The sequence below is a fragment of the Taudactylus pleione genome, unplaced genomic scaffold (genome assembly GCF_031769625.1).
Source record: "Taudactylus pleione unplaced genomic scaffold, aTauple2 ptg001095l, whole genome shotgun sequence".
Classification (NCBI taxonomy): domain Eukaryota; kingdom Metazoa; phylum Chordata; class Amphibia; order Anura; family Myobatrachidae; genus Taudactylus; species Taudactylus pleione.
In genome coordinates this window covers 2,192,798-2,300,000 of record NW_028285496.1, presented here as the reverse complement: position 1 = coordinate 2,300,000, position 107,203 = coordinate 2,192,798, and the positions used below count along the sequence as shown (strand labels likewise).

At 47.7% G+C, this 107,203-nt stretch overlaps 1 protein-coding gene across 1 annotated transcript; it reads right to left on the bottom strand.

Moving 5' to 3' along the window:
* Nucleotides 1-26,592: 26,592 nt before the first annotated feature.
* Nucleotides 26,593-65,858, bottom strand: GAP43 (growth associated protein 43). Its single transcript, XM_088461777.1, has 2 exons — nucleotides 65,566-65,858; nucleotides 26,593-27,174 (listed from the first exon to the last, which is right to left on the bottom strand). Exons 1-2 carry the CDS (start codon nucleotides 65,707-65,709, stop codon nucleotides 26,593-26,595), a joined length of 726 nt encoding a protein of 241 aa, XP_088317903.1. The 5' UTR covers nucleotides 65,710-65,858.
* Between the last annotated feature and the right edge of the window lie 41,345 nt (nucleotides 65,859-107,203).

Here is a 107,203-nt window from a genome sequence, read left to right as displayed (position 1 = left end):
TCATAAAACTGCTTTCACTAATTATACAATACACTCATCATAAACTGCTTTCACTAATTATACAATACACTCATCATAAAACTGCTTTAACTGATTATACAATACACTCATCATAAAACTGCTTTCACTGATTATACAATACACTCATCATAAAACTGCTTTCACTAATTATACAATACACTCATCATAAAACTGCTTTAACTGATTATACAATACACTCATCATAAAACTGCTTTCACTGATTATACAATACTCATCATAAAACTGCTTTAACTGATTATACAATACTCATCATAAAACTGCTTTAACTGATTATACAATACTCATCATAAAACTGCTTTAACTGATTATACAATACACTCATCATAAAACTGCTTTAACTGATTATATAACACTGATCATGAAACTGCTTTAACTAATTATATAACACTGATCATGAAACTGTTTTCACTAATTATACAATACACTCATCATAAAACTGCTTTCACTGATTATACAATACACTCATCATAAAACTGCTTTCACTGATTATACAATACACTCCTCATAAAACTGCTATCACTAATTATACAATACACTCATCATAAAACTGCTTTCACTGATTCTACAATACACTCATCATAAAACTGCTATCACTGATTATACAATACTCATCATAAAACTGCTTTAACTGATTATACAATACTCATCATAAAACTGCTTTAACTGATTATACAATACACTCATCATAAAACTGCTTTAACTGATTATATAACACTGATCATGAAACTGCTTTAACTAATTATATAACACTGATCATTAAACTGTTTTCACTAATTATATAACACTGATCATGAAACTGTTTTCACTAATTATACAATACACTCATCATAAAACTGCTTTCACTAATTATACAATACACTCATCATAAAACTGCTTTCACTAATTATACAATACACACATCATAAAACTGCTTTCACTAATTATACAATACACTCATCATAAAACTGCTTTCACTGATTATACAATACACTCCTCATAAAACTGCTATCACTAATTATACAATACACTCATCATAAAACTGCTTTCACTGATTCTACAATACACTCATCATAAAACTGCTTTCACTGATTATACAATACACTCATCATAAAACTGCTTTCACTGATTATACAATACACTCATCATAAAACTGCTTTCACTGATTATACAATACTCATCATAAAACTGCTTTAACTGATTATACAATACACTCATCATAAAACTGCTTTCACTAATTATACAATACACTCTTCATAAACTGCTTTCACTAATTATACAATACACTCATCATAAAACTGCTTTAACTGATTATACAATACACTCATCATAAAACTGCTTTCACTGATTATACAATACACTCATCATAAAACTGCTTTCACTAATTATACAATACACTCATCATAAAACTGCTTTAACTGATTATACAATACACTCATCATAAAACTGCTTTCACTGATTATACAATACTCATCATAAAACTGCTTTAACTGATTATACAATACTCATCATAAAACTGCTTTAACTGATTATACAATACTCATCATAAAACTGCTTTAACTGATTATACAATACACTCATCATAAAACTGCTTTAACTGATTATATAACACTGATCATGAAACTGCTTTAACTAATTATATAACACTGATCATGAAACTGTTTTCACTAATTATACAATACACTCATCATAAAACTGCTTTCACTGATTATACAATACACTCATCATAAAACTGCTTTCACTGATTATACAATACACTCCTCATAAAACTGCTATCACTAATTATACAATACACTCATCATAAAACTGCTTTAACTGATTCTACAATACACTCATCATAAAACTGCTATCACTGATTATACAATACTCATCATCAAACTGCTTTCACTAATTATACAATACTCATCATAAAACTGCTTTAACTGATTATACAATACTCATCATAAAACTGCTTTAACTGATTATACAATACACTCATCATAAAACTGCTTTAACTGATTATACAATACTCATCATAAAACTGCTTTAACTGATTATACAATACACTCATCATAAAACTGCTTTAACTGATTATACAATACTCATCATAAAACTGCTTTAACTGATTATACAATACTCATCATAAAACTGCTTTCACTAATTATACAATACACTCATCATAAAACTGCTTTCACTGATTATACAATACACTCCTCATAAAACTGCTATCACTAATTATACAATACACTCATCATAAAACTGCTTTCACTGATTCTACAATACACTCATCATAAAACTGCTTTCACTGATTATACAATACACTCATCATAAAACTGCTTTCACTGATTATACAATACACTCATCATAAAACTGCTTTCACTGATTATACAATACTCATCATAAAACTGCTTTAACTGATTATACAATACACTCATCATAAAACTGCTTTCACTAATTATACAATACACTCATCATAAACTGCTTTCACTAATTATACAATACACTCATCATAAAACTGCTTTAACTGATTATACAATACACTCATCATAAAACTGCTTTCACTGATTATACAATACTCATCATAAAACTGCTTTAACTGATTATACAATACTCATCATAAAACTGCTTTAACTGATTATACAATACTCATCATAAAACTGCTTTAACTGATTATACAATACTCATCATAAAACTGCTTTAACTGATTATACAATACTCATCATAAAACTGCTTTAACTGATTATACAATACTCATCATAAAACTGCTTTAACTGATTATACAATACACTCATCATAAAACTGCTTTAACTGATTATATAACACTGATCATGAAACTGCTTTAACTAATTATATAACACTGATCATGAAACTGTTTTCACTAATTATACAATACACTCATCATAAAACTGCTTTCACTGATTATACAATACACTCATCATAAAACTGCTTTCACTGATTATACAATACACTCCTCATAAAACTGCTATCACTAATTATACAATACACTCATCATAAAACTGCTTTCACTGATTCTACAATACACTCATCATAAAACTGCTTTCACTGATTATACAATACACTCATCATAAAACTGCTTTCACTGATTATACAATACACTCATCATAAAACTGCTTTCACTAATTATACAATACACTCATCATAAAACTGCTTTCACTGATTATACAATACACTCATCATAAAACTGCTTTAACTGATTATACAATACACTCATCATAAAACTGCTTTCACTGATTATACAATACACTCATCATAAAACTGCTTTCACTAATTATACATTACACTCATCATAAAACTGCTTTAACTGATTATACAATACACTCCTCATAAAACTGCTATCACTAATTATACAATACACTCATCATGAAACAGCTTTCACTAATTATACAATACACACATCATAAAACTGCTTTCACTGATTCTACAATACACTCATCATAAAACTGCTTTCACTGATTCTACAATACACTCATCATAAAACTGCTTTCACTAATTATACAATACACTCATCATAAAACTGCTTTCACTAATTATACAATACACTCATCATAAAACTGCTTTAACTGATTATACAATACACTCATCATAAAACTGCTTTCACTGATTATACAATACACTCATCATAAAACTGCTTTAACTGATTATACAATACACTCATCATAAAACTGCTTTCACTAATTATACAATACACTCATCATAAAACTGCTTTCACTAATTATACAATACACTCATCATAAAACTGCTTTCACTGATTATACAATACACTCATCATAAAACTGCTTTCACTAATTATACAATACACTCATCATAAAACTGCTTTCACTGATTATACAATACACTCATCATAAAACTGCTTTCACTGATTATACAATACACTCATCATAAAACTGCTTTCACTAATTATACAATACACTCATCATAAAACTGCTTTCACTAATTATACAATACACTCATCATAAAACTGCTTTCACTGATTATACAATACACTCATCATAAAACTGCTTTAACTGATTATATAACACTGATCATAAAACTGCTTTAACTGATTATATAACACGGATCATAAAACTGCTATCACTGATTATACAATACTTATCATAAAACTGCTTTCACTGATTATACAATACACTCATCATAAAACTGCTTTCACTGATTATACAATACACTCATCATAAAACTGCTTTCACTGATTATACAATACACTCATCATAAAACTGCTATCACTAATTATACAATACACTCATCATAAAACTGCAATCACTAATTATACAATACACCCATCATAAAACTGCTTTCACTAATTATACAATACACTCATCATAAAACTGCTTTCACTGATTATACAATACACTCATCATAAAACTGCTATCACTAATTATACAATACACCCATCATAAAACTGCTTTAACTGATTATACAGTACACTCATCATAAAACTGCTTTCACTGATTATACAATACACTCATCATAAAACTGCTTTCACTAATTATACAATACACTCATCATAAAACTGCTATCACTGATTATACAATACACCCATCATAAAACTGCTTTAACTGATTATACAATACACTTATCATAAAACTGCTTTCACTAATTATACAATACACTCATCATAAAACTGCTTTCACTGATTATACAATACACTCATCATAAAACTGCTTTCACTAATTATACAATACACTCATCATAAAACTGCTTTCACTGATTATACAATACACTCATCATAAAACTGCTTTCACTGATTATACAATACACTCATCATAAAACTGCTTTCACTAATTATACAATACACTCATCATAAAACTGCTTTCACTAATTATACAATACACTCATCATAAAACTGCTTTCACTGATTATACAATACACTCATCATAAAACTGCTTTAACTGATTATATAACACTGATCATAAAACTGCTTTAACTGATTATATAACACGGATCATAAAACTGCTATCACTGATTATACAATACACTTATCATAAAACTGCTTTCACTAATTATACAATACACTCATCATAAAACTGCTTTCACTGATTATACAATACACTCATCATAAAACTGCTTTCACTAATTATACAATACACTCATCATAAAACTGCTTTCACTGATTATACAATACACTCATCATAAAACTGCTATCACTAATTATACAATACACTCATCATAAAACTGCTTTCACTGATTCTACAATACACTCATCATAAAACTGCTTTCACTAATTATACAATACACTCATCATAAAGCTGCTTTCACTAATTATACAATACACTCCTCATAAAACTGCTATCACTAATTATACAATACACTCATCATGAAACAGCTTTCATTGATTATACAATACACTCATCATAAAACTGCTTTCACTGATATTCACTGATATACAATACTTGTCATAAAACTGCTTTCACTGATTATGTAACCCTAATTATAAAAATGCTTTCACTCATTATATCACTCTGGTCATAGAACTGCTTTCAGTGATTATGTAACCCTGATTATAAAAATGTTTTCACTGATTATGTATAATCTCTCTATCTTCAGATGATGGATGTAACCATAAATTCTTTAAACCATATTTGCTCAAAATAAAGACACAGACAAAGTTAATGCCGTTCTAAATAATAGGTCAGCTTTATTTATTTACAATGAGTATGGTGGCAGAGGAAAGATCGGCAAACCACCTGCGCTCACTTGACTTAGGCAAACGATGTGCGCAACTTACCAGGGCCAACTATCCCAATTAATGGTAAGGGCCAACTCTCCCTTTCTAAGCAAGTGAGACGGTATTGAATACCCATACCAATATCAAAGACTTGCAAGGTCAACTCTCCCTTTCTAGCAAGTGAGGCGGTATTGAATACCCATGCCAATATCAAAGACTTGTAAGGGTCAACTCTCAACCTTTTCTAGCAAGTGAGGCGGTATCCAACACCCATGCCAATATAAAGTACTTGCAAGGGCCAACTCTCAACCTTTCTAGAAAGTGAGCGGTATCCAACACCCAATGCCAATGCACCATTTCGGCCCACCCGGATGAGAGGCGCTGCTGACCCCAGTAGGGTGAAATCAGCCTAACCCATGCATTGAAGGGGTGTGCACCGCTCCTTACTGCAGCAATATGGACGCTTTACAGATTGCCGGTCTTTCCCCGCCATGAAATAAAGCCGACACAAGACACAATAGGGAAGGGAGGGCGGGAGATCAGAATCAAAGAGGCAGAATATCCTACAAACATCCATAAGCCCAGTAACCACTCCCCCCTAACAACAAACAACCTATCCCTGTGACTTTAACAACTGTCAATCCTAAATAACCCCTCCTCTCACTTTATTAACCCCGCCCATCCCTGTCTAGAGGTTTATATGCCCGCTGTTCTATGCAAACCTCGGTTATCTATTATAAAAAATGTTTTTTACTTATTATATTACACTGGTCCTAAAACAGCTATAACTGATTATGAAACACTAATGCTTAAACTTCTTTCACTAATTATAATGCACCAATGATAAAACTGATATCACTCAAAATGATACAAACTATAATAAAGCTCAGACGCATAATTAGGGGCTGAAGGGGTGAAACGATACATGGGAGGGCGACGTTACGCCCTGCAATCCTCTAATGTGAGGAGGAACGGGAATCACGCGGAGTGACATCAACATTCAGGTGAGGAGGGGGGAGGCAGGGGGGGGGGTCATTTTCAATCTTTGGAATCTGGGTTTTCCTTCTTCTGTTTCAGGTCCCCTATGGGGCACCATGGTGCATTCAGTGTAATCTGCATCTGATGGAAGCTGGCAGATCAGCCATTGTGGGATACAGGTTACACTGCATCTATCAGTGCTGACATTCACGGGTCCTGAGTGACAGCTAAATCATAGACAGAGATACTGTACACGGACACTCAGCACAAAGCCCCGCTGCCCCTCAGCATGCCCACTTACTGCCACACAGAATTAACCCGGACTGACATAAGATATAACTATACTAGCTGATGTACTCAGTTTCACCCGGGTAGACTTTAGATATTTACTGTCTCCATTTCCATCTCACGACTCCAGTAACACATTAATCCTTCACCTCTATAGTAATGCATCACTGCTATAGTAAGACAATACCCTCCCTCACCTGTGTACTAACACATTCCACTCCCTCACCTCTGTAGTAACACATTTCCCTCCCTCGTCTGTGTTGTAACACATTCAACATTCCACTCCCTTCACCTGTGTTGAAATACAATCCCTCCCTCACAACTGTAGTAACACATTACCCTCACTCACACCTCACCTCTGGAGTAACACATTACCCCTGCTGTAACACATTACCCTCCCTCACCTGTGTAGTAACACATTCCCCGCCATACCACTATAGTAATACATTCCGTACCCTCACCTCTGTAGTAACACATTCCCCTCTCACTGCTGTTGTAACGCATTCCCTTCCCTCACTATACAAATAGGGGAGCCGCACCAACTGCCAGTGATGTTTGGCAGCACTTGGGGTGACAGTTGGTGTTTGAATATAATCTGTGCTACAGTCACAGTCAGGACATTGCACAGGGGGAGGATACACTTTAGCCTTTTCACCCCCCAAAGGATGTGAATTTAGAAAAATCCATTTAGAGTGGGAACCTACATCATGGAAGGGATATACTCCCCGATTTTCATGTTTCCAGGGATATTGACCGAGCGTTGACGAGTCAGTCACTCAGTGAGTCAGTCAGGACAATGAATTTTAGATATACATATTATGCTTGTTTTAAAAAAATATACTGTACAAGACGTTTCTATTCACACAGTGAAAGTCACAAATCTGCTGTAACTGTGCTGTAATGCTGGGTACACACTGACAGATACATTGGCCGATCAATTGGCCAGTGTGTACCCGCGATATGTCGGTGAATGTCGGCGTTCACCGACATATCGCATTTGCTGTGCTGCACAGCCAATGGACAGACATATCGGCAGATCGGCAGTACACACACAGCGGCAGCCGTGAGGAGGGGGGCGGGACACGGCCCGACCCGCCCACTGCCCGCTGGGTCCTGCCCCCCGGCCCTTAGGACCCAAGGGCACAATCAGATGATGGCCGTTCAGTGTGTGTGAACAACCATCATCTGCAGATAAATCTGTCAGGTGTGCGCTCATCTTCAGGGCCCCATTTACAAACGAAGGGAAATACCAGCAGGAATTTTCGTTTAGTATCACTGTGATACAAACGAAAATTCCACTGGTATTTAGTAATACTTACCCCTCCGGCGAGGTCCCGCGAAGTCCAGCGTAATCTTCGTCGCCGAGGTCCTCTGCTGGGCTGCTGGCAGGGGCTCCATGGGTCATGCGCATGCGTGACGGTCCGTCTGCGCATGTGCGTGACAGGGAGGCCCGGCAGTGCCTGGAAGGCTTCGCTGAAGCCGGAAAGGCACCGCCGGGTCTCCATTGCCGGCAATGTGGCCCGCATCGCTCTCGCCATCTTTTAGAGCGATGCTGTACAAACAGCGGTTAATCTTAGATTACCGCTGTTTACTCAATGAATGATTTTTATTGCCGCTTATCACCTCAATTGATTAGTAAAAACTCGCTGAGTTAGCTGAACACTTACCTGTCCGCTGGGCAGATATGCAAATGCGTATTTTGTCTAAGCGGCTTGCGCATGTACAGGAGTCCTGAAAAGCCCATTTGTTGAAAAAAATGTGAATTAATAAGATGAAATAGAAATAAAAAATTAAAGCTGGTTAAAGATAGAAAAAATGCTTTATTCAGAGAATAAAGCATATTTTTCCATAACATCCTTCTGTTATCGCCATCCATATAATGTATGGGGAAGCTATTACAGGTATATAATGATACAGAGGACAATAAGGTTTTCCATCCTTTATGTTAGTTCCATTTTAAGTCACTTATTGTGAAGGTGTTTTTATTGTAAATATGTTATGTACTTCAGCCTCGGCTAATTCAGTTGGGAAATAAGAATATGGTAGTAAGGCAATGATTGCTGGGAGATATAGGCTAAGTAAGGAGGTATGGACCTTAGGGCCTGATTCAGAGCCGCTCGTAAGCGGCCGCTCGTTCGCTCCGAGCGATGTTCGCACAACTGCGCATGCGTATGGGTTGTAATACGCATGCGCGAACCAGTCATTGCGGTCGGAAATTGTGTGCTCGCAAAATAGCGAGGGCCTACTAATTTGAGTGACAGACGGAGGCGTTTGTGGGTGGTAACAGGGGAAGGTGCTTGAAAACGGGGAGTGGTGATCCGAACGCAGGCGTGCCAAACGGTCAAAACGGGTGTTTTAAGGGTGTGCATAATTAACAAAGCAGCGTCATCGACCACGTCACTTGGTTGTTTCTTAGCCTGAACTGTTTGCATGATTGCGGTAGGAAAATCCTACCACAAGCACTGCGAGCAGTTCATACGCCTTTCGATGTACTCGATTAATCAATAAATAGCGGAGATGACGTAAGATGCTAGCGGCCAGGGGGCGTTTTTTTTAAAATAGAGAGCGCATGTTTCGTTCGCTCGTTCAGACATAGAGGCGTCAACAGACCGCAAAGAGCGAGCGCTCAATTTAAATATCCGGCCCCATTTTCTGAACGAGCGAGCGCAAATAGCGTCCGGCTCTGAATCAGGACCTTAGCTCGGTAACTTGCCGTGGCAATGCAATGATTCCTATACAGTAACGGTGCCTTGGAATCGGTCAGTAATTGCTGGAGTGTTGTGCCAATAATTATCGAGTGCTAAACTAAATAATGACCTGACACGTATTGCGGTAAGAGAGCGATCCGCTCGTGGATTTGAGGATTGATTGATGAGTCCTCGTCAATAATCGGGACGTGTTAATCACAGGAAGAGAATAATGGGCACAGAAGAAAAATGAGCTCAGCAATGTATCCCAGCGATCGTATAACTTTTCTGGTCGTCTATCGGTCGATAAATGACCGGCTGCTCAACCCGGCAGGACTGGATTACAGGATAGACTGGGACAACATGGCAGCACATCACAATATCCATTAGAAAATGATCTGTCATTCCCTGGCACATTTATCATAGATGGCAAAGGTACCGTCCATTTCACAAAATATATATTTTTCTATCTAGGATGATCAATGATATGAGATTTGATTGGGCTGTTTTAGTGTTCACTCTAGCACCCTGCACCTGTCACAACCCGTGCAGTTCTTCTTTCCTGCCTGGGGTGGCGCTGTCTGCTTTGGTGCTTCAAGCACACTCAGACGATACAACAAGCTTCTGATATACAAACCAGTGTGTGCTAGAAGCACCAGAGCAGAGAATGACACCCCAGGCGGGATAGAAGAAGTACACGGGATGTGACAGGTGCAGGGTGCTAGAGTGAAGACTATGATTAATGGTGATGATGTGCTCCCAGGGCTACGGTTCCCGTATTTGGGAGGTGAAAGAAGAAAACGCATAGGGCCTGATCTAGAGATGGACGCAGATAGAAAAGCCCACCCGGGGGGGTATATCCCTGCGTACTGTGGAGCTCATTGAGACCTGCTCGCAAGATGCGATCGCTCACTGGCCAAAAGGGGCCGGATATTTAAATTAAGCACTTGCACTGCGTCGCGCAAGGACACCCACTGTGTGTTAGCGAGCTACGGCAAAGTGCACTCGCAAGTGTCTGAAGACGCCCCCTTACCTCTCGCAACACACGTCATCTCCGGGAAATGCATGATTTATCGGGACCATCGTGAGCCATCGGAGCAGCTCGCAGCCCTTGGGGTTGTCTTAGCCTGCCGCAAGCACTGCGATCAGTGCGGGCTGAAATACATGCAGGTGATGTGTACAATGACGCTACTTTACTAATTATGCACGCCCTTTAAACGGCATTTTGGGGGACTGACACGCCTGCGTTCGTAACACCACTCTCCAGTTCACAAGCACCTTCCCCTGTTACCACCCACAAACGGCGCAATCTGTCACTCAAAGCAGCGACCTGATAGTGGCTTACGAGCAACCAAAATCATATCGCAACGAATGGCTTGCGCACGTGCACTGCGAATTATACGCATGCACAATTGGGTGAAAATCGCTCACAGCGAGCAATTGCGCCTTAGCGAGCGGGTCTGAATCAGGTCCTGTGTGTGCAAGGACTAAGACACCAACTTACAACGGTTGTAGATGCTGTAATACCGCCTGGTGCGCCATTAGACACCACCATCTGCACCAGCATTAAGGGAGGTGCAGATTTTCCAGTACGTTTGCAATACCGTGCGTCCTGATTTTCGGCACTGTATAACTGAGGGTAGCGCCAGGATGACGCTATCGGGCCAACAAGCCCCCTGCACAGACCGCCTTTGTGGCCACCACACCCCCACTGTGCCGTCCTAGCTGCCCCCTTCCGGAAGGCACGCTATCCGGTCCCAAACCTGATGACTATTATACAATCCAGAGCCACACCTGATGACCATTATACAATACAGAGCCACATCTGCTGACCGTTATACAATACAGAGCCACATCTGATGACCATATACAATACAGAGTCCATTATACAATACAGAGGCACACCTGACGATGACCATTATACAATACAGAGTCATATCTGATCACCATTATACAACACAGAGGCACACCTGATGATGACCATTATACAATACAGAGCCACACCTGATGACTATAATACAATACAGAGCCACATCTGATGACCATTATACAATACAGAGCCACATCTGATGACCATTATACAATACAGAGCCACATCTGATGACCTTTATACAATACAGAGCCACATCTGATGAAAATAATATTACCATAGCCTATTGGGGTGGTCATCACAATAAATGTCACGCGGAATGTGAAAGTGACTGTAGGCCACACAGAGAGTGATTAACAGGGTTACAAGTAAGAGCGGTAACACACGGTATCAGCAGTAAGCAGAATAGCCGTATTGCAGGGGGCAGCAGCAGTATATAGGGGTCTCACCAAAGGAGCTAAGGACTGTGCATACACACAGTATTGTGACACTCTACTCAGTAAAGAGGGCACCAGCTGCACATGGGCAGTAGCCCAGCAGTGATGTCATCAGGTCAGATGTCACACGGCACCTTCCTCAGACCTTGGACACTATATCCAGCATGTATAATAGAGAGAGGAGACAGTGCCAGAGCCCACTGCTCTCTAACATATTAGCCACATCTGATAACTATTATACAACACAGACCCACATCTAGTGACTAGTATACAAAACATAGCCACATTTAATGATTAGTATGCAATACAAAGCCACATATAATGACTAGTATACAAAACAGAGCCACAACTAATGACTAGTATACAATACAGAGCCACATTTAATGACTAGTATACAATACAGAGCCACATTTAATGACTAGTATACAATACAGAGCAACATCTAATGACTAGTATACAAAACATAGCCACATTTAATGATTAGTATGCAATACAGAGCCACATATAATGACTAGTATACAAAACAGAGCCACATCTAATGACTAGTATACAATACAGAGCCACATCTAATGACTAGTATACAATACAGAGCCACATCTAATGACTAGTATAAAATACAGAGCAACATCTAATGACTAGTATACAATACACAGCCACATCTGACTAGTATACAATATAAAGCCACGTCTATCGACTCGTATAGAACACAAAGCCACATCTAGGATGAGATGCATGGCACTTCGCAATTAACATGCGATGCATCCTGCCACTCTTCCCATGCATGTTGGCATTAATTATGGTTTACGGGTCTATGCAGAAGGACGCACCCCTGCGGGGGAGCTGTGAGGAATCCGATTGGATCCCTCCCATGGGGGAAGCCGCAAATAGAAGCCCATAGGTTTCAATTGGGCAAAGCCTTCTAAGAATATAATACAGAGCCAAATCTAATTACTAGTATACAATACCGAGCCACATCTAAAGACTAGTATACAATACAGAGCCACATCTAATGACTAGTATACAATACAGAGCCACATCTAATGACTAATAAACAGTACAGAGCTACATTTAATGACAAGTATACAAAACAGAGCCACATCTAATGACTAGTATACGATACAGAGCCACATCTAATGCCTAGCATACAATACAGAGCCACTTCTGATTAGTCTAATGACTATTATACAAGGTAGAGCCACATCTTATGACCATTATACAATACAGAGCCACATCTTATGACCATTATACAATACAGAGCCACATCTGATGACTATTATACAATACAGAGCCACATCTGATGACTATTATGCAATACAGTGCAACTTCTGATGACTATTATGCAATACAGTGCAACTTCTGATGACTATTATACAATATAGAGCCACATGTGATGACTATTATGCAATACAGAGCCACATCTGATGACTATTATGCAATACAGTGTAACTTCTGATGACTATTATACAATAAAGAGCCACATTGGATGATTGGATGACTATTATACAATACAGAGCCACATCTGATGACTATTATACAATACAGTGCCACACCTGATGGCTATTATACAATACACATGATAAATAGGGTCCTGAATGATCAAGTAGTGACTATAAGGTAAAAAAGGGGATTTCAGGTTAATGACTTCCCCGTCAAACACACAGCGGCCGTGGGGTGTATCTGGTTAATGTGGGCAACCACATGAAGAAATGTGACATGGTCGTAGGAAGACCTTGTAGCCCAGGTACAGCTGATGAGTCCTGGACCAATCTCCTTGAATGCATTTGAGGGTTTTTCACCCCCTTTAGTGCCAAATATAGGTCTTATTTTATTGTCTTAGAGAGAGAGAACCTAATTGCTCTCCTGGGAGACATTCAGGTCGGCCGCATCTGCTGAGTCACAGATCTAAAAACGTATAAACCGCTCTTTTATTTTATGCCTGATTTGCACATTCTTTAACTTTCTTTTCTTTTTTTTTTTCTCTTTTATGCTTCAACATCTCTCTAAAATGCTGCAGTTCTAATGAAACAAAAAGAGCATTTAAAGTACATTGACTGCACAATTGGAAGTGTGCGACTTTCTCCCCTAAAAATAACTGTAATTACTCATTCTGTCACTAATTAATGACTTCTTTCTGCTTTATCAACTCGGCCCGGCTATATTCAGTTACATATTTCTCCATTGACTAAAATAGTCAAACTACTCAGAAGAATCACTGTAAATGCTGTTTTTAGAACTAACTACTTCAAGCTATTAAAATAAAAAAAATAAAAATTATATATATATATATATATATATATATACACAGTGTGCATTGACATTCTATGGAAAAAGTAACAGAATTGCAAAGTCTTGTGAGCAGAAATGTTTCCTCTAACGGGAAATAAATGTACACTATCATGCTCCAAACGTTTATCATCAGTAACCGCACATTGGGCCTGATTCAGTGGCGCTCACTATTTGCGAGCGCTCGCTCTGAATCAGGGCGGATTTAAAAAAAAAAAAATCCGCTTCCTGGCCGCTCGCATAGCTGTGGGTGACCACCCACAGCTTTTGCGAGCGGCCTGGCGATGGTCGCATTTATCGCGACCATCGGGCTTGCGACGAGACCCTTGTGGTAGGGTCTCGGTTCCCGCAAGCCCGAGTGAACTTCCTGCTCTAATAGAGCAGGAAGCTCACTACTGACATCACGAATGATGTCAGTAGGGCCGCCCACAAATGGCAGGCGTTCCTTCGGGAACGTCTCCATTTGTTCAGCCACCCCTCCTCCCCGCCTACAAAACGGGGCGAGATGTCGACAGCCGCCCCGTTTTGTAGCGAGCCCTGGAGCGAGTGAAGTTCTCACTCGCTCCGGGGCTCGCGCACGCACATTGCGCACGCCGCGCATGCGCACTGGCCGACCATCAACCCGCTTGCAAGCGCTATGCGCTTGCGCGCGGGTCTGAATCAGGCACATTATTACAGTGTTTGCTTTAATTAACAGCAGATTATGGGCCTGATTTAGAGATGGAGGCAGACACGGCCACGGCTGCCACAGTTGCGACTGCGTCTAATCCCGTGTCCGATATTTAAACAACTGAGACGCTCACTTGCGGCGTCAGACAGTGCATTTCCATCAGTGGGCCTGATTCAGATTTGGGAATAGAGTAAGATAGAGCAAGTAACCCTGAACCTGGACAAACCATGATGCAATGCGAGGGGTGCAAATACATTATTTTTGCATGCTGGGTAAATACCGGCTGCTTTTGCATGTAGCCCACAAATGCTGGACAGCTTTATTATTACACTGCAATTTAGATTTCAGTTTGGACACGTCCCTCAGTTTTGACGGTAGATGGCCACCAGTGCCGGCAGAAATGCATCTTTTCCGTTACAATCTATGACACTGTCACGCCCCCGACACTCCCTCGCGGATGAAAGTCACGCCCCAGTCACTGCCCAGGAACTCCTATCAGAATTTTTTGGATCTCTGTGCAATTCCGATCTGCATGCCCCCCAGCGGTAATTACCGAGGCACGCGCAAAGTGCATCTCGGATGCTTGTGCTGATTTAAAACATTGGATGCTTGCGACCGATGTTTTAAATGCACCTACCTTGGAATCAGGCCTAATGACACATGGCCTGATTCAGAGCCGCTCGTAAGCGGCCGCTCGTTCGTTCCGAGCGATGTTTGCACAACTGCGCATGCGTACGGATCGTAATACGCATGCGCGAACCAGTCAGTGCGGCCGAAAATCGTTTGTTCGCTAAATAGCGAATGCCTGCTATTTTGAGTGACAGGAGGAGGCGTATGTGGGTGGTAACAGGGGAAGGTGCTTGAAAACGGGGAGTGGAGATCCGAACGCAGGCGTGCTTAAAGGTCAATGGGTGTGCATAATTAATACAGCAGCGTCATTGACCACGTCACTGGGTTATTTTATAGTCAGAACTGCTCGCAAGATTGTGGTAGGAAAAACCAACCACAAGCATAGCGAGCAGTTCATATGCTGGTCGATGTACTCAATTAATCTAATAAATAGCGGACATGACGTAGGATGTGAGCGGCCAGAGCGGCCAGGGGGCGTAGTTTTCCAAAAAACGACCGCATGTTTTGTTCGCTCGTTCAGACCTAGAGGCGTGAACAGACCGCAAAGAGCGAACGGTTCATTTCCCTTTTTTCTGAACGAGAGAGCGCAAATAGCGTCCGGCTCTGAATGAGGCCCACAGTCTTAACAATTGGGCCAGTTCCCACTGTGCTGAACTGTGGGTGGACGGTAATTCATTCTGCCCAAGTCCCGCTGACCTCTGTATCCTGTGATGTCTTGTAGTGTCACATGAGTGCCCCTCCTCACCGGATGCAGCTGCATTAATGCACGGTATGTGCGCTGGGATAATGAAGTGCACTCGCACTTCCATAATGAAGCGTACTTGCGTACCGATGTTCACGCATACACATGATGAGTGCATTTCCCCTGCTGTGTCCAATGAGGAGAGTGGTGGGTTGCCCCGTGACTCTTCAAGACACCATAAAAGAGGGAGGTGAATGGGGCAGGAGAAGCCCAGACGAGGCGGGGCCTGACGAGTCACATAATTAAGCCCCGCCCCTTCGTGGTAAAATGTCACGATTGGTGCAAAAGTTAAATAGGGGCAGGGCTAAATAACGTGATTCATGAAGAAGCCTGTCATTAAGCTCCACCCCACGGAGATTCTCCCCATTCTGTCCACTTCACTAAGATGTCAGCTGACTGGAGCCACAGAGGACATCACCGGAGCACCAATCACTGCAGGTAAGTGTAATTAAGGGAGGGGGGTTCGCGCGCGCAGGGGGCGGGGCTTAGCAATGGTCAGTTGGCGCATGCGTCGGCACTTGTCACAGTATTTTTTGTGAAAATACCGTGACAAGTGTGCGGAGGGGATTCGCAGGGACAGACCTTTATCGCAAGCTCTGTCCCTGCAAAGGATTTTTAGTAAATCCCTGTGATATTGATTGAATTCGCAATGCGAATTTAGTTGGTAATATCACACTACAATCTGCGTTCAAAATGCGGAATGTAGTAAATAGAGCCCGAAGGGCGGGATGTACTGCGGTTGCGGTGTACATACATATGCAATTAGTATCGCAAAGGACAGCTCTTGCGATAAGAGCTGCCCTTTGCGAAGCAGCCAATGCCGGGTGACAGGATCTCCGTGGGACCCCGCCCTTTCCGAGCCCCAGGAACTTCCTGCTGGTGACTTGTGCAGGAAGCCCCGGGCTCCTCCTCCTCCTCCCTGCACCGGAAGAAGATTAAGAGGATTAGGAGGAGGCAGAGAACCCAGGAGGAGCACAGGCCGCGCGTCCAGGATACACTCAGGTGAGTGTGAGCCACTGCTGGGCGACTTCGGGGTGACATCGGGTGCGGGATGCGGCAAGAAGCCCATAGGCTTCTATAGGGTAATGCCAGGTTTTTCTGGCGTTACCCTCTGCACCGATAAAAGGGCGGCCGGGGCTTAGTACATATGGAAATGTGCTAAAAACCCTGAAAACTGGGATTTTACAGCATTTTTCCTTTAGTACATCCGGCCGAAGAGAGAATAGAAGGAGGTGGTAAGAGAAGGGGATGAGAGCTAAAGAGACAGGGGTAGATGGGGGAGAGAGGGAGATGGAGAGAGAATAGAAGGAGGTAGTAAGAGAGGAGGATGAGAGATAAAGAGAGAGGGGTAGATGGGGGAGAGAGGGAGAGAGAATAGAAGGAGCGGGAAGAGAAGGTGAGACATTGCTGACAGCATTAGACCCTTAGGACTCTTCACTGATGAACATCGTCAGCCCTGCTCCTATTTTCTTGCAGGAGGACGTTGCCAGGTAATACTTACGCCACCGCGGTAATGCCACGCATGGAAGACTGTGCAGAGACTCCTCTATAAGGGAAGCCTGCAGGCCGAGGGCTTCCTCACATCACCCGTCCCATAAATAATTAGCTCCATTTAAATACCTCCATGTGGTATATTAGGAGCTGGAAATATGTGCGACATGTATTAATATGTTAAATATGGAACAATAAACTGTTCCGCTATTTAAGCTCCGAAACTGATGATGCAGGAAATGCTTCTCTATAAATTCACAGCATCTGTTTGTAGCTCGTAGCGAAAGTAAAATAAAACCAATGTGCCACGTACTTAGGAACAGCACGGTGCCAGGAATTAATGGATTGTGAGCTCATTGGGGCAGGACCATCTTCACCTTCTGTGTTTATGTCAAGGTTTGAAACTATTTCACGCGGCGATTCCCTCGATTTACAGTGATACGTCATATGTAGGAGGTTTATCTGTAAGAAATGATTGCTAGCTTGCAAAGGAGGGTAGCCAACTCTGGTCCTTGAAAGCTATCAACAGTGCATGTTTTCCAGGTCTCCTCACAGAATTGCAAGTTAAATAATTAGCTCCACCTGTGGATCTTTTCTAATGTGTTAGTGAGTAATGACTACACCTGTGCACCTGCTGGGTGGTCTGGAAAAACGTGACCTGTGAGTAGCTCTCGAGGACCGGGGTTGGCTACCCCTGTACCTGGTACAACCTGATGAAAGACATGTTTAATAATACGAATGTAATAATGGTGCATATTGAATCTGCCAGGCAATAAGTACTACATCTGAAGCACACTAAGCGTCACTAGGGGGGGTGCAGACCTCACTGGGTGTCACCCTCCGGTAGTGCAGGCAATGTCTCTGGGGGCAGCCCTGCATCTCCGGGAGTGATAAAACAGGGGGTGTGCCACGTGTCCACGCCCCCTTTTCAGGGGCTTAGTGCGCAGGGTAACCCATAGATTCCAGCACATACGGGGCAGATTCAATTACTTGTTGTGTTTACCGCATAAATTAAGCTCTGGGCTTAACGCCCCGGAGCTTTTCAACTATTAGTCAATTTCCCCACGCTGTAAACCCTCGGGTAGCATGCTTTAACCCATAGATTCCGCTTTAAGCGCTGGAAAATGGCTTTTCTTGCGCGATAAGCCCCAGAGAGTGCTTTTCACACAGACCTTTCCCCACAGCTCCTGAGGCCGAGAGGAAAGAGTTGCATTAAGTGATCCCTCTGGGGCCTAATGCGCGGGAATGCGGCCCATATTTGAATAGCGCAGGGCTGACAATTGAGCCGCGGGTTACTGACCCTCAACACGGAATATGTGGGTTAACCGGTTTCCAATGTGGGAAATTTACTAGTAATTGAACAGCTCATTAAATGCGGAACTTTATCTGCACGGTAACACTGCAGGTAGTTGAATCTGCCCTTAAGTCACGGTATTTATCTGGTACAGTAAGAGAATTGGGTCACTTTCCTCCTGGGGCGGCTAAGTCCTGTCCCATCTCCAAAAATTAGAATATGCCTCACTTACTCAGATTTCGAAAGGAATTAGTCCTCCAAGGGACTCTCTATTACAGTTTACTTTAAGAGGACTAAGGGCCTGATTCAGACCCGCTCGCTAGATGTGATCCAACGTATGCAAATTTTTCAAGTGACGACATGGGAAGCGATCGCTCGCCAAGCAATGAGCTCGCCCACTTTGGCTGTGTGAGCGATCGCTCTGTGTATGCAGACACCCATTAGCGTGTGTTTAGATGCCCATTTGCACACGTCATCTCCAGGAAGTGTATTAAAACATTGGTACATCGAGCACCATCGGAAGCTAACGCAGCGCTTGTGGTTGCCTTACCCTGCCGCAAGCACTGCGAGGACTTCAGTGTAAAAAACAGGCATGTGACGTGTACTATGACGCTGCGTGGTAATTATGCACGCCTTAAAAACAGCGTTGAAACACTCAGGCATGCCTGCGTTAGCACCTCCACAACCCCGTTATTAGTGTCCTGCCCCTGTTACCACCCACAAACGGCCTCTCCTGTCACTCATTACACTGGGCTGTCTTTGCTGGGTGAGCGAGCGGCCTGCGATCATACAGAGTAGTTCACGCACGCACAGAACGAAGCGTGCGCATGCGCATTCACAAACAGTAATCAGCCAATATATCAGTCAATCAGTGGTTAATTAATTTAAAGGGCCTTTATTGTATAATAAGTTGTCTGGGAAAAATCGTCTTGTAATGCTGACAAATATATGCAATATGTAAACCTTTGTATACCGTAACCGTGACACAACTTAAATTAGAGGACCACATATTTTGTAAACTCTTCCTTGATCAACTGATGATAATAATATAAGTAAACCACTGTTATTAGATGTTTATATGCGGGAGCAGTCACTCAGGGGATCACTGGTTTGAAGAATGCAGAAAATTGTTGCAACATAAACTAAAAATCACGCAAAGGGGCCCATTCAGCCAGACCCTAACCAGCTGTACTTTTGTGCAGGATACTCCACCCTGGGTATACCTACGTTATGACAGAGTTTAAAATGTTGACACACAGTATGTCAACTTGTAACATGTCGACACTGCCACAATGTCGACGTATTCAAAATGTCAACACCTAACCCCAGCACTGAGGTTCCTAACCTCAGTCCTCAAGGCACCCTAACAGTCCAGGTTTCATGGATATCCATGCTTGTGCACAGATGGTTAAAACTATCTGATTGAGGCAATAATACCTGTGATTAAACCAGGATATCCTTAAAACCTGGTCTGTTAGGTGCCTTTTTGGGAAACACTGCCCTAACACTAACCCTAACGTCAACATTTTCACTCCATATGTTGACATTTTCAACATTGTATCCTATTATTCAACATTCTGGTGTCGAGATTATAAATGTCGGCATAGTGAATGTCGACTTCTTGACTGCATGTCACCCCCAAACCCTGATGTTTAGTATTAAGCGGAATTATGCTTTAACACGTTCTTTATTTCAACCAGAAGACAGTGGAAACAGGAATTCTAATGATCTGCAAATCACCCGATTATGAAATGGGGGTAGTAAAAAGAATATATATGGTTGTGACTATTAATATTATTTGTCAGTCTATCATTCCCCAACCAACAAAGCACCCAGAGGAAAACATGATCAACTATTAGAAAGATAAATAATGTTTCCCAATTTGATACAACGTGAAACTGGGCCTGATTCAGAGCTGGACGCTATTTGCGCTCGCTCGTTCAGAAAAAGGGGCCGGATATTTAAATAGAGCGCTCGCTCTTTGCGGTCTGTTGACGCCTCGATGTCTGAGCGAGCGAACAAAATATGCGCTCGCTATTTTGTAAAAACGCCCCCTGGCCGCTCGCATCCTACGTCATCTCCGCTATTTATTAGATCGAAAGGCATCTGAACTGCTCACAGTGCTTCTGGTAGGATTTTCCTACCGCAATCATGCGAACAGTTCAGGCTAAGAGACAACCAAGTGACGTGGCCGATGACGCTGCTTTGTTAATTATGCACACCCTTAAAACGCCCGTTTTGACCGTTTGGCACGCCTGCGTTCGGATCTCCACTCCCCGTTTTCAAGCACCTTCCCCTGTTACCACCCACAAACGCCTCATCCTGTCACTCAAATTAGCAGGCACTCGCAATTTTGCGAACACACGATTTCTGACCGCAATGACTGGTTGGCGCATGCGCATTACGACCCATGCGCATGCGCAGATGTGCGAACATCGCTCGGAGCGAATGAGCGGCCGCTTACGAGCGGCTCTGAATCAGGCCCACAGTGTAGTTATCTCTTGTGATTTTTCCTAACTCTCCAGTTTCCCTTGGTAGCACTAACCAGCCCCTGACACGTGTACCTGCTGTACTTATAGTATGTATCTTTTATTATCCTTATGTAAATAAAACTGTTTGATACTTTTTGCATCTGCCTTTAAATGTTCCCCTAGCATTAGACTAAATATAGTTACAGTATCCACAAGCTGACCACATTGTAATACTGACATTAAAGCTGGATGCCAGAATTTGTCACTGGAGAGCCGCCAATAGGGATCTCATCTAGCGGTGATTGTCGGAGAGCCGCCAATAGGAATCTCATCTAGCGGTGACTGTCGGAGAGCCAAGAGACTATTAATTACAAGTTGTAAGATGCTAGATAAGACCAACGCCACAGAGGGTGGCTATGAAACACGTGGCGGAGATGGCAAGAAAGACCTTCTGCTCCCACATAAATGCCAAACGTGTGAGAAGAACCATAGCTCCATCTCCGAGGCATCTCCTATACAGAAGGATGAGCATTTTTGCCAACAGCCCTGGTTTTTCCAGGACAATCTTGATTTTCAGGGGCGTAAGGAGTGCGAGCTGCAAGTTGCCACGATTTTGGGCAAATGCGGGTATGGTGTGAGTGGGTATGGACGATTTAATGGACCTAGAAGTGGCACACGTACACGTTTTTCAATTTGAGGCGAAAAGTCCGGATCCGCGATACTTTTTCGCCGATGACGTCATTTTCGCCTGTTTTGCTTTTACCCCGTATTCAATTTGAAAGACTTTCCACCTAGGCGGAAAGTCAATGCAATGTAATAGGTGGTAAAGTATCGCCTATGAATAGCAGGTGGAAAAAAGTGCAGAATTGGGGTTTTGGGGTGCAACATTGCGGGAACCCCCCCATGCAGCCTTCAGACAGTCCCCCAAAGGTAAACTGTGTCATAAATTTTTAAAAATCACCTAAGAAAGCCCAAAAAAATTACTTTGAAAAAGGGCGCGAAAAAAATAAATGTTCTGGTTCAAAGTTAAAAACTAGCGAACTTGACTCTGGGGGGGGGTCCCCCAAGTATGCCCCAGGTGTTTTTTTGATTGCAGGTTCTTGCGGAAGATGCATTTTTCATGATTATTTCAACTTCACTTTTAAATATGCTGGCCCCCAGTTTCAAGTACCCCAAATTTGCTGGGACAAGTTATTTTCTGGGAAAAATATTTCTAAATACTATTCTGCACCACGTATAGAAAAACGCTATTTAGCAGCTATTGAGCCCGTTTAAACACACCAAATACCTTCAGCAAGCCAAATCGGGGGGTACCATAGCTAACCCCCATGTCAGAGCATCTTTTGGGGGGTGTCAGGCTGATTTCCCCAAATATGACAGTACTTTCCACTTGTTCGAGTTTCGCCGGGTCCCGTTTTTTATACTTTCAAATTGAATACGGGGTAAAGCGGGCACATGCAAAATACTTTTCCGCCTACAAAACAGGTGAAGTAGGCGAAAAGTCCGGGACGCGAAAAAGCATGGCGGCTCGGCTCAAATTGAATACGGCTCCAAGTGTCAATCCAACGTCTCTCAGATCTCTGTTTGCATGTGGGAAACAGAGATACTGAGTGATACGTGTTTCCAATCACCTCAGTTCTCACAATAAAAATTTATGTAGTGTTAAAAGAGAGAGAAAAAAACACTGTCGTCGCTGATCCTGTGCCGCTGACGCCACATCCTGCCGAGAACGCCTAAATATAACAGCGTGATAAATGCCTTTATGAGTATACATTTGGATAATTGTAGCCCAGTTGATGTCACCTGTGGATTCTGGGATTGTTCCTTTTTTTTTTTCATGCAAAGCAAAAATTGTACATTAAACAGGTAGAAGAAGGTTTGAGGAACTATGAGAAAGTTGTTCAGTATTGAGGTAATGTAGCTTTAGTGCATGTCTCCATTTTAACATGTCCCGATGAAGGAAAATACAATGGGGTTGTATGGAAATGCTAATAGGGACTTTGTATGCTACACTGCAGGAAAGTTCTGAGATGTACTAATAAACGGTATTCAGACTATAGGTCTAAAAAGGTCAAAAATAGATAGACACCAGACAATAGGTCGATGGGGACAATAGGTCAACGGGGACAAAAAGTCAACACACTAAGGGCCTGATTCAGACCCACTCGCGAGCGGCTGTCCGCTCGCAAGTGGGTCGATGGTGTGCACTGCGCATGCGCGAGACGCAACGAGCGAAGGACTTTCCTTCGCTCGTTGTGTCTGATCAAAGGGGGCGTGCTGTCGATGTTGATTTCAGTGAGAGTGATGTCAGTGGGAGTGATTTTGGCTCTGATAGAGCCAAAATCACTCCTGGCCTTGCGGTTGAGAAACTCAACCGCAGGCTTCTGCTCGCACTGGCGATGGTCGCGATGGTCAAGACCATAGCAACCATCATCCTGCACGCTCGTATAGGCTGTGGGTGGTGACCCACAGCTATATGAGCGTCCAGGAGGACGCTCCATAATTATGGAGGTGGGCCCTGATTCAGAGCGAGCGCTCTGGTCAGAGCGTCCGGCTCTGAATCAGGGCCTAAATGTCAACATGGAAGAAGGTCAACAGGCACAAATTGATGACAGGGTCAAAAGGTCGACATGAAAATGGTCGACACATAAATGATCGACACTTTTTTTTTTAGGGTTAGGCACTTACTGGAGGGTAAGGCACTAGAAGGAACGGTTAGGGTTAGGCACTTACTGGAGGGTTAGGCACTAGGAGGGAGGGTTAGGCACTAGGAGGGAGGGTTGGGGTTAATTCCCAAGGGGAGGGTTAGGGTTAAGATTAGGATTAGAAAAAAGAATAATCATGTGTCGACCTTTTGACCATGGCGATCTTTTATACATGTCAACCTTCTTCCATGTCGTCTTTTAGTGTGTCGACCTTTTGTTCCTGTCAACCTAATGTCTGTTTAACATCTAGGGCCAAATGTAATAGGCTGAGATCTTAGACAATGTGAGAGTTTAGCAGTAAAACTCTGACGCGAATACATTGATCGAGTTGTATTTTCAAAACAGGAAACACCTGGATGAGAGATTAAATCTTCAGTGTTTTTTGAGTCTGAAAAACATGCGACATGTTCTGTGACTTTATTTAAACATATGAGAGTTCTCTGTCACATTTTCTAAACTCTCACCCTATTACATTTGGCCCCTAGTGTCTATTTAGACATTGTCAACCATATAACTGTCTATAATACCACACCCTTATTAAAAACACTTCTACAAGAACTCCACAAGGACAAAAGTACAACATTTTCAACATCCTACAGCATAGGCGTCTGAGGGCTTCACAGAGCACCTACATCTAAGAAACCAGGGCCGAAACTAGGATTTTTGTCACCCGGGGCAAGACAGTAATTTGGCGCCCCCCTGGTAATTCCCCCATAGTAATGGCCTCTGCAGCAGAGCCTCTATAGTAATGCCCCCTTTAGCAGTGCACCTACTGTAATGCCCCTGAGGTAAGTGCCCATATAGTAATGCCCCCATAGTACTGCCCCTGTAGTAGTGTCCATATAGTAATGCCCCTATAATAATACCCCTGTAGTAGTGCCCATATTGTAATGCCCCTGTAGTAGTGCCCATATGTTAATGCCCCAGTAGTAGTGCCCATATGGTAATGCCCCTGTAGAAGTGCCTAGATGGTAATGCCCCTGTAGTTGTGCCCATATGTTAATGCCCCAGTAGTAGTGCCCATATGGTAATGCCCCTGTAGTAGTGCCCATATAGTAATAATCCTGTAGTAGTGCCCATATTGTAATGCCCCTGTAGTGCCTCTTACAGGAAAAAAAACCCCCCACTACTTACCATAAACCCCGCTCCGCCGTCCGCCGCCGTCCGGCTGCTCCTCAGAACTATGGGAGATATGTCATGGTGTCTCTCCCATAGTGCCCGTAGGGAGAGCTGGAAGCTGGAGTTCAGGAGAGAGCTCCAGCCTCCGGCAACGGCGGCACTGCAGGGAAGGAGCCGGGCACCCGCTGGTAATAAAATCTGCGGGCGTCCGGTTTGGAGCCTCCCTGCGGCGCCGGGCTGGAGGACACTGGCGGCGGATACAGTGACGCACCCGGTGCACGTGCACCTCCAGCCCCCACCTAGTTGCGGCCCTGAATAAACGCTTACAGAATATACATGTATATCGTGCAAGGCACTGTAAAGACTTTAACTTATGCACTCAGTATGTCCCGCACTGACTATTGCAACTGGCAAACCGACATTCATGCTAAAATCTGTTTCAATTGCAGCGGCTAGACTTCTACCGTGGCTCTGGTCTGTCAGTTCCTACACTGACTGCCTGTGTTTACCAATATAAAATAAGTCTAGTAACATACAGGGCCATAAGCAAAACTGCACCAAAATAAACCTCTTTAAAATATCTCCCAATTTGTATAATCTATGTCTCTCATCCACACTCCTACATTACCTACAACCATTCCAGATTATAAACATTTTTTTGAACAATAAAAAATCTGTTTGACAAGACTTTTCTCTAGCCTCCAAACCTTCAAGTGTTCCCTGAAAAATCTCCACTGCAGGCATGCTTACCAAATTCCTGAATCACCCCGTAACCTTCCCTAGAGTACTCTTCCTGATAAACATCCCTCTACACAGTTCACACAAAACTTACATGTGTTCTTTTGCTATACGCAAACGTCATCCTACACCCCAGACTGATACTGCTGCATAATTGGATCATATTGCCCACCAAACACATTTTACCCTTACAATCTGGCTTCATGTGTTATATTCTTGTAGGCCTATATATTGTAAGCTTGCCAGCTGGGCCCTCTTGACTCTCTGTCTGTCTGTTATTACCCAGCCTTGTTTTATTACTGTGTTTATTCCCAATTGAAAAGCTCTACAGAATATGCTGGTGCAATATAAGTAAAAAATAGATAAAAAAAAAAAAGATTGTATTAAATTAAATTGAATTCAATTCTAATCTAAAATTTTAGATTACTAATCAGTATCCATCAGGTTGTCAAAAAGTTGTCGAACACATAACCGAGCAATAGAAAGGCATTGGTGGTATAGCTTAATGACTAGGGAGGTTGACACTGTACCTTACCTCCTTTCTTTCCATCATCTTGGCTGCTGTCCACTGTCTCCTGTTTGGGTTGTTCTTTTGCCGAGGCAGCTTCTGGGCTGGCAGCAGGCACATCGGCTTGTTTGGAGTCATCCTTTGTTTTGCTGGCGTCACCGCTCGAGGACTTGTCGCTAGTGCCCTTTGCGGTGCCCTCTGACTCCGCGGGCGCATGCTTCTCTTCTGAAGGAGACTTGGCTGTTTTTTTGGCTTCTGCTTCTGAACCTGCCTCCTGCTTTTTATCTTCCAAAGAGCTCTCTGCTTTCTTCTTATCGTCTTCAGACAAAGGTCCATCAGTGGTGGGTTCCTCTGTTTTGGAGATGTCATTCTCTGTCTTTTCTATATCATCCTTAGCATCTTCTTTGTGATTCTCTGTCACCTCTCCATTATATTCATCTCCTTTCTTGTCCCCCTTCATTTTTTTCCGGATTATATGTCCACGGAAGCTCGCCTGGATTTTGGTCGCTGCTTTATGAGCTTTGTCCTCTGGTTTGTTTGCATCTGGTTCGATTTTTTGGTCTGCATCCTCATTCTTGTCAACCTTCAAAAGAAGAAACGAGAAACAGGAATAAAAATGTTTTCAAGAGGTTCCGTCTTAGGGTCAACTGTGCCATTTTTTTTTTATATAATTGAAAAAGTTTAACATTTTCGAGTCTTTGGGGTGTTTTTTTGTGTGTGTCGAGAGTATTACTCTACATGATGATTAAATAGAAACTGAAATGAATCATTCATGGGCTCCACAAACTTTACATAATCAGGCTCTCAAGAGTCTATCAAACACCACAAGAGTAATTATGTCTCAACACTGCAATACAAACCATTCATACATATGTCACACAAATAAGTATAATCAGTAACTAATTAGACAACATACATTTTTTCAAATAGCGTTACCCTTTAAAAAACAGAAGACTGGAGTTGTTTGAAATATGAAAAAAAAATTATAATTTGGGTAATATGATTGCAGCCATTTCATCAGAGATATTTTCACAATCAGCTTTCTAAAAGGTTTTCTAAAAACTGTCTTCAGATTTGTTTTGATGAAAAATAAATCATATGGCAATGTCGCAATGAAGATAAACAAAACTATCAATGTTTTAGAGCCACTGCAAAAGTCACAGAATTTGGCATAGAATCGTCCTTTAAATGTCTTTGTATATTAAAATACCCCTTAAAGATAAACTAACCCCCAAAATTAAATTCTTCATATATGAACCTGAAGGGTGTGACCACTCTATTACAGACAGCTTAATACCCTTCTAGATCTAAAGGATGGGGTCCTGATGGGAACTGAAACAGGTCAAACCTTTAAACATTCTGTTATTGGCTTTTTGTTCAGGCTGCATCCACTCTGGAATTTTTACCTTTGCACAAGAAGACTTTCCTCTAGACTCCAAACATTCATGAGTTCCCTGAACACTCACCTATCAGGCTGCTTATCAAATTCCTGAACCACCCACATAACGTCCATAAACTATTCTACCCAATTACCCTCCATCTACACAGTTCACACAAAACTTACATGTTATCTTTCTACACTCTCACTGACCCCAGGCCAACTTTGCTGAATGACTGGATCATAAAGCTCAACATGAACCTCTGCAATCTGGATGGATGCTCCATATACCAGTGTGTGTGTAACAGTGAGTACGGTTGTACCCATGATATCTTCAATAAAACCAGTACACTGGTTAAAGAAATGGGCTGTTCTTAGTCTCAGGGCATCCGCTGGTTTGTACAGAAACTCTGCTATATCATCCAACCTGTACAGTACACACATTTCCAACAGGGCCAATATGCAATATGTAGCACACATCCTCATGTATCAAATCCCTATTTCCCTTTGGAGTGTAAGCCTGAGAGCAGGGCCCTCCTACCTCTCTGTTTATTATTACCGAGTTTCGTTTTATTACTGTTTTGTTCCGAATTGTAAAGTGCAACAGAAGATGCTGTCGCTATATAAATTAATGTTGGTAAGTAAAATACATAAAAGCTAATAAATGATTAATTTGAAGAGCTATGACATCATTAGTCCTGCCCCTCTATATAAATTAACCAATCAACGCAGGGCATTTCTGAACAGCAAGTCTGCCAGGTTGTCACTCAGCTGGAAAGGAGGGAAGAGGCCAGGATCTCCGTTGGCTGATGGAGGTTTCCTGGCCTCTTTTACTCATCTGCTTTGGCCGGCTTGCATGACCCCATTGTCACTCAGCTGGCCGTCGGCTGACAGAGATTTCCTGGCTTGCTCCTCTCACCTGCGGGGCCGGGTGCATGACCCCATGGGTCACCTTCACCGGCCGATGTTCTGCAGATTATTCGATGCTGCGTTGGACAATGCAGCACGGAAACATAGTGCAGCAGGAGAGGCGTGATGCCCCCTTATTACCATATCTGCACAGATGGAATTGCAAAGCTGCTTGCGAGTAGCTTTGCAATTCCGTCCATAGCGGAATAGGCCCCTTAATTAAATCTTCATCCATTTTATAATGCAGGATTTAAATGACTAGAACACAGGATCTCAAACTCGGTCCTCAGGACCCCAAACAGTGCATGTTTTCCAGATCTCCTCACAGAATCGCAAGTGAAATAATGAACTCCACCTGTGGATCTTTTAAAATGTGCCAGTGACTAATGATTACAGCCGTGCTGCACCTGCTGGGTGACCTGGAAAACGTGACCTGTGTGGGGTCCTGAGGGCAGAGTTTGAGAACCTCTGGACTAGAACATGAAAATCACGTTTTAAGAAGTTCCAAAATAAAATATATCCTGATATAGCACCAGATTCAGGTTCTCATTGTTATTACTGGAAGAAAGCAAAATAATCCATATAATAAATCCCAGAGGTTTTGTGCATCCCTGCTGGGTTCCTGTAAACATAATTTAAATAGATGTAAATTTAATTATGTGCCAAACTTTTACCTGTGGTTCTGTTCATTTTTCCCCTGCACCCAGTGACGCACACAAGATGGCCCGATCAAGTCAGGGCCTCTGAGGGGGTTACAGGCAGGCAGACAAGGAGAGACAGCGCCACTGTTCGCAAGGCAATCAGAGCTCGCATTCCGGCAGCCAATCAGCAGTGGCAGCTCCAACTGGCTCGCAAACCGGCACCAGATTCAAATTTCGCCGGCGCTGTCTGTTCATGTCTGCCGGTTCGCCAGCTGTAATTAGCTGACAGCCCGGCCGCAAATCTACACCTGCTGGCTGATGATGGCACACAGGGGGAGGCAAGAGGCTGTTGGGGGGAGATGGGGAGATTAGTTGCTGGGGGTGCATTACTGTGTCGCTTAATGTTATAAGGGGCATTACTGTGTGGCATAATGTGTAAGGTGCACTACTATTGTGTGGAACAATGTGTTATATGGGGAACCACTACTATGTGGCATAATCTGTAAAGGACATTACTGTGTGGTATAATGTGCAAGGTGCATTACTGTGTGGTATAATGTGTAAGGTGCATTACTGTGTGGTATAATGCATAAGGGGCATTACTGTGTGGCATAATGTATAAGGGGCACTATTGTGTGGCATAATGTGTAAGGTGCACTACTATTGTGTGGAACAATGTGTTATATGGGGCACCACTACTATGTGGCATAATCTGTAAAGGACATTACTGTGTGGTATAATGTGCAAGGTGCATTACTGTGTGGTATAATGTGTAAGGTGCATTACTGTGTGGTATAATGCGTAAGGGGCATTACTGTGTGGCATAATGTATAAGGGGCACTACTGTGTGGCAAAACCTGAATGGGCTCAAACATGAATGGGCTCCGTGTGAGGGCAAATGTAAGTGTTTTTTATACTTCCAGGAGGGGGGGGGCTTTTTAAGATCTTGCTACGTGGCCCCCAAAGTTCTAGTTACGCCCTTGCATGCAAACACAGAGGGCTAATATATATGGTCACTTTAAAAAGGACTAACTCTGGATTTAATATGAACTTGCATGAGTCAGAAAGTTTGACACTTGCTCAGACTGTGTACTCCCTGTGTACTGACATTTATGTTCTATAACTAAAATATTATTTTATGCACTACCGTTTTAGGAGTGATAAGTAATATACAAGGAAAGTTCTATACAATCCTTCTTTTCAGAATTAATGGGGGGGAGATGTGTAAAACCTAAAGGCGCATATCCACTACACCATTAAAATGAACAATCACGACATCGTTCGTTAATCGTGCAGTAACTATGCCGGCAACGACCAGCGATGCGCACAAGTGGCGGTGGCACAGTGCATGCGCTAAACACCAGCTTCTCACGACTGTATTGGTTGCAGCCCTGAGAAGCTCTGTGGCTGCCTGTCTTCAGCGTGACTGACAGGTGGCACCTCCAATGGGAAACCACCTCCAGTCAGAGTGAAGCCAGTGCAGTCACGGACTGTGCTGGCTCACTGATTGGCTGATCTTACTGGGGGAGGTAAAATACGTCACTGGTAGCTGTCATTTACCAAGTACAGTACATGACAAGTGTACGATACAATACTTCATCCTGGGTTAGAGCAGCGCAGCTTTAAAACCACAGGGACGGGGCTGTCCGCTTCACACTATACATACATTATGCAGACTGGAATATTTCACTACTTATATAACCAGCAGGAAGAGCCAAATGTTACTGGCAGCACCGCCACAAGGAGAGCCAGACAGGTTTGAAAAATGGAGTGTTCACTAGGGCGATGTTATTCCTCTGCATGACAGCAGACTGATTGCATTGCACCTTTCCCGCCCAGGCCACAGGACACGACAAGAGCAGTGACGTGTAATTGTACCCCTTCCAGCACAAGTAACATCAATGCACCCCCAGAGTCATACAAAGCTGCAAATACTTTGGTTTTTAGTCAATTGAAAGTGCTTCGCTGCATACATGCACATACAGTATTCACCTCTGTATGCACTGCCATAGCCATCTGAACACTCTTAAAGTTCTGTGAGCCTCATTTATCAATGAGTTTAATAATTCACAACGAGTGATAAATCTCGCTGTGTATGATAAATGGTTCTCCAGCCAATCAGCTCCCAACTGTCGTTTTTCAAACAGATGACAGTTGGGAGCTGATTGGCTGGGGCACCGTTATCATAAGCAGCGAGTTTTATCACTCGTTGTGAATGATGAAAGTCTTTGATAAATGAGGCCCTGTGTGCATTTTCCGGTAGAAAGCGCCAGGTAGGGGTGTGAGATAGGGGTCATCTCATTTTACACACATCAGGACGCACCATGCGGTTACCCACGCAAAATACTGCAGAGATTCCTCACAAATGTCTCCTGTTGTTATGTTGTTTGGCTACTTCTATCAGCCATATCTACGGTTTACTGCGTCACTGCTAGGTGTTTCATGGGATTGTAGTCAGCATCTCGGCGTGTGGGATGCCCACGGGCGAAATACTGGTGTCTAAATCCTGACAGCGTCGGGATCCTGGCACCAGAATCCCGACTGCCGGCATGCCGAGGGTAAGTATCGGGCATTAGGGGGAGGGTTAGGCATTAGGGTAGGGCTGGGCATTAGGTGGAGGTTAGGCATTAGGGGGAGGGTTAGGCACTAAGTGGGTTAGGTTTAGGTTGCGGGGAGGGGGAGGTTAGGTTTAAGAACTAGTGGGGAGGTTAAGGTTAGGTATCATGGAGGGAGGATTAGGGGTAAGGGTTAGTCTTACCTTCTATCCTTATGGGTTTCGGGCTATGTTCATATGTGTGTATGGGATGTAGTCAGCATCCGCAGTGTGGCCGAAATACCGGCGCCAAAATCCCAACAGTGTCGGGAATCCGGCACCAGAATCCCGACCGCCAACAGCCCGGCGGTAAGTGTCGGGCGTTAGGGGGAGGGTTAGGGTGCAGGGTGCGGGGATGGCCATTAGGGGGAGGTTAGGTTTAGACACTAGGAGGGAAGGTTATGGTTAGGCACCGGGGAGGGAGTGTAAGGATTAGGCAGAGGGGAGGGGGAGGTTAGGTTTAGGCACTAAGGGGGGGAGGTTATGGTTAGGCACCGGGGAGGGAGTGTAAGGATTAGGCAGAGGGGAGGTTAGGTTTAGGCACTAAGGGGGGGAGGTTAGGTTTAGGCACTAGGAGGGAAGGTTATGGTTAGGCACCGGGGAGGGAGTGTAAGGATTAGGCAGAGGGGAGGGGGAGGTTAGGTTTAGGCACTAAGGGGGGGAGGTTAGGGTTAGGCATCGGGAAAGGAGGGTTAGGAGTAAGGGTTACTCTTACCTTAGTTCCCTTATGGGTGTCGGGGTCTCATACCCAACCAGTTTCATGCCTGTTCTTGCATCCAAATGCAGATAACAGACTTTAATTTCCAACAGAACAAAAGACCTGAGCATTTAGGGAGGTGCAGGGCTGGCGCTAACCTTAGACAGTTGCCTTGTGCACCAAAGGTTAGGTGATGCCTAAAACGCCGTATCAGTCTGCACCGTCTCAAAGAGGGGCGCGCAAAATAAATTACTCCAAAATATAATGTGTGACACAGACCTACAGTTAAAGAATGGGCGAAAGCAATAAACAACAATTGTCTGACGATCTGGCTTTAACAATATAACGCCTTAGATAAATTTGGATATTACGCCTAAGAATACACTTTAAATGACTTCATCATTTTTCCTGAAAACATTCTGCTATGTATAACCAGAGCGCACACACTACAAGCGACTCTACACCCCGCGTCTGCAGCGAGGAGACCACATCCCGGGGATAATTGCAGTTTTGGATGTCGCAATGGTGGAGAATGACATAAAGCTGTATTTGTGTAATCCACACTAAAACAATGCAATCTACTTAAAAGCTGCCATCTTATATGGATAATTAGCAGATCGATGTTTCTGGAACTACCCTCGGGCCATCACGTTTGATGATGTGATTATTTTTGTATTTTGAAGGAAAGAGCATATATGCGCCCATTATCCGAGGCCTGGGAAAGCGTTGTGTGATACCTCCTCGCTCTCATAAATGAGGCACCAGTGACCAGTATGCTATATTAGCAGAGGACAGGGAATGGGGTGATTACTAAGGGGGTGATCCAAGAGTAGACTGGACTTTGAAAGAACATTTTTTTAATTTTCTCATTTCTGGGCTACTTTTTTTTTAATTAATTACCGGTTACTTTATAATTACAGAGAGATGAAATGTTAACTGAAATTCTATATTAATAAATATTTTACGATTACAACAGCTACAACTTAAAATGTTTTCTGGTTGTCTTACTTATAAGCAGAGGCGTAACTAGGTATTTGAAGGCCCCATAGCGCACGTTTGTGAGGGCCCCTATGTACCACCCAATGGTGAAAAATGTATATAACATATGTAACTTTGCTAAGGGAGATGAGCCCCCCTCAGCTCTGGGCCCCCTAGCAGCTGCACCCCTTACATAGTGTTCCCACTAGGCTGTTTTAGCGGGGTGCGGCACCCTGCCCTTCTTCTGGAGGGCAAAAAGTGCCCTGCCCACACAGCCTGCGGGTGCCGTCTTCAAATTTTGCATCTTATTCGCATGGCGGGCGCAGCGAGATGCAGATTACAGTATACTAGAGATGCTGGGATGCGACTTTTACCGCACAGGAATTGCTATTACACACATACCAGGTCGAAGATGAAGAACAACGGAACTTGGCGCGAGGAAAAGCCGCGGCTGCTGCGGTATCGGAGCCCTTTTTACACAGATTCAGACTCAGTTGTGCACAGAGGTACAAATGTCGCGCATCAAAGTGATCAGTGTAACCTAGCAATGTTTCCTCACTTCTAGGTTTTTTTAATTCTGCAAATAAGACACATTTTGAGACGCTCGTCGCGGCCTAGTTGCATGGGCCCTGGTGCGTCCAGAGAGAGGCCATTTGGTATAACTGAAGCAACAGTTAGAAAGGACACGTATACAGGGCTGGAGCTAGGTAGGGGGTTCGGCATCAGCACCCCCCCCTGCAAACTGTAAATTTGCGCCCTCATAGTTAGAAGTCACACTTTTCTAACACAGGAGCTAATGGCTCCATTGGTAAAGTGTCCGACTACAAAGTGTGAGGTTGTGGGTTTGATTCCCAGGTATGACTGTAAATTATGGAGAATGTGAAGTCGCTTCATACAGTTAAAATTCACAAGGGGGAATTCAATGCAATGATGAATAGCAGCGGGAGGGAGCTCCCAAAGCTATTCAATTCACTGCGCTGTTTGGGCGACCTAAACGATTTCTTCTCGCACCCCTCTGGGCTCACTCCCGCCGGCTTAGCGCGGCTATTCATCATCACATTGAACTGAATTCCCCCCACAGGCTTCCATTGTAGTAGCAACTGGTTCCATTGGTAAGGTGACAGACTACAAAGTATGAGGTGCTAGGTTCAAATCCCTGGTATGACTAATTTAAATTAAGCAGAATATGAAATAGCTGGATACAGATGCTTCCTTTGTAATTGGCTCCATTGGTAATGTGACTGACTGTATGAAGTGACAGGTTTGAGTACGAACACCGCAGTATTTTGAAATGTGTTAAATGAAGGGGAGGAGATGTGATCAGATGCAGAGAGGACTCGCAGAACAGGAAACTACATTGCTGGCGGAGCAGTAATAGGGCTAAATAGGGGAAAAAGACAGTTCCTTTTGACCAGGACAAACCATGCTGTACTGCAAGGGTCCAAATACATTTATTGTTTGCATTCAGGGTAAATACCAGTGACGTGCGGTGAGGTAAATGGCTGGGGAGGCAAACTGAGGGAGGCACCTCACATTCGGACACACATATATAGGCATTTGGCCTCAGTGAGTCCTTGGTGACTTCTAATATCCATATAAATTAAAGTAGGGGGTGCATTATCCCATCTATACTTTTGGTCATTGCAACCTGTAAATTGGCCTCAGAACGCATTAAGCGCCGTGATGTTACAAATAGTGTGATTCTCTTCTCACCTATTGCTGGAAATGACATAATGAATATTGTAGCAATCAGACAATGCATGTTGTATATTTTCACCGTTGGCTGTCGCTGTGCAATTACAATGTAACCGAGTTCATTGTCTCGCTGATACAAGGAAGCGACAGTCCAGTTATGCGGCGGTAACAAAGCAGCGACTGTCTCCCCTGTATAGAAACGTTCAATCTGCTGATCCAGAAAGCTTGGCTCCAGGGCTTTCCAAGAAGCTGAGTATGTAATCTGTGTCTGCAGGGAAGCTATGCTCTATCCCAGCCAACAGCCACTTTTGTTTTTTCCATTCATTCAAATGCTGTCGTTTCAAAGGAAAACTGCATTTCCAATCACTGGCAAGGAAATCTGGCTCTAACTCGGGGGGGAACAGGTCATATGAAGAGAAAGATCTTTCATACCTTCATGGTAATTTATGTAATATACAGGCGAATCCATTCTGGTATCGTATGTCTTTCCGGAGTGAATAGGATCAGTATCGTGCGCTACGTGGCTTTCCCAGCTTCAGGCGAGTGTCATTTATTGGGTTTTTACTTTTCACACAGCGCGGCCTAATACGTAAGTCATAGTAACAAGATTAATAAGCATAGCGATAACAACGCAAACAAAAATAATAAGAGTCAAAATTGCAGGAGGACATCTACAGTACACGCAAAGGAAACAAAAACAGAGTCGTCTAGAAATGGAAAAAAACCACTTGAATTTTATGTAAGGAAACTGATCTGTTTAAATTATTTTGCTGTCAGCAAGAAATATGGTCTGTCATACTGTGATTCATTTAGGGCAGTGTTTCCCAACCTCGGCCCTCATGGCACACCAGCAGTCAAGGTTTTAAGGTGCATACACACACAACGATTTTATAAACAATTTTCTGTCAGATTTTTTTAAAGTGTAATGAACGATTTTTTAGAACTACAAACGATTTTTGCATATTCCTTTAATGAAAATCGTTGAGTTGACAAGTCTGACTGAACTACAAACTACAAACCACAAACTACAAACGTGAACGCACATGAACGATTATCGTTCATCGTTTGACTCAGAAAGTGAACGATTTTTTCAAACGATTATCGTTAAACGATATCGTTTAACGATAATCGTTCAAGAAATCGTTGTGTGTGTATGCAGCTTAAGTGATATCCATGCTTGAGCACAGATGGTAAATCAAAATAAGGTACTAATTAAGACACTTGTGCTCAAGTATGGCTATCCTTGAAACCTGGACTGTTAGTGTGCTTTAAGGACCGTGGTTGGGAAACCCTGATCTAAGGCACATGTTCTCAAACTCAGTCCTCAGGACCCCAAACAGTGCATGTTTTCCAGGTCTCCTCAAAGAATCACAAGTGAAATAATTAGCTCCATCTGTGAATCTTTTGAAATGTGTCAGTGAGTAATGAATACACCTGTGCTGGGTGACCTGGTCAAACTCGGTCCTCAGGACCCCACACAGGTCACGTTTTCCAGACCACCCAGCAGGTGCACAGGACCATGTTTGAGAACCTGTGCCCTAAGGGAGAGGTTCCCAAATTCCATCATTACAGTTCATGTTTAAAGGATATCCATGCTTGAGCACATGTGACTTAATACCTCAATTTGATTTAACCATCTGGATTCAATCATGGAATTCCTTAAAACCTGGCCTGTAATGGCAGAGACTGGGAACCTTTGCCCCAAGGGACAACACAGAAAGACTTCAGTTTTTACTCTCCAGGTACCATGTGATATTTTGTCTTATTTTTGGCCCCCAGGACGCTCCATGTCAGTACTGCACTTAAATACCGATGCTGCCGGCCCGACCACCTCATCGTAATGACGTGTCGCGCATGACGTTGGGTGCTAAGGGGGCGGGCCAGCACAGGGCTCTGACATTTCCAATACATTTCTGAGACCGCGCCTCTCAATCGCTATTGTGTACGCACCAAGGGATGCATGCGCTGTGCGACTTTTTTTACCGCAGTTAAAGGCCCATAGTCTGTAAAACAAGTAATAGTTTAGCGCTGTTCCCCTTAGTGTCTCGCAGCACCGAATAAAAATGTGCAATATTCTGTGGTGTTTGCACCTAGTGCTTCATAACTTTCCATCCCCCCCCTCCCCGAGTGTTACATGATCTGCGCTTAGCAATCATGTGTTAATTGCAATCAGAGAAAGTAAGTGCAGCCTGCTATTAATAGACAACTGGGAATATTGTGTCTCGCAAATGATCTACTTATATTTGATTACTGGCAAATAGATGTTACAGACACTGGAATTGTGCGGTATAAGCGTAACGAGAGGATTTCTTTCACCCAATTTTTGTTTTTATTATTTTTGCCTGAAGATTTTTGTGTAGGGACCATTTTATAATGACCGCCTGATATATCCCTACTTTCCAACATTCAACATGGATTGAGCGATATTGCTCCCTATAATTAGTGTCTTGATTTGGCCAATTACATGATAGCAAAGTTGTGAAATAAAACAGGTTCCTAAACCGGACAGTGGCCACCAGCTCACGTCTATCTAGTCTTATACTGCCCATCCACTTAACGATGCGGGGGACGACGGCACGATTACGATGCCGTCATCTCCCGCGGGGTGAACTGCATACACTGAACGTTCAGTGTATGCAGATCAATCATCCCCGAACATGGCAACCTGACGGCGGTCGTCAGGTTGACCGTCATGTTCGGGCGATGATTGATGTTAAAAACAACCAGCGGGCGAGCGCATCGCTGGTCGTTTTTAACCTTTTACTGCCCGCAATTACCAAGCGATGGAGCAATAACTAGGTTTAATTGCCTAGTGCAGTGGTAGCCAACCCTGGTCCTCAAGAGCTACCAACGGTGCGTGTTTTGCAGGTCTCCACAGAATCACAAGTGATATAATTAGCTCCACCTGTGGATCTTTTCAAATGTGTTAGTTAGTAATGAATACACCTGTGCTCCTGCTGGGTGGTCTGGAAAACGTGAACTGTTGGTAGCTCACGAGGACCGAGATTGGCTACCCCTGGCCTAGTGGATGGGCAGCTTTACCCTCCAACATGACCCGTTCCATTAGGTACAAAACACTCTGCTCCTGGACTTCCCACCTAATGTATGATTGCCATCACCTGTGCTGAACTAGGTAATTGATGAGACAGGTGTTTCAACACAGGTGTCTGCAATTATAAATTAAGAGAAAAGTCCAGGAGCAGAGCATTTTGTACCTAATGGAACGGGTCATGTTGGAGGGTCTGTCTAGTGTGGAATCGGGGCATGAAGGGCTCGTCGAGGGAATGCTGTGGTCGGGAAACACGCTCAAGGGGAGTGGCCGTTTATGACAGGGGGTGTGGCCAGCACTCACAGAGCGTGTGGCCAGCCATTAGAGCAGTGGCGTAACAAGGGGGGTGCGAGCCGCACCCAGGTGTCACCCGACGAGGTTTGACACCAAAGTGCCGACTCCCTCTCAGTGACAGGAGCCAGGTGTTGCACTGTAGCATTACGTGCAGTACTCGGCTCCTGACAGTGAGGTAGCCGGCACTGCAAATAGACTGGTCCCCGGGGGCAGTCTGCACCTCTGGAACTCCCCGGAGAGACTAAAATGGGGGGGTTCGGACCACAAGGCCACACCCCCTACTCACAAGGCCATGCCCCCATATTACCGGCGTGCAGCGCACTACTCTACTGGTCGCACCGGATGTCACCCAGTGAAGGGACACCACCGCATTAGAGACCGTGTAACACACACATCATCGTTTCAAGTTTGCTAGCACAGTTGAACTTTGCATTGATCTGGACTGGAGTGTATCCAGTGTTACATGTTTTCCATTCAGTGCTCTTAGCCACTGAGCCAACTCATTTGAATTATACCACGGAGGGTTGATATCCGCAGTGCGTGTCTCAACGAATAAATATTTTTTTTATTCTCCCCGTTCTGCAAAAACATTTAGTGGGTTTTATATATCACGGAAATGTCTGGTAACACAATATCCTTTGTGTTTAATGCATTAAATCTGAGGAGGTTGTGAATTTGGATGGAGCTCTCCTCTCGCTGCGATCTACACTGCTCTGTCCAGGACACTGGCTTGGATCAGACTGATTTATAAAGTTTACGTCTTACATCCGTTGGGGTTAAACTGCAATGTAGTTTGTTCCCTGTAATCACCTTTCGCCAGCAATGTTTACAGTAACGTGCGGATGCTCTGTATATACAGGAATGTGTGAGAATCCTGCAAGCACTCATCTCAGGTTCTGAGTGAGACCTGTTCATAAACCTCCACCAGCGCCGTTTCCGCCCGTCTCACATCTGCTGTGTTCCCCATTACTGCCAGAGGAAGAGAATCCGGCCAGCTCCGTCCCCACTGTAAACATCTATAGGTGAAACATCCCCTACACTAATATTTCATGTCATACTACAAAAAGCAGGAGACTGCTAGATCCCACAGGGGCCTACTTATCAGAGTCCAAAAACCATGGCGGTACTGGTCGGGAGTGATAAGGGTTAACTTACTTACTGCTTTGCCGAGCTAGACCCTGTAGTGGTGCGTTAGCGTGGGATTTGCACTATCAGGGTACACTATGTTGATATTATTTTCACAAATGAGCGATTATCGGTACACTGTGCATGTGCTGAAACCCACCTGCGATCCAGCACGCATCGCTTACCTCTACGCAGGGTGATAGCCAGGAAGGCACCGTTTAAAGGCGGTAACGTCGGATGGGTGGAAAAAATGCAGGCGTGTAGGGGCCGTTTTAAGGGCATGCCGATGCCTGCATCTGCGACCCCATACGCTAATAGCGTGGCCCCACTGCCTCAGTTCAGGTAGAAATGCTGAGTGGTCATAAGGCCCCCATACATCAGAGATTGATTGCAGCAATGGTGCAATTTGCAATCGATTGTGTATAAAAATCTTTCCCTTTTTCAATCGATTGCAGAATTGCCACAATCGACTGAAAAAGGGAAAGATTTTTATACACAATGGATTGCAAATTGCTGCAATCAATCTCTGATGTATGGGGGCCTTTAGTGTCACTGGAGCAGCTGATTTTTGGACGATCTGTGCATGCACTGTGAATGTGTACGGCACTTGCTGAGTCTTTTGAAATGGCTCTGGTCTCTGGCCCTGATTCAGAGCCGGTCGCTCTGACAGCGCGCTCGCTCTGAATCAGCGCCGTCCCTCTTCCTTTTTGGAGCGGCCTCCTGGCCGCTCGCATAGCTGTGTGTGACCACCCACAGCTATAACGAGCGGCCAAAATGATGGTCGCGATGGTGAAGACCATCGCAACCATCGGGCTTGCGACGAGACCCTTGCGGTAGGGTCTCGCTCCGCAAGCCCTGTAGTGCTTTTGGCTCTATCAGAGCCAAAAGCACTCCCACTGACATCACTAGTGATGTCAGTGGGGCCGGCCCCAGACGGTAGGCGTTCCCATGGGAACGCCTCCGTCTGGGCAACCACGCCCCCGGCATGCCCACCAAAGGGGGCGTGCTGTCAATCACCATCGACAGCACGCCCCCTTTGGTGCGAGACCCATAACGACGGCTTGGCCGTCGTTATTCGGGTCTCGCGCATGTGCACGACGGAGCCGCCTCTGTCGTGCGCATGCGCACTAGGGCAACATCGACCCGCTTGCGAGCGCTCAGCGCTTGAGAGCGGGTCTGAATCAGGCCCTCTATTCACTTCTGGGCGGCTGCTACACTTGCACGCTTTCTCACAACCAACAGCCTGAAAATACACAGCTGCGTTCGGCACAGCGCGCAACTCTGAATCAGACTCTCACTTCCGCTAACTAAAAATATTGTTTTAAAGAGTATAAAATTTGATTTTATTTATTACAAAAATTAAATATTTTTAAGCACAAATTGCAGTTTTTTTTTTCAAATTATTTATCCTGAACAGAAGAATTTTTAATGCATTTGTTCTGTTCCACTAAAATGGTGATAATAGAACAATAAGAGGTAGTGAGCATTTATATTTGCAGTATAATGACAATGGTTGCACACCCTCCGTCTAAAATCTGTTCACCCTATAAGTATGTTCTTCTGTTGATCCAGTGCACCCCAAGTCTGTCTCCCTGTGCTCCTATCTTTACCTTCTCTTGAGTCCTTGCGCCTATCTCTATCAGATGTACCAAGGTATGGAAAGCAGTAAAAGGATTCTACGCTCCATGTGACAGGCGGTCTATGGGCCTGATTCAGAGCTGAACGCTCTGACCAGAGCGCTCGCTCTGAATCAGGGCCCTCCTCCATGAAAATGGAGCGGCCTCCTGGACGCTCGTATAGCTGTGGGTGACCACCCACAGCTATAGCGAGCGTCCATGATGATGGTCTCAATGGTCTTGACCATCGCGACCATCTGACTTGCGATGAGACCCTGCGGTAGGGTCTCCCTGCCACAAGCCCTGGAGTGATTTTGGCTCTATCAGAGCCAAAATCACTCCCACTGACATCACTAGTGATGTCAGTGGGGCCGGCTTCAGACGGTAGGCGTTCCCATGGGAACGCCTCCGTCTGGCAGGCACGCCCCCGGCACGCCCACCAAAGGGGGCGTGCTGTCAATCAACATCGACAGCACGCCCCCTTTGGTGCGAGACCCGGAGCGATGGAAAGCCCGTCGCTCCCCGGGTCTCGCGCATGCGCACGACGGAGCTCCCTCCATCGTGCGCATGTGCAGTGGGGAACATCGACCCGCTTGCGAGCGTACTGCCGCTCGCGAGCGGGTCTGAATGACCCCCTATGTGTGACGTGCAATTGCCACAATGAGAAAGGTCATGGTTCATGCATAACATTTTGATTTTGTAAGTGAGGAAACTCTTGTACTTTATTAGGTATTTGTGGATCCTGCCTGCGGCTCTAGTGCCGGCATTGGCAAGTGCAACTTGCGGGTCCATGCACAACTGGGGATACTGTAAGCGACCATCGGGAGCGCGCGACGCTGTTCCTCTTTAGCATACACACTTGCCGATATTGTGAATGATTGAACCATAACGATATCGTTCAAAATATCGGCAAGTGAGTACGCGGCTTAAGAGTTTGCCTGATTTCTAATTAACAGCCCTTTGACTCAAAATAAGATCCCTAATTACTTTTATTATGGCTAATAATACACTTCTATATAGATTCCCCGGGTGAGTTAGGCTAGATTGGGGGTACAGACTGATTTCCCCCCAAAACACTGACCTTTCCGCCAGTTCCCGCTATTCGCTGCATTCGCCCATATGCGTTTTCGCCTGTTTCACAATTGAATGGGGCGAAAAGCGGGTGCGCCTCAAAACACAAAAACATCTCGCTTTTTGCGGCTAACTGAATACAGTCCTAAGAGAGAAAGCTCCATCTCCTGGCCGTAGACACAGGACTGATTTGGATCCTCTCTGACTGTCTGATTTACATGTCACATACAGGTGTATAATATTATTCTGCACAGTTTGGGCAAATTGCTAAAATTTCAGATTCACTCATATTAATTTATCCATCTATAATAATGATGATGCATCCACATGTAAAAGTGCTTTTGACACCACTCAGTAAGTCAGTTTCCCCTCACTACTCTGTACTATGTCATACCTCCCAACTGTCCTGATTTCAAGATCGGGACTGCATTGTCCTGAACGGCCAGCAGTTGTGAAGGTATGCAGCATTTAGTGCTGCTTTGCTGAGCAGCAGAGAATGGGCGTGGAAGCCCAGCACATCTAAGGGTATAATTACTAAAGTGCAGGTTTTTAAAAGTGGAGATATTGCCCATAGCAACCAATCACATTCTACTTTTCTTTATCTAGCACCTTTTAGAAAATAATAGCGAGAATCTGATTGGTTGCTATGGGCAACATCTCCACTCCTAAAAACTCTCACTTTAGTAATTATACCCAGTAGAGCAGTTGGGGCCTGATTCAGACCCACTCGCGAGCGGCTGTCCGCTCGCAAGTGGGTCGATGTTATGCACTGAGCATGCGCACGACGGAGGGAGCTCCGTCGTGCGCATGCGCCAGACGCGACGAGCGAAGGAAAGTCCTTCGCTCGTTGTGTCCGATCAAAGGGGGCGTGCTGTCAATGTTGATTGACAGCACGCCCCCTTTGGTGGGCGTGCCGGGGGCGTGCCTCCCTGACGGGGGCGTTCCCACGGGAACGCCTCCCGTCAGAAGCCGGCCCACTGACATCACTAGTGATGTCAGTGGGAGTGATTTTGGCTCTGATAGAGCCAAAATCACTCCGGAGCTTGCGGTTGAAAACCTCAACCGCAGGCTCCGGCTCGCAATTTCGATGGTCGCGATGGTCTCGACCATCGCGGCCATCAAAAAGCACGCTCGTATAGCCTGTGGGTGGTGACCAACAGCTATACGAGCGTCCAGGAGGACGCTCCATGAAAATGGAGCCCGGCCCTCATTCAGAGCGTGCGCTCTGCTCAGAGCGTACGGCTCTGAATGAGGGCCTTGGTTCCCAAACTTTTTTGAATCACAGCACCCTAGAATATCAGCATTGTTCTCACGGCACCGCTAAGTTTGATTGTTATTGAAAAAAAATCAGAAACAAATGTAGTAAAGTGAAGTAAATTGTGCTCCCCTGTCATCCTCAGGGTCAGTTATGTGATGGGGACAGGTTTGCGCTTCTGTTTGTTCACATATTTACATTACATTGACCATAAATAATTTAATTTGGTGCTGACCAACCTAAGGCACCCCTGCAAGTGTCCCGAGGCACCCCAGGGTGCCACGGCACACAGTTTGGGAACCACTGCCCTAGAGTGAAGGTTATTCGTGGCCATGCTTCCTAACTGAGCATGCGCACGCTAATGTTGGGAGGTCTGCTTTTGGGAACCCTGCTACTTCCACTGTATAACTCTGCCTTCTTTCTGCCGCCATTCCCCACATCACATCACATCACTGGCCCTGTCACATGCAGCCCTGTCCCTTCTGACACATCATTCATCTCCTGATATACTCTGTGCTGCTGGGGGCTCTGCTCCTCCCACTATATAACTCTCAGTCTGTGGCTTCCTGCGTTCCCCTCCTCACATCGCATCACTGGCCTTGTTACATGCAGCTCTATCCTCACTAACACATCATTCATCTCCTGATATACTCTGTGCTGCTGGGGGACCCTGCTCCTCCCACTATATAACTGTCAGTCTGTGGCTTCCTGCTGCCTCCATTCCCCTCCTCACATCGCATCACTGGCCTTGTTACATGCAGCCCTGTCCTCACTAACACCTCATTCATCTCCTGATATACTCTGTGCTGCTGGGGGAGCCTGCTCCTCCCACTATATAACTGTCAGTCTGTGGCTTCCTGCGTTCCCCTCCTCACATCACTGGCCTTGTTACATGCAGCCCTGTCCTCACTAACACATCATTCATCTCCTGATATACTCTGTGCTGCTGGTGGCCCCTGCTCCTTTCACTAGGGCTGGCCATCGGCCATCGATGGATTGCAACCATCGATGGTCTGACCATGGTAAGATTTTTTTTCCCAATATTGATTCAGTACCATCGATGGCAGTACTAGATGTAAACAAAATATCAGTTACACCGACCAGGTAGCTGTGGTCTGCCCATGTGCAGAACTCAACCATCGATGGCTAAACCATCCATGGTTTTCTAATGATGGTTTAAAACCATCTGCCATTGATGGTAATCACTACCTTCCATTAATACTGTAACTCTCAGGGGTTTATGTAATAGCCTGCGAACTGCAGGCATCGGTGAGTTTTGGGTGAGACTGTCCGATGTTTTAAAGTACCAGTCATTTAAAAGGCAAGATCAACTCAGTTTTGCCTTTTAAATGTCTGGTACTTTAACATCGGACAGTCTCGCACAGAACTCATCGATGCCATATACATATGCCCCCTCAGTCTGTGGCTTTTCACTGGCCTCTGGTACCCTCCTCCTATTTAGCCACTAAACACTCACTTACATACTCTGTATTGCTGTGAGCATGCTGCCGATCTGATTGGCTAAAACAGTGAGGACATAAATAATTTAGAAAATGCTCTTTGTTAGACGAGGAGCGCTCGGCGCTACCTCTGTCACAGCCAAAAGCCGGCAGGCACTATGACTCGCCGCGGCTCTTTCCCGGAGGGCTCTACACCGACATGCGCTAGTACGCACGCGAGCCTTCACCACGCATCTTTCTCCACTGGCGTCCATGATGTATGGACACTCCACAGAGCCACAGAAGACCCTTCAGTGTGCCCCAATACCCTGTGCTCCTACCATGTACCATAGGGAGCAACCCGCTACACACCAGCAGAGCATAAGTACTAATACTAGCTGACAAACTACAATGCCCAGCAAATCCATACATGCTCCAGGTTCTCAAACTCGGACTTTAGGACCCCAAACAGTGCATGTTTTCCAGGTCTCCTCACAGAATCGCAAGTGAAATAATTAGCTCCACCTGTGGATCTTTTAAAATGTGTCTGTGAGTAATGACTACACCTGTGCACCTGCTGGGTGACCTGGAAAACGTGACCTGTGTGGGGTCCTGAGGACTGAGTTTGAGAACCACTGCTCCAGGCTGTATTTGGCACCATATCTGCAACCTGCAACTGTGATAATCCCTGTATCTAATGCAGTCCTAGTGTAGTGAGCAGGATGGGGTGATAATTACTGGGAATCGCTAGTTTTTAGGGAGGGGTATGGTCTAACGCCACCTGTTTCTACATCATTAAAAAAACCTTCCACCTGGTTAAGTTACTTGTTGTGTGGACTAACCGACACTCGCACATCCACTGCGCATCCAGCCCTGAAGCGCGGCACCCTACTAATAGTTTCTGAGCCCCTGGTCACTGGTGCTATCACTCTGCAAATACTCTGACCTTGGCCGAAAACTTTTTGTACTACAGTCGCTTAATAATTAATTGACTGCTATTATACTATTTCCAAATATTTGGACCTTTTCCAAGATCATATCCCCCAATTGTCCAAATTTGGGGGCAATGGGAGAGGATGGGCGTATTGGGGAAGGGGTATAATTTGTCCTGATGTTGCATGGATAAATGTTGGGAGCTACCTGCTTCAGTGTTGGGAGTAGCAGCACCTACACTCACAGATGAGGCCTCAGATAGAAGTGGTATAACATTTCACCATGTTATTCTCATATTCTGCTCACAATGGTTTCATCAAGACGCATCAACACTTCACATTTCCAGGGACTGGCACAGAAAATTTGTGTCCCCATTTTTCAGTACTGACCAGGGGCCTGATTCAGAGCCGCTCGCTCTGAATCAGGGCCGGGCTTTCAAGACCATTGCGACCATCGGGCTTGCGATGAGACCCTTGTGGTAGGGTCTTGCCCATCGCAAGCCCCAGAGAGCTTTCGGCTCTAACAGAGCCGGAAGCTCTCCCACTGACATCACTTGTGAGGTCAGTGAGGCGTTCTCATGGGAACGGCTCCGTTTGGGCAGCCACCCCCCCGGCCCGCCCACCAAAGGGGGCGAGCTGTCACTCAACATCGACAGCTCGGCCCCTTTGGTCTGAGACCCGGAGCGAAGGATTGCCCATCGCTAGCCGGGTCTCGCGCATGATCACGACAGAGCCGGCTCCGTCGTGAGCATGCGCTGTGGGCCGCCATCGATCCGTTTGCGAGCGCTCAGCACTTGCGACCATGTCTGAATCAGGCCCCAGGTGCTGAGAAATACTCCTCTTGTCCTGAATGGTACAATAGATCTAATTTTCCTCATCTCCAGTTACTCGCCAGGCTTCAGCAGTTTATATTTATTCAGGAGGAGCCTTTTATTAATAAATAAAAGACACAAAGGGGTCTATTCATAATGTTAATTATCAGGGTCCGAACGGACCCCGATAATTAACATTCTAACTCGCAGCGGCTACCAGAGCAATTCATCATTGCTCCGGCGCGGTGACAGCTGTCCCCACGAGCCGCTTCACTGCTCATTTTTGGAGCAGTGAATCTTTTCACTTCTCCTGTGACGGCAGTGTGCAGGTGCGACCTACAGGTCACGCATGCGCACAAGAGCCCCGACGTCCGGCGGAAGGAGCCGGACAAGGGTGGAGGGATCCATAAGGATCCCTCATCGCAACCCGGACCTCCTCCTTCCCATAGGGAAGAAGCGGATTGCGATGCCGGAGCATTCACCATCTCCCGCAGTCAAGCTCCGAAAATATATTTTCGGAGCTTGATGAATTCTGTCCCCAGAGTAGTGTATGGGGACAGCGGGCCATTCCACAAAAGGAAGGTAAGTAGGAGATATCTGTGATACTAGTGTATGGGGACAGCGAGCCATTCCACAAAAGGAAGGTAAGCAGGAGATATCTGTGATACTAGTGTATGGGGACAGCGGCCATTCCACAAAAGGAAGGTAAGTAGGAGATGTCTGTGATACTAGTGTATGGGGACAGCGGGCCATTCCGGGAGAGGAAGGTAAGCAGGAGATATCTGTGATACTAGTGTATGGGGACAGTGGGCCATTCCACAAAAGGAAGGTAAGTAGGAGATATCTGTGATACTAGTGTATGGGGACAGCGGGCCATTCCGGGAGAGGAAGGTAAGCAGGAGATATCTGTGATACTAGTGTATGAGGACAGCGGGCCATTCCACAAAAGGAAGGTAAGTAGGAGATATCTGTGATACTAGTGTATGGGGACAGCGGGCCATTCCGCAAAAGGAAGGTAAGCAGGAGATATCTGTAATCTAGTGTATGGGGACAGCGGCCATTCTGCAAAAGGAAGGTAAGCAGAAGATATCTGTGTTACTAGTGTAAGGGACAGCGGGCCATTCTGGGAGAGGAAGGTAAGCAGGAGACATCTGTGATACTAGTGTATGGGGACAGCGGGCCTTTCCGGGAGCGGAAGGTAAGCAGCAGATATCTGTGATAGTAGTGTATGGGGACAGCGGGCCATTCCGGGAGAGAAAGGTAAGGAGGAGATATCTGTGATACTAGTGTATGGGGACAGCGGCAATCCCAGACAAAGGAAGGTAAGCAGGAGATATCTGTGATACTAGTGTATGGGGACAGGGGGCCATTCCGCAAAAGGAAGGTAAGCAGGAGATATCTGTGATACTAGTGTATGAGGACAGTGGGCCATTCCGGGAGAGGAAGGTAAGCAGGAGATATCTGTGATACTAGTGTATGGGGACAGCGGGCCATTTCGGGAGAGGAAGGTAAGCAGGAGATATCTGTGATACTAGTGTATGGGGACAGCGGGCCATTCCGGGAGAAGAAGGTAAGCAGGAGATATCTGTGATACTAGTGTATGGGGACAGCGGGCCATTGCGGGAGAGAAAGGTAAGCAGGAGATATCTGTGATACTAGTGTATGGGGACAGCGGGCATTCCGGGAGAGGAAGGTAAGCAGGATATATCTGTAATACTAGTGTATGGGGACAGCGGGCCATTCTGCAAGGGGAAGGTAAGCAGGAGATATCTGTGATACTAGTGTATGGGGACAGCGGGCCATTTCGGGAGAGGAAGGTAAGCAGGAGATATCTGTGATACTAGTGTATGGGGACAGCGGGCCATTCCGGGAGAAGAAGGTAAGCAGGAGATATCTGTGATACTAGTGTATGGGGACAGCGGGCCATTGCGGGAGAGAAAGGTAAGCAGGAGATATCTGTGATACTAGTGTATGGGGACAGCGGGCATTCCGGGAGAGGAAGGTAAGCAGGAGATATCTGTGATACTAGTGTATGGGGACAGCGGGCCATTCTGCAAGGGGAAGGTAAGCAGGAGATATCTGTGATACTAGTGTATGGGGACAGCGGGCCATTCCGGGAGAGGAAGGTAAACAGGAAATATCTGTGATACTAGTGTATGGGGACAGTGGGCCATTCCGGGAGAGGAAGGTAAGCAGGAGATATCTGTGATACTAGTGTATGGGGATATCTGTGATATATCCTGCTTCACCCACTTGATGACTGGCCCGATTAATTTTTGCAATTGCAGGTGAAAATGTGTATTTTCACCTGCTTTTGTGAAAATTAAGTGATGATGAATAGGCCCCATAGTGCATTCTCCATGGACCTGCAGGTTCCTTCCTGCCACCAAATTCTAATTTTCTATGTTTCTGTCCTAAGCAGCTGCCATCAGCAGATAGAGTGCAGCAATGAATGGCTCCATTGTCCCAGGAAACCTGGCCAGGAGCGGCGGGGGAGTGGAGACGGGTATTAGTGCGACTGTGGTAAGTCATTAGCTGGACACTCTTCTGGCCAGCTATCCAGCTCCATGGATAAAGGATGCTGTACGTCAGGTGTTAATTTGGTTGTATGCAGGAAGCTGCAGTGATGTTTGCCTTATTGGAAAGGACATTATACAGCAGGGTCATTATTCTGGCTTTGTAAGGAGCGTTTCCTTGTTCTTCTCTGACATGGAGGTCTGTAGCCAGGGGAACATTATCTGGGGTACATCCACTGGTGTATCTCGTACATTGGGTGCAGGATGAGTGGTGCACAGGCTCGGTCTTGCCCACCGAGTGATGATTCCACTGCTTCTAGGCTGCATCCCTTTCTGTAAGGGGGCGGGGCTTAGCAGGCCAGGATAGGGGGGAGGAGACACACACAAAATAGGGTAACGCAGCGAAACGCACTATTCCCCAGGAAATGCTGCTGTGGGTAGAAGGAACTTGTATTCCTCTACCCTGTTCCCTTCATCATGAGGAGATATTAATCTAGGAATGTCCATCGGTGGGGTACAAAAACCTTTTATGGTGAACCATCGATGGTTTGCACCCCCCCCCCGATGGCCACCGCTGTTAGTGGCACGGCGGGCCGCCGGCCAATCAAAATTGGGGGTGGAGCTTCGTGCCCACCAGGAGGCAGGGCTAAGCTCCATCCTGAGAAAAAACAAACAAACAATCGGCTCCCACTCATCCATCGATGGGCGAGAACTATTCATCCATCGATGTCAAAACTAATTAACATTGGGTGACCACCATCAATGCTTTGAAAAAATCGATGGCATCCCTATTTTAATCAGCTGCACAGAGACTCCAGCCAAGAGATGAGGAGTGGGTGGGGTGTGCCTGGAGGAAGCAGGAATCGGAAAGGCTGCCCAGCAGACTGCAGGCAGCAGGGGACTCAGCTGTGACTGTCAGGTATGTGTGTCAGGTATGTATGTGCACTGTCAGGTATGGCTGTGTACTGTCAGATATGTATGTGCACTGTCAGATATGTATGTGTACTGTCAGGTATGTGTGTGACTGTCAGGTATGTGTGTGACTGTCAGGTATGTGTGTGACTGTCAGGTAGGGCTGTGATTGTCAGTTATGTATGTGCACTGTCAGATATGTATGTGTACTGTCAGGTATGTGTGTGACTGTCAGATATGTATGTGTACTGTCAGGTATGTGTGTGACTGTCAGGTAGGGCTGTGATTGTCAGTTATGTATGCGTACTGTCAGATATGCATGTGAATGTCAGGTATGCATGTGACTGAGAGGTATGTATGTATACTGTCAGGTATGTGTGTGATTGTCAGGTATGTATGTGTACTGTCCGGTATGGCTGTGTACTGTCAGGTATGTATGTGTACTGTCAGGTATGGCTGTGTACTGTCAGGTATGTATGTGTACTGTCAGGTATGTATGTGAATGTCAGGTATGGCTGTGATTGTCAGGTATGCATGTGTGCTGTCAGGTATGTGTGTGTACTGTCAGGTATGTGTGTGTACTGTCAGGTATGTGTATGTACTGTCAGATATGTGTGTGACTGTCAGGTATGGCTGTGTACTGTCAGGTATGTGTGTGACTGTCAGGTATGCATGTGTACCGTCTGGTATGTATGTGACTGTCAGGTATGTGTGTGCACTGTCAAGTATGGCTGTGATTGCCAGGTATGCGTGTGTACTGTCAGGTATGTGTGTGACTGTCAGGTATGTATGTGTACTGTCAGGTATGGCTGTGTACTGTCAGGTATGTATGTGTACTGTCAGGTAGGTATGTGAATGTCAGGTATGGCTGTCTACTGTCAGGTATGTATGTGAATGTCAGGTATGTATGTCAGGTATGCATGTGTACTGTCGGGTATGTATGTCAGGTATGGCTGTGATTGCCAGGTATGCGTGTGTACTGTCAGGCATGTGTTTTACTGTCAGGTATGTATGTGACTGTCAGGTATGTATGTGTACTCTCAGGTATGTGTGTGTACTGTCAGGTATGTATGTGAATGTCAGGTATGGCTGTGATTGTCAGGTATGCATGTGTGCTGTCAGGTATGTGTGTGTACTGTCAGGTATGTGTGTACTGTCAGGTATGTGTATGTACTTTCAGATATGTGTGTGACTGTCAGGTATGGCTGTGTACTGTCAGGTATGTGTGTGACTGTCAGGTATGCATGTGTACCGTCTGGTATGTATGTGACTGTCAGGTATGTGTGTGCACTGTCAAGTATGGCTGTGATTGCCAGGTATGCGTGTGTACTGTCAGGCATGTGTTTTACTGTCAGGTATGTATGTGTACTCTCAGGTATGTGTGTGTACTGTCAGGTACTGTATGTATGTCAGGTATGCATGTGTACTGTCAGGTATGTATGTGTACTCTCAGGTATGTGTGTGTACTGTCAGGTACTGTATGTATGTCAGGTATGCATGTGTACTGTCAGGTATGCATGTGTACTGTCGGGTATGTGTGTACTGTCAGGTATGGCTGTGATTGTCAGGTATGTATGTGACTGTCAGGTATGTATGTCAGGTATGGCTGTGATTGTCAGGTATGCATGTGTACTGTCGGGTATGTGTGTGACTGTCAGGTATGCATGTGTACTGTCAGGTATGCATGTGTACTGTTGGATATGTGTGTACTGTCAGGTATGGCTGTGATTGTCAGGTATGTATGTGACTGTCAGGTATGTATGTCAGGTATGGCTGTGATTGTCAGGTATGTGTATGTACTGTCAGATATGTGTGTGACTGTCAGGTATGTGTGTAACTGTCAGGTATGGCTGTGTACTGTCAGGTATGTATGTGTACCGTCAGATATGTATGTGACTGTCAGGTATGTGTGTGCACTGTCAGGTATGGCTGTGATTGTCATGTATGCGTGTGTACTGTCAGGCATGTGTTTTACTGTCAGGTATGTATGTGACTGTCAGGTATGTATGTGTACTCTCAGGTATGTGTGTGTACTGTCAGGTACTGTATGTATGTCAGGTATTTATGTGTACTGTCAGGTATGTATGTCAGGTATGTGTGTGAATGTCAGGTATGTGTGTGATTGTCAGGTATGCATGTGTATTGTCGGGTATGTGTGTGACTGTCGGGTATGTGTGTGACTGTCAGGTATGTGTGTGTACTGTCAGGTATGGCTGTGATTGTCAGGTATGTGTATGTACTGTCAGATATGTGTGTGACTGTCAGGTATGTGTACTGTCAGGTATGCATGTGACTGTGTGCTATGTATGTGACTGTCAGGTATGTGTGTGTACTGTCAGGTATGTATGTGACTGTCGGGTATGTAAGTCAGGCATGGCTGTGATTGTCAGGTATGCGTGTGTACTGTCAGGCATGTGTTTTACTGTCAGGTATGTGTTTTACTGTGAGGTATGTATGTGACTGCCAGGTATTTATGTGTACTGTCAGGTATGTGTGTGTACTGTCAGGTACTGTATGTATGTCTGGTATTTATGTGTACTGCCAGATATGTATGTGACTGTCAGGTATGTATGTCAGGTATGTATGTGAATGTCAGGTATGGCTGTGATTGTCAGGTATGCGTGTGTTCTGTCAGGCATGTGTTTTACTGTCAGGTATGTATGTGACTGTCAGGTATGTGTAGGTACTGTATGTATGTCAGGTATTTATGTGTACTGTCAGGTATGTATGTGACTGTCAGGTATGTACGTCAGGTATGTCTGTAAATGTCAGGTATGTATGTGACTGTCAGGTATGTATGTCAGGTATGGCTGTGATTGTCAGGTATGCATGTGTACTGTCGGGTATGTGTGTGACTGTCAGGTATGTGTGTGTACTGTCAGGTATGGCTGTAATTGTCAGGTATATATGTGACTGTCAGGTATATATGTGACTGTCAGGTATGTATGTGTACTGTCAGATATGTTTGTGACCGTGTGTGGGCATGTGGGTTATTTTAGTGTGGACATGCAGGGTATTTCTGTGATGGCATGATGGGTACTTTTGTGTGCGGTATTTTTGTGTGTGCATATGGGGTATTCCTGTGATGCTCCCTGTAATATATTGCGGTCACTGTGATGCTCCCTGTATTATATTGTGGTCACTGTGATGCTCCCTGTATATTGCGGTCACTGTGACGCTCCCTGTATTATATTGCGGTCACTGTGATGCTCCCTGTATTATATTGTGGTCACTGTGATGCTCCCTTTATTATATTGCGATCACTGCGCTGCTCCCTGTATTATATTGCGGTCACTGCGCTGCTCCCTGTATATTGCGGTCACTGTGACGCTCCCTGTATTATATTGCGGTCACTGCGCTGCTCCCTGTATTATATTGCGGTCACTGTGATGCTCCCTGTATTATATTGCGGTCACTGTGATGCTCCCTGTAATATATTGCGGTCACTGTGATGCTCCCTGTATTATATTGCGGTCACTGCGCTGCTCCCTGTAATATATTGCGGTCACTGTGATGCTCCCTTTATTATATTGCGGTCACTGCGCTGCTCCCAGTATTATATTGCGGTCACTGTGACGCTCCCTGTATTATATTGCGGTCACTGTAATGCTCCCTGTATTATATTGCGGTCACTGTGATGCTCCCTGTAATATATTGCGGTCACTGTGATGCTCCCTGTATTGTATTGCGGTCACTGCACTGCTCCCTGTATTATATTGCAGTCACTGTGACGCTCCCTGTATTATATTGCGGTCACTGTGACGGTCCCTGTATTACAGTGGGGTCACTGTGACGCTCCCTGTATTATAGTGTGGTCACTGTAGTGCTCCCTGTATTATATTGCGGTCACTGTGATGCTCCCTGTATTATATTGCGGTCACTGTGATGCTCCCTGTATTATATTGTGGTCACTGTGATGCTCCCTGTATTATATTGCGGTCACTGTGATGCTCCCTGTATTATATTGCGGTCACTGCGCTGCTCCCTGTAATATATTGCAGTCACTGCGCTGCTCCCTGTATTATGTATGTAGTATAGCATATTCAGGGACCTATGCATCGGAGGCTATAGGAAGGAGAGGGGCTACGAGAGCAAGCGCCGTCTGAAGATGGAGCTTGTTCTCGGAACCAAACTTCCGAAAACTTTCAGTTTGCTGAATATCAAGAGGTCCATGTGGGACCCCTGATGATGAATAGCCCCGTAACCTAAATATGCGTTTCCGCATGGCTACCGGGCCATTTATCGGTTGATGAATAGGCCCCTCAGTCCCCTAATAATTTGCTCCATAACACAAAGGAACAGACCGAGGGCAATAGAAGCAGCCAATTAAACGGGAAAACTGAGCTTCAGCATTAAATACCAGCGTTGAGGGCGAGAATAACCGGGCTCCACAGCGACAGGAATATTCACAGGAACTTTAAATGTGTCAAATGCAAATATGCTCCAGATTTCCGTCTGACTTCCACATCCCGTGAAATGGTAATGCCAGGAGAGGATGAAAGGACGCTGTCCCGCGCTCATATTTATTCATCATGCAATGATAGAAGCCGGGAGTATTCTGCAGGGTCTTCGTGTTCCTCGAGTCTCACAAATGGGCTGAAAGGAAATGTCCCTGAGAGAATATACTAAAAATCCTCTGCGGGCGAGAAGTACATAGGCGCTGGCGATCACAGAAACCAATCAGGTGCTGTCGTTTTTCTAGTGCATTTTGCAAACTGAACGCCAACATTCCACAGTATTTCCCTTACATCAGCCTTTATATACCCCCCGGTGTCCGCTCTGTGCTATAATGCTGCATCTGTCAGCCATGCGTGGTTATTCGGCATTGTGCGTGTGTCCTGCTTGCATTGTCATCCAGGGTAACGCTGGTTTATCATTTCCCCGGGTGCAGGAAGATCGCACACGATAGGGCGAGGTGGGTGACATTACAGGTCTCTGTAGGAGTTTATTGATGCGTTCAGCAATTAGCAGCGCCATCAGCTGAAGAGGTGGAATAATTGCGGAGAGGTTTTCTGGTCCCAGTCTCGGGTGTAACACGTTTCACTGACAGAACAGGTGTGAGGAGAAGCGCCCTTCGTGTTCCAGATCATCGCCACTACATGGAGGCAGCAGATTTATTCACTAACTCCAACAAGCTGTCTGACTGCGCCCTGGGAGTCTCAGGCGTTATTTCCACCATGAAAACATATGACGTTATTTATTCTACAAGATGCAAAAAAAACGCTTAATTTTTTTTTTTTTTCATTACATTTTGTCATAGATTTGAAATTGAAAAAACTGTAATATTTCCATTGTTTCCTTGGACTGTCGGAATGCCGCTGTTGGTACCCGCATCATATAAACAGGACCCTAATAGGCCATTCGGAGGTCTTCAATTTGTTGCCTTGTGTGCACCCTCCTGTAACTTTTACTAAATGTCTGCCTATTTTTATTTATTCTAGAAAATGCAAAAAAACGTTTAATTTTTTTTTTTTTTTTTTTTATTATTATTATTAAATTTTGTCATAAATTTGAAATTGAAAACTGTAATATTTCCATTTTTTCCTTTGCTCGGTTGACATTAATGCACAGAAGGAGTCGGTCCACTCTCCTCACTTTGATATGTCTTCCGTGTAGCAAGTTGGGGGGTCCCTCACTTAGAAATGGGATGAGCATCCTCATATTTATGACATGAGGGGGACAGCTTAGCATTAAGAGGGTCTTATTCAAAACTGGACAATATCATAAAGGTATTTTAAGTAGATATAGTGGGTATTCAGTCTCTCAATTCCCTTGAAACTAGCGGCATAAGGCACAGAGTGCCTCATGAATATTGGTTCCTCCCACACAATGTCTGCCTGTACTGTAGGCAGGATGTACAGTAGTCAGCATACCGGATGTACTGTAGGCAGGATGTACAGTAGTCAGCATACCGGATGTACAGTAGTCAGCATTCCGGATGTACTGTAGGCAGGATGTACAGTAGTCAGCATACCGGATGTACAGTAGTCAGCATTCCGGATGTACTGTAGGCAGGATGTACTGTAGTCAGCATACAGGATGTACTGTAGGTAGGATGTACAGTAGTCAGCATACCGGATGTACTGTAGGCAGGATGTACAGTAGTCAGCATACCGGATGTACAGTAGTCAGCATACCGGATGTACTGTAGGCAGGATGTACAGTAGTCAGCATACAGGATGTACTGTAGGTAGGATGTACAGTTGTCAGCATACCGGATGTACTGTAGGCAGGATGTACAGTAGTCAGCATACCGGATGTACTGTAGGCAGGATGTACAGTAGTCAGCATACCCGCATTTAGAATACCGTCGCCGGAATCTCGACAGCACTTGGAATCCCGACCACTGACATCCTGACGGTAAGTATTAGGGTTAGGGTTAGACACTAGGGGATAAAATTTAGTTTTTAGAACTGGAGATGTTGCCCATAGCAACTTAACTTTAACTAGCACCTTCTAGAAGATAATAGCTAGAATCTGATTGATTGGTTGCTATGGGCATCAACTCCACTTCTAAAAACTCTCACTTTAGTAAATTTAGCCCTAGGAGAGCGTTAGGTTGCGGGAGGGGAGGGATAGGGTAAGACTGCAGGAAAGGTGGGTTAGTGGGAGGGTTAGGATACTTACCTAATTCTGTCGGAATTCTGACTGTCGGAATGCCGCTGTTGGTACCCGCATCATATAAACAGGACCCTAATAGGCAATTCGGAGGTCTTTAACTTGTTGCCTTGTGTGCACCCTCCTGTAACTTTTACTAAATGTCTGCCTATTTTTTATTCTTGTCTTTATATCAGGGCTGGGTCTCTCCTTAGATAAATTCGTACTCCACCTGCGGCCCAGTGTGTCCTGGGGACCCCCCACAGCTTCTAGCATTACTGGGACTAGAGTAGTACTGTACCAGCTATCTGCTCTGTTTCACAGTAGCTGTCCCCTCCCCATAGACCAGCTTCTAACGCATTCCGCCACACATCAAAGATTTGTTCCTTGTTATAGTGTTATACAGACCAGGAAACCGGCTGAACAGGAGGTCTCCATTCAGGACTTGTTTGACCCTCTTTGAAGCATTTCTTAACTCAAGAAACTAAACAGAAAATTGTGGTCTCTTTAATTCATGCATCATGTGTGTAAAATTTTTACCTTTACGTTTATGACATCATTTTGATGCGCTATCCCCAGCAGGAGGGACGGCACATATCATTACAGACAACAAAGCCTTCAGCGATTCCCTCCCTTTCCTCGATTACGCACACTCGGCTTCTTCCCTATCCTGCGGCCGTCTATCGACTTAAAAGAAATCGCTGCTCTGCCGGATCTGCTTCATTTCTCAGCCTGTGACGGGCGGGCGGTGCGATAAGCATCACTGCTTCATACCGCCTCTGGCGCCATTCACGCACGACTGGCTCCACCTCTTTTTTTTTGTCCAGGTTTTTAAGTACATATGTATCACAATGATGAATGCAAAGAGGGGAAAGGAGAAGTAATTTTGGGAGATGCTAAGGATAAGAAAATTGGGTGATTTGCTGCCAGGGAGCACTATGGGAAAGTCATGACTGGGGGGAGGGGGCCCCAAACAAGTACCATAAAAAGGGCCATCTGGGGTCTTAGGGGCCTATTTATCATTAAGAATTTGTGGGATGTTCCCGGAAAATAGCCGTTTTCAGGGGGTACCCGCAAATATTAAGTATCCCCCAGATGTACTAAGAAGGGATCTCAACAGATAGTTGCATGAAAATATTGCTATTTTGGGCACAAAATATTTATCACATCCGCAATAAAAATGCGTGTAGTGTTAAATATGCTCCTGGCTCTGCTTTCTATAATCAGTCCCGGTTATTTATTTATTGCACTTGGATACCACATAGCTCTGCTCTGTTCTCTGCATTGGATTAGTTGTAAACAGATTTTGTTCATATCCTAGGAATCAGGACACATAAAAAGTTTAAAAACGCGACTCAAGGCAGAAGATTGAAGAGAAAAACTATGTTTATGGTGAAAGTTGCTAGAAGCATTAAAACCACCCCCAAAAAAGGTAAGGTGACCTGATTATGTTATGCTAGAAACGTGCCCCTGTATAGAAGTTTGATCAATTGTACAATCAATTTTACATCTAAAAAAAGCACATATTGAAGGGTCTGCCCTAAGTTGGGAAGCACTGAAAGTTTTTCACCTATAACTTTACATGAAAGTTTGTGTTGTATAAGCGACATTATTATAGGACAGAAAATGTAACTTAGGGCCTCATCCAAAATGACTGAACCCACTGCAAAGGCCCTTTCTGAGGGCCTCGTTTATCAATGAGTGATATTTTTGTTGTCACTTGTTACTAATCTTAAATGGTGCTCCAGCCAATCAGCTCCTGTCCATTTTCAAACACATGACAGTTAGGAGCTGATTGGTTGGAGCGCCATTTAAGATTAGTTACGACTAATGAGTGTTAACAAGAATATCACTTGTTGATAAATGAGGTCCTAAATCTTTATTCCCGGCCTAAAGCTGGCCACACACTAGGCCAACTTGCATCCAACCAGCCAACTAGTTGATCGGTTGGAATGAAAATCTGGTAACGTATGGGAGTAACTGATGATCAGCAATTTGCTCCTAAATGCCAGAAAACAGATGAAAATGGTCATTCAGACAAGTTTGTTAAATGTTTGATCTAAACAATTTGTTCAAACAACAGTTTTTGTCCATTTCCCGGTGTTTGGGAGCAAATTGCTGATTGTAATTTGCTTTCATATCTTACCAGATTTTAATTCCAACCAATCAACTAGTTGGCTGGTTGGATGTAAGTTGGTCCAGCTTAACAGTCCAGGTTTTAGGGATAGCCATACTTGAGCACAAGTGACTTAATTAGTACCTCAGTTATATTGATTTAACCATCTGGGCACAATCATGGATATCACTAAAACCAGGACTGTTAGTGTGCCTTGAGGACCGAGGTTGAGAATCACTGAGATAGTCCAATCCCAAATTCTGGAAACCAGTCGCCCAACAGTGTCTGGTTCTCAGGGGCAAAACAAACTTATTAAAGTAACTTTGCTAACAACATCTACAAGGTGTTATGGGTGACTTGTATAGTGATTAACGAGACCAACATTTCTTAAAATAACGTTAGAGCACAATCCTGTAACTTGTTGTAATTACTAAGATGTGATATTGACTATTGAGTGAGAGGTGTAATTACCAAGCTCTGATTGACTATTGAGTGAGAGGTGTACCGGCTGGTGCATTCCGCACGCAGAAACGGTGGACGTTGCAAATCTAGCCCTGGTGATTTAACAGCGCATCGTAATGAATCAGTTGGACGTCCGTGTACAGATTGGCACTTATAGAGGATGATTTATCAAAGGTGAAGAGACGTATTGCTGATGAAATTGGGTATTTTTTACTGCATTAGGGACAATTTTCGCTTCTCCCAATACATAAACTGTAATAATAATTATCGGCAATACGGTTTGCTGACTTTTTTCCTGTGAATATTTATAAGTGCTTGTGCCCAAAGAAGCCCTGCATAACAGGTATCGTGGTATTACTTCTATTACCTTTTTTGATACACATTCTGTGATCACCTCGCAGCACTAAGGTCTTGAGTTCGATTCCACCATGAACCTAGCTGTGTGGAGTTTGGGGTTCGACCCTAGTGCATGTCTGTGTGATAGGGAATATAGATTGTTAGCGTCACTGGGGGACTGATGCGAATGACTGAAATATTCTCTGTAAAGCTCTGCGGAATCTGGGCCTGATTCAAAGCCGGACGCTCTGACCAGAGCGCTCGCTCTGAATCAGGGCCATCCTACCTAAAATTGGAGCGGCCTCCTGGCCGCTCGCATAGCTGTGGGTGACCACCCACAGCATATGCGAGCGGCCAAAAAGATGGTCGCGATGGTCAAGACCATCACGATCATCGGGCTTGCGATGAGACCCTGCGGTAGGGTCTCGCTGCCACAAGCCCAGGAGTGCTTTTGGCTCTATCAGAGCCAAAAGCACTCCCACTGACATCACTAGTGATGTCAGTGGGGCCGGACCCAGACGGTAGGCGTTCCCATGGGAACGCCTCCGTCTGGGCAGCAACGCCCCCGGCACGCCCACCAAAGGGGGCGTGCTGTCACTCACCATCGACAGCACGCCCCCTTCGGTGCGAGACCCATAACGACGGCTTGGCCGTCGCTATGCGGGTCTCGCGCATGCGCACGACGGAGCTCCCTCTGTCGTGCACATGCGCACTAGGCCACCATCGTCCCGCTTGCGAGCGCTCAGCGCTCGCGAGCGGGTCTAAATAAGGCCCTCTGTGTGCTCTGAAATCTTCTGTCTACCTGTAGAGTCTTGGACCACCTTCACACCACTGAACAATCCCCTTAACTGGATTTAATCTACAGGGAGCAAATAGTTTTTATTTTCCATTGACGGACCAAAAGAATCATCCTATAAACTTGCGTCATTCAGAAACCCATTGTTCCTTCCCTGAATCTCGCACCTAAATTCTCTATACTAATGATAAGCCTTTTATTATGCAATTACTAAAGATCTGCAGAACATTGGCCCTCATTCAGAGCCGCTCGTTAGCGGCAGTATGCTCGTTCCGAGCGATGTTTGCACATCTGCGCATGCGTACGGATTTTAGTACGCATGCGCGAACCAGTCAGTGCGGCCGAAAATCGTTGGTACGCAATATAGCGAGGGCCTGCTATTTTGAGTGACAGAATGAGGCGTATGTGGGTGGTAACAGGGGAAGGTGCTTGAAAACGGGGAGTGGAGATCCGATCGCAGGCGTGCTTAAAGGTCAAAACGGGCGTTTTAAGGGAGTGCATAATTAATACAGCAGCGTCATTGACCACGTCACTGGGTTATTTTATAGCCAGAACTGCTCGCAAATTTGTGGTAGCAAAAACCAACCACAAGAATAGCGAGCAGTTCATACGCTGGTCGATGTACTCGATTAATCTAATAAATAGCGGACATGACGTATGGTGCGAGCGGCCAGGGGGCGTTTTTAACAAATAAACGAGCGTATGTTTTGCACACTCGTTCAGACTTAGAGGTGTGAACAGACTGCAATGTGCGTACGGATCATTTGAATAGCCACCCCTTGTTTTTGAACGAACGAACGCAAATAGCGTACGGCTCTGAATGAGGGCCATTGCCCCTTACCTGTAAATACTAGTACTCCTTTCTTTCCAAACGCCTGCAAGCCGAGTCAGGAGTAGGGGCAAAAAAACAGAGGAGCAATTTGCTCTGAGATAAACCGTGGTGCAATGCAAGAAGTGCAAATGCAAAAATGTTTATTTGCATGCAGAACAAGCCTCTCCCAAATGTAATTGTCCCTGCATATATTACATCTGACACCCCCCGCAGTGCAGAATGGTTTTACCCAGGTGCAAATCGCTATTTTTTTCTGCGCTTACCCCCGTCTCTGAGTAAGGGCCGGCATGTCCAAGTCATCCTTGCTGCCTGATTACCATCAGAGATACATTTATACCATCTAGGCTGTGGGAATTTCATGCATAAGGAAATCCTGAAACAACTGTAGCCCACCAGGTGTACAGCAGCCTTTTCACACGGAATGTAAAGGTAATTATTCCAATTGCAACGCCTCTAGAGTCCGTGGTTCCACCAGTCCATAAGCGATTAAGCAAAACTGTGTTGGTCCCGTGGATACTACTTCCACAACAGGCGTGGTTTGGCTCCAGTGTATTCCCCATAATGGCGTTTGCTCTTGCCATATCCTGGACGCAACTATACATGATGATGTACTGTAACATTTACTTTTGTTTTTCCAACTTCCAGGGCGACTGTCCAGTAAACAGCCCAGATGAAATCGCCATGATGTGTGAAGTCCTCGGAGCTATTAAATATGCATCTGTTAAAATATTCCCGAAATTTCCTACTGGAAAATTGACTTTTTTTTTTTTTTTTGGTTCCAGAAGAAATCCTGAAATCCTGCACTCACGTTGTCTCTCCTCCCCTTGCTGGCAGCTCACCCAGACAGGAGCATGCGGTAGGAATATAGTCTTTAGATCTTGGCATTAGCTGGAAAGGTACCCATTTCATGTGCCATTGAGTTAAGGGTTTTGTTTTTTTTAACTGGGCCAGGAAAAGAATGTGGAACCTCAGCTTGTATGACATCTTTGATTGAGCCTTGCCATCACTAAAAGTACCCAAGTCCGCCTCTCCAAGGTGACTTACTGTACATCCCTGCCACTGGAGGAGAATTCATCTGCAGGACGTATAGAATAATGAAGACCTTTTGAATCACATATGGGTAGAGCAACGTCCCACCGTCAAATCCAATTCCTGCTCGACGTTAAATCATCTCCCTTCCTGCCTGGCGTTCGCCTCCTCACCAGGCACTTTTATACTGGAGTGTTTTTTTTTTCCCATGCCCCTAGGCGGCTCCAGTCATCAGCTCCAGAGAAGGGAGATGCCCCCTTGCTGGGATGCTGTCTGTCAAACATGCAAATCCACATCCACCGCCTGACAGCCTTTTAACTTAGAGTGTTTCATGCATGGCCCCAGTCAGCTGCACAGTATTCCTTACAGTCACTGCTTAAAGCACAATCTGTTCCAACTTTATCCACAGAGCCATCCGGATTGCGACCTATTGATTATGGTATCGGAATCACTCCAGGAGATAACATGACCATTATCCAGTTGCAGCAGGAATGACTCTTAATTGGACTGCACATAATAATAATAATAATATAATACCTTTTGCTCTTTTAATTGGCTTAAAGCTTAGGACCGCTGATGCCTCTAGTAATAGGCGTTATAGTGCTAGACGTACAGTGACACAACACACATTGACTACGCCAGCATCTCACATCAGTGCAGACAGAGGATCTCATTGTGGCTCTACAGATAGGTGTGGCATCCAGCCATCCCTACATAACGGAATCAGATATACTGTGCAGGGGACAGATAGGGGATGGGGGAAAATACATGCACCTTGGATAAAATGTATCAATGGCTTTGAAATCTACTTTAAACCATGAATATTTTGTTTGCAGCCTTTATACATTTACACCTTTCTGTCGTTTATTATTTTTTTTAATCCTTTTTTTTCTTCTCAATAAAAATTTAAAGGCGCGAACCTGATGGCGAAGCACAGACGGGGTTATAGCAGGTACAGGTGCTGACTGTGGGGGCAGATTGGGTTCTAAATATTCTTCTCTGTATTCTCAGTGGGATACTGGGGCAGCTGAATTGTAATTTTGGAGATCACAAGAAGCAATTACCACTGGAGCGTCACAAAATCATCCATGAATTCAGCTCATTGAAGGTGTGCAGCCGGTTACTCACAAACCAATGATCATTCCCTTCTCCTCTCTGTCTGTCGCTCACACAGTAGCTGAGCAAAGCGCTTATTCTGCATCAAACCGATAAAGCTATTGGTAAACGTACAGTATTAATGACAACTGTTACCTGGTAGCAACAAAGCAGTGATGATAATATATATATATATATATATATATATGTATATATATATATATATATATGCATAAGAAAGTGTTCCCCTGAGCTGGCAATTTACTTATCCAAAATGCATTTCGGATATATAATTACAGACTTTGGACTGTGGAATGTGTTCTGCACATTAAATGACACATTGCCAGGAACATTTTGGCATGTGCTGCTCCATCCCAGCTGGGGCTAGGTCTCCCAGCCCCTCCATCACTCCCTGGGTCTGGCTGACCCCACCCATATCTATCTCTCCCCCCCCCCCCCCCACCATTCTACAAGTGCTGCACGTTACCAGCCACACCTTTAACCCTTCCATAGCCGCAAGGGCTAAAGCCACAGGAAATGGAATAAACTATTATTTGGACCATAAGTCCCCATCACCAAAGGTTTACCGGTTATATAATCCCTGGTGCAAATCACCGGAGACAGGGGAGCAGCCACCTATAGTGTACAGACCAGCCGGGCTCACACCCACAGACACCTCAAACCTGTCCTGTTCTTATCCATTTCTATACAGTAAATGCTGAAGCTGATACAATGTATTAGACAAATCGCCTCCTTTGTGCTGGTATGATAAAAAGCACAGCTGGATATTCTCCCACTGTAGATCTTTATACTGGGCGACACCCCTATCTCAGATAATGTTACGCCACCGTAATAGGTGTCATACTCCTCATCCTCCATAATATACATGTTGTACTTCTCTGGCATTAATCAGGGCTTTGCAATCGCAGGTTGCACTGTACGGGTGTCGCCTAATTCCAAATAGACATTCCACTTGTTACACACACAATGCAGCCAGCCAGGGCACCCGCTGAATGGTAGAATGAAGACATACAGGGGATTTTTTCTTCCCCCCCCCCCCAAAAAAAAAACCCAATCAAATGCAGATCTGGACCTGAACGTTATTACACCGTTAAATTCAGGTGTCACCTAATCTTTTACTTGTAAGTGTCACCAACCCCCCCCCCCCCCCTTCCCCCGACTGGTAACAGGTCCCCCGGAATGTGCCAGGGGAGGGGGTCCTCCCTGCTCCCAGCTGCTGCCCAGCTGTTCCAGCCACTGGGATTGGGATGAAGTGGGTGTCGTGTTAACAGCGGAAAAGCTTGTTCTTCTATCCCCCAGCTTATAATAATTCTCCACAGCTAATTGCTTTAGCATTGAACTCATTGTACTCCTTAATACAACAACAGGTTTAATCCTCCGCTCTGCCCATCGTCAGACGTGCCGGTAATACCCGCACACAATGCTCCTCACATCCAGACGATGCTCCTGGAGACTGCCAGGGGGAATCTTACCATGTACAAAATACAAAATCTAATAGCAAAGCTAAATACATAAATGCCACCCCGCTGGAATGCCAGCCATCCAGCCTACCGCAGCGCAGACCCTAAAGGATGCTCTAAACCTAGTACATTGCCCAAAAAATGGCAGGTAAGGATGAATCGCTACAACTACAGGAGCCCCTCAGCCCTCTGTCATATGCACCCATGCATAAAAAGGTGTGAGCATTAGACAAAATGGGGGTCTTCATGGAATGACACCAGCATCCCCCCCCCCACCCCACCCAGATGACCCCAAGATTAGTAAAAAGTGGGATTTACCTGTTTGGTCCTCCTCATACAGCACAGCATGGTTAGATGTGGTGGTCTGATCTCCTCCTTCCTTCCTGTCTCCTTCTCTTCTTCCTCTCCTCTCTCTCTCTCTGTCTCCCCCTCTCTCACACACACATAGACAGGCACACACATACAGCAGGGGGCTAGCAGCAGAATCTGGAGGGTCTGTCCCTTCTGCACATCACATGCACGCCCTCTCTCTCTCTCTCTCTCTCTCGCTGTATCTTCCTCAAGACTTGTTCGCTGGCTCTCAATGACTCCTCGCCTCCTCTGTGCCTCTTCCCAGCCCGCCCTGACAGCCGCCTCCTCCAGTCCCCTCTCATGAATATTTAAACAGCGACAATCTGTACCCAATTACCCACCACTTCCCCTGCACAGCATAAGCAGAGGGGGCAGCTCTACCTCAATTTCTTCATTTCTTTATCTACTTATGTCATTTAGTGGCTGCTCCCCCTCCCTCCTGTCTGCCCAGGCTGAAATAGCATCTCTCTAGCCTGGGGGAGAGGAGCAGGGTGTGATCACCCCCCTGACCCATTGTTTAGGGTGTGAGGAGAAGCCTGAGGACCATCCGTGAGATCATCCTCTATGTGGCATCACTGGGGGAGGACACGGTATAGGTCAGCTCCATCTGCCTCCCCGCACACACCTGTATATCACATTACCTGTCTATCACTGTCCCCCGGTTACATAGGGAGATAGTCAGGTATAAGATAGGTAGAGAATAATATATGAGATAGATATGAGAGAAAGATAGATAGATATATGATATAGAGATACATATGCAATAGATAGATATGAGATAGATAGATATATGAGATAGAGATAGATATGAGATAGATAGATAGATAGATAGATAGATAGATAGATAGATAGATAGATAGATAGATAGATATGAGATAGATAGATATATGAGATAGAGATAGATATGAGATAGATAGATATAGATAGATATGAGAGAGAGAGATATGAGGTAGATAGATATGAGAGAGATAGATAGATAGATATTAGATAGATAGATAGATAGATAGATGAGATAGAGATACATATTAGATAGATATATCTATCTATCTCATATATTATCTATCTCATATCTATCTATATATCTCATATCTATGATATAGATAGATAAATGAGATAGATAAGATATATCTATCTAATATGTATCTCTATCTCATCTATCTATCTATCTATCTATCTATCTATCTATCTATCTCATATCTGTCTATCTAATATATTATCTATCTAATATCTATCTATCTAATATCTATCTATCTAATATCTACCTATATATCTCTCATATTATCTATCTGAGAGATAGATAGATATGAGATAGATAGATAGATAGATAGATAGATAGATAGATAGAGACCCTCCAACATGACCCGTTCCATTAGCTACAAAATGCTCTGCTCCCGGACTTCCCTCTTGATTTATGATTGCAGCCACCTGTGTCGAAACACCTGTCTCATCAGTTAACGGAAAAAATTAACTAAGAGGCGGGTTCTATTCTGTTTTGCAGCGGTTTCTAAATGACCGGCCTGTTCTGTTCTATTCTAAAATGTGTTTTGACTGCGGTTTGGTGGCGGTTTTGCTATCTGCAGATTTACTAAGGCCAAAACCGCTGCAAAACTGCCGTCAAAACACATTTTAGAATAGAACAGATGTCTGCTGGTCTGGAGCCCGGACTGATACATGAAATATAGAAAGGCTACAGTAGCAACGAGTGACCCCTTTCCCGCCAAACAGCCCATATTGAACAATTCGTTTTCACATTTGATAAATAACAATCCACCTCCACAAACTCAACACCACATTCAGTTATTTGCTCCTAAACCATCAAATAACCTGCCCTCATCAATACATGTATCTCTTGTAGCGAAGAATAACTAGACCTAGCCTTCACCATTACATTATTAGTCTACACACCTCCAGCCATTTTACATAGAGCCCTTCACCCCCCACATGTCCCCCCTGCACAGCAGCCTTTCACACATGTCCCCCCCTGCACACCAGCCCGTCACACATGTCCCCCCCTGCCCAGCAGCCTGTCACACATGTCCCCCCCTGCACACCAGCCCGTCACACATGTCCCCCCCTGCACAGCAGCCCGTCACTCATGTCCCCCCTGCACAACAGCCCGTCACACATGTCCCCCCCTGCCCAGCAGCCCGTCACACATGTCCCCCCCCGCACAGCAGCCTGTCACACATGTCCCCCCTGCACATCAGCCCGTCACACATGTCCCCCCCTGCACAACAGCCCGTCACACATGTCCCCCCCCTGCACAGCAGCCCGTCACTCATGTCCCCCCTGCACAACAGCCTGTCACACATGTCCCCCCCCGCACAGCAGCCTGTCACACATGTCCCCCCTGCACATCAGCCCGTCACACATGTCCCCCCTGCTCATCAGCCCGTCACACATGTCCCCCCCTGTACAGCAGCCCGTCACACATGTCCCCCCTGCACAACAGCCCGTCACACATGTCCCCCCCCTGCACAGCAGCCTCACACATGTCCCCCCCTGCACAGCAGCCAGTCACACATGTCCCCCCTGCACAACAGCCCGTCACACATGTCCCCCCCCTGCACAGCAGCCCGTCACACATGCCCCCCCCTGCACAGCAGCCCGTCACACATGTCCCCCCCTGCACAACAGCCCGTCACACATGTCCACCCCTGCACAGCAGCCTGTCACACATGTCCCCCCCCCGCACAGTAGCCTGTCACACATGTCCCCCCTGCACATCAGCCTGTCACACATGTCCCCCCTGCACAGCACCCTGTCACACATACCCCCCTGCACAGCAGCCTCTCACACATGTCCCCCTTGCACAGTAGACTGTCACGGAATTGGTATGATATCCCGGCTGCCGCATGGCCGGGAGTTCGAATCTCAGCAGTGGCAGCCTGACAAAACAGCAGAGCCCAGCAGCACTGGAAATCCTGATCGTGCCCTAAACCAAACCTTCCTCCCCCGCGGCTGTCCGATCGGGATGCCGGGCACCCGGTCTCCCGGCGCCGGGGAAATGACAGGCGGCTAGATATAGACGCCGGTCATTTATCCCACCCAGGGATAAAGCAGCCGGCTTCCAGATTGTACACCCCTGTCACACGTACCCCCTGCACAGCAGCCTGTCACACATGTTCCCCCAGCATAGTAGCCTGTCACACATGTCCCCCCAGCATAGTAGCCTGTCACACATGTCCCCCCTGCACATCAGCCTGTCACACATGTCCCCCCTGCACAGAAGCCTGTCACGGAATTGGTATGATATCCCGGCTGCCGCATGGCCGGGAGTTCGAATCTCAGCAGTGGCAGCCTGACAAAACAGCAGAGCCCGACAGCGCTGGAAATCCTGATCGTGGTAAGGTAAGTATCAACTACTCTAACCTAATCCCCCTAACCCTCCTTAGGGGTTCCTAACCCTAACCTCCACTCCCTGGGCCTAACCCTAATCCACCCTTCCCTGCAGCCTAAACCTAAGTCCCCCAGGGGGTGCCTAACCCTAACCCTCCCTCCACATAGCCTAACCCTAATTCTCCTGGGGGGGGGGTGCCTAACCCTAAGTCCCCGCCGGGTGCCCTAAACCAAACCCTCCTCCCCCGCGGCTGTCCGATCGGGATGCCGGGCACCCGGTCTCCCGGCGCCGGGGAAATGACAGGCGGCTAGATATAGACGCCGGTCATTTATCCCACCCAGGGATAAAGCAGCCGGCATCCAGATTGTACACCCCTGTCACACGTACCCCCTGCACAGCAGCCTGTCACACATGTCCCCCCTGCATAGTAGACTGTCACACATGTCCCCCTTGCACATCAGCCTGTCCCACATGTCCCCCCTGCACATCAGCCTGTCCCACAAAGTCCCCCCCGCACAGTAGCCTGTCACACATGTCCCCCCCGCACAGAAGCCTGTCACACATGTCCCCCCCGCACAAAAGCCTGTCACACATGTCCCCCCCGCAAAGTAGCCTGTCACACATGTCCCCCCCGCACAGAAGCCTGTCACACATGTCCCCCCCGCACAGAAGCCTGTCACACATGCCCCCCCTGCATAGTAGCCTGTCACACATGCCCCCCCTGCATAGTAGCCTGTTACACATGTGTCCCCTTGCACAGCAGCCTGTCACACATGTCCCCCCTGCACATCAGCCTGTCACACATGTCCCCCCTGCACAGTAGCCTGTCACACATGTCCCCCCTGCACATCAGCCTGTCACACATGTCCCCCCTGCACAGTAGCCTGTCACACGTGTCCCCCCCTGCACAGTAGCCTGTCACACGTGTCCCCCCCTGCACAGTAGCCTGTCACACATGCCCCCCCTGCACAGTAGCCTGTCACACATGTCCCCCCCTGCACAGCAGCCTGTCCCACATGCACCCCCTGCACAGTAGCCTGTCACACATGTCCCCTCCTGCACAGCAGCCTGTCCCACATGCACCCCCTGCACATCAGCCTGTCACACATGTCCCCCCTGCTCATCAGCCTGTCACACATGTCCCCCCTGCTCATCAGCCTGTCACACATGTCCCCCCTGCACAGCAGCCTGTCACACATGCCCCCCATGCTCATCAACCTGTTACACATGTCCCCCCTGCACAATAGCCTGTCACACATGCCCCCCCTGCACAGTAGCCTGTCACACATGCCCCCCCTGCACAGTAGCCTGTCACACATGTCCCCCCTGCACATCAGCCTGTCACACATGTCCCCCCTGCACAGCAGCCTGTCACACATGCCCCCCTGCACAGCAGCCTGTCCCACAAAGTCCCCCCCCGCACAGTAGCCTGTCACACATGTCCCCCCTGCACAGTAGCCTGTCACACATGTCCCCCCTGCATAGTAGCCTGTCACACATGTCCCCCCTGCAAAGTAGCCTGTCACACATGCCCCCCCTGCATAGTAGCCTGTCACACATGCCCCCCCTGCATAGTAGCCTGTCACACATACCCCCCCTGCATAGTAGCCTGTCACACATGCCCCCCCTGCACAGTAGCCTGTCACACATGTCCCCCCCTGCACAGTAGCCTGTCACACATGCCCCCCCTGCACAGTAGCCTGTCACACATGTCCCCCCTGCACATCAGCCTGTCACACATGTCCCCCCTGCACAGCAGCCTGTCACACATGCCCCCCTGCACAGCAGCCTGTCCCACAAAGTCCCCCCCCGCACAGTAGCCTGTCACACATGTCCCCCCTGCACAGTAGCCTGTCACACATGTCCCCCCTGCACAGTAGCCTGTCACACATGTCCCCCCTGCATAGTAGCCTGTCACACATGCCCCCCCTGCATAGTAGCCTGTCACACATGCCCCCCCTGCATAGTAGCCTGTCACACATACCCCCCCTGCATAGTAGCCTGTCACACATGCCCCCCCTGCACAGTAGCCTGTCACACATGTCCCCCATGCACAGTAGCCTCTCACACATTTCCCCCCGGCACAGCAGCCCGTCACACATGTTCCCCCTGCACATCAGCCTGTCACACATGCCCCCCCTGCACAATATCCTGTCACACATGTCCCCCTTGCACAGAAGCCTGTCACGGAATTGGTATGATATCCCGGCTGCCGCATGGCCGGGAGTTCGAATCTCAGCAGTGGCAGCCTGACAAAACAGCAGAGCCCGACAGCGCTGGAAATCCTGATCGTGGTAAGGTAAGTATCAACTAGTCTAACCTAATCCCCCTAACCCTCCTTAGGGGTTCCTAACCCTAACCTCCACTCCCTGGGCCTAACCCTAATCCCCCCTTCCCTGCAGCCTAAACCTAAGTCCCCCGGGGGGTGCCTAACCTTAACCCTCCCTCCCCATAGCCTAACCCTAATTCTCCTGGGGGGGGGGGTGCCTAACCCTGTCCCCGCCGGGTGCCCTAAACCTAACCCTCCTCCCCCGCGGCTGTCCGATCGGGATGCCGGGCACCCGGTCTCCCGGCGCCGGGGAAATGACAGGCGGCTAGATATAGACGCCGGTCATTTATCCCACCCAGGGATAAAGCAGCCGGCTTCCCGATTGTATACCCCTGTCACACGTCCCCCCTGAACAGCAGCCTGTCACACGTCCCCCCTGCACATCAGCCTGTCACACATGTCCCCCCTGCACATCAGCCTGTCCCACAAAGTCCCCCCCGCACAGTAGCCTGTCACACATGTCCCCCCCCGCACAGAAGCCTGTCACACATGTCCCCCCCGCACAGAAGCCTGTCACACATGCCCCCCCTGCATAGTAGCCTGTCACACATGCCCCCCCTGCATAGTAGCCTGTCACACATGTGTCCCCTTGCACAGCAGCCTGTCACACATGCCCCCCCTGCACATCAGCCTGTCACACATGTCCCCCCCTGCACAGTAGCCTGTCACACATGTCCCCCCCCCGCACAGAAGCCTGTCACACATGTCCCCCCCACACAGAAGCCTGTCCCACATGTCCCCCCCTGCACAGTAGCCTGTCCCACATGCCCCCCCTGCACAGTAGCCTGTCCCACATGTCCCCCCCTGCACAGTAGCCTGTCCCACATGTCCCCCCTGCTCATCAGCCTGTCACACATGTCCCCCCTGCTCATCAGCCTGTTACACATGTCCCCCCTGCACAGCAGCCTGTCACACATGCCCCCCTGCTCATCAGCCTGTTACACATGTCCCCCCTGCACAATAGCCTGTCACACATGCCCCCCCTGCACAGCAGCCTGTTACACATGTCCCCCCCTGCACAGTAGCCTGTCACACATGTCCCCCCCTGCACAGTAGCCTTTCACACATGCCCCCCCCTGCACAGTAGCCTGTCACACATGTCCCCCCTGCACATCAGCCTGTCACACATGCCCCCCCTGCACAGCAGCCTGTCACACATGCCCCCCCTGCACAGCAGCCTGTCACACATGTCCCCCCTTGCACAGCAGCCTGTCCCACAAAGTCCCCCCCGCACAGTAGCCTGTCACACATGTCCCCCCTGCACAGTAGCCTGTCACACATGCCCCCCCTGCATAGTAGCCTGTCACACATGCCCCCCCTTGCATAGTACCTGTCACACATGCCCCCCCTTGCACAGTATCCTGTCACACATGTCCCCCATGCACAGTAGCCTGTCACACATGTCCCCCATGCACAGCAGCCCGTCACACATTTCCCCCCTGCACAGCAGCCCGTCACACATGTCCCCCCGGCCCAGCAGCCCGTCAGACATGTCCCCCCTGCACATCAGCCTGTCACACATGTCCCCCTTGCACAGAAGCCTGTCACACATGCCCCCCTGCACAATATCCTGTCACACATGTCCCCCTTGCACAGAAGCCTGTCACGGAATTGGTATGATATCCCGGCTGCCGCATGGCCGGGAGTTCGAATCTCAGCAGTGGCAGCCTGACAAAACAGCAGAGCCCGACAGCGCTGGAAATCCTGATCGTGGTAAGGTAAGTATATCAACTAGTCTAACCTAATCTCCCTAACCCTCATTAGGGGGTCCTAACCCTAACCTCCACTCCCTGGGCCTAACCCTAATCCCCCCTTCCCTGCTGCCTAAACCTAAGTCCCCTGGGGGGTGCCTAACCCTAACCCTCCCTCCCCATAGCCTAACCCTAATTCTCCTGGGGGGGGGGTGCCTAACTCTAAGTCCCCGCCGGGTGCCCTAAACCTAACCGTCCTCCCCTGCGGCTGTCCGATCGGGATGCCGGGCACCCGGTCTCCCGGCGCCGGGGAAATGACAGGCGGCTAGATATAGACGCCGGTCATTTATCTCACCCAGGGATAAAGCAGCCGGCTTCCCGATTGTATACCCCTGTCACACATGTCCCCCCTGCTCATCAGCCTGTCACACATGTCCCCCCTGCTCATCAGCCTGTTACACGTCCCCCCTGCACAGCAGCCTGTCACACATGCCCCCCTGCTCATCAGCCTGTTACACATGTCCCCCCTGCACAATAGCCTATCACACATGTCCCCCCCTGCACAGTAGCCTGTCACACATGTCCCCCCTGCACATCAGCCTGTCACACATGCCCCCCCTGCACAGCAGCCTGTCACACATGCCCCCCTTGCACAGCAGCCTGTCACACATGCCCCCCTGCACAGCAGCCTGTCACACATGCCCCCCCTGCACAGCAGCCTCTCACACATGTCCCCCCCTTGCACAGCAGCCTGTCCCACAAAGTCCCCCCCCGCACAGTAGCCTGTCACACATGTCCCCCCTGCACAGTAGCCTGTCACACATGTCCCCCCTGCATAGTAGCCTGTCACACATGCCCCCCCTGCATAGTACCTGTCACACATGCCCCCCCTTGCACAGTATCCTGTCACACATGTCCCCCATGCACAGTATCCTGTCACACATGTCCCCCATGCACAGTAGCCTGTCACACATGTCCCCCATGCACAGTAGCCTCTCACACATTTCCCCCCTGCACAGCAGCCCGTCACACATGTTCCCCCTGCACAGCAGCCCGTCACACATGTTCCCCTTGCACAGCAGCCCGTCACACATGTCCCCCCGGCACAGCAGCCCGTCAGACATGTCCCCCCTGCACATCAGCCTGTCACACATGTCCCCCTTGCACAGAAGCCTGTCACACATGCCCCCCCTGCACAATATCCTGTCACACATGTCCCCCTTGCACAGAAGCCTGTCACGGAATTGGTATGATATCCCGGCTGCCGCATGGCCGGGAGTTCGAATCTCAGCAGTGGCAGCCTGACAAAACAGCAGAGCCCGACAGCGCTGGAAATCCTGATCGTGGTAAGGTAAGTATATCAACTAGTCTAACCTAATCTCCCTAACCCTCCTTAGGGGGTCCTAACCCTAACCTCCACTCCCTGGGCCTAACCCTAATCCCCCCTTCCCTGCTGCCTAAACCTAAGTCCCCTGGGGGGTGCCTAACCCTAACCCTCCCTCCCCATAGCCTAACCCTAATTCTCCTGGGGGGGGGGTGCCTAACTCTAAGTCCCCGCCGGGTGCCCTAAACCTAACCGTCCTCCCCTGCGGCTGTCCGATCGGGATGCCGGGCACCCGGTCTCCTGGCGCCGGGGAAATGACAGGCGGCTATATATAGACGCCGGTCATTTATCTCACCCAGAGATAAAGCAGCCGGCTTCCCGATTGTATACCCCTGTCACACATGTCCCCCCTGCACAGCAGCCTGTCACACATGTCCCCCCTGCATAGTAGCCTGTCACACATGTCCCCCCTGCACATCAGCCTGTCCCACAAAGTCCCCCCCGCACAGTAGCCTGTCACACATGTCCCTCCCGCACAGTAGCCTGTCACACATGTCCCTCCCGCACAGTAGCCTGTCACACATGTTCCCCCCCCACAGAAGCCTGTCACACATGTCCCCCCCGCACAGTAGCCTGTCACACATGTCCCCCCCCGCACAGTAGCCTGTCACACATGTCCCCCCCCGCACAGAAGCCTGTCACACATGCCCCCCCTGCACAGTAGCCTGTCACACATACCCCCCCTGCACAGCAGCCTGTCACACATGCCCCCCCTGCACATCAGCCTGTCACACATGCCCCCCCTGCACAGTAGCCTGTCCCACATTTCCCCCCCTGCACAGTAGCCTGTCCCACATGTCCCCCCTGCACATCAGCCTGTCACACATGCCCCCCCTGCACAATATCCTGTCCCACAAAGTCCCCCCCCCCGCACAGTAGCCTGTCACACATGTCCCCCCTGCACAGTAGACTGTCACGCATGTCCCTCCTGCATAGTAGCCTGTCACACATGCACCCCCTGCATAGTAGCCTGTCACACATGCCCCCCCTGCATAGTAGCCTGTCACACATGCCCCCCTGCATAGTAGCCTGTCAAACATGCTCCCCCTGCATAGTAGCCTGTCACACATGTCCCCCATGCATAGTAGCCTGTCACACATGCCCCCCCATGCATAGTAGCCTGTCACACATGCCCCTCCCATGCATAGTAGCCTGTCACACATGCCCCTCCTGCATAGTAGCCTGTCACACATGCCCCCCCTTGCACAGTAGCCTGTCACACATGCCCCCCATGCATAGTAGCCTGTCACACATGCCCCTCCCATGCATAGTAGCCTGTCACACATGCCCCTCCTGCATAGTAGCCTGTCACACATGCCCCCCCTTGCACAGTAGCCTGTCACACATGCCCCCCATGCATAGTAGCCTGTCACACATGCCCCCCATGCATAGTAGCCTGTCACACATGTCCCCCCTGCATAGTAGCCTGTCACACATTTTCCCCCTGCACATCAGCCCGTCACACATTTCCCCCTGCACATCAGCCCGTCACACATGTCCCCCATGCACAGTAGCCCGTCACACATGTCCCCCCTGCACATCAGCCCGTCACACATTTCCCCCCTGCACATCAGCCCGTCACACATGTCCCCCCTGCACAGCACCGTCACACATGTCACCCCCCTGCACAGTAGCCTGTCACACATGTCCCCCCTGCACAGCAGCCTGTCACACATGCCCCCCCTGCACAGCAGCCTGTCACACATGTCCCCCCTGCACATCACCCTGTCATACATGCCCCCCCTGCTCATCAGCCCGTCACACATTCCCCCCCCTGCTCATCAGCCTGTCACACATGTCCCCCCTGCACAGCAGCCTGTCACACATGCCCCCCCTGCTCATCAGCCTGTTACACATGTCCCCCCCTGCACAGTAGCCTGTCACACATGTCCCCCCTGCACATCAGCCCGTCACACATTTCCCCCCTGCACATCAGCCCGTCACACATTTCTCCCCTGCACATCAGCCCGTCACACATGTCCCCCATGCACAGTAGCCCCGTCACACATGTCCCCCCTGCACATCAGCCTGTCACACATGTCCCCCCTGTACAGAAGCCCGTCACACGTTCCCCCTGCACAGCAGCCCGTCACACATGTCCCCCCTGCACAGCAGCCCGTCACACATGTCCCCCCGGCACAGCAGCCCGTCAGACATGTCCCCCTTGCACAGAAGCCCGTCACACATGCCCCCCCTGCATAGTAGCCCGTCACACATGTCCCCCCTGCATAGTAGCCCGTCACACATGTCCCCCTGCACAGAAGCCCGTCACACATGTCCCCCACCACAGAAGCCCGTCACACATGTCCCCCTTGCACATCAGCCCGTCACACATGTCCCCCTTGCACAGCAGCCCGTCACACATGTCCCCCCTGCACAGAAGCCCGTCACACATGCCCCCCCTGCACAGCAGCCCGTCACACATGTCCCCCCCGGCACAGCAGCCCGTCACACATGTCCCCCCGGCACAGCAGCCCGTCAGACATGTCCCCCTTGCACATCAGCCTGTCACACATGCCCCCCCTGCACAGTAGCCCGTCACATGTCCCCCCTGCACATCAGCCCGTCACACATGCCCCCCCTGCACAGCAGCCTGTCACACATGCCCCCCCTGCACAGTAGCCTGTCACACATGCCCCCCCTGCACAGAGGCCCGTCACACATGCCCCCCCTGCACAGAGGCCCGTCACACAGGCCCCCCCTGCACAGAGGCCCGTCACACAGGCCCCCCCTGCACATCAGCCCGTCACACATGTTCCCCCTGCACATCAGCCCGTCACACATGTCCCCCTGCACAGCAGCCTGTCACACATGCCCCCCCTGCACAGCAGCCTGTCACACATGCCCCCCCTGCACAGTAGCCTGTCACACATGCCCACCCTGCACAGAGGCCCGTCACACATGCCCCCCCTGCACAGAGGCCCGTCACACAGGCCCCCCCTGCACAGAGGCCCGTCACACATGTCCCCCCTGCACATCAGCCCGTCACACATGTCCCCCCTGCACATCAGCCCGTCACACATGTCCCCCAAGCACAGTAGCCCGTCACACATGTCCCCCATGCACAGTAGCCCGTCACACATGTCCCCCCTGCACAGAAGCCTGTCACACATGTTCCCCCTGCACATCAGCCCGTCACACATGTCCCCCCTGCACAGCAGCCCGTCACACATGTCCCCCCGGCACAGTAGCCCGTCAGACATGTCCCCCCCTGCCCAGCAGCCCGTCACACATGTCCCCCACATGCCCCCCCTGCACAGTAGCCTGTCACACATGCCCCCCCCTGCACAGTAGCCTGTCACACATGCCCCCCCCGCACAGTAGCCTGTCACACATGCCCCCACCTGCACAGCAGCCTGTCACACATGTCCCCCATGCACAGTAGCCTGTCACACATGTCCCCCATGCACAGTAGCCTGTCACACATGCCCCCCCCCCCTGCACAGTAGCCTGTCACACATGCCCCCCCCTGCACAGTAGCCCGTCACACATGTCACCCCCCCTGCACAGCAGCCTGTCACACATGCCCCCCCTGCATAGTAGCCTGTCACACATGCCCCCCCTGCATAGTAGCCTGTCACACATGTCCCCCATGCATAGTAGCCTGTCACACATGTCCCCCATGCACAGTAGCCTGTCACACATGTCCCCACCTGCACAGCAGCCTGTCACACATGTCCCCCATGCATAGTAGCCTGTCACACATGCCCCCCCTGCATAGTAGCCCGTCACACATGTCACCCCCCTGCACAGCAGCCTGGCACACATGTCCCCCATGCACAGTAGCCTGTCACACATGTCCCCCATGCACAGTAGCCTGTCACACATGTCCCCCATGCACAGTAGCCTGTCACACATGTCCCCCATGCACAGTAGCCTGTCACACATGCCCCCCCCTGCACAGTAGCCTGGCACACATGTCCCCCATGCACAGTAGCCTGTCACACATGTCCCCCATGCACAGTAGCCTGTCACACATGTCCCCCATGCACAGTAGCCCGTCACACATGTCCCCCCTGCACAGAAGCCTGTCACACATGTTCCCCCTGCACAGCAGCCCGTCACACATGTCCCCCACATGCCCCCCCTGCATAGTAGCCTGTCACACATGCCCCCCCCCTGCACAGTAGCCTGTCACACATGCCCCCCCCTGCATAGTAGCCTGTCACACATTCCCCCACCTGCACAGCAGCCTGTCACACATGTCCCCCATGCACAGTAGCCTGTCACACATGTCCCCCATGCACAGTAGCCTGTCACACATGCCCCCCCCCTGCACAGTAGCCTGTCACACATGCCCCCCCCCTGCACAGTAGCCCGTCACACATGTCACCCCCCTGCACAGCAGCCTGTCACACATGCCCCCCCTGCATAGTAGCCTGTCACACATGCCCCCCCTGCACAGCAGCCTGTCACACATGTCCCCCATGCATAGTAGCCTGTCACACATGCCCCCCCTGCATAGTAGCCCGTCACACATGTCACCCCCCTGCACAGCAGCCTGGCACACATGTCCCCCATGCACAGTAGCCTGTCACACATGTCCCCCATGCACAGTAGCCTGTCACACATGTCCCCCATGCACAGTAGCCTGTCACACATGTCCCCCATGCACAGTAGCCTGTCACACATGCCCCCCCCTGCACAGTAGCCTGTCACACATGCCCCCCCCTGCACAGTAGCCTGTCTCACCTCCTCTCCTCACAGTACATTAGTCTCCTTACACATGTTTTTTCTTGACTTATTTTCCTGAAGCGCTAACAGCTACACAGAGCCAATACCTCTCACAGCAGCCCGCAGAGCAGCAGAGCCACACAGCATAGGGCAGCCCACACTGAGCCACACAGGATAGATCAGCCCACACTGAGCCACACAGGATAGATCAGCCCACACTGAGCCACACAGGATAGATCAGCCCACACTGAGCCACACAAGAAGTCAGGAGGAGAAGCACAGAGCACCCTGCAATGTGCACCACGTGATTGCTACGCTGCTGTCACATGACCTAACCATGGGAGAAGGTTCAAGGTGGTGTGTTACTGAGGGGGGAGTGGGGACTAGGCTAGCCATTACCGCCCAATAGAAACTCGGGAACCGCGCACAGCGGAGGCACGGCCAAGATGACTGGACACACCTACGCTGCGCCCCTAATGTTCCAGGCAACGGCATGCCACACCAGAGATAGATAGATAGATAGATAGATATGAGATAGATAGATAGATAGACATGAGATAGACAGATAAATAAATAGATATATAGATAGATATGAGATAGATAGATAGATATGAGATAGATAGATAGATAGATAGATAGATAGATAGATAGATATGAGATAGATAGAGAGATAGATATGAGATAGACAGATAGATATATATGAGATATATAGACAGATATGAGATAGACCGATATGAGATAGATAGATAGATAGATAGATAGATAGATAGAAAGATAGATAGATATGAGATAGAGAGAAAGAGATATGAGATATATAGACAGATATGAGATAGATAGATCTGAGATAGATAGATAGATATGAGATATATAGACAGATATGAGATAGATATATATATATATAGATAGAGAGAGAGAAAGATAGATCTGATATAGATAGATAGACAGATATGAGATAGAGAGATAGATCTGAGATAGACAGATATATATGAGATATATTGACAGATATGAGATAGACAGATATGAGATAGATATATAGATAGAAAGATAGATCTGAGATAGATAGATAGACAGATATGAGATAGAGAGAGAGATATGAGAAATATAGACATATGAGATAGATAGATATATAGATAGATATGAGATATATAGACAGATATGAGATAGATAGATATATAGATAGATAGATATGAGATAGATAGATATATAGAGAGATAGATAGATCTGAGATAGATAGACAGATATGAGATAGATAGATATGAGGAAGATATATAGATAGATAGACAGATATGAGATAGATAGATAGATATGAGATAGATATGAGATAGATAGATAGATAGATAGATATGAGATAGATAGATAGATAGATAGATAGATAGATAGATAGATATGAGATAGATAGATAGACATATATGATATATAGATAGATAGATATATAGATAGACAGATATGAGATAGATAGATATGAGATAGATAGATAGATAGATATGAGATAGATAGACAGATATGAGATAGATAGATATGAGAGAGAGAGATAGACAGATATGAGATATATATATAGACAGATATGAGATAGATAGATATTAGATAGATAGACAGGTATTAGATAGATAGAAACACAGCTATGAGATAGACAGATATTAGATAGATAGATAGATAGATAGATATGAGATAGATAGACAGATATTAGATAGATAGATAGATAGATAGATAGATAGATAGATATGAGATAGATAGGTATGTTTGAGATATATATGATGTAGATAGATATGAGGTAAATAGAAATGAAATAGACAGATAGATATGAGATAGATATTAGATATGAGATAGACAGACAGATATGAGATAGATAGATATGCGATAGATAGATGTTAGATAGATAGATAGATAGACAGATAGATATGAGATAGATAGATATGAGATAGATAGATAGATATGAGATAGATATGAGATAGACAGATAGATATGAGATAGATAGATAGATATGAGATAGATAGATAGATAGATAGATAGATAGATAGATAGATAGATAGATAGATATGAGATAGATAGATATGAGATAGATAGATAGATAGATATGAGATAGATAGATAGATAGATAGATAGATTGAGATAGATAGATAGATATGATATAGATAGATAGATATGAGATAGATAGATAGATATGATATAGATAGATAGATATGAGATAGATAGATAGATAGATAGATAGATAGATAGATAGATAGATAGATATGAGATAGATAGATATGAGATAGATAGATAGATATGAGATAGATAGACAGATATGAGATAGATAGATATGATATAGATAGATAATTATGAGATAGATAGACAGATATGAGATAGATTGATAGATATGAGATATGTTATACAGGGGTCCATTGACTATGCTAATTATCGGGGCCCGGAGTGGTTCCCGGTATTAGATATTAGGATCAGCAGCGGTGGATACAATGCCATCTGAGCAATTCAACATTACTCCGGTGCGGAATGCTGCAGCCGCTGGGACTTGTACACAGACACTCACCGGCGGTGTCTCTGATATGCTTCTTGCGCACAACGACCCACCCTCATTCATAATGTCCATCGCAACTAAGTAGCTGGAGCCAAAGCAACTGTGCACTCAGAAGCCGTCGCTGCCAAAGACACGCCCACATAACAATTGGGACATACAGCACCTGCGTTCGTCTAGTCACCCAATTCTTTGTGAAATAGTGATATTTGGTGTCTCTGCTGTCCCATAAACACAGGAAGCATCAGTACTTTGTGAATCTACCTTGGAAACCTAACAGCAGATCAACTACCTGTAATACCCTTTTTACACTGGCCAAATAATCTGGGTTCTTATCGTGTCAACACGGGCCGCGGTTCAGTGTAATAGGGTCGACCCAAAAATAACCCAGGTCAAGTGACCCGGCAATCCAACCTGGGTAGCGAGCAGGGTTGGACCCGGGTTATGGGGGTCACCTGACCCGGGTCCCATTTACAGCATAGGAACAGCCGGCTCACTGGCACTTGGAGATGATGTCATCAGCAAGCGCCGGCAGAAAACTTAACACTGCACCCTCGTGCAGTGTAAATGGCCCGACGCGGGTAGATCCCGGGTCAGAGCCGCAATGTGAATGGGGTCTGTTCCGGGTTACAAATCGCAAGTCCTTTCTGGGATTTTGGTGTAAAAGAGGTATAAGTCACAACAAAGATTCCATCCATGATCCTTACACTTGATTTCCTCCAACAACACAGACATACTTTCAGAAGTTTCTTCATGACCATTGCTTAGGCCAGAAGGACTGAAGAGAGGCCCTGATTCAGAGCCGGACGCTATTTGCGGTCGTTCGTTCTGAAAATAGGGGTGGCTATTCAAATGAACCGTTCGCTCTTTGCGGTCTGTTGACGCCTCTATGTCTGAACGAGCTAACAAAACTTGCGGCCGTAATTTTGAAAAATACGCCCCCTGGCCGCTCGCACCATACGTCATGTCCGCTATTTATTAGATTAATCGAGTACATCGAACAGCGTATGAACTGCTCGCTAGTCTTGTGGTTGGTTTTTCCTACCGCAATCTTGCGAGCAGTTCTGACTATAAAGCAACCAAGTGACGTGGTCAATGACGCTGCTGTATTAATTATGCACACACATAAAACGCCCGTTTTGACCTTTAAGCACGCCTGCGATCTGATCTCCACTCCCCGTTTTCAAGCACCTTCCCCTGTTACCACCCACATACGCCTCCTCCTGTCACTCAAATTAGCAGGCATTCGCTATTTTGCGAGCACATGAATTTCGACCACACTGACTGGTTCGCACATGCGTATAACGATCCGTACGCATGCGCAGTTGGGCAAACATCGCTCGGAACGAGCGAACGGCCGCTTACGAGCGGCTCTGAATGAGACCCAGAGTTTCTTTTCATTATGGAGTAACACTGCTTTCAGACTACTCTTCCAGGGATCAATAAACAGTCGCCACTCACTAGTTCCTTCTGATGAACCCGGGAGTGTGACTGACCCGGAGAACCGCTTCAAAGATAATACACAGACTTTTTATTGCCTGATTCTCTGCCTGGTATCCACTCTGAGAGCACCTTTCAAACTCCCCCTGCTAACTATATTGATTTACAGAGACACCTGTGCCACGCGTCATCCATGCGTGTGGACTAGCAGGCACACTGGAGACCGGCCGCCATACTATTGGAATGAAGAGAAATCCTCACTTCCCGGCTCACCGTTGTGCGTGATGGTCCGATGTTCCTCGATGTTATTGATGTGTACGCATGTAAGATAGCGGTAGTGGGCGTCTCTATGCTGGCTGTGCGAGTGCAAACATTGCAATCCGCGTGCGTGATCGCAATAGCGATCCGTGCTGAATCAGGCCCTCAGTCTACACACACACACAACATTTTTATTTTCAAAAAATGTGGCCAAAGAAAAGTTTCTTGTTCCAAAACTTTAAATCTGTTGTACTTTGAGCCAGAAGGTTCCACTTTTGCAGCCTCGAACCCAAAAGTTTGTCTTGTTTTCAGAGTTTCAAGACTCAAACCAAATCATTTCATTCTTCCTGTTCTGTGATGTGAGGCGATTTATCTTCAGTTTTGGGGTGATACTGCAATTTCTGTATCTTCTGATTCACTTTCCTCTATTCACCGGAACACGCGGGATGTACGGGAACAGACAGCCCTTCTCCATGAGGCACAGGTTTTAGCGCTAAAGACACTTTGGGGCCTATTCATCATCACTTAATTGTCACAGGTATCTCCTGCTTACCTTCCGTTTGCGGAATGGCTGCTGTCCCCATACACTAGTATCACAGATATCTCCTACTTACCTACCTCTCCCGGAATGTCCCGCTGTCCCCATACACTAGTATCACAGACAGGGCAGGATTAAGGCTTGTGGGGGCCCTGGGGCAACTAAGTTGTGGGGGCCCCCACCAAGCCACATGGAGCCTACCCCTTCCCCCGCCACAGATTAAACACGGACACACACATATAATACATATGTAGCAAACATGATTTCTATAACATACATACTAACACACACATGTACAGTATATACAAACACATACACACTAACACATATACCTACACAGTGTACACACACTAGCACATACTGTATATACACATTAACACATACATACACACTAACACATTCTGTATATACAATAACACATACACATATACACACACTAACATATACAGTATACAATAACACATATATACACTTAAACACATACATATACACATATAGACTATAGTAAACTTACATTCTATGCAGGCTGCTGCTCACTTCATTAGGCCCCGCCCCCTCGCGCTGTACTGCCACGAATCTCGGGTCATATGGGGGCGGGGCTTGCCATGTTGGCTCCACCCCCTTTTTGGGAAAAGCAGAAGGGGAGACTGGTCGTCAGGGGGGTGGTTTCTAGCTGACCTGCAGCAGCAGCAGGGGGCAGGGAGCTGGCTGGCTGTGCACTCTCCCTCCTCAGCGTGACACTGACACCCCCCCCGGATCATGCACTGAGATGAGCAGGCTGTGGTTCAGCCTGTGCTATGATCGGAGCCTGTGTAATGCGCTGCCCGTGCATTACACAGGCTCCGATCACAGCACAGGCTCAGGCTCAGCGCATGATCCGGACTGCACTAGGGGGGACGATCGCTCCAATCGCCCCCCCCCCTGGATCCGTCACTGGTGTGGGGGCCCTCTGTGTGTGGGGGCCCAGGGACGACCGCCCCTGTCGCCCTCCCCTTAATCCGGCCCTGATCACAGATATCTCCTGCTTACCTTTCTCTCCCGGAATGGCCGCTGTCCCCATACACTAGTATCACAGATATCTCCTGCTTACCTTTCTCTCCCGGAATGTCCCGCTGTCCCCATACACTAGTATCACAGATATCTCCTGCTTACCTTCCTCTCCCGGAATGGCCGCTGTCCCCATACACTAGTATCACAGATATCTCCTGCTTACCTTCCTCTCCCGAAATGGCCCTCTGTCCCCATACACTAGTATCACAGATATCTCCTACTTACCTTCCTCTCCCGGAATGGCCGCTGTCCTCATACACTAGTATCACAGATATCTCCTGCTTACCTTTCTCTCCCGGAAATGGCCCGCTGTCCCCATACACTAGTATCACAGATATCTCCTGCTTACCTTTCTGTCCCGGAATGTCCCGCTGTCCCCATACACTAGTATCACAGATATCTCCTGCTTACCTTTCTCTCCCGGAATGTCCCGCTGTCCCCATACACTAGTATCACAGATATCTCCTGCTTACCTTCCTCTCCCGGAATGTCCCGCTGTCCCCATACACTAGTATCACAGATATCTCCTACTTACCTTCCTCTCCCGGAATGGCCTACTGTCCCCATACACTAGTATCACAGATATCTCCTGCTTACCTTTCTCTCCCGGGAATGGCCGCTGTCCCCATACACTAGTATCACAGATATCTCCTGCTTACCTTTCTCTCCCGGAATGGCCCGCTGTCCCCATACACTAGTATCACAGATATCTCCTGCTTACCTTTCTCTCCCGGAATGTCCCGCTGTCCCCATACACTAGTATCACAGATATCTCCTGCTTACCTTCCTCTCCCGGAATGGCCGCTGTCCCCATACACTAGTATCACAGATATCTCCTGCTTACCTTCCTCTCCCGAAATGGCCGCTGTCCTCATACACTAGTATCACAGATATCTCCTGCTTACCTTTCTCTCCCGGAAATGGCCCGCTGTCCCCATACACTAGTATCACAGATATCTCCTGCTTACCTTTCTCTCCCGGAATGTCCCGCTGTCCCCATACACTAGTATCACAGATATCTCCTGCTTACCTTCCTCTCCCGGAATGTCCCGCTGTCCCCATACACTAGTATCACAGATATCTCCTACTTACCTTCCTCTCCCGGAATGGCCTACTGTCCCCATACACTAGTATCACAGATATCTCCTGCTTACCTTTCTCTCCCGGGAATGGCCGCTGTCCCCATACACTAGTATCACAGATATCTCCTGCTTACCTTTCTCTCCCGGAATGGCCCGCTGTCCCCATACACTAGTATCACAGATATCTCCTGCTCACCTTTCTCTCCCGGAATGGCCGCTGTCCTCATACACTAGTATCACAGATATCTCCTGCTTACCTTCCTCTCCCGGAATGGCCCGCTGTCCCCATACACTAGTATCACAGATATCTCCTGCTTACCTTCCTCTCCCGGAATGTCCCGCTGTCCCCATACACTAGTATCACAGATATCTCCTACTTACCTTCCTCTCCCGGAATGGCCTACTGTCCCCATACACTAGTATCACAGATATCTCCTGCTTACCTTTCTCTCCCGGGAATGGCCGCTGTCCCCATACACTAGTATCACAGATATCTCCTGCTTACCTTTCTCTCCCGGAATGGCCCGCTGTCCCCATACACTAGTATCACAGATATCTCCTGCTCACCTTTCTCTCCCGGAATGGCCGCTGTCCTCATACACTAGTATCACAGATATCTCCTGCTTACCTTCCTCTCCCGGAATGGCCCGCTGTCCCCATACACTAGTATCACAGATATCTCCTGCTTACCTTCCTCTCCTGGAATGGCCCGCTGTCCCCATACACTAGTATCACAGATATCTCCTACTTACCTTCCTCTCCCGGAATGTCCCGCTGTCCCCATACACTAGTATCACAGATATCTCCTACTTACCTTCCTCTCCCGGAATGGCCGCTGTCCCCATACACTAGTATCACAGATATCTCCTGCTTACCTTTCTCTCCCGTAATGGCCCGCTGTCCCCATACACTAGTATCACAGATATCTCCTGCTCACCTTTCTCTCCCGGAATGGCCGCTGTCCTCATACACTAGTATCACAGATATCTCCTGCTTACCTTCCTCTCCCGGAATGGCCCGCTGTCCTCATACACTAGTATCACAGATATCTCCTGCTTACCTTTCTCTCCCGGAAATGGCCCGCTGTCCCCATACACTAGTATCACAGATATCTCCTGCTTACCTTTCTGTCCCGGAATGTCCCGCTGTCCCCATACACTAGTATCACAGATATCTCCTGCTTACCTTTCTCTCCCGGAATGTCCCGCTGTCCCCATACACTAGTATCACAGATATCTCCTACTTACCTACCTCTCCCGGAATGTCCCGCTGTCCCCATACACTAGTATCACAGATAATTCCTACTTACCTTCCTCTCCCGGAATGGCCGCTGTCCTCATACACTAGTATCACAGATATCTCCTGCTTACCTTTCTCTCCCGGAAATGGCCCGCTGTCCCCATACACTAGTATCACAGATATCTCCTGCTTACCTTTCTCTCCCGGAATGTCCCGCTGTCCCCATACACTAGTATCACAGATATCTCCTGCTTACCTTTCTCTCCCGGAATGTCCCGCTGTCCCCATACACTAGTATCACAGATATCTCCTGCTTACCTTCCTCTCCCGGAATGTCCCGCTGTCCCCATACACTAGTATCACAGATATCTCCTACTTACCTTCCTCTCCCGGAATGGCCTACTGTCCCCATACACTAGTATCACAGATATCTCCTGCTTACCTTTCTCTCCCGGGAATGGCCGCTGTCCCCATACACTAGTATCACAGATATCTCCTGCTTACCTTTCTCTCCCGGAATGGCCCGCTGTCCCCATACACTAGTATCACAGATATCTCCTGCTTACCTTTCTCTCCCGGAATGTCCCGCTGTCCCCATACACTAGTATCACAGATATCTCCTGCTTACCTTCCTCTCCCGGAATGGCCGCTGTCCCCATACACTAGTATCACAGATATCTCCTGCTTACCTTCCTCTCCCGAAATGGCCGCTGTCCTCATACACTAGTATCACAGATATCTCCTGCTTACCTTTCTCTCCCGGAAATGGCCCGCTGTCCCCATACACTAGTATCACAGATATCTCCTGCTTACCTTTCTCTCCCGGAATGTCCCGCTGTCCCCATACACTAGTATCACAGATATCTCCTGCTTACCTTCCTCTCCCGGAATGTCCCGCTGTCCCCATACACTAGTATCACAGATATCTCCTACTTACCTTCCTCTCCCGGAATGGCCTACTGTCCCCATACACTAGTATCACAGATATCTCCTGCTTACCTTTCTCTCCCGGGAATGGCCGCTGTCCCCATACACTAGTATCACAGATATCTCCTGCTTACCTTTCTCTCCCGGAATGGCCCGCTGTCCCCATACACTAGTATCACAGATATCTCCTGCTCACCTTTCTCTCCCGGAATGGCCGCTGTCCTCATACACTAGTATCACAGATATCTCCTGCTTACCTTCCTCTCCCGGAATGGCCCGCTGTCCCCATACACTAGTATCACAGATATCTCCTGCTTACCTTCCTCTCCCGGAATGTCCCGCTGTCCCCATACACTAGTATCACAGATATCTCCTACTTACCTTCCTCTCCCGGAATGGCCTACTGTCCCCATACACTAGTATCACAGATATCTCCTGCTTACCTTTCTCTCCCGGGAATGGCCGCTGTCCCCATACACTAGTATCACAGATATCTCCTGCTTACCTTTCTCTCCCGGAATGGCCCGCTGTCCCCATACACTAGTATCACAGATATCTCCTGCTCACCTTTCTCTCCCGGAATGGCCGCTGTCCTCATACACTAGTATCACAGATATCTCCTGCTTACCTTCCTCTCCCGGAATGGCCCGCTGTCCCCATACACTAGTATCACAGATATCTACTGCTTACCTTCCTCTCCTGGAATGGCCCGCTGTCCCCATACACTAGTATCACAGATATCTCCTACTTACCTTCCTCTCCCGGAATGTCCCGCTGTCCCCATACACTAGTATCACAGATATCTCCTACTTACCTTCCTCTCCCGGAATGGCCGCTGTCCCCATACACTAGTATCACAGATATCTCCTGCTTACCTTTCTCTCCCGTAATGGCCCGCTGTCCCCATACACTAGTATCACAGATATCTCCTGCTCACCTTTCTCTCCCGGAATGGCCGCTGTCCTCATACACTAGTATCACAGATATCTCCTGCTTACCTTCCTCTCCCGGAATGGCCCGCTGTCCCCATACACTAGTATCACAGATATCTCCTGCTTACCTTCCTCTCCCGGAATGTCCCGCTGTCCCCATACACTAGTATCACAGATATCTCCTACTTACCTTCCTCTCCCGGAATGGCCTACTGTCCCCATACACTAGTATCACAGATATCTCCTGCTTACCTTTCTCTCCCGGGAATGGCCGCTGTCCCCATACACTAGTATCACAGATATCTCCTGCTTACCTTTCTCTCCCGGAATGGCCCGCTGTCCCCATACACTAGTATCACAGATATCTCCTGCTCACCTTTCTCTCCCGGAATGGCCGCTGTCCTCATACACTAGTATCACAGATATCTCCTGCTTACCTTCCTCTCCCGGAATGGCCCGCTGTCCCCATACACTAGTATCACAGATATCTCCTGCTTACCTTCCTCTCCTGGAATGGCCCGCTGTCCCCATACACTAGTATCACAGATATCTCCTACTTACCTTCCTCTCCCGGAATGTCCCGCTGTCCCCATACACTAGTATCACAGATATCTCCTACTTACCTTCCTCTCCCGGAATGGCCGCTGTCCCCATACACTAGTATCACAGATATCTCCTGCTTACCTTTCTCTCCCGTAATGGCCCGCTGTCCCCATACACTAGTATCACAGATATCTCCTGCTCACCTTTCTCTCCCGGAATGGCCGCTGTCCTCATACACTAGTATCACAGATATCTCCTGCTTACCTTCCTCTCCCGGAATGGCCCGCTGTCCTCATACACTAGTATCACAGATATCTCCTGCTTACCTTTCTCTCCCGGAAATGGCCCGCTGTCCCCATACACTAGTATCACAGATATCTCCTGCTTACCTTTCTGTCCCGGAATGTCCCGCTGTCCCCATACACTAGTATCACAGATATCTCCTGCTTACCTTTCTCTCCCGGAATGTCCCGCTGTCCCCATACACTAGTATCACAGATATCTCCTACTTACCTACCTCTCCCGGAATGTCCCGCTGTCCCCATACACTAGTATCACAGATAATTCCTACTTACCTTCCTCTCCCGGAATGGCCGCTGTCCTCATACACTAGTATCACAGATATCTCCTGCTTACCTTTCTCTCCCGGAAATGGCCCGCTGTCCCCATACACTAGTATCACAGATATCTCCTGCTTACCTTTCTCTCCCGGAATGTCCCGCTGTCCCCATACACTAGTATCACAGATATCTCCTGCTTACCTTTCTCTCCCGGAATGTCCCGCTGTCCCCATACACTAGTATCACAGATATCTCCTGCTTACCTTCCTCTCCCGGAATGTCCCGCTGTCCCCATACACTAGTATCACAGATATCTCCTACTTACCTTCCTCTCCCGGAATGGCCTACTGTCCCCATACACTAGTATCACAGATATCTCCTGCTTACCTTTCTCTCCCGGGAATGGCCGCTGTCCCCATACACTAGTATCACAGATATCTCCTGCTTACCTTTCTCTCCCGGAATGGCCCGCTGTCCCCATACACTAGTATCACAGATATCTCCTGCTTACCTTTCTCTCCCGGAATGTCCCGCTGTCCCCATACACTAGTATCACAGATATCTCCTGCTTACCTTCCTCTCCCGGAATGGCCGCTGTCCCCATACACTAGTATCACAGATATCTCCTGCTTACCTTCCTCTCCCGAAATGGCCGCTGTCCTCATACACTAGTATCACAGATATCTCCTGCTTACCTTTCTCTCCCGGAAATGGCCCGCTGTCCCCATACACTAGTATCACAGATATCTCCTGCTTACCTTTCTCTCCCGGAATGTCCCGCTGTCCCCATACACTAGTATCACAGATATCTCCTGCTTACCTTCCTCTCCCGGAATGTCCCGCTGTCCCCATACACTAGTATCACAGATATCTCCTACTTACCTTCCTCTCCCGGAATGGCCTACTGTCCCCATACACTAGTATCACAGATATCTCCTGCTTACCTTTCTCTCCCGGGAATGGCCGCTGTCCCCATACACTAGTATCACAGATATCTCCTGCTTACCTTTCTCTCCCGGAATGGCCCGCTGTCCCCATACACTAGTATCACAGATATCTCCTGCTCACCTTTCTCTCCCGGAATGGCCGCTGTCCTCATACACTAGTATCACAGATATCTCCTGCTTACCTTCCTCTCCCGGAATGGCCCGCTGTCCCCATACACTAGTATCACAGATATCTCCTGCTTACCTTCCTCTCCCGGAATGTCCCGCTGTCCCCATACACTAGTATCACAGATATCTCCTACTTACCTTCCTCTCCCGGAATGGCCTACTGTCCCCATACACTAGTATCACAGATATCTCCTGCTTACCTTTCTCTCCCGGGAATGGCCGCTGTCCCCATACACTAGTATCACAGATATCTCCTGCTTACCTTTCTCTCCCGGAATGGCCCGCTGTCCCCATACACTAGTATCACAGATATCTCCTGCTCACCTTTCTCTCCCGGAATGGCCGCTGTCCTCATACACTAGTATCACAGATATCTCCTGCTTACCTTCCTCTCCCGGAATGGCCCGCTGTCCCCATACACTAGTATCACAGATATCTACTGCTTACCTTCCTCTCCTGGAATGGCCCGCTGTCCCCATACACTAGTATCACAGATATCTCCTACTTACCTTCCTCTCCCGGAATGTCCCGCTGTCCCCATACACTAGTATCACAGATATCTCCTACTTACCTTCCTCTCCCGGAATGGCCGCTGTCCCCATACACTAGTATCACAGATATCTCCTGCTTACCTTTCTCTCCCGTAATGGCCCGCTGTCCCCATACACTAGTATCACAGATATCTCCTGCTCACCTTTCTCTCCCGGAATGGCCGCTGTCCTCATACACTAGTATCACAGATATCTCCTGCTTACCTTCCTCTCCCGGAATGGCCCCCTGTCCCCATACACTAGTATCACAGATATCTCCTACTTACCTACCTCTCCCGGAATGTCCCGCTGTCCCCATACACTAGTATCACAGACAGGGCAGGATTAAGGCTTGTGGGGGCCCTGGGGCAACTAAGTTGTGGGGGCCCCCACCAAGCCACATGGAGCCTACCCCTTCCCCCGCCACAGATTAAACACGGACACACACATATAATACATATGTAGCAAACATGTTTTCTATAACATACATACTAACACACACATGTACAGTATATACAAACACATACACACTAACACATATACCTACACAGTGTACACACACTAGCACATACTGTATATACACATTAACACATACACACTAACACATTCTGTATATACAATAACACATACACATATACACACACTAACATATACAGTATACAATAACACATATATACACTTAAACACATACATATACACATATAGACTATAGTAAACTTACATTCTATGCAGGCTGCTGCTCACTTCATTAGGCCCCGCCCCCTCGCGCTGTACTGCCACGAATCTCGGGTCATATGGGGGCGGGGCTTGCCATGTTGGCTCCACCCCCTTTTTGGGAAAAGCAGAAGGGGAGACTGGTCGTCAGGGGGGTGGTTTCTAGCTGACCTGCAGCAGCAGCAGGGGGCAGGGAGCTGGCTGGCTGTGCACTCTCCCTCCTCAGCGTGACACTGACACCCCCCCCGGATCATGCACTGAGATGAGCAGGCTGTGGTTCAGCCTGTGCTATGATCGGAGCCTGTGTAATGCGCTGCCCGTGCATTACACAGGCTCCGATCACAGCACAGGCTCAGGCTCAGCGCATGATCCGGACTGCACTAGGGGGGACGATCGCTCCAATCGCCCCCCCCCCTGGATCCGTCACTGGTGTGGGGGCCCTCTGTGTGTGGGGGCCCAGGGACGACCGCCCCTGTCGCCCTCCCCTTAATCCGGCCCTGATCACAGATATCTCCTGCTTACCTTTCTCTCCCGGAATGTCCCGCTGTCCCCATACACTAGTATCACAGATATCTCCTGCTTACCTTTCTCTCCCGGAATGGCCACTGTCCCCATACACTAGTATCACAGATATCTCCTGCTTACCTTTCTCTCCCGGAATGTCCCGCTGTCCCCATACACTAGTATCACAGATATCTCCTGCTTACCTTCCTCTCCCGGAATGGCCGCTGTCCCCATACACTAGTATCACAGATATCTCCTGCTTACCTTCCTCTCCCGAAATGGCCCTCTGTCCCCATACACTAGTATCACAGATATCTCCTACTTACCTTCCTCTCCCGGAATGGCCGCTGTCCTCATACACTAGTATCACAGATATCTCCTGCTTACCTTTCTCTCCCGGAAATGGCCCGCTGTCCCCATACACTAGTATCACAGATATCTCCTGCTTACCTTTCTGTCCCGGAATGTCCCGCTGTCCCCATACACTAGTATCACAGATATCTCCTGCTTACCTTTCTCTCCCGGAATGTCCCGCTGTCCCCATACACTAGTATCACTGATATCTCCTGCTTACCTTCCTCTCCCGGAATGTCCCGCTGTCCCCATACACTAGTATCACAGATATCTCCTACTTACCTTCCTCTCCCGGAATGGCCTACTGTCCCCATACACTAGTATCACAGATATCTCCTGCTTACCTTTCTCTCCCGGGAATGGCCGCTGTCCCCATACACTAGTATCACAGATATCTCCTGCTTACCTTTCTCTCCCGGAATGGCCCGCTGTCCCCATACACTAGTATCACAGATATCTCCTGCTCACCTTTCTCTCCCGGAATGGCCGCTGTCCTCATACACTAGTATCACAGATATCTCCTGCTTACCTTCCTCTCCCGGAATGGCCCGCTGTCCCCATACACTAGTATCACAGATATCTACTGCTTACCTTCCTCTCCTGGAATGGCCCGCTGTCCCCATACACTAGTATCACAGATATCTCCTACTTACCTTCCTCTCCCGGAATGTCCCGCTGTCCCCATACACTAGTATCACAGATATCTCCTACTTACCTTCCTCTCCCGGAATGGCCGCTGTCCCCATACACTAGTATCACAGATATCTCCTGCTTACCTTTCTCTCCCGTAATGGCCCGCTGTCCCCATACACTAGTATCACAGATATCTCCTGCTCACCTTTCTCTCCCGGAATGGCCGCTGTCCTCATACACTAGTATCACAGATATCTCCTACTTACCTTCCTCTCCCGGAATGGCCTACTGTCCCCATACACTAGTATCACAGATATCTCCTGCTTACCTTTCTCTCCCGGGAATGGCCGCTGTCCCCATACACTAGTATCACAGATATCTCCTGCTTACCTTTCTCTCCCGGAATGGCCCGCTGTCCCCATACACTAGTATCACAGATATCTCCTGCTCACCTTTCTCTCCCGGAATGGCCGCTGTCCTCATACACTAGTATCACAGATATCTCCTGCTTACCTTCCTCTCCCGGAATGGCCCGCTGTCCCCATACACTAGTATCACAGATATCTACTGCTTACCTTCCTCTCCCGGAATGTCCCGCTGTCCCCATACACTAGTATCACAGATATCTCCTACTTACCTTCCTCTCCCGGAATGGCCTACTGTCCCCATACACTAGTATCACAGATATCTCCTGCTTACCTTTCTCTCCCGGGAATGGCCGCTGTCCCCATACACTAGTATCACAGATATCTCCTGCTTACCTTTCTCTCCCGGAATGGCCCGCTGTCCCCATACACTAGTATCACAGATATCTCCTGCTCACCTTTCTCTCCCGGAATGGCCGCTGTCCTCATACACTAGTATCACAGATATCTCCTGCTTACCTTCCTCTCCCGGAATGGCCCGCTGTCCCCATACACTAGTATCACAGATATCTCCTACTTACCTTCCTCTCCCGGAATGTCCCGCTGTCCCCATACACTAGTATCACAGATATCTCCTACTTACCTTCCTCTCCCGGAATGGCCGCTGTCCCCATACACTAGTATCACAGATATCTCCTGCTTACCTTTCTCTCCCGTAATGGCCCGCTGTCCCCATACACTAGTATCACAGATATCTCCTGCTCACCTTTCTCTCCCGGAATGGCCGCTGTCCTCATACACTAGTATCACAGATATCTCCTGCTTACCTTCCTCTCCCGGAATGGCCCGCTGTCCTCATACACTAGTATCACAGATATCTCCTGCTTACCTTTCTCTCCCGGAAATGGCCCGCTGTCCCCATACACTAGTATCACAGATATCTCCTGCTTACCTTTCTGTCCCGGAATGTCCCGCTGTCCCCATACACTAGTATCACAGATATCTCCTGCTTACCTTCCTCTCCCGGAATGGCCGCTGTCCCCATACACTAGTATCACAGATATCTCCTGCTTACCTTCCTCTCCCGAAATGGCCCTCTGTCCCCATACACTAGTATCACAGATATCTCCTACTTACCTTCCTCTCCCGGAATGGCCGCTGTCCTCATACACTAGTATCACAGATATCTCCTGCTTACCTTTCTCTCCCGGAAATGGCCCGCTGTCCCCATACACTAGTATCACAGATATCTCCTGCTTACCTTTCTGTCCCGGAATGTCCCGCTGTCCCCATACACTAGTATCACAGATATCTCCTGCTTACCTTTCTCTCCCGGAATGTCCCGCTGTCCCCATACACTAGTATCACAGATATCTCCTGCTTACCTTCCTCTCCCGGAATGTCCCGCTGTCCCCATACACTAGTATCACAGATATCTCCTACTTACCTTCCTCTCCCGGAATGGCCTACTGTCCCCATACACTAGTATCACAGATATCTCCTGCTTACCTTTCTCTCCCGGGAATGGCCGCTGTCCCCATACACTAGTATCACAGATATCTCCTGCTTACCTTTCTCTCCCGGAATGGCCCGCTGTCCCCATACACTAGTATCACAGATATCTCCTGCTCACCTTTCTCTCCCGGAATGGCCGCTGTCCTCATACACTAGTATCACAGATATCTCCTGCTTACCTTCCTCTCCCGGAATGGCCCGCTGTCCCCATACACTAGTATCACAGATATCTACTGCTTACCTTCCTCTCCTGGAATGGCCCGCTGTCCCCATACACTAGTATCACAGATATCTCCTACTTACCTTCCTCTCCCGGAATGTCCCGCTGTCCCCATACACTAGTATCACAGATATCTCCTACTTACCTTCCTCTCCCGGAATGGCCGCTGTCCCCATACACTAGTATCACAGATATCTCCTGCTTACCTTTCTCTCCCGTAATGGCCCGCTGTCCCCATACACTAGTATCACAGATATCTCCTGCTCACCTTTCTCTCCCGGAATGGCCGCTGTCCTCATACACTAGTATCACAGATATCTCCTGCTTACCTTTCTCTCCCGGAATGTCCCGCTGTCCCCATACACTAGTATCACAGATATCTCCTGCTTACCTTCCTCTCCCGGAATGGCCGCTGTCCCCATACACTAGTATCACAGATATCTCCTGCTTACCTTCCTCTCCCGAAATGGCCGCTGTCCTCATACACTAGTATCACAGATATCTCCTGCTTACCTTTCTCTCCCGGAATGTCCCGCTGTCCCCATACACTAGTATCACAGATATCTCCTGCTTACCTTCCTCTCCCGGAATGTCCCGCTGTCCCCATACACTAGTATCACAGATATCTCCTACTTACCTTCCTCTCCCGGAATGGCCTACTGTCCCCATACACTAGTATCACAGATATCTCCTGCTTACCTTTCTCTCCCGGGTATGGCCGCTGTCCCCATACACTAGTATCACAGATATCTCCTGCTTACCTTTCTCTCCCGGAATGGCCCGCTGTCCCCATACACTAGTATCACAGATATCTCCTGCTCACCTTTCTCTCCCGGAATGGCCGCTGTCCTCATACACTAGTATCACAGATATCTCCTGCTTACCTTCCTCTCCCGGAATGGCCCGCTGTCCCCATACACTAGTATCACAGATATCTACTGCTTACCTTCCTCTCCTGGAATGGCCCGCTGTCCCCATACACTAGTATCACAGATATCTCCTACTTACCTTCCTCTCCCGGAATGTCCCGCTGTCCCCATACACTAGTATCACAGATATCTCCTACTTACCTTCCTCTCCCGGAATGGCCGCTGTCCCCATACACTAGTATCACAGATATCTCCTGCTTACCTTTCTCTCCCGTAATGGCCCGCTGTCCCCATACACTAGTATCACAGATATCTCCTGCTCACCTTTCTCTCCCGGAATGGCCGCTGTCCTCATACACTAGTATCACAGATATCTCCTGCTTACCTTCCTCTCCCGGAATGGCCCGCTGTCCCCATACACTAGTATCACAGATATCTCCTGCTTACCTTCCTCTCCTGGAATGGCCCGCTGTCCCCATACACTAGTATCACAGATATCTCCTACTTACCTTCCTCTCCTGGAATGGCCGCTGTCCCCATACACTAGTATCACAGATATCTCCTACTTACCTTCCTCTCCCGGAATGGCCCGCTGTCCCCATACACTAGTATCACAGATATCTCCTGCTTACCTTTCTCTCCCGGAATGGCCCGCTGTCCCCATAAACTAGTATCACAGATATCTCCTACTTACCTTCCTCTCCTGGAATGGCCCGTTGTCCCCATACACTAGTATCACAGATATCTCCTACTTACCTTCCGTTTGCGGAATGGCTGCTGTCCCCATACACTAGTATCACAGATATCTCCTACTTACCTTCCGTTTGCGGAATGGCTGCTGTCCCCATACACTAGTATCACAGGTATCTCCTACTTACCTTCTGTTTGCGGAATGGCCTGCTGTCCCCATAGACTAGTATCACAGATATCTCCTACTTACCTTCCTCTTGCGGAATGGCCTGCTGTCCCCATACACTAGTATCACATATATTAGAATTAGAATGTTAATTATCGGGGTCCGTTCAGACCCCGATAATTAACATCATGAAGAGGACCCTTTGGGATAGTTGATGGTGTGCTTGGTTCTACTGGAATGCCCGGCAATACTAAAATATACTAATACTAAAATATACAAAGATAAGAGTGGTCCTTAGGCTCACGCCATATCATTAAGACAGCGAACGGCATCACACGGCGATTTCCTATCAATCATTCTGCAGGTTAGTTGCGCAGTTTATGCAGGAAATATGGGGTGCCCAGATTCTATCCTGGTCACCAAGAGCACAGTCCCAGTACACTTTATAAGACTTCTTTACCAAAGCTTTCTTTCTCAATAGTACTGATATAAGATGGAGAAATTAAAACAGAGGTAAAATCGCCACCTGCACCGGTCACTGCCAGTGGTGTGATGGCCACATATCAGCCAGAGTCATTGGGCACAATTATGGAGTCTCCGTCACCAAGCAGCCCACAGTGAGAACACCTCCCCGGTTACCAGGGGCGTCAGAACGATTTTATGTTGGGGAGGGTGGATATAATTAAATTTTTTCACCCGTCTCCCCCTCTCCAACTTACCTGTTGCTGGGTGGAGGCGGGTCGGTAGTCTGGGACAGGAGGAGGCTGGTACCACGGAAGAAGAGGAGGGCAGCACCACCAGGGAGGATTAGGCGGCATCACAAGGGAGCAGGAGGCAGGGGCTGTGCATTATAGCAATAGGCTGCACTGCACCGATGTTGCTGTGTAATGTGCCGTCTTTTAACCTAAAAACCGCACATCACACCTCCACCTCCTCCGGGCAGTGAAGGGACGGTGCAGCTTGTTGCTATAATGTACAGCCCCTGCCTCCTGCCTGCACCGTACCTGACCAGCCGCGACCGCCACTCCACTGGCGCTCCTGGAATGTTTGGAGGGGGGGGAGGAGAGCAGCCCCCTTGCCCCCCCCCCCGTTTCTGGCGCCTATTACCAGTTACTGATGTCATGGTACAGTCCAGGGACCTTCCTGCTTACTTTCCCCTCTGCGCACCGGCCTGGAACAGGAGCCAGCAAACAACATGGCATCCAGCTCTAAGAGGAGGGTTCTGCCCCGGGACCAGCACATGGAGGAGAATGAGGAAGATGAGGAGGGGGATTCTGGAGACATAGAGGATGACGATGCATACCCCATAGCGCAGGCAGAAGGGAGTCTTGCCGAGTCCTTGCTGTGATTGAATACTTTAATCTTATAATTAAAATTCTTCAAAACACATCAAAAACCTCACGTGATATCCAATTTCTGATGGTAGATTTTGATTCTACACACAAAATTTCATTGATATATATCATGTCAGATTCAAAATGGCTGCTGAGTAGTGTAATCCCAGCACATGCGCAGCACGACTCCTGAGCAAACGCAGGTGCAAACATAATCGCTCGGCTCCTCAAACTTCAGCGTCGCGTCCAGCTCTGAGTCATCTGCAGTGGTGTGCGCCGAGAATCTGCTTTCTATCAGGTTTTTGTGAATAGTACAGAATTCAGGGACACAAGAAATGAAAGATGATACACGCACAGAACAGAAGGTAGATAAATCAGCCATCTGCACAGAATAGCTCTCTGCAAATCTGCCTCAATTGCAGTGCAGGGATTCTTCTGTATTCTTGGCAGCAAGATAACCCAACTCTCCCTGGTGGGATTAACCCATCACTGCTGAAATATTGTCTTGTAAGTGTCTCATTTTTCTTGCTCTCAGGACGCTACCGATGTGAGGGAAACAAGTAGGGAGATTTTCAGCTGCTGCGGCTATCAGAGCTGAATATACGAAGGATCCTCCGCAGTTTTTAGTCCCCGAAATTTGAAGTGGAAATAATATTAAATGCAAATTCGTGGAAGGAATCTGTGTCCGGATGTACAGGCTTAAACTTCTACAGCTGACCTCCCCTGTTACCTGGCCCCGAGAGCCGCATTGCTGCAGTTAGATGAGTAATATGCAAGCCGCCATACACCTACAAGAGCACATCATGGCAGCTATCACTCATTATTGGCATGCTAGTGTTGTAATAAGGATGGTTCTATGTGCAGACATACGCCTCGCGCAGTATAATCATCCTACATTTTACAGATATCTCCTCTTGCATCGTTGCTGCTTACGCGGCAACTCGCACCACCCATGGCGTGAGTCGAGCACCTACGAACGGGTACACGCACTGTGGGCCTGATTCAGACCCGCTCGCAAGCACTATGCGCTCGCGAGCGGGTCGATGTCTGGCCACTGCGCACGCCGGAGCCGGCTCCGACGTGCGCATGCGCGAGACCCGGCTAGCGATGGGTGCTCCGTCGCTCAGGGTCTCGAACCAAAAGGGGGCGGCTGTCGATTTTGATCGACAGCTCGCACTGTTTTGGAGGCGGGCAGGGGGGGTGGCTGGCCAAACGGAGGCATTCCCGACGGAATGCCTGCCGTTTGGGGGCGGCCCCACTGACATCACGAGTGATGTCAGTGGTGAGCTTCCGGCTCTATTAAGAGCCAGAAGCTCACTGGGGCTTGCGGGAACGAGACCCTACCGCAAGGGTCTCATCGCAAGCCCCGATGGTCGAGACCATTGCGACCATCACCTGGCCACTCGCAATAGCTGTGGGTGGTCACCCACAGCTATGCGAGCAGCTCGGAGGCCGCACAAAAAAAAAAAAAAAACGCCCTGATTCAGAGCGAGCGCTCTATCAGAGCGTCCAGCTCTGAATCAGGCCTTGTGTACGCACCCGCAACTCCTTAGGATATACATGCCAACTTTCTGGCAGCCCCTTGCTGCCAGGTCGGTGCAGAAGGGAGAGTGGGGGCGGCTGAAGTGGGCGGAGCAGGGGCGTGTATGAGTCATCGCAGCCCTGCCTCCCGCTTTATAATACCGATATTACCGGCATTACAAAGCAGGGGGCGGGGCTACGGTGAGGCAATTGAGCGCGAATCGCGTCATCGCCCCCGAATCGCCCACTTTCACATGCAGTCACGGGGGGACCGACGGACGATGCGGGAGACTTGCCTCTTCTTGCGGGGTGCCGGGAGTGGCACCTGATTTTCGGGAGGCTCCCGGCAGTCCCGGGAGAGTAGGTAAGTATGCCTTAGGATGGCATGGTGCAAACGCAGCGCGTGGCATGGTAAACTGTGGCGCGCACAGCCATGGCTAATCACATGGCGCATTGCGTGCACACGTTTGCAGCACGAGTGGCACAGATGCAAAAGGACACATCTGTACCTTAAAGAGAAAAATAATTCTAGCATGCTAGCTGCCAGAAACCCAACGTGTAATGGGACATACTTTACACCTCCCACATTTACAGTAAAGGTGCATTAGTATCAACCAACATAACAAAACCCAAGTTCAAAGTGACACATTTAGGGCTGAAACTGCCCACACACATAGCGATATTTTACCCGATCTGGCCGATTCCGACACATTGGAACGACAGATCGTGTAAAATACGGCCAAATCCTGAGTAAATCGTGAGTTCCCACTCACGACCACGATGCGATGCGCGTAACCGCTGGTCGTACATCGCATCGTCAGATTCTTCCGTGCAGTAGGGCAGATCTGACAATCTAGGAGGCGATGCACTGTGACAGTCTGGATGCAGGAGAGATCGTATGAAGATTGGACACCAAATCGTGTGGAGATCGTGTGCAGAGCTGCCGGGGAGCGTTTCTAGGGAAATCGTACACATGGGCTCATCGTGTGCAGATCGCTATGTGTGTGGCCAGCTTTACATTCTAATGTACTTTCACTATCAACTAACAGTATATTAAGGATGGAACAATGGAAAAGAATAATTAAGAGAAGACAAGGGAAGACGATTAGGGCACAATTGCCCTTTCATATGGGGAGGGGTCCAAAAACAGTGAAGTAGTTTGTGTGCCATAGTATGCATTGGAAGAAAAAGTAGGCAAATTCTCACAAATAGGAAACCACATGGGCGTGTACAGTATGGCTTTGCAGATTGTCAATGAACCGTACAGAGAGAGAGTGGTGGAATGTACAGTGGGTCTGATTCAGAGACGGACGCTATTTGCGCTCGCTCGTTCAGAAAAGGGGGCTGGCTATTTAAATTGTCCGTTCGCTCTTTGCGGTCTGTTGACGCCTCTATGTCTGAACGAGCGAACAAAACATGCGGTCGTTATTTTGTAAAAAACGTCCCCTGGCCGCTCGCATCATACGTCATCTCCGCTATTTATTTGATTAATCGAGTACATCGAAAGGCGAATGAACTGCTCGCTATTCTTGTGGTTGCATTTTCCTACCGCAATCATGCGAGCAGTTCAGGCTAAAAGACACCCAACTGACGTGGTCGATGACGCTGCTTTGTTAATTATGCACACCCTAAAAACGCCCATTTTGACCTTTAGGCACGCCTGCGTTCTGATCTCCACTCCCCGTTTTCAAGCACCTTCCCCTGTTACCACCCACAAACGCCTCATCCTGTCACTTAAATTAGCAGGCATTCGCTATTTTGCGAGCACACGATTTTCGACCGCACTGACTGGTTCGCGCATGCGTACTAAAACCCATACGCATGCGCAGATGTGCGAACATCGCTCGGAGCGAACGAGCGGCTCTGAATGAGGTCCAGTGTGGCTTTGCAGCTGTGATGCTTAGTACATACTGCCCAGACTGAGAGGTGAAAATAAAACTTTGCAGGATCTGAGATGCCGGAGCCATGTTTACTGCGTACGGAAGCGCATGTTGCAGACTGAGACACGCCCCAGTTGTCGCCCACAGACAGTCGATGTCTGTCAGTCACAATGCACATTTATCCTCACTGGGAGCAAAACCGATAAAGAAACTTGGCGCTTGCGCAGTAAGATGCGTGCGCAGATTATTACCAGTAATCAGCTGCCTAAACATTAACATTGCCCCCATCTCTGAATCAGGCCCTAAGCCCCCCGTTACTACAGGTCCAGCACCATAAGGAGGGAGTACAACAGCTATTCCGAAGAGGATCAGGGACCAGGAAACTTGTAGTGGAAGATTTACCTCTTGTAAACTGAGAAACAAGAAATTTAATGAAATTTTATAGTCACAATCATTGATAGACATCTGTATGGGTGAGTTTCCCACTCTCATATCAGTTATTAGCTACTCCATTATGATAATTATAGCCAAGGGTGATATGTATCTCTCCTCTGTCCCTACTTATATATACTGCATCTCCCCTCTGTCCCTACTTATCTATACTGCATCTCACCTGTGTCCCTCCTTATCTATACTGCATCTCCCCTCTGTCCCTCCTTATCTATACTGCATCTCCCCTGAGTCCCTCCTTATCTATACTGCATCTCACCTGTGTCCCTGCTTATCTATACTGCATTTCACCTGTGTCCCTCCTTATCTATACTGCATCTCACCTGTGTCCCTCCTTATCTATACTGCATCTCCCTGTGTCCCTCCTTATCTATACTGCATCTCCCGTGTCTCTCCTTATCTATACTGCATCTCCCTGTGTCCCTCCTTATCTATACCGCATCTCCCGTGTCTCTCCTTATCTATACTGCATCTCCCCTGTGTCCCTCCTTATCTATACTGCATCTCCCGTGTCCCTCCTTATCTATACTGCATCTCCCCTCTGTCCCTACTTATCTATACTGCATCTCCCCTGTGTCCCTCCTTATCTATACTGCATCTCCCCTGTGTCCCTCCTTATCTATACTGCATCTCCCGTGTCCCTCCTTATCTATGCTGCATCTTCCCTGTGTACCACCTTATCTATGCTGCATATTACCTGTGTCCTTCCTTATCTATACTGCATCTCCCCTGTGTCCCTCCTTATCTATACTGCATCTCCCCTGTGTCCCTCCTTATCTATACTGCATCTCCCCTGTGTCCCTCCTTATCTATGCTGCATCTCCCCTGTGTACCACCTTATCTATACTGCATCTCCCCTGTGTCCCTCCTTATCTAGACTACATCTCCCTGTGTCCCTCCTTATCTATACTGCATTTCACCTGTGTCCCTCCTTATCTATACTGCATTTCCCGTGTCCCTCCTTATCTATACTGCATCTCACCTGTGTCCCTCCTTATCTATACTGCATCTCACCTGAGTCCCTCCTTATATATACTGCATGTCACCTGTGTCCTTCCTTATCTATACTGCATGTCACCTGTGTCCCTACTTATCTATACTGCATCTCCCCTGTGTCCCTCCTTATTTATACTGCATCTCACCTGTGTCCTTCCTTATTTATACTGCATGTCACCTGTGTCCCTACTTATCTGTAGCAGGGCTGAGTGTACCAGTGCGGTCACTCACCCTGCTACTAGGCATCCTCACCCTCCACGCCTGGATGGTGGGGGTGCCTTGGGGCAGCGGGAGCCCCGGGCATCAGAGTGGGGTGGGATCCGGAGAGATCCCAGCCCCGTTCGAGCGTGTGGCGGGGCCCATCCGCAAGCTGGCCGGCGGGTCAGGATCGGTCGTGATCCCACCCCCCATCCGGCGCAGCAGACGTGGAGGTAGCGGCGGATTGCCGCCGCTAGTCCACGGGCATGATGGCAAGTCTGAATCCTGGTGGATTCAGACTCAGCCAATCAGCACGTGCCCCTTTGAATGTGGCGCCGACTGTGAACCAATCAGGGCTCACAGATCGGCAGCCAGCAGGGGATGGCCACGGCGAGCCAATCGTAGCTCGCCGCGTCATCACCCCGCCCCCTGGCGTCGGCTTGAATTAGCTGGCGCGAGGAGAGGACGGAAAGTGCGACGGCCGGGACGGAGCGGTGAAGAGCTCCCGAAGATACTAGAAGGAAGACGACGGAAGTCCCGCCGGGCGGCGGCCATCGAAAAAGAGCTCCCCCAGGCTGCCGCCCGCCGGGCGAAGAGCTGCAGACCGGCGCCCACCAGGAGTGAAGACGGAGAAGGCACCGAAGGCCCTGGGGCAGCAGTGTGCGATGCAAAAGAGCTAGCCCCGGCCACTGCTGCCCAGGTGAAGACTGCAGGAAGCCCAGAGGTGGCGGACGTTGTTCCACCTCCGGTGAAGACCACGCGGAGGCTGGGTCAGGCTCGGCTCCGCCGGAGGCCCCGGGACTGGTAAGTCTCTCACACCTCCCTAGACCACCAGGATTCGGCGCTAGGCCGTGGGTCATTGTAATTCGGCGGTAGGCCGTGTCTCATGGTAATTCGGCGCTAGGCCGTGTATCATTGTAGTTCGGCGCTAGGCCGTGGGTCATTGTAATTCGGCGCTAGGCCGTGTGTCATTGTAGTTCGGCGCTAGGCCGTGGGTCATTGTAATTCGGCGGTAGGCCGTGTCTCATGGTAATTCGGCGCTAGGCCGTGTGTCATTGTAGTTCGGCGCTAGGCCGTGGGTCATTGTAATTCGGCGCTAGGCCATGTGTCATTGTAGTTCGGCGCTAGGCCGTGGGTCATTGTAATTCGGCGGTAGGCCGTGTCTCATGGTAGTTCGGCGCTAGGCCGTGGGTCATTGTAATTCGGCGGTAGGCCGTGTCTCATGGTAATTCGGCGCTAGGCCGTGGGTCATTGTAATTCGGCGGTAGGCCGTGTCTCATGGTAATTCGGCGCTAGGCCGTGTCGCATGGTAATTCGGTGCTAGGCCGTGTCTCTTGGTAAGTCGGCGCTAGGCCGTGGGGTATGTTAATTCGGCACCAGGCCGTGGTCACTGTGAGTCTGTGTTAGGCCATAGGAGTTGTTGCTGTCGGCGTTAGGCCGTGATCTTTGTAGTTCGGCGCTAGGCCTTGGACAAGGGACAGTCAGGCTAGGCCACAGGTATGCAAGGGCAGAAGGCCCTAGAAGCATCGTGAAAATTGGTCAGGCGGTCAGGCCCCCATCAAAGGTAGACCGGGCTGGGACCAGGACGTTCTCCCCCTCAGTCAGGCCCCCATTAAAGGTAGGCTGTTGGTAAGTCGCTGTATCTCCCACAGTCAGGCCCCCATTAAAGGTAGGCAGTGGTAAGGTATCTGTTATTGTATCGGGTACTGTGCGGGGCTCTTGCTGTTGTGTTCATCTACAGGTGCTGAGATCAGGACTCGTCCAGCAAAGGGACAAGATTATTTCTGGTGAGCGTAATTGTTTTGTTTGCTGTTTGTGTTGTGTGTCACCCAACTTCCCTTTTCAATGTCGGGCGTTTTCGTTCGGGGTACACCCTTGTGCTTGGCACGTAGGTGTAGCCAGTCTGAGGCCACAAGTGCCAATGATGACCATCCACTGATCCCAGTGGAGGTCACCCCGCCTCAGCACCTTGTTCTTTTCCAGGGCCAGGAGTGGAAACCCAGTTCGCGACTGTCCGCGTCCGACCTGTGCTCCAGGACCGTCGACGGGAGCGGCCTGAAGGTGAGAGTCTGGGAGTCAGGAGGTAAGTGCCCGAGTCCACCGGCACCGCAGCCGAGGCTCCACTCAGCCAGTTCAGGGGGACCCCCCCCCTCCCACCTCTTACATATCTATACTGCATCTCCCCTGTGTCCCTTATTTATACTGCATCTCACCTGTGTCCTTCCTTATCTATACTGCATGTCACCTGTGTCCTTCCTTATCTATACTGCATGTCACCTGTGTCCCTCCTTATCTATACTGCATTTCACCTGTGTCCCTCCTTATCTATACCGCATCTCCCGTGTCCCTCCTTATCTATACTGCATTTCACCTGTGTCCCTCCTTATCTATACCGCATCTCCCGTGTCCCTCCTTATCTATACTGCATCTCCCGTGTCCCTCCTTATCTATACTGCATCTCCCCTCTGTCCCTCCTTATCTATACTGCATCTCCCCTCTGTCCCTACTTATCTATCTGCATCTCCCCTCTGTCCCTACTTATCTATACTGCATCTCCCCTGTGTCCCTCCTTATCTATACGGCATCTCCCCTGTGTCCCTCCTTATCTATACTGCATCTCCCGTGTCCCTCCTTATCTATACTGCATCTCCCCTCTGTCCCTCCTTATCTATACTGCATCTCCCCTCTGTCCCTACTTATCTATCTGCATCTCCCCTCTGTCCCTCCTTATCTATACTGCATCTCCCCTGTGTCCCTCCTTATCTATACTGCATCTCCCCTGTGTCCCTCCTTATCTATACTGCATCTCCCCTGTGTCCCTCCTTATCTATACTGCATCTCCCCTGTGTCCCTCCTTATCTATACTGCATCTCCCCTGTGTCCCTCCTTATCTATACTGCATCTCCCCTGTGTCCCTCCTTATCTATACTGCATCTCCCCTGTGTCCCTCCTAATTTATACTGTCACTTACCTCGCCCACATGTGTATGTAGATGTATAAGTACAGCAGTAGTCTGAGAGTGACAGCTAATACTATTATTTTATTCCTACAG

Bases quoted from the DNA above. Each gene is read 5' to 3' on its own strand.
- GAP43 (XM_088461777.1), bottom strand. From the start codon at position 65,709: ATGTGTGTGCCTGTCTATGTGTGTGTGAGAGAGGGGGAGACAGAGAGA. The intron at 27,175-65,565 runs GTAAATCCCACT...CTTCTTTTGAAG, and splicing joins GTATGAGGAGGACCAAACAG to GTTGACAAGAATGAGGATGC.